The sequence below is a fragment of the Capricornis sumatraensis genome, chromosome 20 (genome assembly GCF_032405125.1).
Source record: "Capricornis sumatraensis isolate serow.1 chromosome 20, serow.2, whole genome shotgun sequence".
Taxonomy (NCBI): domain Eukaryota; kingdom Metazoa; phylum Chordata; class Mammalia; order Artiodactyla; family Bovidae; genus Capricornis; species Capricornis sumatraensis.
Window position 1 is genome coordinate 24483663 of NC_091088.1, and position 142559 is coordinate 24626221.

At 48.0% G+C, this 142559-nt stretch overlaps 2 protein-coding genes across 4 annotated transcripts; one reads left to right on the top strand and one right to left on the bottom strand.

Annotated features, from left to right (window-relative positions):
* Nucleotides 1-21300: 21300 nt before the first annotated feature.
* On the top strand, nt 21301-47832 carry ADCY7 (adenylate cyclase 7). 2 transcript variants are annotated; one of them, XM_068992416.1, is made up of 25 exons: nt 21301-21486; nt 23501-23710; nt 24734-24895; nt 25641-25790; nt 26054-26202; nt 27784-27895; nt 31195-31322; nt 32626-32784; nt 33010-33142; nt 36284-36475; nt 36833-36867; nt 37376-37459; nt 37661-37733; nt 39093-39190; nt 40104-40188; nt 40557-40682; nt 41503-41601; nt 42525-42718; nt 43576-43663; nt 44017-44172; nt 44871-45017; nt 45820-45924; nt 46299-46413; nt 47291-47415; nt 47598-47832. In XM_068992416.1, the coding sequence occupies exons 1-25, from the start codon at nt 21316-21318 to the stop codon at nt 47742-47744; spliced, it is 3243 nt and encodes a 1080-aa protein (XP_068848517.1). In that variant the 5' UTR covers nt 21301-21315; the 3' UTR covers nt 47745-47832. The 2 variants fall into 2 exon arrangements, with proteins under 2 accessions (XP_068848517.1, XP_068848518.1); XM_068992417.1 differs by having other exon boundaries at nt 21316-21486; nt 43573-43663.
* Nucleotides 47833-51034: 3202 nt separating this feature from the next.
* On the bottom strand, nt 51035-100737 carry BRD7 (bromodomain containing 7). Of its 2 annotated transcripts, none has more exons than XM_068992177.1 (17): nt 100629-100737; nt 99987-100195; nt 79220-79349; nt 78833-78890; nt 76060-76204; nt 72475-72585; nt 63590-63774; nt 62191-62314; nt 61199-61274; nt 58410-58517; nt 57892-58027; nt 56183-56294; nt 54840-54896; nt 52808-52919; nt 52371-52514; nt 51921-52064; nt 51035-51607 (listed from the first exon to the last, which is right to left on the bottom strand). In XM_068992177.1, exons 1-17 carry the CDS (start codon nt 100675-100677, stop codon nt 51552-51554), a joined length of 1956 nt encoding a protein of 651 aa, XP_068848278.1. In that variant the 5' UTR covers nt 100678-100737; the 3' UTR covers nt 51035-51551. The 2 variants fall into 2 exon arrangements, with proteins under 2 accessions (XP_068848278.1, XP_068848277.1); XM_068992176.1 differs by having other exon boundaries at nt 52808-52922.
* Between the last annotated feature and the right edge of the window lie 41822 nt (nt 100738-142559).

Consider the following 142559-nt stretch of genomic DNA (forward strand, 5'->3'; position numbering starts at 1 on the left):
GAAATCTGGGCTCCATTCTCTTGTCTGGAGGAGCCCACTCCAGTATTCTTGCCCAGAGAATCCCCTGGACAGGGGAACCTGGCGGGCTACAGTCCATGAGGTTGCAAAGAGTCAGACACGACTGACGCGATTTAGCACACCCTTCTTTGTTACTGAACAATAGGGCTTACTGTCAGGATACAAGGTAGAAAATGACCCCAGGTCCCCATATCACATGTTCAGGGGACTCCCTGCGGACCAGGAGGTGCTTCCCCCTCCATCTGGGGCCGTCTCTGCACCCTGCTCCCTTCCTATCTCCCGCCTCACCGCTGAGCACCCCACCATTCCAGAAGGGAAGCTGAGGCCCGAAGTGGAAGGGGAAACTGGAGCCCGATGCGTGGCTTCCAGGGACGCAGGGGTGCTGGGGTTGTCTGGGGGCTCTTTGGAATAGGGATTCCAACCCGGGGCCTTAACCTCGGCCCCTGGCCTGGCCCCAGCATGGGGCGGGGTGCAGCTGTGAGATGGAGAGGTGGCAAGCCAGACTGGAGACCTTTGACCTCTCAGAGAGGGATGAGGCCCCCTCGCTGTGTGGGTGAGGAAACTGAGGCTCAGGGCCCTGTGTGAGAGGCGGAGCCAGGAAGAGGCTCCCTGGCAGGCTTCTGTCGCCTCTTAATTGCTCATTAAGGTGCCGCTCGCCCCCTGCCTCCAGCCAGCATCACCAGGCTTCTAATGCAGGCTTTGGGTGCTTGTTTTATTTTTACTTTATGAAAATTGTTCCAGTTTAAAGCTTCCAATTTCCATGAGGTCATTGGAGCTGAGAGCCTGGCCTGACGGCTCCCCCCGACTCCTGTCGAGGGCTCTTGCTGTGGCTGGGAGAGGGGCTGAGCTGAGGGCTCAACGTTAGCCTTTCTGCTGCTCCCACCACCAGAGCAGGAAGTTGTGGGTCCAGATGTGAGTCACTCTCATTAGGTAGCCGGTGGAAGGAGCCTTCACGTGTGTGAGTCTGGACGCTGGCCAAGGAGGGGCAGGCGACGGTCAACTCTGAGCGGGCTCTGACCCTGGCCCAGCTGCTGGGGGGCCCCTGGAAGAAAGCCAGGTAAAGAGGGCAGAGGGGATGGGGCGCCCTCTGTCCTAGAAGCCTGGGGCCCCTGGGCAGCACCCCTCCCCACCAGGCGGGCCTGGCCGGGGCATGGGTGGACACGATCTGGACTGGCGGTAGGGGAGGCCTTGGATGGCCAGGTGTGGGGGCTCCTGGACAAGGTCACTGACGTGTCTCAGCCTTACAAGAAGCTGCTGTTACGGCTGTGGCGGGGGTCATTTGGCTCGGCCCACCTAGACTGCCGTGACCCACAGACTCTCAGGTGTCCACCTTTCTTTTCAAGGTTGTAGCTGTACATTTACAGGTACACTTTACTTTTCTCAGTGAAAGTAAAAGTGAATGAGGGAAGAGCAATTGAATTTATTTTGTTAGATAGAAAAAAAGAACAGAAATAAACCAAAGCCACACTCTGAAAGTGACGCATGCCCGAGAGACAACCAAGATGCCTGAAGAAAGTGGACGGAGCAGCCTCTCCTTCCCTCCAAGTCCTCTCAGCCCAAAGCTCTGGGGCGAGCAATAGGGACCATGGGGAGTGGGTCCTCCTGGATCTTTCTGCCCATTCATCCAGACACAGACACAGGGCAAAGCAAGCCCTCTTGTCCATGTCATCACATGGGGGTCAGGACAGCGGGCCCTGTGGGCTTCCGCCGCGTGGCCAGCCCCTGAGGGAGAGGATAGGGAGGGGGAGAGAAAGCGGAGGGCTGGGCTTGACCTCCAGGAGACAGACCCCCTGGCCCCAAGGCCTGGATGGACGGCCGCAGCCCAGACTGGCTTTGCCTGCAATAGCTGTGTGACCGTGGGCTGTCACCGGCTCTCTCCACCACGGACACGTGAGGGGTGACTAGACCACCGTTTCTAAGGTTAGGGAGGGCCCTGCTCCTCAGCTGCTTTTAGCCATGTGGATGAACGTGCTTAAAATGTAGGTATTCGTTTTAATGTGTTTCAGGAAAAAAAAAAAAATCTGTAAATAGGACCTGTTACTTCATGCATGTATTTTTGGCTTGGACAGGGCTAAAGAAGACACAGAAATGAAACGGGGAGACTTAAGAGGAAGTGCAGCGGGGTTGGCTGCACAGGAAGTGTGGGCGTCCAGGGGTGCGGGGTCTGGAAGGCTCATCTGAGAGCCCTGGTTTCTGACCCGGCCGCGGGCCTCCCCCTCCAGACGGGCCCTGGGCTTCCTGGAGTTTTCCTGTGGCTCCGGGTGTTGGGGAGGAGGACTCTCAGGTTGTGCCGCGTCTGCCCTCAGCGGGGAAGGTGTGAACTTCGTGGGGGAGTCTCCAGGGGTAATTCGCTGAAAACAAGTGACTGTTTGCTGGCGACCATTTTCCCAGGGGCGAGGTAGGGGGTGAAGGGCAGTCGTGGGGCCTCGTTGCCAGAATTGGGTCTGGGGACAGGCAGGCTTCCTGTGGGCCCTTTGGGGATGGGGGCTGGTGCAGTGGGGGTGGGGGTTGGGGGCAAAAATGGGGCTTCCAAAAAGCCAAAGGTGCTTTTCCAGAGGAGACAGAGGCCCGACTTGATGTTGCTTTGGGGACGTGCGCCCCTTTTACAGTTTGTAATTATTGGTTTAACCCATTCCCTGCCTACCCACCCCCTCCAACCCCCACCGCCCGGTGTGGTAGTGTCATCTGCCCTCCGTTTGTGGAGGGGAAGCCCGAGGTCTTGTCCTGGGTCACACAGGGAGTCGGTCCTCAGGGCATCCATTGGCGTGCGCTGCCTTCAGGGCGAGCCACCACGTTTGAGGCCTGGCGTGGGGGTCGGGATGCTGCGCCTCGTCTTTGGAGGGGCTGGTGGGGGAGCGCGGCCGAACAGGCTCTGGGTGGCTTTGGAGGGCCGGTGGGGCGAGCCTTCCTGGCGGAGGGTCTTGTCTGCCCCCAGCTCGGGGTGCCTGGGGCTGAGTCAGGGCTCTCAGCTCAGCGGGGCCTGCGTCCCTGGACGCGCGCTGGCGTCCTGCCTCCGTGGGGAGGTGCGTGACCCAGCCCTTGGCATTTTCCGTGACTTGCTATCCCGGCATTGCTGGGTCACCAAGGGGTGGCCGGGCCTGTCCCTCACCTTTCTCCTCCTGCCGTGAGCACGTTCATAGTGAGCTAAAGGCAGGCATCCACATCTCATTGCCTAGGCTGAGGTCAGTGCTTAACTTGGCCGGGAAAGTTCAGGGTCTCTGAGGAAGCCGGCAGAGGGGTCCCCCCATCTGAGTCAGTGTGGCCACGTCCAGCCTTTGGTGGGGTCAGGTCTTAGGGATGAGTAGGAAGTGCCAACGGCATTTCCTTTCCTTTGAAAGACCTCAGTAGCCAAGAGCTGGGAGGTAGTTTGGCTCGGTGAGTGAGGCCTTGGTATCAGAACAGCAGCCAGAGAAGCAGGGTCTTCTGGAGGCCGTCGGGTCCGGCCCCCTGCCTCCAGGCAGAGCTGGATTAAGGCTTGGGTTCAGTACCCCCTCTGCCTTCTCCTGGCAGTGTACAAGATGAGCAGGGGATTGAGCTAGTTTCTTCCATCTGTGAAATGGGTCACGCATGGTACCCAACGTGCTGGGTAGTTGTAGAATTAAAGGGAGGGGCGTGCATGGTGTGGCCGGCACGGAGAAGCCGCTGCCCATGCGGAAGTGTTTGTCGTTGTTACTGGCGTGCAGCTGTGTTTGGGGCTCTCTCCCTCGTCCTGCCTTGGGTGGAAGGGTGGGCATCCTTGGAGAAGGGAACCCGGGAGGGGAGGGGGCGCTGGGCAGGGCCGGCTGAAGGGTATTGCTGAGGGGCCTCCCTGTAGCCCTTGGGTAGTCACAGTCTCTGGGTTCTCGGTTTTCTCCTCTGTAAAGTGGCAGCACCCAGGCAGGTTGCTGGTAAACTTAAAGCCCTGAAAAATGCTTCCCAGGCATCCGAGACCAGCAAACTCAGGCCTCGATGTCCCCGGCAGTGGCGAGTCCTCTTCCTCTGCCCGAGGGGCCCAGCAGCTCTGCCCCCGCCCTCCTAGCCCAGGCTCACTTGTGGAGTCTTCACTCGCCCACCTGTGGTTCCTCCTGCCATCACCTTCCAAAGAGGGTGGCCCAGTGCCCACCTGACAGCCATCGGCATCCAGCTCAGCCTGACATGGCCCACGGATTTCGCAAGGGGCTCCGTCACGGCCGGGGCCTTGCCCAGTGCCCACGCAGGCCTGCGGGGCCGCGGCACTTCTGCTCCCCACACGCCCCTTTCCCCACGTCCCCACCCACTGCGCCTCTAGAAGAACAGGGCCTCGGGGGGGGGGGGGGGGGCGGGCTGAACGAGCCCCCTTTGTGAAAAGTCACCTTTTCACCGAAAGATGGCTGAAAGTCGCCTCTCTGGCGACCTTCTCCCCGTGACGCCCAGGGTCGCCCTTTCTCCCTCTGTCTGCTGATCTCTGATGGTCTTGCTCCATCGGTGTTTTCTGAGCAGAGTGCTGTGCTGGGGGCTAGACTGAGCCCACCCTGGGTGAAGGGGGGCCGGGACAGCTGACCTTGGGCCTGGAGACGAGGCCCGTGGGGTTCCTGTGTTCCCCTAACACACAGATGGATCAATTCCTCCTGTCCCGTTTGTGTTCAAACCCATTCTCCTGGCTTTCGCTCTTCCCCGCCCCCCAATCCTTGCCCCCACCTCTGGTTCTGTCTGCTAAACTCTGGGCCTGCCCCTGACCTGGGCAGCAGCTGCAGCCTCCTCTGCCCAGAGTGCTTCCCCACTTCAGCCCCCTTCTCATACCTTGTGTCACCCCTTCCCGCTTCAGGAGTCCTTGAGGTCAGGAGAAGAGAAGGGCACCAGGAGCCCCCACCCCCTTGCTCCCTGCTCCTCTTTGTGCCTCTGTCCACCCACCCTCCTGGACCACGAAGGAAGTTACCTGCAGCCGTGACTGATGGAAAAAAACAAACTGAGGCCTTTGTTGCGGGTACCCTGGTCCTCAGACGGGATCCTGGCCCCCAGGCCCGCCTCCTCTCGCTTTCTGCTGAGCTGGGCTGGGGGGGTGATGGAGAGGGGTGCCTGTGACCCAGGGGGAACTTGTATTACTTGTGGGTGGGGAGCAGCGAAGCGGGCCTGGCTTTCAGGCATCAGGAGGCCCCCAGGGGAGATGCAGGCAGTGGTGCCACCCCCCATCTTTGGGACCCAGAGTACTGGGTGAAGGGCTCTGTCTTCAGGATCCGAGCCTCCTTGCCCTTGAAAGTGGCTTAGCTCACCACCTCAGGTGCAGCCGACTTGGGTCTGGGCTCCTGCCATCACTGGCTGGCCGAGTGGGGGCAGGGCCAGGATCCTGGGGTGTGGCCCCCTCCCTACACTGGTGGGGAAACAGGCCCAGACGCTGGTGTGCTTCCCCGGTCAGAGCTGTGCTGGAGGCACGTTTCCCCTGGCCTCACTCAGCAGGGAGCTGTGGCTTTGGGCTTGCCAGCCCGTCTTCCTGCCTCAGTCTCCCCATCTCTGCAGTAGGCAGATTGACTCTGCTTCCCACCCACCTCCCTGCCGTGCGGGCCAGGGAACCCACGGGTCTGCCCATCCCTGCTTCCCGAGCCCTACTCCTTGGCATCTCCTTCAAGCCCCCATCTGGCTCTGGGAGGAGGAGCTCTTTGAAGTTGGCTGGAGGCATTACTTTAATGGGGCCCTGGCCTAATGGGGAAGCATCTTGTTTTGAAACACCCAGACTCCCTGGAGCCGCTGCCCAGGTTCCCTGGGGAAGGGGCGCCTCTGTGCCTCCCAGGCAGGCCTGGGTCAGGGGCTGGCACCCTGGGATCTCTCTGCCAGTCTGCTTTCTGAGAGAAGACAGGAGCTGCCTTTTGGGGGCTGACGGCAAGTGAGGTTTTGCTGTGAGGTCTTTGTCGCAGGCACCCTGGTCCTCAGCTGTGTTCCTGCCCCGCAAGGCCCACCCCTCTCTCTCTCTCTCTCTCTTCTGGGCTGGATGACGGAGTGCGAGTGACATCAGTCTCTCCAGCCCACCCCTTCTGTGTGGAGCTGTCTGGGGTGGCCCCAAGTAATGGCACTCCCTGGGTGCCAGCCTCTTGGGTCAGGCCCCTGGGCCTTAGGTACCATCACATGTCCATCCTGCAGATGAGGAAACCGAGGCCCAGAGAGGTTAATTAATGTGCCTCAGGTCACCCAGCCCCTCTGATGTGGAGCTGGGGTTCTTGCTTGTTGGGTCTCAGAGCTTGTGCTCTCGACCACTAGGCTTTCCTGGGTTCACAGTTGCCCTCGGCCACCCTGGCATCTCTTTGCCTCGAGGGGCTTATGTGGCCCGCGTCTAGTCTCTGCCCTCCCCGCAGCAGGGGCCCACAGGGACCCTGCACCCATCGTGTTGGTTGTAGCTCCAGCAAGCACCTCACCTGGTACCTGGTGTGAGCAGGAGCCCAGTGAGCACCCGCTGGGTGGCAGCGCACGGGCCTTGGGCTGAGGTAGAAACAGCACCGCAAGGTCAGCCCCCTTCCCCGTGAGAAGTTTCTGGATATTATAAGGAGTTTTCATAGCCATTAGGTCATTTCACTGCCAGAACAGGCCGGGGAGCCAGGGAATGTATTTGTTCCATCGCTCAGGTGAGAATCTGGAGACCTGAGAGGCAGGTGACCTGCCAAAGCTCATGCAGACAGGACTAGTGACACCAGGCTTGGGGCCCAGGCTCCGCAGTTCAGGGCAGGCTGTTTTTGACTCAGTTCGTGAGTTTGGGGTGTGAGTGTCCTCTGTGTGCCAGGCAGTGTTGGGTCCTGAGAGCGGGGCCGTGTGTGGCCAGACACCAGCCTTGGGAGAGGCAGTGACGGGCCAGGATTCCTGTGCTGTGGTGGGACGCACAGGCTCTGAGTCCAGATTGGGCAGCCCTCCTGGAGGAGGTGGCCGCTCAGCCTGGCTCTGCGGGGCATGCAGGAGTTTGCCAGGCAGAGGGAGCTAGGGGGTGGAGAGGTAGGCAGCTCTCTTAGGCTGCCTGAGCCTGGAGACAGAAGGGTGGGGCTTGTTTGGGGAACCGAAAAAAGTCAAATCTCACAGCCACAAAGAGGGCCTCAGGAAGCACTGGAGGACCGTGTTGGGCAGGGGTGAGTAGGACGGAGCTCATTGTCCATGGGGCGGCAGACAGGTGAGGGGAGGCCTTGGGGAAGATCCCAGGGGAGGCTTGGGTTTGGGGGGGCATGTGGCTGCCGTGGACTTAGGCTCCATCACGGCGACTGCCAGTGCCCAGGGGAGCCTGGCTCTGGAAGACCAGTCTGTGAAGGGAAGGGGTGGGCTAGGAATGGGGGCGCTTGGGCTCGGGGGAGAGCCGTGGGGAGGGGCTCCTGAGCCCCTGTGTTTGTGGCTCCGGAAGCCGGGCTGTGGTTTCAGGGGGTGTGGAGGAGGTCGGCTGTAGCTGCTTCCCTTGCAGAAGGGCTCTTCCGGGCTCCGGGCTGGGCTTTCGCCAGGCAGGCCTCCTCCTTCTCCCCCCTGATGTGCCCCCTTGACCTTACACCGTTCTCAGGAAGCCTCGAGGAAGGGGGGTCTCGGCACCTTGGGTGAGGGCTGGGCTCTCTGGTGGGGGTCTCTGGGCAGTGGCTTCAGGAGCTGGACTCAGCAATGATGCCTCGCTGGGCTCCGTGGGTGCAAGGGGAGGCTGCGAGCCCCGCAGGGCCTGCTGAGTTCTGTGTGGGGGTGCCTATCCCTCTGCCTGTCCCGCTCACCTCTCTGCAGCTCACTTTTCTGGTCACCTGAGCGAGGAGGGACCTCGCAGGCCCTGGGGGCCTTTCCTGCCCTGGGAGGAATCAGCCCCAGAGAGGGCTTAGAGGCAGAGCTCCTTAGGTCTGTGTCCCTTGCACTGCTTTGCTTGCAGCAGGTGGGGAGACTGAGGCAGGGGCACTTTGAAGCAAGGCACGGGAGAGGCAGGAAGTAGGACAGGAGGGTCTCTCCTGGTTGGTTAGTGTTCTCTTCCACTTTCTCTTCCCCAGGGCGGATTGTTTCCCCAGCTGGAGACTGCCTGAGCGCAGGGTCTCCTCCCGTCTTCCCTGCACCCTACCCCGAAGGTCAGACTCAGGGCTGGTCCCCGTGTGCCCATCCAACCCAGCCCAGGGTCAGGTGGTGGTGGTGGGGAGCTGGGCCCCAGCCTCAGGGAGCTCCCAGGCTGTCAGGAAAGGGGCAGACAGTGACCTCTGTTCATGATGCTTCTTGGGGGAAGGTCCCTGAGTTGAGATGTTGGAGTCAGCATTTCCCAAAGAGGATTCATTAGAGATTTAATGAGAAAAGAGCCTCATGAACCAAGAAGACTGGCAAGTGTTTAGCCGTGTTTATTAATTCAGCAGCTTTGCTTTCTTACAGGGCTTCTCAGAATCTGTAATCCACTAATGTGTACAGCGTATCTTTGAAAGTGAAAGTGGTGGTTGCTCAGTCATGTCCAACTCTTTGCGACCCCATGGACTGTAGCCCACCAAGTTCCTTTGTTCATGGAATTCTCCAGGCAAGCATGCTGAAGTGGGTAGCCATGCCCTTCTCCAGGGGATCTTCCTGACCCAGGGATCGAAACTGGGTCTCCCACATTGCAGGCAGATTCTGGGTTTTCCCTGGTGGCTCAGTTGGCAAAGAGTCTGCCGGCAATGTGGGAGACCCAGGTTTGATCCCTGGTTCGGGAAGATACCCTGGAGAAGGAAGGGCATGGCAACCCACTCCAGTATTCCTGCCTGGGTAATCCTGTGGGCAGAGGAGCCTGGTGGGCTACAGTCCATAGGATCGCAAGAGTCAGACATGACTGAGCAACTAAGTCTTGGGTATCTTTAGAGAAAGAAGAAGAGAATGGTAAGGCCAGTGCTGCCTGTGACTAGGGACTGGCTGTATGTGGCCCCGTGTGCACGGCTCTGTGTGTGTGCCTTTCACGGCCTTGCGGTTGGACAGAGCACACATCAGAAGATGCCCATGTGGGGCTTGGAAGGAGCCTGGGCCTTGGAGCGGGCAGCTCAGAGTTCACATCCCAGCTAGGAGGCTTTGGACAAGTAGCTTGCGATCGCAGAGTTGGTTCCCCTGGCTGAAAGTAGAGTGAGAGCACCCCTAACCCGCCCCGGGTGTCAGGAGGCAGGGACTTTGCCTGTTTGCAGCAGGTGCTCAGAGGCTGACGGGTCAGGGACGCCCATAGGCTGGTTTCCTGCCCTCTGTCTCCCCGTCGGGTTCGGGGTGTGCAGAGCATGCCTTGAGGGAGGGGTATTGTGCTTTCTCTCCTCTCCGCAGCCCTAGAGGCCTTGGGGGCGAGGACCCAGTGCTGCCTGGAGGCTCTCTCTGGCTCGGGCCCACCTTCCTTGACCCAGTGGACAGGTGCTCTCTCGAGCCCAGCAAGGCACCACTTAGAGGGTCAGGTTATTCCCCCATTTTTTTTCAAATGAGGAAACTGCAGCTCAAAAAGGATAGGTGACTTTTCAGGGTCGTGACGAACCTGGGGTTCATTTTTCTGTTTTTCTTATTTTGTTTGTGTGTGTGTATACTCAGTCGCTCGCTCGTTGTATCCATTTCTTTGAAACTTGATGAAATGTACCAGCCAGGCTCCTCTGTCCATGGGATTTCCCAAGCAAGAATACTGGTGCGGGTTGCCATTTCCTGTTTCAGGGGATCTTCCTGACCCAGGGATTGAACCTGCATCTCTCCGTCTTCTGCATTGGCAGGTGGATTCTTTACCACTGAGCCACCTGGGAAGCTCTTTGATTTATACGCTCTATTTAATGTTTGGAAAATCACATGGACAGAGGAGCCTGGCAGGCAACACCCCATGGAGTCGCAAAGAGCCGGACATGACTGAGCAACTAACACATACATTTATGTTTGGGGTATTCACATACGTGTTTATATATCTGTGCACACACACATATACACCCACTCTGACAAACCTGCCAGGAACACATCTATGTTAATATATTTCGAGTGTCACTTCAGTTATCAATCGCTCTATAGTGCCCTTTGAGTTTCTCCTTGATTTTTTACTTTAAGTATTTATGAAAAACCTCTTTTTTGAGGTATGAGTGACATACAAAAAGCTGTGCATTTTAATTGTGTACTACTCAATAAGTTTGGAGATATGTATACACCCACGAAACCATCACTGCAATCTTTGTTGTGTGCCTGTCCCTCACAGCCCAAAGTTTCCTCCCCACTTTTAATTTATCATTATTATTTTTATGCTGCTGCTGCTACTGCTAAGTCGCTTCAGTCGGTGTCCAACTCTGTGCGACCCCACAGACAGCAGCCCATCAGGCTCCCCCGTCCCTGGGATTCTCCAGGCAAGAACAGTGGAGTGCGTTGCCATTTCCTTCTCCAATGCATGAAAGTGAAAAGTGAAAGTGAAGTCGCTCAGTTGTGTCCGACTCTTAGCGACCCCACGGACTGCAGCCCACCAGGCTCCTCCGCCCATCGGAGTTTCCAGGCAAGAGCACTGGAGTGGGGTGCACACAAAATCTACCATGTTGAAAATTAAGTATCCAGGGCAGTATTGTTAACGATAGGTACTGTGTATACGATAGATCTTGTTTTTTTCTATTGAAAACTTTAAAAATTGCACAAGCTGTATTATAACCATAGAAATAGAAGCTGAAAATGAGAAAGTTTGTTCACTCTGTTAAAGCAGCAGTTTTGGTGTTTCTGTGTCCTGGTTCAGTCCTAATCCATTCCAGGCGTGACCTTCCCCGTGTGGATTTTTCACAGGATGCCCTACCATGGTACAGTTCAAGCTGCTGTATCTTTTTCACAGCTGCATAGTATTCTACCATAAGAACGTATTGTGATTTATCTTCTCCAGACTGATACACACATTGTTTTCAGTCTCTCCTACTTACAAATAATGCTGCAATGAATAATCTTGTGTATAAGTCAAATTTTACACATGTGAAAGTGTTTGTAGGATAAATTACTTGAAATAGGTTTGCCAGGTCAAAAGCTGTGTGTGTACATTAGTCACTCAGTGAGGTATGAGTAAAATGCCCACCCCAGAGGTGGTGCTGAATCTGATGCCTGCCAGGGTGAAGTCTGCTTTCCCCCAGGCTGGCCAACACAGATTTGTGAAATGCTTTGATCTTTGCCAAATAGATATATAAAAATGGTTTTCCATAGTATTTTAAATTTTCATTTCTCTTATTATGGGTGAAGTCAGTTTCTTTCCAAATGTTTGAAAGATTTAGATTGTCCTTCTGTGAATTTTCTGTTCATACCCTCCTCCCATTTTTCTGTTAGGTTATTGTTCTTTTTGATTTGTAGGAACTCTTTACATATGAGGGAAATTAGCTCCTTGGGATAAAAATTGCAAATGTCTCCATAATCTTTTGCTCATCTTTTGATTTTGCTTTTGATAGCTTTTACTATATAGAAAAAAATTTTAATTGTAATGAATTTATCAGTCTTTTCATTATGACTTTTAGGTTTCATGTCGGGTTAGAAAGGACTTAGTCACTGCAGCCTTATTTGAGAATTCTCTCATTGTTTCTTGCTCTTTGGAAATCATCCTAGTATAAATTATGACTCAAGCTTTCTCTCCCTCCTCTGGGTTTTGCTAACTTTTTCAACAGGCAACTAGCAGTGCTGGAGTTAAGACTTAAACCTAAATCTTTCTTGCCGTCTCCAGGACAGTGGCTACTCTGGGTTAAATCCACCATTACCAGTGGACCCACTGGGTGGGTCATGGGGTTCTGACTTCTTGGGCAGGACTAGTACCACATGAGGTCTCTGAAGGCCAGCTAGACTTCCCCTTTCTGTTCTTCCTTATCAAGGGGAAAGGGAACAGGAATGAAACATGGGCATGAAAGTGTTTTAGTCTAAAGGGGGAGCCTAGTAAAGGTAGGGCTTAAAGGAATGAATCACTAATGGTGGAATTTCAGGCAAGAGTGCGGAGAAAATATAGCTGTTCTTTCCGATATGAGAGCCTGGTTGAGTAGTCAGTCAATCAACACTGCTGCCTGAACACCCACTATGTCCAGAGCCCTTTGCACACCTAGGGGGAGGGGGCGCTGAAGTCTCTGCCTTCTGAAAACTTGGGCCTGGAGCCGAGTCAGCTCTTGGCCTCTGGCCTGGGTGCTGGCACACAGAAGGTGTTGGTGCACATCTGCTGAAGACCTGAGTGCGTGAATCTCTGTCCAGATGAGTGAATGAATAGATGGACTCTGTCCAGGCAGTCCCTAACCCTCATTAGAATTGGTGCAGGAGATGGCAGACCAGATTTATTATCCCTGGCTGGAACCTTGGGCTGTTTGTGTTTTAGAGATTGACTAGGTCATGCCTAATCCATGGAGAAGCAGAAGGGCAGATTTCAGGAACAAAGAACAATTCCCAACCCCACCCCTAGGATTAGCCCTCTGGGGCCAAGTGACAACACTTCTTTTTGTTGGGCCTCTGAGATCTGACTTAAGTACTTCCTTTGCAAGAGGGAGAACCATGGCCCAGATCGGGTGAGGGTCACAGAGCATGTTGGCAGAGCCAGGGGGCTGGGACTCAGGTGTCTGGACCCCAGGACTGAGTGGCCGCTTGCGCTCCCTGGAGGCTGGGTTGCAGTCCGCCTGCGGGTCTTGGGGGGCAGGGCTGGCTGGGGACTTATGCTGTTGGGGCTCTTGGCTTCTGCTGCTGCCTGGTGGCACTCTGGTGGTCACTGGGAGGTGGGGAGGTCAGGTAGAGGGTTGTTAGGGACTCTGCCCTCTTTGTACCTCGGTCTCTCTTGTGGGGACTAATGGCTGGGCTTTCTCAGCTCTAGGACCTGAGCTTGCTTCTGGGCACATGTGCTGTTCTGTCCTCGCTAACGTGGCCTGTTGGCCACGAGGACCCGTGCCTCACTCTCCCCCTACCTTGGCCATCAGCTTACTGGTGAGAACACAGGCGTGGAGCCTGAGAGCCTCTGCCACTCACATGGGCAAAGGCACAGAGCTGGGACTCGAACCCAGGCCCCCTCCCTCCCGGGCGCAGATCACCTGGCGAAGGTGTGGCGTGGCAGGTGCCGCCTGTTCTGCGGGAGGCCTTCTTGCCTGCTTTCACCATCTTATGCCTTAGTGCCAACCCCCACCGAAGCCGCCCTGCCTGCTTTCTGCCAGCTTTCTGCCAGGCTCAGTTTGGCTCATCCATTTGTTTGTCCCACAAGCACCCGCCAGGGCCCAGCTGCAGGACATGGACTCATATCCCACATCAGTTTGGTGAGGCAGTGCGGGGATGTTTGAGAGGCGTCTTGGAAGAACTCTACAGGGACAAGTGCCGGGAGAAAATGGTAGGCAGAGGGAGGTTGGGCTCCTGCACGAGCTGTGGCTTGGAGAGGGTGCCTCTTTGTGCTGGGCCTGGCAGAGCGGCTACTGGCTTCCCCTCACAGAGCTCTGGGTCTCCTGAAGGAGGTGACATTAACGTGATCAGAAAGTCTGCCAATCACCTGGCGCTGGGCTGGAGGGCACTGGGCTGGGGGGCTCCTGCCTGCCGCAGTATGGTTACGTGGGCAGACCGTGGGCGCAGGGACCGGTCCAGGAGGCCCAAGTGGGGCCTCTCCTCTCCTTAGGCCTGCCTGCCTGCCCCGCTTCACACCCCGAGGCCCCACTTCCCCTTTCTGGGGCCACCAGGCCCTGCGCAGCAACGGGGCCTGCCAGGGCAGGGCCAGAGGAAGCTGGGCTGGGTTCCTGCCAGTGCTGCTTGGGTGAGGAAGTGGGTATCCTGTCTGTGTCTGTGAAAGCTGGGGTGGGCTAGCACTCCCCCAGGGGTGTGGTAGGGCTGGGAGGGGGCTGCGAGATCAGCCAGTTCTGCTGGGGAAGGGTTTCCTGAGCACCCAGAGGGCCAGTTCCTGCAGTCATAATCTGAGGTCCTAGCGCCCTCCTTCCAGGCTCCTCTAGCTGAGGAATGTGGACCCCTGCCCATCAGTATTTGACAGGAAGACCCCAGTCCTGTTTTGGTTGCAGGGAAGGGAGAAGACGGTGTGTGAGGGTAGCGCAGAGGGCTTCCTGGAGGAAGAGGCCCTCCTGGTCTTGCTGGCTGTGAGGACGCTCCCTGGCATGGCTGCCTGATCTTGCCCCTGGAAGGCAGAGGGAGGGACTTTGACAGAGTCCACTTTGCCCCCACCCTCTCTCTGGAGCCTTGAAAATGGGGAGGGCTGGAAGGGGTTGGCATTTGGAGATGTTCTGGGTTCTGCGGATGTCAGTACTGCGAGGGAGATGGGCAGGACCCTGGATGGCCTGTATTCAAATCCCGGCTCTCTTTTACTAGCTGTGTGACCTCAGGCAAGTAACTGAATCTCTCTGTGCTCAGTTCCCACATCCATAAAAGAGACACAGGAGTCTCACTTACAGGGCAGGCATGCGGATTCAGACAGCGCTGGGCACACTGTGAGCACCCAGTAGATTGTCTGATGGTCTCTTCCGCTCAGTCACAGGCCCTGGGGATGCAGGGAGTGTGGAGCCCACCAGGGCCGCTTGGGGGAGCAAGCTTGATTCCCCGGCTGTCACTTTCTGCCTAAGCATATCCCTGGGCTCCCTAACTCCTCTTGCACAGGAGTCTCTGGAGGGCACTGGAGAAGAAGCAGGGAGCACCCTGCCTCTTGCAGCCTTGGGCCCCCTGCTGCTTTGGCCAGTCAGGGACCTGGTGGCCAAGGTATAAGACCCAGGTTGGGGTGGGGAGGTTTCCCCAGAGGAGGTCTCAGCCGGGACTGGTTGTGTCTCAGGGGCCTCCTCCCACCTCTGAACCAACTTTTCTTGGCTTGGATCCTCAAGGGGCCATGAGGGCTTTCCAGACACAGCACACTGGGGCAGGAGGCCTAGCATGGACCTTGGGACTCTTGGTTGCAAGTGCCTGAAGCTCACTCTGGCTTCAGCCGTAGCGGGGCGTTGATTGTCCCTTGTGAGTGAGCCTCTTGGGGTTGCTTGCGGCTCTGACAGAGCTGGATCCGGGGGCCCCCGGGCTATACGCAGGGCTCCATCTCTCTCCAGTTCTCCATGTGGGCTTCCTTGCCACATCTGTCACTGTCTGCTCCCTTGGCTGCCAGCTCAGGCCATTAGCAAAGCGAGCATCTTTCCCTCGTGGGCCAGCAGAAGTCCCGACGAGGACTCGCACTGGGTTTGGTCCCACGTCCGTCCCAGGTGGTGCTAGTGGTAAAGAACCCACCTGTCAATGCAGGAGACGTAAGAGACGCAGGTTTGAGCCCTGGCTCGGGAAGATCCCCTGGAGGGGGCATGGCAACCCACTCCAGTATTCATGCCTGGAGACTCCCATGGACAGAGGAGCCTAGAGCAGTCCATGGGGTCACACAGAGTCAGACATGACTGAAACGACTTAGCACGCATGCACACACCATCCTTAAACCAGTCGCTGGGGCTTGGGAGAGCCTGTGCTGATGAGCCAGACCTGGGTCACGTGCCCCCTGGACTGAGGGCTGGGGGAGGGGGAGAGGAGCGCACCTAGCAGAAGCAGGAAACACCTTCCCACTGGACCCTTGGGGCCTCCCCCTCCTTTGTGAGAAGTGGCCGTTCCCCCCCCAGCGTTGCTGTGAGGTGGGAGTGACAGCGAGGGGAGCCTGGGACTCCAGCGCCTCCAGGTAACGGGGCCTCAAGGGCTCTGCCCCAGGTGTCCATGGAGTTCACACAGGCTCCGGGGGACGGGGGTGAGGGAGTGCGGAGGCGAGTGGGCTGGGCCTGGCTTGACCTAAGGTCAGACTTACAGCCAGAGTAGCGCCGGTGCTGGAGAAACTGCCCCGAGAGGGGATGAGCTTCCTGTCACAAGGCCTGCGAGCTGAGGCTGCAGAAATGCTTGTTGGAGACGTGGCAGGAGTTCATCCAGGGGCTCAGAGGGGCCCCCGAGTTGCCAACTGAGCTGGCACTGGCAGAAGAGCCTTGAAACCTGCCCCAACAGAGAGGCCTCTGGGTCTCATTTTGGGGAGGAGCTGGCCTGTGGAGCCCCTGGAGGAGGGCATGCCAACCCACTCCAGTGTTCTTGCCTGGAGATTCCCATGGACAGAGGAGCCTGGCAGGCTACAGTCCATGGGGTCTCAAAGAGTCAGACACAACTTAAGTGACTTAGCATGCACGCATGGCCTATAGAGATACCCATCGGTGCGGGCTTGTCTGTGGGAGGTAGTACCATAGCCCTTCCTCCCAGCCTGGCCTTGCACTGCTCCGTTTGTTCCAGAAGCTGGATGGCATCCCTGGGTGGGTCCAGTCCCCATGCCCATGCTGCCCGTTGTCCACCTTCTCGCCTGCCTGCTGTTGCCCAGGAGGTGGCCTAATTAGATCCCCAAAAGAAGTGTTTACCGGGCCTGAGTTTCTGAAGATTCTTTCAGTTAATCCCTCCCTCTCCCTGCCTGGCTCAGCCAGGCTTTGTGTGCCTGGAAGGGCAGGTTGGCGTTGGGGGTGAAAGGCCCTGTGGGGTGTGTGTGTGTGTGTGTGTGTGTGTGTGTGTGTGTGTGTGTGCGCGCACGCGTGTGTGCGTGTGCGTGTGCGTATGTATGAATACACACACATGTGGGTAGGGGTACACTTGTGCACATCCTGGCCACCCACAGTCTGTTCTGGGGCTGCACCGGGGGGATGGAGCAGCGGTGGAGAGTTGCCTTGGCCCCTTGGAGTTTGGGTTTCTTAGGCTGGCAGTCCTGGTGCCCTGGGGTTGGCACCCATCCACAGAGACAGTCAGTGTTGTGAATAGTTTTGGAAGCTGATTCAGTCCCTGGGAGCTGCTGCTTCTGGAAGGAGCTCTGTAGGGAAGCCTTTCCCTGTTGACTGAAACCATGAGGCCGGGCCAAGGGGTCCTGGTTTGGGAGCTGGCAGCCCCGGGCTTGAGTCCCAGCCCTCCTGCCCACCAGCTCCAGCTGTGTGATTTTAGGGACCGCTCAGCCTCTCTGGGCTTGATTTTGCCTGACAGGTTAAGAGGGTGAGAGTGGAGATGTGCGTGCGGGCGCCTGGTGTGGCGCTGTTGCAGCTGTTTCACGTGCCCTGGAAAGGGGGCTTCTCGGGGCAGGCACCCCATCTTGCTTAGTGACTCCTTCGGCGCAGGGCTGGTTAGTACTCAAACATGCCTGTGCTGGAACAAAGACTAGTGAGTGTCGATTTAGAGGTGGCAAATGCGTGGGCTGTGCTGTGTGAATTTTAGAATTATTTTTTTTACTGAACTACAGTTGATTTACAGTGTTGTGCCAACCTCTGCTGTATACCAGAGTGACTCGGTTATACACATATAGACATTCTTTTTAAAATATTATTTTCTGTTATGGTTTATCCCAGGAGATATAGCTCCCTGTGCTGACCTTGTTTGTTCATTCTAAATATGATAGCTTGCATCTAGTAACCTCAAACTCCCAGTGCCCCCTCTCCCTCCCCCTGCCTCCTGTGCAGCCACAGGTATGTTCTCCATGTCTCTGAGTCTGTTGTGTAGATAAGTTTGTTTGCGTCATATTTTAGATTCCACGTGTAAGTGACATCATATGGCATCTGTCTTCCTGTTTCTGACTTCATTCAGTGGAATCATCTCTAGTTGCATCTGTGTTGCTGCAAATGATATTATTTCATTCTTTTTTTTTTTTTTGGCTGAGTAGTATCCATTGTGTGTATGTACAGCATCTTCTTTATTCATCTGTTGATGCATATTTAGGTTGTTTCCATGTTTGGGTTGTTTTGTCACTTTTGGCTATTGATACCACACAAATTTTAAAAATTAGCTATCAACATTTGAAGACTGGTATTTCATGTAGAAATCAGATTTGTAGCTTGTCCAGGCACTTTGAACACTTTAGCAGCCCTGGCTCAACCCCCTCAGGGTTGCCTGGGTTCAAGAGGTGGTTGCCAAGGCTTGTGGACACCTGCCTGGGCCCAGGAGGAGCACAGGGGCCTGGCCCTCTGGCAAAGAGCCCCTTCCTCTGCCTCCAAGTATGTGGTTTTTCTGTTTTGTACCTGGGATTTGAGGAACAGGAGCTCCCAGGTGGAATGATGCCTCAAGTGGGTCCTGGTTCAAGGTGGCCCCGGGTTACGCAAGGCAGCTGGTGCTCACTGGGGGTCTTCACTTAGACGCTGAGACTCTGGGTGCCCTGCTCTTCTGTCTTTGGAGTCCCTGGACTGACGTTCCTTCGCAGCTTGCCCCAGTGGCCATCCGCAGCTCTTGTGACCGCCCTGAGCCTTCCCGCGTCTGACTGCCTCCCTGCCCCCTGTCACCTGCCTTGCCCTGGCTCCTGTCCCTGAGGCAGGCCGGGACGATGTTGGGGGCCTGGACTCCCGGTCCGCTCCCTTGACCCAAGATTCCTGTTGAGAGTGTGGCAGCCGCCCCAGGCTCCAGTGGCTGCATCTAGGGATTGCACATTTTTGGGTAACTTTCTCTCCCTGGAGACTGGGAGCCCTAGGGGAGAGAAGTGGGCCTGGTGTGCCATAGGCATGATTAGTAAGCCTTTTGGGAATGAACTAATAAGTAAATATATGAATGGTGCTGGAGAGAGAGGGAGACCCTCTGGGCTGAGCATTGCAAGTCTGGGGTCTGCTCTCAGCTTTGTCACTAAGGGGCCATTGTGTTCTCTGAAGTTCAGTTTTCTTTTCTATGAAGTGGAACTTGCTAGCTTGTCAATGGGTCCTTTTAGAAAAATTCAGTCTTAGGTGGAAACTTAACGTAATATTAATGCAAGGGCCATGCTCTGAGTGAAGCTGGTGTTCGGGTCTAAGACTCACTGAAAAGCTCCAGTAATCGAGTGAGTGAGGTCTTCACACAAGAACTGTTGGGGCAGAAGAAATCCTGCAGACAGCCTTCACACGTGTGGCCACCTGACTTAGGACAAACGTGGCTCCGTGACACTTTTGAGGGAAGAATGTGGTTTCACTTAAGGCCAGTAGGGTAATCAGATGCCCATTCAGAAAAAGGAGCTTGACCCCCCCCCCATCATACTGTACCCCCAAATTCTGTGAGATGAAACAGAGGCCTACATGAAGTAGAGCAGTGCTTTCCAGGAGAAGTTTCCAGATGATAGCGGGGCTCCATACCTGCACTGGCCTATGTGATAACCACTAGCTGTGTGTGGCTGTTGAGCACTTGAAACGTGACTGGTATGACTGAGGGACTGACTTTCGTTTACCTTTAAAGATGTTTGTGTAATCATCATGCTGTTGTGTTGCTGTTCTTAGTCGTTCAGTTGCGTTTGACTCTGCGACCCCATGGACTGTAGCCCACCAAGCTCCTCTGTCCACGGGGATTCTCCAGGCAAGAACATTGGAGTGGGTTGCCATGCCCTCCTCTCACGCTATTATTATGCTCAAAAAATTAAGTGTAATTTACTAACCTAGTCCCACCTTCGGTTCACACATATTTATCTGGGCGCTGCGTCTTCCCTGCTGCACGGGCTCTCTCGTTGCGGCGAACAGAAGCTTCTCCCTAGTTGCAGCGCTCAGGCTTCTCATTGCGGTGGCTCCTCTTGCTGTGGAGCAGGGCCTCTAGGGCTCTCAGGCTCAGTAGTTGTGGTGGTTGGGCTTAGTTGCTCTGTGGCATGTGGGATATTCCCAGACTAGGCATCGAACCCGTGTCCCCTGCCTTGGCGGGTGGATTCTTAACCACTGGACCACCAGGGAAGTCTCGGTTCCCATTTAGATTTCACCACTTGTTTTAAAACAACTTTTTGTAGTTGTACATTTTTTAAAATTTTTATTTATTTGGCTGTGTCAGGTCTTAGTTGCAGCATGTGGGATCTTGTTCCCTGACCTGGGAACAAACCTGGACCCCCCGCGTTGGGAGTGTGCAGTCTCGGCCACTGGACCACCAGGGAAGTCCCTGAAGTTGCAGGTTTTTAAAAATCAAGGTCTAGATAATGCCCACTATATTGGGTTTGTAAGACTTTTGGGCTTCTCTGGTGGCTTAGTTGGTAAAGAATCTGCCTGCAGGGTAGGCAGTTTCGATCGCTGGGTCGGGAAGATCCCCTGGAAAAGGGAATGGCAACCCACTCCAGTATTCTTGCCTGGAGAATTCCGTGGACAGAGGAGCCTGGCAGGTCCATGGGGTCGCAAAGGGTCAGACATGACTGAGCAAGTAACACCTTTTTTTGTTTTTTGTAAGATTTTAAAATTTATTTTCTCATGTAACATCCCCACTGTCTCTCATGTCGCTGACTGGTTAATAGTGGGTTATTTGTCCTGTAGGTCAGTCGTTTTCAAAGTGTGGACCAGCAGCTTCAGCATCTCCTGGGAACATGTGAGAAATGCCCATTTCTTCTCAGGCCCCATGTAGTCCCGCTGAAGCAGCACTGGGACTGCAGCCCAGCGATGCGTGTTTTCGCCCGTCCCCTGGGATCTCACCTGGGTGCCACTGCTGTTGTGACTAGCCCGCTTCATAGGTTTGGCTGGTTGCGACCTCCTGCTGCCATTTACCGTCTCCAGTTGGCCTCTATATGGGACTGAATTTTTCATTTCATTAAAAAATTTTAAAATCTATTTATTTTTGGCTGCATCAGGCCTTTGTTGCTGCACGTGGGCTTTCTCTAGCTGGGGAAGGGATCACTCCTCATTGCAGAGCGCGGGCTCTAAATGCACCACCTCAGTGGCCGTGGTGCTGGGCTCAGCGGTTGTCTCCACAGGCTCAGTGGCCGCGGCACTGGGCTCAGCGGTTGTCTCCACAGGCTCAGTGGCCGCGGCACTGGGCTCAGCAGTTGTCTCCACAGGCTCAGTGGCCGCGGCGCCTGGGCTCAGCGGTTGTGTCTCCCGGGCTCCAGAGCACAGGCTCAGTGGCTGTGGTTCATGGGCTTGGCTGTTCCATGGCACATGGAAGCTTCCCAGACCAAGAATTGAACCCGAGTCCCCTGCACTGACAGGTGGATTCTTTACCAGTGGACCACCAGGGAAGTCCTAATTTCACTTTTAATCAATTTAAATATAACTTTTGACAGTGATGTGTGGCTGGTGGCTACTATGTCAGACAGTGCAGTTCTAAGAAATACAGGAAACTAGCTTTATGACCTTGGGGTGGGCCAGACTTTAAACAAGACCTGAAAGTTAGGTTTGGGCCAAGGTCGCTAATCACACCTGGGTGCGAGTCCTGACCTTGCTCTCCCCGGATGCCTAGCCTTTCCAGTCCAGGTCAGATCTCGGTCTTCTTTGTGTCTCTGCAGAGCTGAGGACCCCGAGTGGTCATTCACTTGGACCTGAATGCAGAGGCGGATGCTGGCAGTGCAGTGAGCCAGGCCTGGCAGCGGGAGCAGTGCGGGCCCCGTGTGCCCATGGAGCTGCCAGCCAAGAGGGTACCTTCCCAGCCCCACCTGCCAGGCTGGAAGAGGCCAGAGGCCTAGGCGCGCAGCCGTGGGTGTCGGCAGACAAATGTTCCCCAGGCCGTGGGGTTTCCTGCGTGGACTGCTGGGTGGGTGTGCCAAGGTGGAGGATGCCAGCCAAGGGGCGCTACTTCCTCAACGAGGGTGAGGAGGGCCCCGACCAGGATGCGCTCTACGAGAAGTACCGGCTCACCAGCCAGCATGGGCCACTCCTGCTGATGCTCCTGTTGGTGGCCATCGCTGCCTGCATCACGCTGATCGTCATCACCTTCAGCTATGGGGTGAGTTGGGGCAGCCCGTGGGTGCTGGGGCTTCCCTGGGGTCCAGGTCTCAGCTCTGACGCTCTGTACTTGTGAGGCCTTGGGCACGTCATTATTTTCTTTAAGCCTGAGTTTCTACATCTGTAAAGTGTTATGGAGCATATTTAGGCTGGTTCAGTTCAGTCGCTCAGTCGTGTCCTACTCTTTGGGACCCCATGAACTGCAGCATGCCAGGCCTCCCTGTCTATCACCAACTGCCGGAGTTTACCCAAACCCATGTCCATTGAGTCGGTGATGCCATCCAACCATCTCATCCTCTGTCGTCCCCTTCTCCTCCTGCCCTCAATCTTTCCCAGCATCAGGGTCTTTTCAAATGAGTCAGCTTTTCGCATCAGGTGGCCAAAGTATTGGAGTTTCAGCTTCAACATCAGTCCTTCCAATGAACACCCAGGACTGATCTCCTTTAGAATGGACTGGCTGAGTCTCCTTGCAGTCCAAGGGGCTCTCAAGAGTCTTCTCCAATACCACAGTTCAAAAGCATCAATTCTTTGGCACTCAGGTTTCTTTATAGTCCAAGTTTCAGATCCATTCATGACTACTGGAAAAACCACAGCCTTGACTAGATGGACCTTTGTTGACAAAGTCATATCTCTGCTTTTTAATATGCTACCTAGGTTGGTCATAACTTTCCTTCCAAGGAGTAAGTATCCTTTAATTTCATGGCTGCAGTCACCATCTGCAGTGATTTAGGCTGGAGGAAGACACTTTTTTTTTTTTTAATTTTTAGGTCTGAGGTGGTTTTAGATGGTACATTAATCTGGGCAAATAAATGACCATCACTTTTCTCCACAATGGCCTTTCATTCTATTGAAGGTCTAAGTCAGGGAGGGCCAGTGTGTTCCTGCTCCCACTTCTGGTACCAAGGCAGACACCATGAATCAATCCCAGCACTTGTGCTCAGGGAGCCTGGCCATGGTCTCAGAGTCCTTCTCAGCACAACTGTCCAGGCAGACACCACAGCCATGACCTGTGTGTGGCTGTTGAGCACTTGAAATCGGGCTAATATGTCTAAAGAACTGAATTTTCTGTTTCGTTTCATTTTTGTTTATTTTTATGCTTTGGTTGCGGCATGTGGGATCTTAGTGCCCCAACCAGGGATCGAATCTGCACTCCCTGCAATGGCAGTGCGTAATCTTAGCCACTGGACAACCAGGGAAGCCCCTTAAGTTTACTTTTAAATTAGTGGAAATTTAATTTTGAATAGCCACACGTGGCTAGTGGTTGCTGTACAGGACAGTAAGGTTCTAGGAGAAAACAGCAGAGACTAAAGGGTATTAACGGAGCGGTATGAATAAGGTAAGGTGGCCAGTGCCCAGTAGGTGCTCCATCAGTGCTGTCTGTGTCTCTGTGGGTGTACGCTCAGGGACGTTTGGTCACTCAGCAGCTGGTGTACCACTGTAGGCCTGCCCCAGATCAGTCTCTGTGCTCGTCTTGTTTAGGGGCCCCTGGGGGAACCAGGTGCCAGCCCACTGTGCATGGTCTGCCCTGTTATTCTCCTCCCCGCAGGGCGCACGTCTGCGCCTCTCCTTCACGCCTCCCCCGTCTCGGATGCCCTTGGTCATCATTTCCCCTTAAAGGTCCTTTTGTTCCTTTAAGTTAGGAGCGGTGGCCCCTCCCCCTTCTGTGTGCTTATACCTGTGCCCTGCAGTTGTGCACAGAGCCCCTGGGCCCCCTGGGGGGCGTTGCTGGGGGAGAGGGAGTGGGCAGTGAGACCATCCCAGGGCTGGGCCGGGGAGGGTGCTGAGGGCAACTGGGGAAACGTGGCGGTGCAGGCACCCCCAGCCGAGGCAACGGCGCCAAGCCTGAGGGGACACAGACCCTGATGTCTAGAGGGAGGAAGGGCACCGCCCACGAGGAGGGAGCCTCTGGTGACCTCGCTTAGGCAAGCTGGCCAGGCTAACCTGGCAGGCTTCCTGGAGGAAGTGATACCCTGCTGGATAGCGATGGCATTTCTGTGTGTGTCTGCCCCACCCAGGACCCCTCCAGACACCGGGCCGTCCTGGGGACGGCGTTCTTCACGCTTGCTGTGTTTATGGTCCTCTACGCGCTGGTGTACGCTGAGTGCCTCGACCGGCGGGGGCTCAGGGTTTCGGCGCTGCTCATCTGGGCCTGCCTCGTGACGCTGGGCTATGTGCTGGTGTTTGATTTTGACTCGCCGAGGAAGGACACCTGTGCCCGGGAGCAGGTAAGAGGGCGGGGGACCCTGGCGCCTCTCGGGGTTGGGTGCGCTTGGCAGCTCCTGCACTCCCTGGGCCTCAGGTCCGTCTTGGAGGCTGATCAGCATTGGGTGTACCAGCCACAGGCCCTCCCCTCTCTCTGGGCTGTGGTTCTATGACTGAAAATGGGCCCTGGGCTGGTCTCGTTCGCCCCGCTCTGCACTGATAAGATGGGGGCAAGGTGGGAGGAGGGTCCACCTGAATGTCTGGCCGTGGCGTTTCTGGAAATGACACATCCCCAATCAAAGAGGCAAAGAGGCCCGAGCTGGCTCAGGTGGCAGGAAAGGCCCGGGGTCAGTCTGGGGCTTCAGCAGGCTGGCCAGATCCTGTTTCCTTCCAGCTCTGCTTTCCTGTCCGGCCATCCCCAGCTCAGCACATGGATGGCTGCAGCGCCTCCAGGCTGCCGTCCACCAGCCTGTCCCGGCCGGCTAAGAGAGGGAGCCCTTTCTCAGCCAGCTTGAGTCACACTGGCTGGCCTGGATCATGCGCCTAGCCCTGGATGGTCATTGTCATCAGGGGCTGGCCCCAATCTGACCATCGGGGCTGGGGTCATGGAAGCCATGCATGGAAGCGTGGGGATGGGCACTGCTCCCCAAAGGGCGCGAGCAGGCAGGCCAGCTCTGAGAGTGGATGGGGCAGGTAAACGGGCCCTGCCCAGCCTTCCAGTAGTTACCATTTTTGCAGAGGAAGAGCTAGGGGAAGCCAGCACCAGGCAAGGGCTCCCTGGGCCCTGAGCTCAGTGGAGGCTCAGGGTAGGCTCAGCCTTGGCCCCAGACCCTGAATCAGCTCGTAGGACATGATGCTGGCTGGGTAGGTTTTTGACTTTTTCCTGTTCTCCCATGTGTCTGCTGCTGCTTCTCACCACACAAGGTGGGGGAAGGGGCCAGCCTGAGGGCAGAGGGCACCAGGGTCCTGGACGGGCTGCTGACGACTCAGCGGGCGACGCTGGGTGGGGGTGGTGGGGTGGCCGCGTCATGACGTGCTCTGTGCAGGTGCCCTTCTTCCTGTTCGTGGTCTTCGTGGTGTACACGCTGCTGCCCTTCAGCATGTGGGAGGCCGTCACGGCCGGACTCGTCTCCAGCGCCTCCCACCTCCTGGTGCTTGCCATTCTGGCAGAAGCCTTCACCAAGCCCAATGTCCACCTGGGGCTGCAGGTGAGGGGCACGGGGCCGGCTAAGCCTCGGGTGGGGCTGTGGTTCGGGCTGAGGGCAGCTGAGGCTGGTGTGGGAGAGTTGGAGGCCTTGGAGACAGAGGTTTGCTGACAGGCAGCCTTCAGGCCAGGCTTTATCCCAGTCGGCAGGTGCCCAGCCCTGCAGCCTTTGCTTTGCCGGCCTGGGGTATCCCAGGGTTCAGCCTCTCCCTCCAGCCCTGACCTTCGGGGTCCTTCCTGGGTCCGGTGCGCTGTGCTGGGTGAGACCCTGTTCAGAGGTTTCCCCTGCTCACGTCAGAGCCCCACTGGACAGGGTGGGACACCCTGTCTTCTCTTCGTGTTGAGGGATTATGAATGGTCAGTGGGGATGGTCGGTTGTGTGTTCAGTCTGGGAGGCGAAGGCCAGAGCTCCGGGCAGCCAACCAGGCGCTGTGCCTTCCGTGACTGTCCTTGGCGGCCCCCTGGGCTCTGTGAGGAGACATGCTCCTGCCTCTGTTTTAGTGGCTCTGGGTCCTGAGCCCTTCGTGCCAGGGGATGCCTGGAGGATGCAGACACAGGCCTGAGTCCCGTCCTGCGGTCACAGCGACTTACTTGGGGACCAACCCCTGTCTGGGCCTCAGTCTCCCTACCTGCACCCCCTGGGAGGCCAGGGATTGGGGAGAGGGTCCCAGCATCAGCCCGCCAAGGGGGCCGGTGTCCTGGGGGCATGGGCCAGGCCTGATGCCAAGCCCGCTGTGGCCCACCCACAGCTGCTGGCCACTGCGGTGGTCTTCCTGTGCGGGAACCTCACGGGCGCCTTCCACAAGCACCACATGCAGGACGCCTCCCACGACCTCTTTACCTACACCGTGAAGTGCATCCAGATTCGGCGTAAGCTGCGCATTGAGAAGCGCCAGCAGGTGAGGACCTGCCGCCCCTGGAGCTGCCGCCCCTCATCCCCCTGCCGTCCCCCAGGCCCCACGCCCTGTGTCCTTTCTCTGACAATAAGTGTGTACATGGGGCACCTGACCAGACACCTGTGCCGGCGTCCCCTGGGGGGCTGCCAGGCCACGGGAGGCGTGTGCCTGTGGGTTGGTGCAGGACGTGCACCAGCTGCTGGGAGGTGCACAGGGCGCAGAGAGGACGGGAGCCTGATGCCGCCCCACCTGTGCCCGCGTGCCAGGAGAACCTGCTGCTGTCCGTGCTGCCCGCCCACATTTCCATGGGCATGAAGCTGGCCATCATCGAGCGGCTCAAGGAGCGCGGGGACCGCCGTTGCCTGCCCGACAACAACTTCCACAACCTCTATGTCAAGAGGCACCAGAATGTCAGGTGGGTGGCTGGCAGGCCCGCGTGCCCCAGTGTCTCCCGGGGAGCCCCCTACCCTCCTACCTGGAGGCCCAGGAGACCCCCCCCAGGCCGGGGAGAGGTAAATCCAGGCCCCTCCCTGGGTCTCAGTCTCCCCCCTTGCTCCCCCAGAGAGTGAGGTTGGATTACATGGGTACTGGAGGAAATCCTCTCCCCACTAAAATGGTCAGACTCTGTGCACGGACGTGACTGCAGGGAAGGAAGGGGTCATTTGCAGGTGATTCTCCATCGGGCACAGGATCCCCTCCAAGGAGGCGAAGCCCCCCTCAGGTGACCGCCCGTGGCCCCCCAGTCCTGACACCTGATCTTGACTTGAAGACTTGAAGGGCCTGCAGAATGTTACTCGATGGCGCTGCCCTGAGTGAGGTGTAGATGCGGGTGCCGTGAGCTCCACTCCGGCCCTCTGCCTGTAGCTCAGCCTCACCCCTGAGGCTGCCCGTGGCCTCTGTCTGGGCTGCAGATGGTCCAGAACCACAGGCTCAGGAGCCGGGAGATCTGGCGCAAAATGCAGCTCTGGCTTCCCAGCGCGTCTTCACCTCCCGGGGCCTCAGTTTGCTCATCTGCGGAATGGGGGTTCTACAAGGGCAGTGTGAGGATGAGAGGTGTGAAGGCACTGGGTGTGGAGCTCGCCTGGAGGGAGCTTCCAGTCGCTTCTTTGTTGTTGTTCAGTCACTCAGTCATGTCCGACTCTTTGAGACTCCATGGGCTGCAGCACACCAGGCTTCCCTGTCCTTCACTATCTTCTGGAGCTTGCTCAAACTCATGTCCATTGAGTCAGCAATGCCGACCAACCATCTCATCCTCTGTAGCCCCTTTTTCCTCCTGCCCTCAGTCTTTCCCAGCATCAGGGTCTTTTCCAATAAGTCAGCTCTTTGCATCAGGTGGCCAAAGTATTGGAGCTTCAGGTTCAGCATAATTCCTTCCAATGACTAGTCAGGGTTCATTTCCTATAGGATTGACTGGTTTGATCTCCTTGCTCTCCAAGGGACTCTTAAGAGTAGCTGAGATTCCCTGGTGGCTCAGACGGTAAAGCGTCTGCCTACATGTAGTGTGGGAGACCTGGGTTCGATCCCTGGGTCACGAATATCCTCTGGAGAAGGAAATGGCAACCCACTCCAGTACTGTTGCCTGGAAAATCCCATGGACGGAGGAGCGTAGTAGGCTACAGTCCATGGGGTCTCAAAGAGTCAGACACGACTGAGCGACTTCACTTCACTTCACCAAGGTTTTAGTTCCGAAGTCTGGTGAAATCAGGTGTGGGGAGGGTGAGAAGTTCCCAGGGGCCCAAGAATCCACCCGTGATGGCACAGTTGAGTCATCTATGGTGAGGGCTCTAAAGGGGCCAGGGGTTCCAGAGGGCCTTGCAGACCAGGGCTTGCTCCGTTTGGCTCTGATGTGAAGCCTCTGGAACTTTAATTTGTCTTTATGACAGGGAGCTTCTCTGCCATCCCTGTGGAGGTGGAGGGCTTGCAGGTGTGACTGAGTGCAGGGCTGGCAGATATTTGGGTGCTTTTGGCCCTGACCCTTCTCCCACCCCACCCCCAGCATCCTCTACGCTGACATCGTGGGCTTCACGCGACTGGCCAGTGACTGCTCCCCCAAAGAGCTGGTGGTGGTGCTGAACGAGCTCTTCGGCAAGTTTGACCAGATCGCCAAGGTGAGCGTGTTGCCACCGTTCTTCCAGTAGTGAAGTCAGGAACGCCTCCCGCTGCACCCACAGGGTGTCCTGTGTCCAGTGCTGTTTGGAGACGGGCACAGGGAGGCCTGGGTTGAATTTCAGCATCCAGTCAGCAAATGCTTCCAAGTGCCCCGTGTCGGAGTGGAGGCTGAGCCAGGACCCTGTCCCCCAGAGTGTGTCAGTGCATGCTGGGGAAGGCACTGGGCTTCCTGAGCTCAGAGGAGGCTGCCTGGAGGAGCAGGTGGCTTCGTTCTCACTACATGAGGGCGACAGCCTCTGCCTCACTTGGGAGCCTCACTTGGGAGCCTTACCCAGAATCTGCCTTTTGACAGTATCCTGGGTGAAGAGCCTGCCCATTAAAGTCTAAGAAACCTGAAGAGGAAAGGGAACAGTGTTATGGGCAGAGGGAACCAAATGTGCAAAAGCCTAGAGTAGAAAGAGAGCTCTGTGTGCCCACATGTGGAAAGTGGCTCCGTGTCAATGGGCAATGGGACAGTGTGTGTTCATGGGGGCGCATGGTCACAGGGTCAGACATGCAGGGACTTGACAACTGAGGTGAGGAGTGGGCCTTGACTGGAGGACCCCTGAGGACCCTTAGCAGGTGCCACACCTGGAGAGTGTTGGGCAAGGGGAGTCTCCAGGATATAGACAAGGCAGGAGGGGTCTGGAGACTGAACAGGGCTGAGCCGGGACCTCACTGTCTTCACACACACAGCTCCCAGTGTGTGTGTCCGGGGGAGAGGGGTTGTGAAGGAGTCTCAGCTCTTCATTAATTTAGCACATGGTCTAAGATCAGCCGAGGGTCAGCCCTGGCCTCACATGGGGCCTCAGGCTGCCCTCAAGTAGCTCCCAGTCTGCATCTGGTTGGAAGAGGGGCACAGCGGGAGGGACTGGGGAGTGCCTAGCCCAGCCTCAGGTGGTCAGGAAGGCTTCCTGGAAGTGGTGGCCACTGAGTAGAGACTCAAGTGTAAGATTTAGGGCAGTAGCTCTCCATTCTGGCCACTCTGTTTGAATCACCTGGAAAGTTTAAATGAAGCACCAATACCCATGCCCACACCCTTGGGAGTTTTTAAGAGCCTCCTGGGTGACTCCATGGGCAGAGAATCAGTGGTTTAGAGTTTGATGGAAGGCAAGTTCTGGACCCACACTAGGAAGAACTGCTCATTCTTGGGAGAGATTGCCTTACCAGGAGTGGGCAGTAGGTGCCATCTTGGGGGATGAGCTTCCCATCACAGGAGGTAATCAAGCTACAGTTGGACACCACTGGCCAGGGGTGCTCTGGAGAACTGTTTACCTGGGTCCTGTTGAATGAATGAATGACTCTGAGGGCCTGTCTAGCTGGGAGCCTTTCTTTAGGAGCTTCCTTCCTTCATGATTTTCCCTGAACCAGCAGGTGGGGTTTCTCAGAGGCTGGAGGCCATAGCTGGTTCTTTACCTGCCAGAAAGCCAAGGCCTTTCCCTTGCCTTCTTGGGCACAGCCTGCCCTCTGTGGCAGGCTCATGAGGGAGCCCCACTGTACAGATGAGAAGAGGGAGGCCGTGGCAGGGGCCGGTCTTCAGGCCAGAGCGTCCAGTCCCTGGGCAGATGCAGCAGGCAGGGCTGGCTCCAGCCTCTTGTCCCCTCAGCAACCAGATCCCAGAACAGTAACCTCCTGGCTAGAGGCAAGGCCTGCTCTCAGGGGTTTCTGCGTTGCCTCTGGACTCAGCCACTTCCGCCCCCAGCGCACTGACCCAGCTCCTCCAGTGCTAAGTGTCAGAGGCTGTGGGAGGAGCAGCCGGGGGGATTGTGGCCTCCTGACAGTGGAGTTGGATCCAGACTGGGATTCTGCACCTGGCCTTGGAGGAGATAAGAGCGGCGGCTCCCTGAGCCGGTGCCTGGGTGTCCTGGCCCTCGACAAGCTTCTGCTTTCTAGGAAAGTGGTGTCCTCACCCAGCTACTTAGGCCATGCAGAGCTCAGCGTGTGCCAGACGGGGCAGCCCAGTGGGAAGCAAGGGGGAAACACACGTAGAGGGGTCCTTGGAGGGCGGGCTTAGGAAGGGGACTGCTCACAAAGGCCTGGCAGGTAGGGTACCCCAAGGGAGGGTACCTCCAGGGTACCCCTTGGGGGCATGCCAGGGAGTGGACACTGGGTCTGCAGACAAAGTGTGTCCTGGTTCCAGGAACCAGCTCCTTGGGACCCTGCAGGAGGGAGCCAGGGCAGGGCTTCCTGGTGGGGTCTCTGCAAATAAAGCATGCAGTTGGGGTGCAGCGTGGAGCGTGCAGCCCAGGAGGCAGCTCCTCCTTCCTGTTCTCCCAACCCCCACCCCCAGGCCTTGGTGTGTGTGGCCCCCTTTGCTCAGGGCTTATGAGGGTCAAGTGGCTGTAGCACCACCTTGGATGGGACCTCAGACAGCCTGCCTGGCCTCCCCTTCCCCTCCAAGAGCATTCTCCTCCATGATTCCACCTTCTCTCCCCACGCCCATCTTTTCTCTCTGCTCTCTGCCCACTCCCCAAACCCTGTGTCCCTGGCAGCTTAGCTGTCTCCTTGGTTACCTTTGACACCTACTGACCCTGGAGCTCATGGCTCCTGTTGCCTCTCTGTTCTCACCCCCTCCACTTCATCCACACAGACTGCTGTGCTGTGTCTCCAACAGCTTCATGGCCTCAGGCCCTTTGCACAGTCTGCTTCCCTCTGCCCGGGATGCTCCTCCTCCAGCTCTCTACAGGGCTTGCTCCCTCCTTTAGGACTTTAGGACTTGCTCCTTTAGGACTTTTCTCGAAATTACTTTCACTGGGAGGCCTTCTCTGGCCTCGTGGAAGCCTCCTCTTCCTTCTCATTCCTCATTTTTTTCTCCATAGCACTTATCATCAGGGGTGTCTATCGGTTTTATTTATCTAGTTTAGTGTCCAGCCCTGCCCCTGGCTGCAGGGTTGTTTTCTGTTTTGCTCACTGCTGTGTCCCAGTGTCTGGGGCAGGGCAGGGGACTCAGTAGAAGCTCAAACAGTGCATGGGTGAATGAAACCACAGGTAGTGGCTCCCTAGAGGCACTCAGGTGGCCGCCCTTCCTAACACTTGATTTCATCCTTGACACCTGCTTAGGGTTCCTCCTACAGAGCTCCTGTGTCCCCAGTCCTTTTGCCAGGCCCAGAAGCAGCTGCTGGTGTTTGGTGCCCCGGGGGTAAAAGCCTCTGGCCGGAAAAGAGCCTGGCTGACTCTGGAGAGTGTGGGGAGGTGGCTGACAGGCCTGCTCCCTGGCCCGTGGGCCATCGGTGGACAAGGCCTCTCCCTTGACTTGCAGGCCAACGAGTGCATGCGGATTAAGATCCTGGGTGACTGCTACTACTGCGTGTCTGGCTTGCCTGTGTCGCTGCCCAACCATGCCCGCAACTGTGTGAAGATGGGGCTGGACATGTGTGAGGCCATCAAGTAGGTAACACGGGCAGGTCCAGGGCCCAGGGGCTTGTCCCCACAACAGGCCCTTCCTGCTCCCCAAGGCATGGTGAGGAACACACTGTCCCCACTTTCCAGATGAGAAACTGAGGCTGCAAGGGTGCAGAAGGCTTACCTGGACCACTCAGCAGTGTGTTTCATCCCTCCCTCTGGGCCCCACTGGGACTCCCAGTAGCAGAGAGCCTCCGGAACTCAGAGCTCAGGGTCGTCATGAGGATGGGTGGGGGACTCTGTTTCTTTGGACACTGAGCCTTTGCAGTGGCAGGGGAGCTGGCCAACACAGGGTCTGATTCCAGGCCTCCATCTGCTTCCTGCTCCCCCTGTGAAGACCCTGGGAGTTGGGGAACTAGCCCTCAGCTGCAGGGAGACCCCCAGCATCCCACACCAGGCAGGCCTGACCACCCCAGCCAGTGTTCAAGGACAGAGCAGGGCGCGGCTGGGCTGCCTGGCAAGTGCACAGCTCCTGTGCAAACCCAGCTCCAGCTTGTCTTCCTCCTGAAATCTCACCAAACAAATCACCGCCCGGGAGTCAGGGGTCCAGGTCACAGTCTGGCTCTGCGTCACCACCTGAGTGATCACAGGTTGGCGCCGCACTCTCGGGGGTCACTTCCCTCCCTGGAGAATGTGGATGTTGTGCGGGGCCCTCTGCTCCCTCTGGCTCCGACCCCAGCAGGCTTGGTCCGTCTCCAGCCCGTTGGTGGGCACACAGCACTGGCTGCTTCCTGGACCCTCTCCCACTTGTCAGAGGGACCCCAGAGAGCCCTGTTCATGTTGAGGGTGCCTTGTGCCCCAGGGAAGCCTAAGTGGGGGCTCCTTGTACTGAGTGCTGCTGCAATCCTCAGTGCTCCCGTTTCCCAGAGGTGGGGATGTGTAAGGCCCCCCGAGGCTGTCCCCATGTTCTTTGTTTCTGCTGGGTTTGGGTGGTGCCTGGATCCTTCTGCAGACCCCAGCTGGGGCTGCCGGGCAGGGGAACACCCAGTGATAGACTCTTAAGGCCTTCCCCACGAGCCATGGTGACCGCTGACAATTGGAATTCTTCCTCTTTTTAGTAGCCTTTGAACTTGGGGGTGACCACATCCATTTGCACACTCCTGGGGATGGGGGTCTCATCCCCTTTCAAGGAGGCAGCCCTTCAGGCTGAGAAACTTCTTTCCTGGGAGCTGGGCCTGCCCTGTCCCCACATGCTCCTCACTCCCTGTACAGGGACCTTGAGCCTGTCCTAGGGTTTAAGGCCTCTCAGGAGCCCTGGCTGAGGTGGGGTGGCTGGCCTCTGCCCCAGGCAGGTGCGTGAGGCCACAGGCGTGGACATCAACATGCGCGTGGGCATCCACTCGGGGAACGTGCTGTGCGGTGTCATCGGGCTGCGCAAGTGGCAGTATGACGTGTGGTCCCACGATGTGTCCCTGGCCAACAGGATGGAGGCGGCTGGAGTCCCTGGGTAAGGCTCAGCTGGTCGGCGGGCGGGTCAGAGGTCACGGGGCTGACTGTGGGCTGCCATGGCGGGGGGTCAGCATGGGCTCAGAGAGGGAGTCAGTGACCCCGAAGTCGGGGGGTTGGGGGCGCTCACCTGGGCTCCGGTCTGCTCGGCCCTGCTGTGCACCCCTGGGCGGGTCCCCCACCCTCTCTGGGGGCCCTGCTGCTGTGTGACTCTGGTCTCCCCCAGCCGGGTGCATATCACAGAGGCGACGCTGAAGCACCTGGACAAGGCGTATGAGGTGGAGGACGGGCACGGGCAGCAGCGGGACCCTTACCTCAAAGAGATGAACATCCACACCTACCTGGTCATCGACCCCCGGGTACGAGGCTCGGCTGCGGCAGGGTTGGGTGGGTACCGTGCAGGAGCCGGGGTCTGCACCTGGGGAATGGTGCCCGCAGAGAGAGAGGTGGGAAGAGGGAGCATCCCGTCACCAGGTATATTTTAGGCCCCAGGTTACATCTTCTCTGGGCCTCAATGTTCTTTTCTGTGAAATGGGAATGGCAGCAGTGCCTACCTCAGGAGGAGAAAAAGCCAGTCTGATTGAAGCCTTCACTGTGAGCTGGGTGCATCGTCAACGTTCTTGAACGAACTCTGGTGACATTTTAGTCACTATTAGTTTGTTTTCCACGAGGTTGTCACTAATCTTCCAGATTTTCAAGGCACATTTTAAAAACACGCCTTGGATGGGAGTCAGGGGAAGCAGGGGTCGGCCAAGGGGCCGCTAGGCAGGAGTCTCCGTGTGTCTGACCTGCCGTGTCCGCCTGCCCCGCTGGCGCCTCTGTGTTCTCTGTGGGCCCCTCTTTCTCTCTGGGCCCCGTGACGGGGCAGGGTGTGGGGCTGTGGGGCTCCTTCCAGGCGCCCGGCCCGGGTCCTGCCCCAGCCCACCCGCGCCTGCAAGGGCCATTCTTTCCCGCCCGCGGGAGGCCCGCTCGTCTGGCCGCCCTTGGTGAGTCATCCTTGGGGCTTGCTCAAGAATGTCGGCCGGGCCGGCTCTCTCGGCTCCTTCTCACTCTGGCCTTGGCTGTCCTCAGGGCTGACCCGGCTGCCAGTCTCCAGGGGGTCTGAGGGCCAGTCTCTGAACTTCTCCTCACCCCCCTTGGCTTCATCCTGCCGACGTTCCGAGGGCACCCTCGGTGGGCCAGCAACTCTGAGTTAGCGTCCGGGGGAACCCCGCCTGGGTACCCTGGGGCTGCACCCGGCCCCCCCACCCGGCCCCCCCACCCGGCCCCCTCACCCGGCCCCCTCACCCTGACGCTCTGGGCCCTGCCCACTTCCTGACCCCGCCCACTCATACGGCCCCGCCCACCCACCGGGCCCCGCCCACCCACCAGGCCCCGCCCACTCGGAGCTCCCGCACTTCCTCCCCCGCCCTGTGCCAGCCTCCAGTCCCTCCATGCCAGGCTCTTTCCATGGCAGGAGCCAGGTCACTGATGCTCTCTCCGCCCAGAGCCCTCTTCCCTTTGTCCCAAGTGCTCCTGTTTATCCTTTTTACTGTTTATTGTCAGTGTGAGCTCCACGTGGGCAGGCTTGGGCTGGGGTCCCTCTTCTCTGGGCTGCAGCCCGGGGTCCTCGAACAGCGCTTGACATGGCGCTGGGGCCCAGACAGCTGGTGAATGAATGAAGCAGAGCCCTTGAGCCCAAGGCGGTGGTAGGCATGGCCCCAAAACCCACCCCTCAGGGCTGCCGGGTCAGCAGGTACAACGGACGACCAGTCTGAGTCGCGTTCCAGATGAACGAAGGAGGTTTTAGTATGAGTGTCTCATACAGGGTTAACTGGGCTTCCTGTAATTTACCTGGCAACCCTACCTTCCCCCATTTTTGTTTAATTTTATTCATTCATGTAGTCAAAAATTCAGAAAGCATGAGGGGCATGTTGTAGACAGTTTTCCACGCATCCCTGTCTAGAGCTGGCATGTCCCCTCTAGAGGGGGCCAGTGTGGTGAGTGTGTTCCTTCCAGAGGTCTATGTGGTTAAGTAGACGGAAGAATTCTGCCCTCCAAATAGCGCCCCCTCCTCCCACCTCCAGTGCGAACCTTGCAGTGTAGCTCAGAGACCTTCCCTTCTGTGCGCAGAGACCACCCTCATCTCTTCTCGTGACTGCAGCGCACACCACACGGGTGCTCGGGCTCATCACCGGTCATGAACGGGAGGCTGGTTCCCAGCTCTGGCTTCTGTGGGCTTATGTGTGTGAGGTCCCCTCCACGGATGAGTGTCCAGAGGTTGCTGGAAGGGGGGCCTGTGAGCTCTCCCTGGGCCCTTGTGAACAGGTGCATTTTTACTCAGAACTGATGGATCTTCGGTATACATTGAACTTTTAGGGACAGTGTCTGGCTTCCCTGCCCTAAGAGAGAAAGTGCTAGTGACCTTAAACTTGAAGAGCTGAGTGCCGAATAGGCAGGGTTACTGACAGTGAAGGGGGAGGCAGAGAAATGTGACCGCTCCCCACCCACCTGACTTCCAGGGCAGGTCACTCACTGCAGGGCAATGCTCGCTTTCCGGACCCTGGGACTTTCCTCACAAGGACAGAACCCCGTGCTATTTCCTCTGACTGGGCAGACAGATGTGGCTCAGGGGTTAAGAATGTCTCTATCCCAAAAGGAGGCAAGAAGCTTCCAGGAAAGTTGCTGCTTGTGGCTTGACAAGCGTTTGTGGCTGTAGGTGCCAGTCCATGTGGGTGTTTGTGGGAACCCCTGCAGACTGGGACTCCTGGAGGGCAGGAGCGTTGGTGGGGGGAGGACTCAAGATGGCTCAGGCTTGTCCCTGGTGACCTTTCGGATGGTCCCAGGCAGGTTGTTGTTCCAGGTGGGGGAAGGTGGGTCCCTTGCTCGGGGCCTGGATGAGCCACCACATCCCTGGCATGGGTACAGAGGGCGTGTGGCGGATGGTGGACCCATGCCGTAGTCTGAGGGCTGTACGAATGGAACTCCCTGGAGTGCTGCCCCATGGGGGTGTGGGTTCAGCTCTGGGTTGGCCGATGCTCTGGGCTGCTGGCCAGCACTCCCTTCCTCCCGCTGCTGCCAGGGGACATGTGCCAACCACATGAGGGTGGGCCAGGCAGGATGCCTGTGGCTTCCCTGGGTGCCATCTGCCTGAGGTACCTCCATTGGGAGGGGCCAATGGACTTTCATGGGCCAAGCGGGGCCTTTGGGCTTTGGACTTTAACCCACTTGTTGCCCTGGGGAGGTGGAGGTGGGTCTGAGGGGCTGTGCACAGTTCTGAATGGGTCGGGGAGAGGTCCCTGTGAGCTGGGGCCTCCTTGGAGCCTAGCTGGTGAGTGCACTGGGCTTCCATCAATCCCCGAGGGGCTGCAGCCCCAGCAGTTTGTTCATTTTCCCTTTTCTCCAGATGGACCAGCGCTCTGGGCAACATCCCCTTTCTTGGGGAGCAGGGTGTGGGTGGGGGCCCCTTCCTGGGCTGAGAAGGGAGGGGTGGGACAGGCTGTGTCTGTGTCTGCTCTCAGAGCCAGCAGCCGCCTCAGCCCAGCCAGCACAACTCCAAGAACAAGGGGGATGCGACCCTGAAGATGCGGGCGTCTGTGCGAATGACGCGCTACTTGGAGTCCTGGGGGGCGGCTCGCCCCTTTGCACACCTCAACCAACGCGAGAGCGTGAGCAGCAGCGAGACCCTTGTGTCCCACGGGCGGAGGCCCAAGGTAGGACCCTCCTCCCAGGGAGCTGGGAGCCGGGGCCCTGTGAAAGGGCAGGGGGGCAGATGCTAAGGGGTCCTTCTGTCTTGAGCCTCACTCTGCATGTGCAGGATGGTTCTGGGCTCTGCTCTGCCTCCCTGCCTCCTAGGGCCCTTGGGGAAATGAGAGCATTTGGAGAATGCTCCAGGGGGCTGGGGATGTCTCTGGACTCCTGGTTCCCCAGACCAAGTTCAGCTTCAGTCCCAGGTGCCTGCAGCCTGGATGGTCCATGCATCCGAGGGTACCCAAGATGATAGACCCAGTCCCAAGACCTGCACCAGGCTCATGGCCTCGAGAATAAGCTTCTCCTCCTTTTCCTTCCAGGCTGTTCCCCTGCGGCGCCACCGGACCCCTGACAGGTTTGTGCCCTCTCCCCTGCTTTCCTGGCCAAGTCCTGCCCCAGTCACCTCCTCCAGGCAGTCTGCCCTGACTGGCCTCTGTCCTGAATGGCAGCTCCACAAGGCTCAGCCTTGACTGTGGATTTTGCCTCGGTTAGGGTCAGAGTGTTTCTAGGAACCAGAACTTCACAGTGATTGAGTGTCTGCTGTATACTCACCCTGTGGTGGGGTTGTTGGGGTGGGTGTGAGGGATACCTGGGGTTTAGTGGAACAGACTTTGGGCCGGGATCGGCCCTCTGCTTCTTGCTGGGCTGCTGCTGGGTGATGCTGTGTGATGCTGGGCCTTCACTTGCCCTCTCTGGACCTTAGTGGGTCCGGCCCGACCCTCCTCCATCCTGCATGAGGCTCTGGGACCTCCTGCGGGCACCTGGGAACCCCACTTGGAGTGAGTCATCTCATCTACACCCCTGCCTCTGGGTGAGTGGTTGTAGGTCCCCAGGCTGATGCTGCTGTGGGTGTCTGATTCCAGAAGCGCGTGCCCCAAGGGGCGGTCAGAGGACGACTCATACGACGATGAGATGTTGTCAGCCATCGAGGGGCTCAGCTCTACCAGGTGAGGCTCTTGAGACTCCTGCCTCCCTCAAGCAGGGGCCATCTTCCTTGTGCCTTGTGCCCAGGGGCTGTGTCCCCAGGGCGGCCAGCTGAGGGCGGGCCCTGTGCTCCGCCCCACCCCCTCTCCTCTGAGGGTGGCCCCTGTCACCCCGCCCCGACTCCTCCAGGCTTCACCTCTTCCTGCTGCATCTCCGCCCCACAGACCCTGCTGCTCCAAGTCTGATGACTTCTCCACCTTTGGGTCCATCTTCCTGGAGAAGGGCTTCGAGCGAGAGGTGAGGACCTCTGAGCAGCCCTAGGAAGGTGGGCTCCAAGGTCTGGGGGCGGGGGACAGGGGCAGCCAACACCCTCGGAAGGTCTGCTCGGGGAGGGTGCTGGGAAATCATTCCAGCTGCCACCAGGGTGGGGTCGGGAGTCCATCCAGCCTATTGGGGGTCTCTCTTGGCTCACCGCTCTGCTTGCCATGCCCGGGAGTGGTTCGCCTACTGGGGTTTGGGAGGCTTTGCTCCCTATATGCCAGACCTCAGCTGATGGCTCCAGGGCACACAGTGGTTGACAGTGTTGACCTTTTTAGGGAAAAGCCCCAAACTTAGTATTGGTCTAATGGGGCCCAACTGGTCCCCCTATATAGCTGCCATAAAACCATTCTGTGTCCCACTAGTGACCATTTTTGTTTTTAATTTGGCTGTGCTATTCTTAGTTGTAGAATGAAGCATCCTCAGTTTTTTGTTGAGGCATGCATGATCTTTAGTTGTGGCAAGTGGGATCTAGTTCCCTGACCAAGGATTGAACCCCGGACCCCTGCATTGGGAGAACAGAGTCTTAGCCACTGGACCACCAGGGAAGTCCCCATTCACTTATTTATTGAGGGCCTATGGGTTCTGGCAGCGTCCAAGGCCCACACGTGGTCATTTCACTCTCACCTGCTGGCCGAGATGGGTGCTAGTACCCTTTTCACAGACTCTGACGTTTAGAGTGTCTTGGCATCGGGTGTGGCCTGAGAGGGTGGCCCAGCCCATAGCGCCCGTTTCAGCCTCCAGGGGTCTCCCTGCGTGAGGAGCTTGGGGCCCGAAGGCAGGTGTGGTCATCAGACGAGCCGTCTGGTGGCCTCCTGCTGCTGGGAGACCCAGACAGGCTGCCCGCTCCCTGAGCCTCGGTTTGCTCACCGGTGGTGGGAGCCCCGCGGGCAGAGATCTGCCTGGTGTGGAGGGGCAGGCAGCACAGGGCCCCCCACCCCCGGGCTCAGGGCTCAGGGCTCAGGCCTGGTTGTACTGCTCAGTTTGGGATGACAACAGACCCACTGGTAGCCCCCATCACAGTAACCCCGAAGCTCACTTGGGCTACGGGATTTTCAGGGACCTGGGAAATAAAGATGGAGACCCGAGCCGGGCTGGGGAGGGGAAGGGGTTGCCTCTGAATATAAAAGAGAATTTGCAAAACCGAAACAAATGAGAATGGCTTGTTCATGATGACGTAACAGCGTCATGGTGAAGTCAAGGAGATGGGGTAAGGGTGTTTTTTTAAAAAGATGATTAACCAGAGCCAGGGTGGAGCTGGGAAGGGGTCAGGGCAAGTGGCTCTGTGGGTGGGGCTTCGGCTGCCCGACCGCTCCTCACAGTCTCTGTTGCCCCCAGTACCGCCTGGCACCCATCCCCCGGGTCCGCTACTACTTCGCTTGTGCCAGCTTCGTCTTCGTCTGCGTCCTGCTCATCCACGTCTTGCTGTTGTCCAGGTCAGTCGGGGGCTGGGCCGGATGGTCAGGCCCACCAGGGTCAGGCAAGGAGGGCTGGGGACCCGCAGATCCCAGCCTGGGAGAAGGGACTGGCTGGGAGTAACTCTAGTCACTTTAGACCTTCGAGCTGCAGAAACCAGCCTGGGTGCAGTGGTCCCCATACCTGGAGTTGCCAATGTTCAGTTTTTAATTAAAAAAAAAAATTATTATTTATTTTAATTGGAGGCTAATTACTTTACAATTTGGTGGTGGTTTTTGCCATACATTGACATGAATCAGCCATGGCAGTTTTTCGTTTTAATTGAAGGTGCTTGCTCTCTCGTGCTGTAGGCCTCCCCACTCCCAGATGCCTCCCACCACCACAGTCACCGGTTATCTGTGTGACCCTGGAGGGATTTCAGTTGCCCTAGGTGTTTGGAGTTGTAGAAGGGACAACTCCTAAAATAGTAACTGCCACCATCTCCCTCTTAGGTGTGGGAAATTGAGGCTCTGGGGTAGAGGTGGGGTCTCTATTCATGAGGGGGAGGCAGAGGAGGGGGTGGACAGGGACAGGGGGCTGAGGTCATGGGAGAGAGTAGGATCAGCTCCTTGGTGGCCTCTGGAAGCGTGCTTAGGCCAGAGGTTCAGGATGTGCTTAAGAAAGATGAAATAAGGAACATGTTTAGATGTGCTTGTGTGCTTGCTGGACAGGAGTGTAAAGGCTGTGTAATCACTTATTTCTTGTGTACTGGGCCCAGAAATGGTGGGGGGCGGGGGGTGGAGTGTGGCGTGATGTTGATGCTGGGCTTGTGTCTTGTTCGTGGGGCAGCCGGACCACAGTGTGCAGAGTCCCCCTTTGGCTGAGGTGCTGGGGGTGGGGAACATGCCCTGGGCAGAAGGTCCCCTCAAACTTAGGTTTTTCCTTCTTTTCCAGGGTGAAGACTCTGGGTGTGTCCTTTGGGCTGGTGGCCTGCGTGCTCGGGCTGGTACTAGCCTTGTGCTTCGCCTATGAGTTCTTGGTGAGCAGGAAGCCCCTGACAGTGCTGGCCGGGCCCCAGCAGGTGGCAGGGTGGTGGTGGCCCCAGCCCCTCCCCACGAGCTCTGCCCCCCTTCCTGGAGGACAGTGCTGAGTGCCCTGGAGGCTTCTCCCAGGATCCTCTTTCCTAGGTGCTAGTGGTCCCCAAGTGGCCATGGCTGTCCCAGCCACAAGGGTGGGCATGTCCCTTCTGTCTGCTCACCACATGTGTCCTGAGCTCTGGGCTGGACACAGGCACAGCACCCCTGATCCCCGCTCGGAGCTCTCGGAAGCTCTCACTCTGCTGGGCCCTTGGGCTGTGGGCCCTCCCGGGTGCTGCGGGTGCTCTGTGATGACACTGTGATTCCACAGAGGTGCTGCCCGGCCCGGGGGAAGCTCCGAGCCATCACCGAGAGCGTGGAGACGCAGCCCCTGCTGCGGGTGTCCCTGGCCATCCTGACCATCGGCAGCCTGTTCGTCATCGCTGTCATCAACTTGGTGGGTGCTGGGGCTGGTGGGCCTGGCCAGGACCCCTCAGGCTGAGCACACTTTGGGGAGGAGGGAGCCAGTCTTCAACCCTGGGAACCTCTAGGTTCTAGAATCCCATAATCCTGTTGCCTAAAAGCAGCATGTGATGTGGCCATAATCCACAGCCTGGTGGGCCGGGCCTGTGGCAGCCCCTGTGGTGGCTCCGAGGTCCTCAGCCTACATTGGTCACACAAGGACTCGAGGCCCCCAGAGCGCTCACCCGGCCACCACTGTGTCCTTGACGTGCCAGTCTTTCTCCAGCCCCCGAGGAGGTCCTGTCTCAGCCTCTCGGAGACTCGTCTCCTCATTGGGGTCGAGCTGCCCTGGGCACACGCTTGGGGGCACGTGGGTCCCACTTTGTGGGCTGGGCTCATATGCTTCGTGCTCAGACAGCACTTGTCCTGGCTGGTCCTGCCTGCTCCCACATCTAGAGTCGGCATCTCCTCCCGACCTCCGTGTCCGCTGCACTGGGGACTCTGTGACCGCCTCCCTCAGCATCACCCGGGGAGAAGGGGACTCACTGAAAACGCTGCTCCCAGCTTCTCCCCGAGTCAGCCCCGGGGGCCCTGGGGCAGGATCCGCGTGCCATCCACTGCAGTGGAGCTGTGGCCGCGGTGGGATGAGGTCGGGGTGCCGTGCCTCTGGGCTGGGCTTAGAGCCGCGCCTGGCAGGAGATGCTCACTGTGCCATGGAGCCCGGGCCCTGCCCTCTGCCCCCAGCCCTCCTTGGCCTGAGCAGACCCTGGGTCGTCCCCAAACCACCTCTCACAGGGCCCTTGTCTTGTCCCTAGCCGCTGATGCCCTTCCGGGACTGGGGGCTGCCTGTTGGGAATGAGACAGGCCTGAGGGCTGTGAGCGGCTGTGAGATGAGCCCGTGCTACCTCCTCCCGGTGAGTGTGTCCCTCCGCGTGCCCCGTGCCCTCACTCGGATTTTCCCTGCACGCTCAGAGAGTGCTAAGTTCCGGAGCCCATGGGCTCTCCCAGGAGAGGTGAGAGTGCAGGGTGGGTGCTGGCGCCTGCATCCGGGGCGAGAAGGTTGTCCCCCCCCACGTCCGTCATGATCTCTCTTCGTGGATGGGGATGTGGCGTGGGGAGGGGGACAGGTTTGCCTCAGAGGCAGTGGAGCCAGGGCTGGCAGTGCCTGGAGTGCCCTCCTGGACAGAATGAGGGCGGTGGGACTTGAGGGGGCCAGTGGGGGATTTGAGCTGGTCTCTGAAGGGCAGAAAGGTCGTGGGTCGACAGGGAGATAGGAGGTGGGACCGAGAGAAACAGCCGAGGCGGGTGGTGGGCACAGTAGGTTTCAGGCGGTTGCGTCCCAGGGAGGAGGTGGGGGAGGGTTGGGAGATGGAGCCCGAGGTGGGTCAGATCCAGCTCTGGGCGGAGCACAAGGGCCAGGGCGAGGAGCTCGGTCTCTGTGCTGCGGCCGCTGGGGAGCCACAGCAGGATCTTGAGCAGGAGACCGACCTGGGCGGAGATGCAGTTTGGGAGGGACCAGCTCACGGCAGAACTCAAGACCTTGTCACGGCCACATGGCACCGGCATTTTCATTTCCTACATTTTTTTTTTTCTTTTAAATGAGTTCATTGGCTGTAAGTGGAAGTAAACTTATGCTAAAAACAACATATTACAGAAAGTTTTAGGTTCCATTGCCTGCTCCTTGTTAAGGGAGGCAGGAGAGTAATGCTGAAGACACACTGGTTCTTCCTGGAGTCCCCTGTGGCTAAAGGTGCCCCTCCTTTCGGCGACCTCTGGTCCGGGAGGTGCCGCCTGGAGACGGGAGGTAGGGGGCTGACCGGCAGCCCTGTCTCCCCAGGACTACACCTGCAGCTGCATCCTGGCCTTCATCGCTTGCTCTGTCTTCCTGCGGATGAGCCTGGAGCTGAAGGTCGTGCTGTTGACCGTGGCCTTGGTGGCCTACCTGGCCCTCTTCAACGTCTCCCCGAGCTGGCAGTGGGACTGCTGTGGCCACAGCATGGGCAACCTCACCGGGACCAATGGCACCCTCAGGTGAGGCCCCGCCCACTGCCCGTCCTGACTGTGTCCGCTGCAGTGCCCTTGGCTTTGTCTCAGTGCCGTTTCAAACTCGGGTGCTTTTGCAGCCACAGTCCCCTGTGGAGCAGACAGCTTGTGGGCTGGACTGGCAGGTGGCGTGGTTCCCACTTTACAGAAGGGGAAGCCATGGCCCTGGGTCTGCAGCGCTTAGGACTGAATGTGACTCATTGGCAGGGGGTGTGTCCCCGGTCCCCAGAGGCCACCTGGTTTCCTGTCTCTAGGCCAGTCTGGGGTGGGAGGTGGAGGCTGCAGCCCTTAGCCCAGCACCCGGCTCTGAGCTGTGTCCTGGGTCTCAGAGTTCTGCAGAGAGTGGTCGTCTCTGGTCTGTTCCCAGACACATGGAGGGGCTGGTGTGTGCCTGCTTCTGGGGCTGGGGGCTCAGGTGGGCAAAGGAGAGAGACCTGGCTGCCTTGAGCTAAAAGGCAGAAACCGGGGGACCCAGAACAAGGCCTGTTCCCATGGGCCTGGGTTGCACCTACGACTCCTTCTGCAAGCCCTGCTCACCTTGAGGAGCATGGGCTGCCTTTGGCTGCCCCCCCCACCTGCCTACAGTGCTTTCCTTGACTTTGCCATGGCCCTTCCCTGTGACCAGGTGTCAGCTCTGATGTCACCTCCCTGTCAGTCTCCACCTCCCTCTTTACTTTACAACCTGAAGCATCTTGTTTGCCAGCCTTGCGCACACGAGCCCTGAGGGCAGCACCCTTCCATCTGGCTCACTTTCCCAGGGGCTAGCACTGGGTCTGGGCCCGCATTTGGGGGGGCTTCCGGGGGAAGTGGTGGTGACGTCTGCCTTTCCTCCTCGTGTCCAGCAGCTCCTCATCCTGTTCATGGCATCTGAAGACGATGATCAATTTCTACCTGGTCTTGTTCTACACCACCCTCATCATGCTCTCCAGACAGGTGCAGCCCGGGAGGCCCCTCTGCTTGGAGAGAGGCTGGGGGTCGGGTGGGGGCGGCCTTGGACTTGGAGCCGCACACAAGATGCAGTCTTTTCAGGATGTTCTGCTCCCGGGGTCAGGGGTCCTGAGTGTCCTTACTTCTTGTCAGGACTTGAGTGACATTTAATCGTGTGGGTCACTTGAGGATTGTAAGTCTCGGCTGACAGGGGTTTCAAGGCCACTGCAGGGCGGCCCTTGAGTTGGCGATGTCAGCCAGAGGCACAGGGAGGCTCCGTGGCCCCTGGGGTTACGAGTGTGCTCTGCCCTCTGCCCTCGCTCACTGCAGCCAGGACTCAGATATCCCCCTGTCCACAGATTGACTATTACTGCCGCCTGGACTGTCTGTGGAAGAAGAAGTTCAAGAAGGAACATGAGGAGTTTGAAACCATGGAGAACGTGAACCGCCTTCTTCTAGAGAATGTCCTGCCCGCACACGTGGCCGCCCACTTCATCGGTGACAAGTTAAACGAGGTGGGGACAAGAAGGGACTAGTCACTCTGGGCAGGGAGCCCCAAGGCACAGGTGTGGTTCCTGGAGGGAGGCTGCTTTCTGCACTTGGTCCCCATGGCACTTGGCCTCACCGATGCTCCCAGGAGACTCTGTGTGCCATGAGCTGTAAGAAAACAGGCCTCGGAGTCAAGAGACCTGCATTCAGGTCTCACCGCCCTGGGCCTTGATTTTCACATCTGTAAAGTGGGGCTGATAGTACTTGACTGGCAGAATTGTTGCAAGGAGCACATGTCCAGGTATTTGTAATCCGGACCATCTGCTGATGAAAACACGCATTTCTACCAGTTCTGTACAGCAGAGTTTCCTGTCTATGGGAACTCAGGCCCAGCGAGCAGAGAACCCAGGCCTCCTGACTGTTACCGTCTATACCCGGGGGTTCTCAAGTCCAGCTGTGCAGACACAGGGGACCTAAAGGAGCCCCAAACCAACCTGAGTCCCACCGTCCTCAACAAACTGATTTAGAACCTCCCGTTCTGTAATGATCCCCAGTTGAATCTCATGTAGTCAGGTGGAGAACCACTGCTCAGCCCCTCCTGTCCCCCTCCCACCCCCACCAACACCTGCTCCCGTGAGGAGGAATCGGCCCCAGTCTGCTCGCCACCCTGCTCCCAGGAGGCTGGGTGGCCATGGGGTCCTGTGTCTCCCCCGCCCCAATCCAGGACTGGTACCATCAGTCCTACGACTGCGTGTGTGTCATGTTTGCGTCGGTGCCGGACTTTAAAGTCTTCTACACAGAGTGCGACGTCAACAAGGAAGGGCTGGAGTGCCTGCGCCTGCTCAACGAGATCATCGCCGACTTTGATGAGGTAGGGCCTCCACGCAGCCTGGAGAGAGCGGGGTGGGCCCGGGGCACCCCAGGCCCAGCTTACACGTGCACTGCGGCTCCCTTGGGGGGAGCACACATCACACAAATTATGAAAAGAACACACACATTTGCCTTTTCTGTCTCTTCAGCATATAATGTGTTATCTTCTCTGTGATTGGCAGCAGCTTGCTTAGATTTAGGTCGTAGAGTTGTTTGATTTCTTGCTTAGCCTGTGCTGGCAGTCTGTTGCAGAGTTAGTCACTCAGTTTGGGCTTAAGTCTTAGCTGCAAATAATCCGAATGCCTGTGTAGACTCTGTTGAGTAGTGGGGTGTTTGCATCTTAGTAGGAATTAGACTGGGCTTCCCTGGTGGCTCGGACAGTAAAGAATCTGCCTGCAATGTGGGAGACCTGGGTTCGATCCCTGGGTTGGGAAGATCCCCTGGAGGACAGGGCAACCCACTCCCATTATTCTTGCCTGGAGAATCCCCAGGGACAGAGGAGCCTGGCGGGCTACAGTCTGTGGGGCTGCAGAGAGTCGAACATGACTGAGCAACTAAGCACACAGAAGTGAGACCAGATGAGAATGGAAAAGACAAGGAATGTCGGGGAAGAAAGGAGCAGGGAGAGGACGCAGAGGCTGTGCCCACCTGTACGGAGGTGTGAACTCAGAGGGCAAAGGCCCAGCGGGAGAAATGCTTGCATTCAGAAGTGGTGGTGGGAGAGGACCCACCCCCTTCTCAGGACCGGGGACAGGCCCAGGCTGCAGCCCTCCTGCATGGCCCTGCTTCCCTTTGTCCTGCAGCTGCTGTTAAAGCCGAAGTTCAGTGGTGTGGAGAAGATCAAGACCATCGGCAGCACGTACATGGCCGCTGCGGGGCTCAGCATCCCCTCAGGGCCTGAGAATCAGGTACTCAGCCTACCTGCTGGCCTCGCGCCGCAGCCCCAGAGGAGGGGAGAGTGGGCACAGCCCCAGGCCAACACTGTCCTCTCCACACTCCCTCCTTTGAGGGTGCGGCAAACGAGCTCATGCCTCAGCCTGAGGGACGATTTGCTGGAGGAGTTGGGACAGGGGGCCCCTCGCCAGGAGGGGAGTCTAAGGGAGTGCTCGGGTCCTGGACACCCTGTGGAGGAGGCTTGGTCGGTACAGCTCTGCCCAGCAGTGGCCCCCCGTGGCTTTCATGCCCCGGCTGGCACACGGTGCTCCCCGGGTCAGGGTGCTCTGGAGGCAGGGAGGCGGAGCAACACTGCCCACGGCCCCACGTACAGCGCTCTATCCCGCAGGACCTGGAGCGGCAGCATGCCCATATCGGCATCATGGTGGAGTTCAGCACCGCCCTGATGAGCAAGCTGGACGGCATCAATCGGCACTCCTTCAACTCCTTTCGCCTCCGAGTTGGTGAGGCCCTGGGAAGGTGGGGTGGGCTGTGGCTCAGGGCAGGACTGTGCAGCCCTGGCAGCCCCACTCTCAGTGGGGTGTATGTTGCTATCCCTGCCTCCTGGCAGCCCCACTCCTAGTGGGGTGTATGTTGCCATCCCTGCCTCCTGGCAGCCCCACTCTTAGTTGGGTGTATGTTGCCATCTGTTTCGAAAAACTTTAGAAATCCCTCTCTGATCTTACAACCAAGTGATTGGGAAATTATTCTTTCCTTGCCTACTACTTTTCTTTGAAGGTTCTAAGTAACCAGGAATATATATTACCATGGGGAATCCCCAGTTGTAAACAGGTGACCTTAAATATCCTGAAAACAAATCGAAATTATTAACCTAAGTAGTCACCGAAACTAATACGGTCAGTCCCCAAAACCCATTCACTGTTTGAGGTGATTAGCAGATACAGATAGAGTAAAGCATCTGCCTGCAATGCAGGAGACCCGGGTTTGATCCCTGGGTCGGGAAAATCCCTTAGAGAAGAAAATGGCAACCCACCCCAGTATTCTTGCCTGGAGAATCCCTTGGACAGAGGAGCTTGGCGGGCTACAGTCCATGGAGTCACAAAGAGTCAGACGCAACTGAGTGACTCACACACACAGAGCAGATAAAGGAAGTGTTAACACTGGACTCAGGCTCCACATCCAGTCAAGTCTGAAAGGGAACTGCCCAGGGAGCCCTCCCCTCACATCTCAAGTGCCATCTCCTGTCCCAGGTGCAGGAAGCATGGTCCCTACCTTCATTTTCGTGCTTTTGCCAATCCTTTCCGTGGTAGCTGGGTGGATTCTGTAGCCCTATAGCTGGAGGCTTTGTCTCTATTATCTGCCAACTGCAAATATCTTTAGGCATAAACCATGGGCCTGTGATTGCTGGAGTGATTGGGGCACGAAAACCTCAGTACGACATCTGGGGAAACACGGTCAATGTTGCCAGTCGAATGGAGAGCACTGGAGAACTTGGAAAAATCCAGGTAAAAGCTCACCTGGGGAAACCTGTGCCCAGTGGAGGTGAGGGAGCCTGGGCTGTCAAGTCTGCCAGGGGATTCTAGCCACCAAATTCTGGAGGGAAACCAGACCCTGTCGGCCAATTTCTCTTCGTCCCCGCCACAGCAGGTTTCTCTCTTCTGAGGACTTATGCTTCTTTCCTTTTCAGGTTACTGAAGAGACATGTACCATCCTCCAGGGACTAGGGTATTCCTGTGAGTGCCGCGGGCTAATTAATGTCAAAGGCAAAGGTGAACTGAGGACTTACTTTGTCTGTACAGATACCGCTAAGTTCCAAGGCCTGGGGCTGAACTGAGGGCTTTTGGTAGGTGCCAGACATGCTGGAAACCCATTTCCTTCTCTGAAGCAAGCCAGGCGGAAGGCCCAGCCCCACACCAGGCACAAAGGCAGTCCAAGGGATTGGTCATCACCACGTGAGCAGGTGGCTGTGAGTGCGTGGCCTCCTTGGACTTGCACTAGGGGACGTGTCAGCTTGGGGCAATCACCCGGCCTTACACACAGGCAGCCAGAACCTCTGTGCTGTCTGAGTCTGCAGGGCGGCCTCCAGCCCAGCAGGGAACAGCTCATTTGTGAGCCATGCACTCATCCCCAAGGTGCTGTGGAGGAGACCTTGGAGCATGACCTGGAGACCTGCCTGCCCCACCCCCCACGGCCTGTGACCTGCACACGTGGAACGTGTCTTTTCTCGTCCAGGATGGCTGGGAACTCCTTTCTCCCCAGCACACCAGCTACAAGAGCGCACACTTCTCATATAGGCATTCTGGTAAATGGAGTTGAAAGATTGTTTTACATCTACAAATGGGTTCAAACAATAGGGAGAAAACCCCACAGTGGACACTTACTTCTTATCCTCTTTGGCATGTGTCTGTTTAAAAATGGATACATTATTAATAGAGGTGTCACCCTCTAAATGGCTTCTGAGATGCTGGATAAATTCTCTTCCCTCCAGTGTAGCCTCTTCCTTGGTAACCATGGACATGCAAGTGGGACCACTGTCCTGTGTGAGCTCACGGGGTCAGCTCAGCCGTGGGATGGAGCTCTGAGGAGCGTGGCTTACCACAGGAAGGCAGCGAGTGGCAGAGCCTTGGCTTGAATCAGACAACTTTGAAGCCAGAATTGAGATTAGGTTTAATAAGTAAGTGAAAAGCCTTAGAAAAGAAGGTGTAAGCTCTCAGCCCTTCCTTGACTCCTCATGCATTTCCGAGCGCCCCTGGCAACCTTGCAGTCTGTCTTAGCTTTATACTGGAAAGGAGTGGCCTCTGTGTGAGAGAAGCTGACAGGCTGCAGTTCTCCCCTTCAGTCCTCACAGCTAGCTCTGAAGGGGACCTACTCAGCATCAGCATGTGCAGAGGTTCCTGGATCTTGGAAGCCAGGCCTCTCACAAACAAGTGCTTGGATGTTCTGAGCTGACTGAATCCTGGCAAGTGAAAAAGCCAGGTTTTTGAGGTGTGGTGTCTAAGAATCGAAAGAAGTCAATCCGTGTTTTAACATGAGGAGAGACCAAACTGCCCATTCCCTTTTCCAAACTGCCTTCACTGCGTCATAACCAGAGTATCTCCAGGGTTTCTAATACAGCTGAACTTGACTATATAGCAGGAATTCTAGCCACAAGTCATCCAGGAACTCCCCTGAAATTATACAGAAAGTCTTGCATACGTGAGGCTTTAAAAGATGACACGACCTTGCAGACAGGTGACTAAGCAGCCGAGTGTGCCTGGGACGGGGGCGGTGGAGTGAGCCACGGCAGGGAGGGGACTGGAGCCGAACCTGCTGTTGGCCAGTGCTGAGTCCTGGGGTTGGGTGGGCTAGTGGCAGCTCTGATGCATCACTGGAACAGGTGGGAATAAATCACAAGAACTTGCTGTCCTAAAGGAATTGCATGGTGAAAATGCTGGTAAGGGAAATAAACCTTAGATTGCTTTTTTCACACACCAGTTCTTCATCTAAGTACTACGCTGAAATCTATACCCTTAAAATCAGGAGTGACTGGGCTTTCCTGGGAAATCACGAAGGTTCTGTCACTGATCCAGTGTAGACACACATCAGTATGCTGGGCCTCTCTGAGGTGGACATGCTTCTACTCTTGCAACATACAAATTACTGTTTGCCTCCAGCAAAGAAATCCCAATTGGGAGTTTAAAAAATAATTGGTTACCATTTATGTATTTTTTTTTTCACTGTGCTCAGATAAGAATAATATTGTTTTGAATTTCTGACATTCAGATCATAGTGTATAACTGACCATAAAAATCACTTAGTTACTTGTTATAAATTCATTTTCCAATTACCAAGTCATTTGTTCACAGGTGTCATTTTGCTTCGACAAGACAAGTATTTTTCCTAACACTGACCTTCTCTATGGGTCAGGGACATGCTTCATATCTCTACTAAGGTGGCCTCACTGATGCTAGTGAAGTTTTCTGGTTTCCTTAAGAAAATTTCCTAAACAGAAAAGATCATTAACCACTGTATACATTGTGTATATGTATAAAAATAGGCTTTGAGAAAGTACATGAAACAACTAGGGGTTATTCGACACACTGAATATTTATAGATCTGTAACATTTGTTTCAAAATGTTATATTTCATTTTTATAAAGTACCAGTGTTTCTCTTTTGTTTAGCTTTTCATAGATTAAAGCAGCAATCTGGAAAACCTGTTCTGGAGTGTTTTGAATTTAAATGTTTTCTTGGTCTTTGGGAACTACTTAGCTAAATAGATTGAAAGTTTTAAGAGCTGGTTGCTACCTGAATTATATTTGAGAGACAAACTCTAAAAAGACTTGATAAATACTGACAAATACATATTTGAATGGATTCTTTAATTCTTCTGGCATATGCTTTCAAGTATGTTTTTGAAAGATTAGGTCATCTTAACTCTCTTGAGAGATTCAATTTTCCTTCACCCTACTTGTTAAATGTTAGTTTTCAAAGTCAAGAAAATGATAAAATAGCTTCCAGCCTGGATGTTCTACAGAAGGACTCCATACAGTCTGAGCAGGGTCCTAATTTTTTCCCTGAATTAGGTCACAGTCTAGTGCCTGGTCATAGAAGAGGAAGGACCACGTATCATTTCCTACTTAAATAATTAAACTGCTCAGGAACTTCACCTTTGCCTTTCAGATAAAAGTAGATGAGTATCAGTTTAGGGGGCATGGCAGAATCATAGGTGACCTGTTGAAAAACAGTAAATAGAAACATCAACTTTCCTTTAAGCTTGGTGATTTCCTTTTCATATTCATGGACAATTTAGTTTGTATCCTATTTGCCTTGTCCTTTTATTATACTGGGAAAACCCCTCTACAAATGGCAAAAATAAACCAAAAAGGAACACCAGACAAGTCAGTGCTATGAAACTCCTAACATATTTTTATTTCGTTTTGCTTTCTTGGTGGGAAGCCCTGCTCCTTCCACATAAGGACACCGTCCTCAACACATATATGGGGGACATGCTAGTAAATTCTAAAGCTGAATTTGTTTTCATGGCATAACAATGGGAATCTCACTGGATGGTAATTTTAAAGAAGGGTTTCTCAGTCATGGTCCTGCCTGTGAAACACAAGGAAGCAGCACTATCACTCCTCTGCAAGAACTGCCCAGGCCCACTCCCTCTGCCCAGGCCCACTCCCGTCCACTTTCTGCTCAGTATTCCCATAGGGCCGAATCACTCCTTCCTCACAAGGCCCCTTTTTGAATAAATCCTCAAAGTGAAATCTGCTAAGTCAGGAACCATTTGGTTATAATTTCCTTAATGAGAAGAAAGGCAAATATGGGAAAATGAGGGATTTCAATCATTTGGGCAACTTTTTAATGGATGGTCAGGAAAAAGGCTGTTTTATTCTCCAAGCTCTTCTCTAATACTTCATCCTCAGATTCAGCCCCAGGAAAAGGTGAAGGGGTAACTCAGGTGATATGTACAATACAGCTCATAGTCTAGGTTCAGCTTTATTACCTAACAGAAGTTCAACCTCTGGAACATTAAAATCAACTGTTCCAAAGTTTAATTAAAAACACAATTTACAAATTTTTAATATCTTCTGAAAAGCATTTCCAAGTTAATGAAAAAAATATATACATAATATATAATCAAATACCAGATAGATTCAAATCCCATCAGGTTCACACTCAGTAACATCAGTCTTTTTAGGTTCTTCAAAATCTGAAAGAAAAAAAACAAACACACCCTTTATTTAGCACCTTTTTTCCTTTTAATTAAAAAGGGGATGTGACAGTAAAACAGAGTAACTGTTGACAACCCTTCTTCACTATGTTCAAGGTCAAAGACTAGGCAGGTGTATCACTATAGTTTTTTTTTCCTGCAAGTGTGTGAGGTCTTTATTCCTTAGACAAGATGGAAAGAAAACTCGCCCAGTTCACACGTTAGCATCAGAGACGACACCTTGCAGATGTTGCTGGAGGGAGAAGACTGATGTTCCCTCGCCCTCCATTCTCCAGAGACACAGGGCACGCACCTGCTGTTAAATCCACAAGGTTGTTTCCAGTGACCGGGGAGGGGACGGAAATCCCCATTGCTTTTCGGACTCCGTATGTGCTTACAATATCACCCGGAGTTACCTGCTGTGCAAGTTCTTTAAGGTTGTTGGTCACTTGTTCAGCTAGGGAAAAAAACAGCAACAGAAAGAGAGTTCAAGGTACTGAAATGTGATTCCTTTAGATAACTGAAAAAAAAAAAGCCCAATAAACATGAATACAGAAAATGAACTGTCCATGGTGTTTCCCTTCAGTGTTAAGACTTTATAGTGGTATCACTACTCAAGCAATGCTCCCTTTAAGCGGCTTGCTTCTCTAACCAGGGGCTTCCCTGGTAGCTTAGATGGTAAAGAACCTGCCTGCAATGCAGCAGAGCCCGGTTCCATTCCTGGGTTGCCCTGGTGGCTCAGATTCAACAAGGTACCACATACCGAGATGCATTTCTCTGTACGATGGACCCAAGAGACAGATCATGTTGGGAGGGGGTCTGGTGCTCAGACGCTCATTCTGGGCTTCCTGGAGCTCTCTGAGCAGTTTGGTGGTCTCATCAAGTTTCCTCTGGAACACTTCAGCTTCTGTGAGAAAAATAACTTATTAAAGACATCACGGACATCTTGTATCTGATCCTGTGCAACAAACTGAATACTATGCTCTGGGGTTTTGCCATTTATTGGTTAGTTGTCTCTCCTCAAAGGAGGAATCCCCCCTAAATGAAATCAACACCACAGACACGCTTCACTGTTCACTGAGCTTGGCCAGTCACCATGTTCCCGTAGTGAATGGCTATGCTAACCTGTGCTCCTTTGACATTACATCTTGCCTGCCTGTGTCAGGAAGTGTTTCCTTCAAGTCCTCTGGAGACACTCACCTTCAGAGTCAAACACTTCAACCGGAGCTCCAAAGTTTGTGACTGCTTTCAGCGCTGTAAACTTGTCTTGATGATTGGAGTCCAAAGGCCCTGTTAGTTCAACTTCTGTAACCTGCTTAAAAAAAAGTTATCTGAGCTTGCTAAGCCCTGACAATGCTAGAATGAGAAGTTAGTAAGATGCCTTGTGTTTATAAGCCAAGTTATTTCACTTATTTACAGTGATAATTCTGATGCCATAAAAACCTTTAAAATGCCATTCCTAAATCCTGGCAGACGTGTCCCTAAGTTCACACTTCTTGGTAATGGAATGGTGTGTTTTAAACACTGTGTTATTTGCTTCATCGCCGCTCTAAGGATAAAAGCCTTGTCACTGCCCTTTTGGTGACTGTGGTGGTGCTGCAGTTTCTGAGGCTCACAGGCAATGTTTTAGTCCAAACACTGGCACTCCCTTATGGTAGAACTTGAACCTGAGTTACTTCCTGGGTTCTCCTGTGGGCCTCAAAGTCAGGCTGTTAGTATTGCATGGGAGAAACAAAATCCTAAAATGGGTAGTTTTATTTTTGGAATCTCAAGACTCAGAATTTCCATAACCCTAACATTGGTTTTTAGGAAATGATCAACTGTGACAATGAGTAACCCAAAGTTAATGGTTCCATTTATACTCTGGTATTGCACTCTGAGCTCAGAAGCATGGGCTAAAAGTGTGGTGGAGAAAACCCTATCAGTACAAACTTGGGTCTGTCACCTCAGCTGGGCCCTCACAACTCAACTCAAAACACTTCTGACCCAGCTTTCCTTCCCAGTCTCCAGCTTTCCTTCATTCTTACCTGTTCACCACGTACATGACTTTGCCTGGCTAATCTTTCTTGGAAAATGACATGACCTTTTAAGTACCATGTACATTTGCATCTATCTTTACTTGATCTCCCATCTTCAAGTTTTCTTTCCTGTCAAAAGGCTTACAACTCTCTAAGTCACGTAACTCACGGCATCTTTATCTTGTCCCCACCGTTTTACTGAAATTACTCTGATTTAGGTTACAAATGACATGAGCTAGAGGGCTTCGTGTGGCATCCGACACTGCTGGACTCTTTCCTGCACGACTCTGCCATGCTCTTCCTATCTTAACCATTGGTCTTTCCAAGGTTTTTTGGCCTTTTCCTTATGTGTTCTGCCTGGACAGTCTCATTCATTTAATACCTACAATAATTCTGCCATGACACTAATGACCTCTAGATCAACACACCTCCAGTGATGTCCCAAACCACACTCACCAGCCCTGAAACCAGATATTTCTTTCCCTGATGAAGGTTGCTCCTTTCCCTGTACATCTGACGTAAGCTAACAATGCTAGTATCTACCTTGTGCATCAGGTCCTATCAATTTTAGTTCTACTGTATTTTTCTTTATTGTACATCTTCATTCTCTTCCATTACATTGTTATCTAAGCAAAAGACAACTAGCTTAAGTCCCATAGCTTTTCACTGGTCCGCTCCCTCCAGCACCCCCTTCTCCTCTGCATCGAATCACAGCGGTCTCTGAGGAGAAAAATCTCAGCTTCTTAGCACTGCACGTACAACTTGTCATCTGATCCTTCACTCTCCTGGTAGCCTGTGGTCACTCACTTGCTGGGTGCTCTTTCGCCCTGCCTGCTCAGATTATGTCATTACACATGGAGGTCTACCCACTTCATACACCTGGCCCTGCGCTGTGAGAACCTTGTTCATCTTTCTAGACCCAGCTCATCTGGAAGCCTCTCCGTGACGGTCTCACCAACTGTCCAAAGCAGCTGGCTCCTCCAGCTTGTGTTCCCACATGTACGCTTATACTGTACAGTAACGGGCTTTGGCTCCCTTGTTTACACGCTTGTTTACCGTACTCACTGCTGCAACCTTCTCCACAGGCAAAAAAAGTTCTTTGATTTCAGGAGATAATAAATATTTTGTTTTTTAAAAATAAAAGCTTTATCATTTAGGCTTTTTAGCTTATTTGCCATTTAAATATTTCTTGTAAAGAAATGAAATATAATCACCTCCATTTCTTTTGCTGTGTCAAGTATCCTAGTCTGGCCTTCATCTTCAGGAGATGACTATAAAGATAAAGAAAAACACTTTATTAAAGAAAACATCAGGTGGCTAAAATCTCTGACAAACAGAAGACAGGAGAACTCCTAGTGTATTCTACATGAAGAGGCAATATTCTCAAACAGCAGCAGATGTGTATAAAATATTCAAATGCTACAGAGAAGGTGAAAACTTCCCATAACCCTAGTCTTCAGAGATAATGCGTATATATAAACAACACATGTATCATGTGCAAAAATTAATGATGATCTGTTATCTTCTCTTGAAAGATTATATTGTGATTTACTTAACTGATTTCTAGTTTTAAAAAATTATAAAAACTGTATTCCTTACATATAACTTCCATCTTATTTTCTAGTATAAATTCTGAGAAGAGGAACTGCTGGATCAAAGGGCAGAGACATTTTAAATTTGAAATATACTGCTGTATCAACCAAATGAAAGATAAGCAATTTTAGTTCAAGACCTTTAATTAATTCAGATTAATTGATGGGAAGTATACAGTAAAAATATTTCTTAACTGATGTAAAGCTGAATGTTTTTTAGGTGATGTAAAGAAAGCAGTTTTGTGCTAAGATACAAGACCGTACGGCAGTTCTCACTGAACTTCAGGCACTGACTCAGCAGGCACAGGCACAGTGAAGGCAGAGCGCACTGAGGCTGCAGGCACAGCCACCAGCAAGAGTCATAACCCCCAGAAGATACAGGGCTCCTCTAATTACGATGACACGGACATTCTGGAGATCAGCTCTCCTCTCCACTGAACAAATGTTTTCTGGTCCTCATCTTTGAGTCAAGTCTCTGAATTACCCTGGATTATGAACTATGTCCAACTGAACTGGAGCTAATTTACAAGTGTTAACAAAAGACAGCAATGAGGAAGCTTTTTACTTTTTTACTTGAGGCTCCACCACTGTATTATTACTACATAAGGAAAAGGACATTCCCTGTCATTTTAGTCAACTCAGCGTCAAGCCAGTGAGCCAGACTTCCTTTTTTTTGTTCAGGTACGTAACACAAGCTGACTTCTGGGTTATAACCCCCATTTTTGATTTCTACATTTCTAAGATGAGGAGATAATGACAATCATCTGGCCCTCACAGATCCTGGTAGCCGAGTTACTTGTTTCCGTTCATTGTCCTCCACCCATGGGCTCCACCCGGGCTGGGCTGTCTTTTCAGTGGAATGGAGTTCAGCTGCCACACTGGTTAATCCCATGGTTTCATAACACTGATGACTAACACTGGAGAACCAACGATAAACCATCCTGTTTCTTTAGCAGCATTCTTACCGTCTCTGACTCCTGCAGGGTTCTAGAATGTCCTCCTTTTGTTAAAACATCCAGTAAACTATCTGCCATAACATATGGATAATCTTGGCATGTGGCCAAAAACTCATGGATGCTGAAAAAGAGTGTTGGGAGAGTCACTTTCATATAAATGATCTCCACTGGTGTTTTCTTCCTATTACAGCCAACTGTTTAATTAGATGCCTTTAACTTACGCCCATGATGTGAAACTTTCCATCAAGACAGAACACAATTATACTTACATATTTACCAGTGATAGATTTATCATCATGAGAGAATTAATATCAAGAACACCATGAAAAGGAAATGCTTCTGGGGGAAAGTTCAAAGAAAAATAAGATCTCAGTGATGGTGGGGATGAGGGCTCAGTCAGTGGAATTCTTCGCTTCTCTCTTTTCACTCCTTCCCTAAGCTAAGTCGCTTCAGTCGTGTCCGACTCTGTGTGACCCCACAGACGGCAGCCCACCAGACTCCCCCGTCCTGATGGTATTTGCCTCAGGGCTCTCGTATGTACTAAAACACTCTCAAAGTTACACCTCCAGGTTGGACCACACTCTTTGGAAGCTCCATTTGTAGGTCAAATAGCCTCATAATGTCCAAAATTGAATTGCTGGATCTTCCTCCTGAAGCAGTCCTTCTAAAATCTTCCCTCTTTGTAACAGCAATGTCATCTTCTAGGCTTCATCTAAAACCCTGGAATTCTCCGTGACTTTCTTCTTTCACACCCCACTTCAGTGAGTCAAGAAATCCTACTTAGGCTGATGCCTGGAAAATACGGCACCAGCAATACCTTCATGTGGAATGCATGGATGAATGAGTAATTGAGAAAGGATTTATTCAAGCTGGTGAGAAGAGGTTTAAAGGATACAAGTGGCTTGATCTGAAACCAGAGTCACTAACTTGTAAAAACACTGCCACCACTACCACCATACATATATAAAAGTGAACAATTCCCTCTTTTTCAGAAAACCAGGAGACTGGTTAATCTACTGGGTTAAAGTCTTACACATAATGAAAGTTTACAAAATTCCACTGCCAAGAAGGAATAACCCAAGCCAGAATGCCAGTAAGTCAGGATGGTTATCTCATTATGCTGATGGCATGAAGAGAACTCAGCATCCTAAACAAGAACACAAAGTTACCTTCTCACAGAAACATGTGATAAGGGCTGGTGGAGTGGAACTGCCAGAGTCTACTGGGACCTGATAGGTCAAACAGGCTTGGATGGGGGTCGGCTTTGGATCAAACCAGGTCCTAGCTCCTATCTTGGGGAAATGTGTGGTGGCTTTGACTTTGATTTGATCCCCCACAGCGATCAAATCTGGAACAACTCACGGATGCACAAACATGTTACAATGAAGCAGGTGGCACACCAACATTCTGAAGCAACAAGCTCCTGAATTTTAGTAAGCAGAAGTACAAAACATCTTCAAAAACATATTTTTGTAAGAATTAAAATACTGCAGATGCCAACACCATAAAATATTAGGGAGACAATGCTTTCTTTAAAATATTTACTTTCCACTAAAGAATGATGATAACTAAGGGTCTGTTTAATTGTCAATTAAAAAGATTACTGAACACATTTCCTACCATTTGAATAACTCTGTAGGTCTATCAATAGATCCCTTATGTGTATCAGTGTTTTAGGACAATGCAGCTCTCAGAGTACCCATGAAGTGATGACTCACCTGAAATCACTGGGGAGATCAGGGTCCTCCCCATAGGTTGAATAGATTAAATCAGAATCATCCTTGCTGATATTTGCAAACGTGGAGTCATAATGTGGTGCGTAAGAACTGTAAGGTCCATAACTCAAGTATAACACTGTTGATGAAAACACACACAGAACCACAATACCATTCTTTAACTTGTATGTCAATCTATTTTTCTAATTATTAAAGATTATTCCCTTCTAACTTTGCTACTTCACTGACTGGCAAACAAATCCAAGGTAAATTATTTTCTCCAAAATATATACTTATAAGTCACAACTCAAGTGAATCTTTTCTCACAATGGGGAGGGGAAAAACAAGAAAGAAAACTCATTCTGAATATTAATACTGATTTTTCAGTTTCTTCTTTAAAATATCTAATTAATGTTGCAAAAATACTACAAATAGAGTTAAAGTAATGGTAATTATGCTTCTTTTCCTCACTCCTTGAAAATGAGAAGAGAAAAAACTTCACTACCACATGGGAGCCTTACCTGGAGTTACTTTGTTCCTTTTATCTTCTTTGAACCCCTGCAAAGTATTCACGCCAGACTGAAGTCTTCCAGTTGTCATCCCCAGTCTCACAGGACAATAGCCTGGTTCTAAAACATAAGAGCAGCATGGTGGAGACGGCTCATGTGGCAGTGACCCCATGGCGCTCTGCAGTGTGTCTGTGGACACACTGCTTCACGACATCCACCTGACTCCGGGCAGCCCTTACTATATCCATCTTTTTTTTTTTTTTTTAACCCATTTTTAACAAAAAAAAGCTGAGCTGAGAAAGGCAGGAATGTAGCCAGGATCCAAATCTGGTCCTTTTCATCATACCCTGCAGCATCCTGGAATTCTCTATAATCATGTTGCACTTCACTTTAAAAAACATTTAAAGTCGGACCTTTCAGTGTTAAGATGAGTAAAAGAAGGGGAAATCCCTGATTAAAGACAAGAATTCATAATACATTCAGGATAAATTAATCTCTACAAGAGGCAGACTTGTACTGCAGGGACGAACAGCCTTTAAAGACGAAAAGCCTGTAAACCAGGCATGAACCCCTGTGATGATGTTGGAAATCTGCGATATAAGCCTAAGAACAGAGAGGGATGGCGTCAGGAGAGAATGTGGTCTCTAACAAAATCCAACAGAAAAGATTGTTTTCTTCTGAAGACGAGCTCTGGTTTCTGTAACAAGACCACCCTGGAATAGAGTCTACTTCCACATGTGATCAGTGTGACAAAGTAGAAGCACTTGTGAGAAACTCCAAATCTCTGAACAAAATCTTCCTTCCTTGGTAAGCATGTGGTGTCTTAACTGGTACTAGTACCTCCAACCAGGAGGATGAAGCTGAGACGTGAGCAGGGGCATCTTCCACCTTAAACCAGTAAACTGGCCTCCTGGGGGAGCAGCTGTTGAGTGTGAGGATCAAGTCAGTGTTGGCCGCACGTGAAAATGTCTACAGGAGCTGGAAACCCAGAAAACCAGACCAAGAGCAGAGTCCAGAACCCCAGGTACAAAGAAAGGGGCAGATCTTTGTGCCTTTTAGAAAGCTTTCACCTAAATCAACTTAGCTGCATCTCTTATCACCAAATTTTCATCACTGATACATCAGAAAGAGCAATGTTCTCAATCCTGTGGCATTTTCTATGACCCAAGACTCTAAAAAACTCTACTATGAAAAGTTCATATAAAAGTAAAAAATGGGGCCAGAGTGAAAAGAGCAAGTTGTGGGTAGTGGCGGCGGCAGCAGTGGGGTGTGGGCAGTGGTGCTGCATGGCCACAGCCACGGCGGGGGCGGCCGCTCCGGCCTGAGCAGCAAGGCCCGGTCCATGGCCTGTACCTCTGCATCAACCTGGAAGGGCTGCAGGGCCTCACAGGGTAAATAAATAAAAAAGTGAAAGAGTTTTGTCTTGAAATCATAGCACCAGTTCCTTTTCTTCTAAGTCAAGGAGCCTATTAATGTTCTCCTGCTTCAGCATTTCAAGAGTGTACTGCAATGCTAAAAGGAAACATTGACAGGCTGGCATCAAGCTCTTCTCTGCTTCAGGGTTTTTTTTCACTTGTTATTCCCCAATCCCTTACTCACCACTTTGGGATCAACCTAAACATCTCTTAAGGAAGCCGTCTTTGACCTCCAGACACTGTTACTACTCTGCTGCTCTGTTCTCCTGCTGCACTGATCCATGGTGGACAGGCTGCCATCTCTCGATTCTGTGTTATTCTTTCCCCACCCCATAGAATGTAAGAGGAAAGGACTTGTCTGTTCCTCTTTCGTTCCCTTTTACACCTAGCTCCACCTCCAGCTCCTAAGACAGTGCCTTCCTCAATGCAAATAATAAATATTGGAAACTATTTCCTGGAATTTTGTCATTATTCATTTCTGTATCCCCAATTATCTCCCTCCTAATGGTAGTAGGAAAAGTTATAGAATAAACATTCTCATGCTTATCACAACATGATTCCCTCTAAGATAAATGATACATATTTCCCATTCTTACATCAAATTTCAAAATATTCCCTATTCTATTTCCATTAAAATATCATTTGGAAAAATAAAAGTATGACTGATGTTCTAAAACAGTGATTTCCTAACCTTTATAATCTATCAACCACAGTGAAAGATATAATTCATTTACTATATATTATTCCACTACCATTAAGGTACTACTACACGGCATATATATTAATTTTATTCTCTAAAGTTAAAAAGTCTGTTAAATTTTATTATGCCATAGTCTGAAGGATTTGAGATATTGCCTGAGTCTTTTTGAGGTATCTCAAAAAGTGCCAGTCTCTTAAACCAGGGCTAGAAATGACTGCCTAATATTTTGGGTTTGTTAAAGGTGCATATGATAGTCCAGCTATTTAGATATACTTAAGTCTTTTTTTAAAGTGGTCCACATTTTAAAAAGTCTTTATTGAATTTGTACAACACTGCTTCTGTTTTAAGTTTTGGTTTTCTGGCTGCAAGGCATGTGTGATCTTAGCTCCCCGACCAGGGACTGAACCTGCACCTGCATTAGAAAGCAAAGGCTTAACCACTGGACTGCCAGGGACGTCCCAGGCACTTTATATTTTAAAGAAAACTTGATTTTGTAGTACTTATTTTGGGATGAAATAAAGTTAGCCTGGCTGTTAGTATGAAGTACAGGATACCTAGCCAAATTCTTTCTAGATGATGATAGTTGGGTTTATCAATAGTCAGACTTGCTCCTCTAAAATGGTCACCAGGTGACTCTTTGCCACATTAGCATCAAGTTCATGCGCAATCTAATTCTGTGAACCTACCTCCTACAACAGGATCCACAGGATGGAGAAGTCCCAATGTTGTTGTTCCATCTGGTTTTCTCCTTTCAAATTCACACTACAAAGACCCAAAGTATTCAAATGGCATAAACAGTTTTATACATGATACATATGTATGTTGCTCACCAGAAAACCTCACGTTAGTTTAATTAAACTAACGTTACAGGTGGCTATCATCATACTCATATCAACTTTCACATATATATACAGGTGCTGATGGATTAAAGAAATAAAGGTTAGAAAAATCTCAGAATTTTAAAAGAGCTGTGTGGGTGCTTAAGGCCACCAAATTCTGTTTAAACTATTTTTAAAAAGTATACTGAAAACCAGAGAAGGGAAGTGACTTACCTAAAGCCATGGATTAATTCATTTGGTTTTAGAACCGAGGTGCTAAACATGACTTCAAAAGACCGTGTATGTTTTCTTTTAACCTTAAAAGTATGTGGTTCATTTTCCAACGTTTGAACACATTGCTCTGCTAAGTCACTTCAGTCGTGTCCGACTCTGTGTGACCCCATAGACGGCAGCCCACCAGGCTCCCCCGTCCCTGGGATTCTCCAGGCAACAACACTGGACTGGGGTGCCATTTCCTTCTCCAATGCATGAAAGTGAAAAGTGAAAGAGAATTCGCTCAGTCGTGTCCGACTCTTCGCGACCCCATGGACCGCAGCCTACCAGGCTCCTCTGTCCATGGGATTTTCCAGGCAAGAGTACTGGAGTGGGGTGCCATTGCCTTCTCCGTTTGAACACATTAATGTCCTCTGAAAAAAACCCAAACCCTTCTAGCCAGTAACAGAGGATAATATGAATTATGTACTTTAAAAACAAGTATATTACTACTTTTTCTTCTGTGAGTGCTGTCCTGAAGAGCTCTATGGCAGATATGCATTCAAAGTACACAAGCAACTTAAAAACTAAAAGTTTCAGACAACCCAAATCAGTAGGTAATGAAAAGAAAGGAAAAGCTCCATCACCTGACTATTAACAAGCCTCCTGGTCAGCTTTCCTCCAGATTCCTTAACGATACGGTCAATCTGCTCCTGCTCTCTTTCTACATTACTGCTTTTAAATTTATCTTCAAGCATATCTTTGTCTTTCCTGAAAGCACACATTAATACTAAGTAAAAAGAAAAGAAGAGGAGAAGATGAAAACATTAAAATGTAATTCCAAATATGAATACAACCAAAGTGGAGAAATTTGTGCTACTGACACCAGTTAAAACTTTGTTCCCTAATGACCTGGGAAGGGGCCCCAATAACACACAGATACTAAGGCAAGCCAAGTAGTTGGTCAGTTCCCTCCCTGTGTTCAGTATTATTTGTTTTCCACATTTTTCTTAGTATATTCATAAAAATGAACCATACCTCAAATATATTTTAAAAGCAGCAGCTGCTGCTGCTGCTAAGTCGCTTCAGTCGTGTCCGACTCTGTGCGACCCCATAGACGGCAGCCCACCAGGCTCCCCCGTCCCTGGGATTCTCCAGGCAAGGACACTGGAGTGGGTTGCCATTTCCTTCTCCAGTGCATGAAAGTGAAAAGTGAAAGAGAAGTCGCTCAGTTGTGTCTGACTCTTCGAGACCCCATGGACTGCAGCCTACCAGGCTCCACATCCATGGGATTTTCCAACCAAGAGTACTGGGGTGGGGTGCCATTGCAGAGGGGTGTACAATTTGTTCTACAATTTGGTACACTGAAGTCCAACTTTTAAAATTTAAAATAAACATATATTACAATGTATAAATCTTAGAAATATAAGAAAAACCTGTCACAAGTTCACTAGCAGCAGAAGTCCCAACCTGCTAACTAAACCTCTCTCCCAGAGCTGACAGCGAGGTGCTGGGCGTCAGGGCAGGTAGGCAGCAGCTGAGCGGGATGGACATGTACGCAACTGAGTCAGGCCACATCAGCTGAGGGCTGGCAGGACCGTGGTTCACACTGCTCCCACCAGCTGACACTCAGTGGAGAACATGCACACATCTCAGTGATAGCCCGTCTGTTTAGAAGGCAGCTTTAACTGTGCTTAAGCTTAAGCGCGGGCTCGACCCCTTTGTGCAATGAGGTAATGAACATACAACTTTTTCTTAAACAAATAGCTCTATTAATATAAACTCAATGATAGCATGAGTCCCTCGAGACTATTTACTGGTTTTAAAACGACTTCCCTATAGAATAGACATTCAGAACTATTTTCTAAATTGTGTTTAGACAATTACAAACTGTGCTTTGTATGAGAAAAGGGGTGTGAGATCATCAAAATGGACTTTGACAAAACCCAACCAACCATGGACCCAAGGAAGGCCCCCGAATTGTATTTTCTCCCATTACTGGCGTGGAAAAGACAGCTTAACCATAATATTCCAAAGATTCTTTACTTTTTATTTTCCTTATTGGGGCTCTTGAAGCCCTGTGCCTCAGTGTCTCCAGCATCGTCCCTCTCTCTTGGCCAGGAGCTGCTGTCCTCCCCACTCTGTGAGGTGTCTGTCCCGTCTCTCTGCTTCCGACTTTTCTGCAAGTCTGCCATGAAGTCTATGCTCTGCTTCAGGCTCTGAATTCTCTCCTAAAAATATTCAGCAATATTCTTATTGTATATTTGCCATTCATTTGTAAAGTAACGCATTTTCCCCCATAAGAGTTTACACTTATCTTGTCATTAATTAGAAAAGAAAAACAATTAAATGTAGTCCTACCAACAGAACAGAATAGTTAGGAACCAGGACAATAAAGTCTATTCCTTCAATTCAGATAATTTCCAACATAAGAGAAGGCTTTGCAACTTTACTGCATCATCAAAAAGTTCACAGGAGAGAATGTGTGAATAAAGACTAAATATTCTTAGCAGTAGTAAATTTAAAGTTTAATAGTGTGTTAAAACTTCATATTTAATAGAACAGTTCATCTTTTGAAATTTAAGAATTATTAGATATTTAAAATGAGCATGGGGAGATCTCTTACATTTTGGTATCCTGGGATGATCACTGAGGACTGGCATTTTTCTGTGTGAAAACACGCCTCAAAGAGAAAAGGCTGCTAGCATAGTTTCTTTTTAAGAACTCATAATGTTCTAACCAAAGAAGTACTGTTTCTATTCTGTGAAACATGTGCTGAATTTTTCACTGCATCCCTTATGGCCTGTGGTTTCTGGACAAATGTTAAAGAGGCAGACTTGTTCCTAGCAACTACTCTGCCTTTTAATTCCGTGTTGTCAATGGACAAAATATGGAGCGCAGTCTCCTTAGGGCTACATAGTAACAGCAGGGAAGGCTTCTACAGAATAACAGAAACTAGAACTGGAAAGGACCAGAGGTCATTCAGATAAGAACAATGTAGCCCAGAAATGCTAAATGACTCAACTAAGGTCTCAGAACCACTGACTAGGAGCAGGCCTCTTGGATCTCATGATGGGGCCTTTTCTCATCATACTCTGCTGTGTTAGCAGTGCAGATTGTGACAGCCTCAGGAAATGGACCCTGCTAATTTTACTGCACTATAATTTTTAATTATATTAAAATATACATATATATATATATACATATATAACATACAAATGCTGCTGCTACTGCTAAGTTGCTTCAGTTGTGTCTGACTCTGTGCGACCGCACAGATAGCAGCCCACCAGGCTCCCCCGTCCCTGGCATTGTCCAGGCAAGAACACTGGAGTGGGTTGCCATTTCCTTCCCCAATGCATGAAAGTGAAAAGTGAAAGCTGAAGTCGCTCAGTTGTGTCCGACTCCTCGAGACCCCATGCACATATATATATATATACACACACATATATAGAGAGAGGGACAGCTTCCCTCATAGTTCAGTCAGTAAAGAAGCTGCCTGCAATGCAGGAGACCTGGGTTTGATTCCTGGGTTGGGAAGATCCATCCCCTGGAGAAGAAAATGGCAACCCACTCCAGTATTCTTGCCTGGAGAATCCCATAGACAGAGGAGCCTGTCAGGTTACAGTCCAAGGGGTTGCAAGAGTTGGTCACAACTTAGCAACTAAATCACCATAATTTTTAAAATAATGTTAAAGCTATTTAAGTAATAAATTTTATTGTAGACAAAGACATGGGTAAAGGAGAAAATTAAGAACCTTGTTAATTTATTATCTAGACAGGAAAAGTTTTACCAGATTTAACATTCTAGTATTTTTCTAAGCATTACACATATTAGCAAATCAGAATTATACTGAATAAGCAAATTTTCTTTCAGTTAATAAACTGTATCTCCCCTCTGTTTCATTAAACAGTCTTTAAAATATTTTAAGTAACTGTACAGTATTTTATCCCATGTGTGTCCCATGGTTTAATTAATGACCCCCTACTGAACATTTAACTTATTTTCAAGTTTCTGCTATTATAAATAAAAATCTCTAGGAATCCCTATCTCTTCAGAATAAATCAGAGGAGTAAAACAGCTTCCCTGGTGGCTCAGTGGTAAACAATCTGCTACAAGGCAAGAGACCCGGGTTTGATCCCTGGGTTGGGAAAATCCCCTGGAGAAGGGAATGGCAACCCACTCCAGTATTCTTGGCTGGAGAATCCCATGGAGACATAAGCCAGGTGGGCTACAGTCCATGGGGTCGCAAAGAGTTGGCCACAACTGAGCGACTAACACATGAGTAAAAATACTAGGTCAAAGGGAATGAATATTTTTTAAGGCTTTTGATGTTTACTGTTAAACTGCTTCCCAGAAAAGTTTTAACAATTTTTAGTGTTTGAGCATCCCACCAGTGTTTGAAATTTTCTCTGACTCCTTGGCAAACTGATTCAGTTCAGTTCAGTTCAGTTCAGTTGCTCAGTCGTGTCCGACTCTTTGCAACCCCATGAATCGCAGCACACCAGGCCTCCCTTTCAATCACCATCTCCCGGAGTTCACTCAGACTCACGTTCATCGAGTCCGTGATGCCATCCAGCCATCTCATCCTCTGTCGTCCCCTTCTCCTCCTGCCCCCAATCCCTCCCAGCATCAGAGTCTTTTCCAATGAGTCAACTCTTCACATGAGGTGGCCAAAGTACCAAAGCTTCAGCTTTAGCATCATTCCTTCCAAAGAAATCCCAGGGTTGATCTCCTTCAGAATGGACTGGTTGGATCTCCTTGCAGTCCAAGGGACTCTCAAGAGCCTTCTCCAACACCACAGTTCAAAAGCATCAATTCTTCAGCGCTCAGCCTTCTTCACAGTCCAACTCTCACATCCATACATGACCACAGGAAAAACCATAGCCTTGACTAGACGGACCTTAGTTGGCAAAGTAATGTCTCTGCTTTTGAATATACTATCTAGGTTGCTCACAACTTTTCTTTCAAGGAGCAAGCCTCTTTTAATTTCATGGCTGCAGTCACCATCTGCAGTGATTTTGGAGCCCCAAAAAATAAAGTCTGAAACTGTTTCTACTGTTTTCCCATATATTTCCCATGAAGTGATGGGACCAGATGCCATGATCTTCGTTTTCTGAATACAGCTTTAAGCCAACTTTTTCGCTCTCCTCTTTCACTTTCATCAAGAGGCTTTTAAGCTCCTCTTCACTTTCTGCCATAAGGATGGTATCATCTGCATATCTGAGGTTATTGATATTTCTCCGGGCAATCTTGATTCCAGCTTGTGCTTCTTCCAGTCCAGCGTTTCTCATGATGTACTCTGCATATAAGTTACATAAGCAGGGTGACAATATACAGCCTTGATGTACTCCTTTTCCCTTTTGGAACCAGTGTGTTGTTCCATGTTCAGTTCTAACTGTTGCTTCCTGACCTGCATACAGATTTCTCAAGAGGCAGGTCAGGTGGTCTGGTATTCCCATCTCTTGAAGAATTTTCCAGAGTTTGTTGTGATCCACACAGTCAAAGGCTTTGGCATAGTCAATAAAGCAGAAATAGATGTTTTTCTGGAACTCTTCTGCTTTTTCCACGATCCAGCGGATGTTGGCAATTTGATCTCTGGTTCCTTTGCCTTTTCTAAAACCAGCTTGAACATCAGGGAGTTCACGGTTCACGTATTGCTGAAGCCTGGCTTGGAGAATTTCGAGCATTACTTTACTAGCATGTGAGACGAGTGCAATTGTGCAGTAGTTTGAGCATTCTTTGGCATTGCCTTTCTTTGGAATTGGAATGAAAACTGACCTTTTCCAGTCCTGTGGCCACTGCTGAGTTTTCCAAATTTGCTGGCATATTGAGTGCAGCACTTTCATAGCATCATCTTTCAGGATTTGAAACAGCTCAACTGGAATTCCATCACCTCCACTAGCTTTGTTCGTAGTGATGGCCCACTTGACTTCACATTCTAAGATGTCTGGCTCTAGATTAGTGATCACATCATCATGATTATCTGGGTCATGAAGATCTTTTCTGTACAGTTCTTCCGTGTATTCTTGCCACCTCTTCTTAATATCTTCTGCTTCTGTTAGGTCCAGACCATTTCTGTCCTTTATCGAGCCCATCTTTGCATGAAATGTTCCCTTGGTATCTCTAATTTTCTTGAAGAGATCTCCAGTCTTTCCCATTCTGCTGTTTTCCTCTATTTCTATGCACTGATCGCTGAAGAAGGCTTTCTTATCTCTTCTTGCTATTCTTTGGAACTCTGCATTCAGATGCTTATATCTTTCCTTTTCTCCTTTGCTTTTCTCTTCTCTTCTTTTCACAGCTATTTGTAAGGCCTCCCCAGACAGCCATTTTGCTTTTCTTCATTTCTTTTCCATGGGGATGGTCTTGATCCGTCTCCTGTACAATGTCACGAACCTCATTCCGTAGTTCATCAGGCACTCTATCTATCAGATCTAAGCCCTTAAATCTATTTCTCACTTCCACTGTATAATCATAACGGATTTGATTTAGGTCACACCTGAACGGTCTAGCGGTTTTCCCTACTTTCTTCAATTTAAGTCTGAATTTGGTAATAAGGAGTTCATGATCTGAGCCACAGTCAGCTCTTGGTCTTGTTTTTGTTGACTGGATAGAGCTTCTCCATCTTTGGCTGCAAAGAATATAATCAATTTGATTTCGGTGTTGACCATCTCATGATGTCCATGTGTAGAGTCTTCTCTTGTGTTGTTGGAAGAGGGTGTTTGCTATGACCAGTGCATTTTCTTGGCAAAACTCTATTAGTCTTTGCCCTGCTTCATTCCGCATTCCAAGGCCAAATTTGCCTGTTACTCCAGGTGTTTATTGACTTCCTACTTTTACATTCCAGTCCCCTATAATGAAAAGGACATCTTTTTTGGGTGTTAGTTCTAAAGGGTCTTGTAGGTCTTCATAAAACCGTTCAACTTCAGTTTCTTCAGCGTTACTGGTTGGGGCATAGACTTGGATAACTGTGATATTGAATGGTTTGCCTTGGAGACGAACCGAGATCATTCTGCCGTTTTTGAGACTGCATCCAAGTACTGCATTTCAGACTCTTTTGTTGACCATGATGGCTACTCCATTTCTTCTGAGGGATTCCTGCCCGCAGTAGTAGATATAATGGTCATCTGAGTTAAATTCACCCATTCCAGTCCATTTTAGTTCGGTGATTCCTAGAATGTCGACGTTCACCCTTGCCATCTCTTGTTTGACCACTTCCAATTTGCCTTGGTTCGTGGACCTAACATCCAGGTTCCTATGCAATATTGCTCTTTACAGCATCAGATCTTGCTTCTATCACCAGTCACATCCACAAGTGGGTATTGTTTTTGCTTTGGCTCCATCCCTTCATTCTTTCTGGAGTTATTTCTCCACTGATCTCCAGTAGCATATTGGGCACCCACTGACCTGGGGAGTACCTCTTTCAGTACCCTATCATTTTGCCTTTTCATACTGTTCATGGGGTTCTCAAGGCAAGAATACTGAAGTGGCTTGCCATTCCCTTCTCCAGTGGACCACATTCTGTCAGACCTCTCCACCATGACCCGCCCGTCTTGGGTTGCCCCGCAGGCATGGCTTGGTTTCATTGAGTTAGACAAGGCTGTGGTCCTAGTGTGATTAGATTGACTAGTTTTCTGTGAGTATGGTTTTATTGTGTCTGCCCTCTGATGGCAAACTGATTAGTACCATTAAAATAAAAAAATACTGGACTTTTCCTGGCAGTCTAGTGGTTAAGACTTGGAACTTCTACCGCAGGTGGCTCAGGTTCAATCCCTGGAACTTAGGGGTGGGATTAAAAAAAAAACTGATTTTTAAAAACAGGTCTTATTTTAATATGTACTTAAAAATGTTAGTTTGATTATTTCTATATGCATTTAGTGGCCATTTGTGTTTCCTCTTGTGTACATCACTTAAGTCATTTTTTACCCATCTACTTCTAGTACCTGAAACAGAGGCTGGCATATAGAAGGTACTTAGTAAGTGTTGGTTAAATGAATGGGCTTGGATCACAAAGTTCTCGGTAACCTTTTAACTTCCATTCTAGAATTTTATAAAGCAGAACCTAGATTAGGAATATTTTCAAACTCAGAGAAAATAATGCATCAAATTAAAATAATTCAATTAAAAGAATTTTCTAAATTTCAACATGAGTCATGGAAAAAAGTTGAGTTTAATTAATTTTACTTTAAAAGCTGAATGTTGAAGCTGAAAGTCCAATACTTTGACCACCTGATGGGAAGAGCTGACTCATTTGAAAAGACCCTGATGCTGGGAGGGATTGTGGGCAGGAGGAGAAGGGAACGACAGAGGATGAGATGGTTGGATGGCATCACTGACTCAATGGACATGGGTTTGGGTGAACTCTGGGAGTTGGTGATGGACAGGGAGGCCTGGCATGCTGTGGTTCATGGGGTCGCAAAGAGCTGGACATGACTGAGCAACAGAATTGAACTTTAAAAGCAGTGTCTTCCTTTTTTGGTAACCAAAATGTCTCCAAATCAGCATACTGTTTATCAATTCTCCATTTTACAAATGATTAAAGGGTTGATTCTTTGCCATTTATTATTAATGGCTAACACCTATTTTGTTATACCTATACGTTTGATTCCTGGGTTGGGAAAATCCCCTGGAGAAGGGGATAACAGTATACCTGTAACCTATAGGTATAGGTATCGAACCTATACCTATTGAGCTCTCACTCATGAGGTATAATTCCGTGAGGTAAGTGCTACTGTTATGCCATTCTACATGATGGTAAAACAGTTGAGAAAGGTTACATGGCCTGCCTAAGGTCACACAGTGTCTCAACAGCACAGCCAGCACTTGGAATTTGATTAGTCTGACCCAAGGTCACTATAAATATAATATAGCATTTAGTATTTATTTAGGAGATCAAACAGTTATTCTTCATATGTCCATTCTTTATAAAAATAACACATCTACTAATAGTCACTATTTGTGTATAACTGAAAAAAAATGATGAATGACTGCTCTACAACTTTTACACTGAATTAAAAACCAGTTATTTTTGAAAAGACACCATTCATGGAAGGGTGTGCTGGGCTCTCTTGGGAGATGTGCTATTAAAAGAGTAACTCAGAAGGTCTAAATTTAAACATTTAAAAATCACTGTTGTAAGAATCTCTCCCATCTAGGGTGGAGAGAATAGTCAACAGGAAGCAGTAACACAGGATGGGTAGGGCTCCTCAACAGGAAGAGATCTGAAGGAAAGGAAGACAACAGAGAGAGAAAGGGGAAAGTGGAAAGAAGGTTTTTTTTGTGTTTGCAGCCACCCCACCCCCAATAAAATGCAAGAGCTTCTGGAATCATTTGCATTTTGTATTAACTACATTATTTAAAGATGAGAAAACAGTGGTACATCAAAGTTGAAAAATTTACTTGGATCTATTGTTTGAAAATCAAACTTTATTCTAAAAATTAAACATGCATATTCTGGAGAAAATACTGCATTTGTTGGGTGCACCTTTACTTCAAATACAAAAATAAATATTTGCAGGTTAAAAAAATTTGGTCTTGGATTCTGAGTATTTCTGCAAAGGATGGGATAAACACTTTATATTCCCCTTTCCTCTGCATATTTTGCCAAAGATGGGTAACTGGCTTACATTACAGCTTCCCAAGTCTTTAGGAAAGAGTGGAAATTGATGTTGTCTAAATATTAGGAGTGCAAGAATGATCATCAATCTAAATGTTTTTCTTTCCTCAGTTAAGTGGATCCAAGAATCTTTCAGAGCCAAGCACACAGACACCAGGACATCTGCACTCCAAGGCAATTCTTTAAACGTAAAACTGTGATACAGATGATCACCACAAAAACTGGAAAACCGCGTGCACCTGCGGACGACTTGTCTCTGCTATCCTCCAACTCCCCTCAATTTCAGCCTGAGCTCTTGATTCCAATTTCTTTCTCTTCCTCATACCTGTTTCTTTTTTTTTTTTCAAAAACATTCTATCTTGTTCTTTTTGGTATACTCCCTACTCTAGCTCTTATCTAAAATCAGCATATTAATGCTAGCACTTATCTTAGAGACCTTCTTCTCTACAGATAAGAACAGAGGCCCAAGGTCCACAAGTTAGTGGAAAAGAGATAAAACTAGAACCCAGTCTTCTGACTTCCTGCCAAGATAAGGTTTGTCTCAGTTAATTTTCCATCTATTCAGAGCTGTGAGTAAAACCTCACAAGATGTGATTCATCTGGTGAGTTCTCCTCCTCTTCCAGTAGATGCAAGTGATCACTTCAATTTCCTCAGCCACTGCTCTGCAATGAGACTCCTGTCAGTCTCTGCCACTACCTATGGCATCTTTGTTTTGAGTAAGTTATTGTGTAAGCTTCCTCATGAAGCTTGATGATAATGATGTGTCCTCTACATACATTTCTCCCACTTCACACACCTTACTATCAATCGGTTCTTGTTCTTCAAGGGAGAATCTGCTCCTATGGGGAGGTGGCTTTCAGACAATTACCAGTGATTGCTCATTTGTCTATTTCCTTCCTTTCTACCTGAAGGAGATCCTGTGCTTCACCAGAACATTAGCTTCCACCCCTGCAAAGGGAAACAGGGTGCTCTCCTTCCAAAAGATTTCATAACTCATATAATCTATCCTGTCTTGGAATTCAAGATGATGTCTGTTTCACAGTCAATATAAGTCTATCTAATGAATACCAACTCAACAGCTTCCAAATAAATAATTACAAGTGATGCCAATATTTATTTGTATAATTCCAAATGAGAGTCTTCCTGCTGTAATCTTCTTTATGTTAAAATTTTTTTTAAATTTAATATTTCCTACTTTAATATAACCTGTCTATAAAATAAAACCTGAACTGTATTGGATCTGTATCACTATGACCAAAATCAAAGGAATATAAATTTTATAATAATTATTATTTATGACAAAGAATTTCCTTTACCTGGCTAAGAATTTTCATCCCTGAGTGCAACAGCTTTTTCGCAGCTTTATAATAAATCGTCTCTGGTTTGTTGTAAATCATAGCGTTAGTACACATTAGTTTGAAGTTATCCTGCAGAGAAAATATTAGGAAGGAATGCATTAAGACAAAACAAAGTACCCTCCTGTCCTGGTCTAAAATTACGCAGGTCCTCAAAAAGCTCAAAACAACAACCATCAAACAAACAAAAACAAACCAGTAAAAAAACACCATCTTTCCTTTTGTTTACTAAACAACATTAATAGCAATTTATTAAGTTTTAAAACTAACAAAACAAATACTGCAAAATTAATTTAAACATCCGACTACATTCCTTTACAAATTCTAAACATTCTATAGTAACTACATAAACTTTATAGATTCTGAGATAAAATTTTAAAATGGGTTTCTTCAGTATAATCTTATTGCACACAAAGAGGATTAGGAAATACTTCTATCTTACATTTAATAATTACTGAGTATTTCATTTAATTAAAAAAATCCTTAGTTTAAAAACAAACATCTTAATTATCCATTGATGAATTAAATATTTTATTTTGGATCTTGACTGAAAACTGGGACAATTGTAAATTATCCTAACAATATTTCCTACCAGAGTCAAATTAACTGAGCAAAAATGGCAAAACATTTATACTAATTTAAGTGTTTGGATACTATTATAAGCTAAATATAATTTGCAGAATGTTGCAAAATCATGCCAACCTGAAATAAACCATACAACTTCAAAGACTTACAACATTTAACCAGAGTAGGCAAATTATCAAAACTGTACTTTTGGTTTAAATTTCAAAGTATGCACATGTGCTAGGGAACTCAATTCCACTGCGTATTTTCATGGTTAAGCAATTTTTACATTGTATAAATATGAGAGTGATTATGCCAAGGCCTCACTAAATAAAAATGATAAAAACTCAACAAAAAAGAATCTGACCCTCAGCCTCCTCTGAATTTAAAACATTTAAGCCCCACTATTTAATAACTAGTGATGACAGCCTAAAACATTTAATGTAATGAAAATGGGTGGGCTGAATATCATTTAAAAGTACATGAGAAGACTGAGTCAAGTGTCATAATAAATTTGGTGTTAAATTTAAAGCAGACGAAGTGTATGTGGATCCTCAGTTCTTGGCCAAGTCTCTAATCAGTTAGGATTTTGTTAGGTCATCATCTCTAGGAATCTGAGGAAAGCTATGGATCTACTCCTCAAGTGCACACATGTAATACAAAGGTGAACACAAAATTTCCCTGTAATTTTATAAAATTCCTGATCCCTCTAAAGGCTCATCCATGGCTACCCAAAGGACCCCAGGTTCGGAACCTTTGCTATAGATATTCTGAAAAGCTTTCATTCCATTAAAATTATTAAATATATATTTGGGGAAGGAGAGGCAAACGAGGGGAGACAAACTAGGTGACTACCACACTAAATGACCAGTGGTCCTGTAACTGGAAAACGTACTGGATCATTCTACAGACTACAGGTCTGATCCATTACTTCATGAATCTTTTACAAATTACTTATTCATCCAGTAACATTTTTTGGTTGTGCTGGGTCTTTGTTGCGGCGTGGGCTTTCCTCTAGGTGCAGAGAACAGGGGCTACCCTCTGGTTGTGATACATGGACTTCTTAGAGTCGTGGCTTCTCCTAACAGGGCACAGGCTCAACTGTTGTGGTACACAGGCTTAGCTGCTCTATGCCATGTGGGTCTTCCCGGATCAGGGATTGAACCTGCATCTCCTATCTGATCCCTGAGTTGGGAAGATCCTCTGGAGAAGGGAAAGGCTACCCACTCCAGTAGTCTGGCCTGGAGGATTGCATGGACTGTATAGTCCATGGAGTCGCAAAGAGTCAGACACAACTGAGTGACTTTCACTCTCATTCTTCCACTGGCAGGCAGGTTCTTTACCACTGAGGCTCCAGGGAAGCCCTATTATTCCATGAATCTTAACTGTCATGTGCTAGACTTTACTGGATTTTTGTGTAATGGCAATTGTTCTTTCATAAAGTTGAATGACCTTTCTGCATACTTCCAAGTATTAAAAAAAAAAAACCTCCAACAGTTTAATGAGCTGGATAAGCTAATTAAACATTACATGGGGCTATTGAATTTTCTTGAGAAAAAAATACAGCTGTATAGAAAACTCCAAAGTTAAAAATACTTGTTCATTTCAATTATGATAAATCTTGACCATCTGCTCAAAAACACTTAGTGGGCATACTTCTACTCTCTCTTGTCATCGTAAGGGAAAGATCAAAGGAAAGTTATTCACAGAAAGGAAAAAAAGCTGAAAAATTTTCCATTAAGCAATAATAAGATCAGAAACATGCTGAAATAAACAGTTTTAGCTTAATTTTCACCAGATGAAAAGTTGAGAAAATTTTCTGTTTCTCTGAATACAAGAGAATATAATTCAGGTTTTTCAGAGTGAAATATACATTCAAACTGATAGTAAAGACAGAACTAAATGCTAGTATTATTCATAAAATTCAGCTAATCAACGTGCATTAAAAAAAAAAAAGAGAGACCAAGTAAAGATAACATTTACTGTCTTATTTTCCTTCTATAAATGATTAGGGTCTAGCCCTTGGGTCAGATGAGAACACATACAATATTCATTCAGAAAAAAAAACAAAGGTAGAGTAGACACACTATTTAGACACTTGAGTTTGTGGTGGTTTGGTACAGAGCAAATTAAAACAGAAAACACACAGCCCCTTTCCTTAGGAGGATTAAAATGAAAAGCTTAACTCTGAAACCAGCATCTACATCAAGGCTATTCAAAGATAGAAAAATGTCAAGTATAACACTAGGCATGTGTATCATCTTCATGGCTTGTAGGTTCTTTACTTGTAATTTTAAAATTTCTTATTGCTGAATTGTTGAAGAAAATATGCTAAAAAAAATATAGCCAAAGTGAATTCAGGGAGCAACTCACTTTCATCAAACTAGATAACGTAATTAAACTTCTGCTTGGTATTTCTCGACAAGCTGATTTATTCTCTATTTTACATGTCCAGAAACAGAAACTACTCTAAATCAACTTCCATTAAGATACTAACTTTGTTTAATATTTTGTAAAAATCTATAACAGAAAATAATCAAGAAAAAAATACACAGCCCAATCACTTTGTGGTACACCTGAAACCAATACAACATTGTAAATCAACTATACTTCAATTAAAAAACTATCAATTTTACCTGTATTCATCTGAAATTTAAAATCAAACATTTTCATTTTAAAGGCTGAGAAAATATTTCATAGAACACATGAATTTCAAAATTTTACCAAAACTCACAAAATAATAAAGACAGCAGATGACTTATTTTGTCTGCTTTTCTATCACCAAGCTCAAACATGTTTTCTAAGACAAAAAAATACACATTTTTGGGTATTAACATAAACTTGAGAATGATTCTGAATACCAGACATGCAGATTTCTACAAAGACTTCCCATACACAGGATCCAAAAATTTGACTCTTAATTGAATAGATATTGTAGCATAGCTCAGTCTATTCTCCAATACAACATAAATAACAAGTTACCTTCAGTTCTTCTATGGACTGGTAATCATTGTTCTTGATCTTTTCTTTCATGGTACTAAAATCCATTGGGTGTTTAATGATCATGGAGTAGCCGGGGGCAATAAAATCAGTCACAGGAAATGAAAAGAAAGCACTTGGGTCTTTTCTGTGAAGACAGGAAAAAAGCAAATTTTATTTCTACTACAAACAAAATTACTGGTCAAGGAGTATTAAGTCAGAGGAAATCCTTCAGATGTAGAATTTGTAGCAGGCTAATATGTTTTTCACTAAAAACTGAAGTAATGATTTTAAAGACTAATAACTATTTAATAAGGTTCAGATGCTTTACATATAAATTGTACCCTTAAGACAGAATCTTTTAAAATATGCAGCTTAATTAATTCGCAACATCTCCAACACAGGGAAAGATGAAACAAAATAAGAAATCTCGACTAACTAAAAAATGTCTTGTACTCTGGGAGATTAATACTATGTATTTTTTATTAACCAGAGAAAAAGCAGAAGCAGTGACTAAAACGCACGTCTGCAGCCTTCCACACTGGCTTCTAGCTGGGCTTGGACTCTTGGCAGGCCACAGAGCTGTTGCGTCCTCATGAGCGCAGCTGGCCCTCTGTATCTGTGGGCTTCCCAAATGTGAATATGAGAGCTGACTGTTCACTGGACTGCTGCCATTTTCTGTAAGGGACTTGAGCATCCTTGGATTCTGGTACCCATGGGGGCTCCTGGAATCAATCCCATGTGGATACCGAAGGACAACCATATATATTTTCTTAAATGAATGGGTATAACTTCCCATCGTGTGTGTAGGGGACTGCTCAAAAAATGGACATTAAAAAGGTTATAATACCTCCAAACTTGAGACCCAGTGCTTTCTATCATAGGTTCTTAACCCTGCCTGTACATGAGAATCATGAGAGGCGCTTTAAAAAGAATTCCAGTGTGGTGGGAGGCTAACCCTAGACCCACTACACGCGAATCTCTTGCGGGAGGAAGAGTGGTCCAGGCACTGGTTTTTCTAGGGTTGAATTTTGGTATTTACAGGATAGACAGAGTTGAAAACCACTGCTCCATATGATTAATTCATTAGACTGTTATATTCCTCTGGAAATTTGGCATATCAAAGCTTTCTTACTCCAAATAACCACAGCATTAATAATGATTAAAAAGTCATAATAATGGAAGCAATTAAAAAAATAAATTTACCACATGCCAGGCACAGTGGTAGGGAATTGATGTATTTTTATATCTAATGCTCACAAAAGCCATCAAGGAGCTGGTATTCTCACTTAGAGATGAGGATACTGAGGCTCAGAGGTCAAATTATTTGTTTTAGGTCATAAATCTGACAAAATACAGAGTTAGAATCTGAACTCAGGTGTGTGTGTATCTGCCTTGGTTCTTCCCAGCAGGACACCTAGCTGTAACAGTAAAAAATACTGAGAATAAGCAAAAATGTCCAGTTTGGAACTTACAGATCCAAATGCATACTATCCACAGAAGTTACTTGAATAACACCACGAAGCATCTCTGGTGGACCTCTTCAGAGCAAATTATCTGGACTCCCTAAAATTAGTCATTTTAATATAGAGTCCGACTTGGTTTGACCAAAGATGCTATTACTAAACCTGGTCAATTACATTCTTTTCCAGTATCTGCACTGAGCCTTAAGGACCAAGAATCACTAAGGCTATTAAAAAAAAATATGGCTCTGAGTTCTAATTCCCATAATGTTCTGAGCAATGTGAACATTCTCAGACTGAGAGAGACTGACAAGTAACTTTCTCTTACGGAGACATCATTAACTTATATTCTGGTCTTGTACTGCAAGAAACAAAATTAAAAGGTAGCCAAACACTTTACAGTCAAAAATTCTAATTGAGTTGGAATGCTCAGTACTTACCTGTTTACTCCTTTGGGACAAGCAATGAATGATTTATTCAAGTGTAAAGACTTGAGATGTAAATTTCTCAACTGTTCTTTAACACCAAAAAAGGAAGAGCGGTCACTGATTTCTGATTTTCACTGCAAAACTGAATAGGTGTTGAATACAGATAGCTTTATTTTAAAAAGTATTTATGATAAGTTCTGGGGTTGACATATAAGTCCAACACAGTCAGAAGAAATCTCACTGTATGAATGCATGCCCTATATCCATGAATCCTCTGCTAATAATGTAGATGTCTTTAGGCTAAAACTTTAAATTCTGAGTGAACTGAGGTATCAAAATAAATATTTTAACAAGGATTAAGTTATTCTTTTCTCTTTTAAGAACTTCACATTGGTTTTATCAAGTTACTATACTTTTTAGAACAAATTTCTGCATTTAAGAGAGGGTACAAATCTTACTTATGATATTTTGTTTCTTCTCACAGACTTGCTAATTACTGAACACTCACAGCAGTGATAAGCAGCACAGACCTATAGAAGGTGTTTTGATCTATTAGCAAAATGGAAATACCTGTATTATTTAATCCTGGTTTAAAGCTTTAACATCAGAAGTTACTTTAGATTAAGGAAAAATCTGCCATTAAGAGGATTATGTAACACTCTTCAAGCTGCCAGTTAAAACAAACCAAATGAGAACATCTAAAAGTCAGCCTCTTGGAGTATTCCTATTGCCAGGCAAAATATTTATCATCCACTTTAAAATCAAGTACATTTGGATATAGGCCACAATATGTGATTTGAAATAATAATAATAAAAAGAAGTGGTTTGGATCCTCTATTTCCCATTTCAATTTCCATGTTATAAAAATGCTAGAAAAAAATTCACCTCTGCAGTTGTCTCATCAGTTGATTCAAAGCTTCTTGAAGAGGTGTCTGTTCTACTTCTAAAGCAAAGAAAGAAGAGCGTTTTAAAAGAGAAGATCTAGAGAGTATTGTTTAGCTTATTTTCTATACATGACTTATCTCATACCCATCATTAAATTATCTCATACAGAAACTCCATTTATTTTTCAAATATGCTGAAGTAAGAGAACAAGAAGTTTGAAAAAGAAATTAAAGTTCTTAAGCAGTAAAATAAGAAAATGTAAACAAATTTTTTTTTTTAAACAAATTTTAATTTAACAGCTTTTAAACTTTTAACTTTCCCTGGCTAACATCCTTAAAATAATTTCAGCTTCCTCATTCAGGACAGTTAATTCAGAGTTATTCCAACCTTCTTGTTTGGCTAGAGAGCTTGCAAGAGGCTTCTCAGGAGGCAAGTCTAATCGTACAGGGGCCTGACACTGTAGGTCTTTTTCTGCCTCAATATCCACATGGTCACGATCTCGCTTTCTTTTATCCTCCTAAATGGAACAAAAAGAGATAATTTAGAAATATTTCAGAATTGATTCCTTTAAATCATTTGATTTCAGTGGAAAAAAATAAGATGCCACTGAAGATGATTAATAATGAAATCTTAATGTTATTTTACTGCCATCTACTGGGAAATAAGAGAATATCATGTTCATAAATGGGAGGGGAAAGTGCTTCTATATGCTAGAATTAATTAATCAGAAAAATAATACTATTCATAGAAGCAAAATAACACACCAGGAGTAAATCTAATAAAAGATGACCAATTACCTTTTAGGAAAAATTGTGAAACATTATTGAAAGGCCATTGTGAAAGACCTGAATAAAGGAGATATACCATGTTCATGAACTGAAAGATAGTTCGCTCCAAAGTAATCTATAAATAAAATGCAAAGCCTATCAAAATTGTAAGATAGGATTTTCCATTAAATTTGACAAGCCAGTCATATAATTTATCTTGAAGAGTGAATCATCAGTACAGTCAGAACAGTTTGAAAAAGGTCACAATAAAATGTGTGCTATCAGTTTGTATAAAGTGACAAGACAATGTGGGTCTGACACAGGGACAAACAAACCTATGAAACAGAGACCAGAGAGCCAGAGCCAGACTTGTGCACACAGAGAAGTCCTGACAGATCAGAGAGTGCAAGCGAAGCCGCTCGGTTGGGCCCCATCCTGCGGCACGATAGATCAGCTACAAAAGGGTAGTGCTGGGCAAACTGGTCAATCACGTGAGGTTAGAGCTCGGCCGAGCCCCATCCTGCGGCATGACAGATCAGCTACGAAAGGGAAGTGCTGGGCCAACTGGTCATCCACATGAAGATACGTTAAAGACTTGATTTTAAAACTCGACATAGAGTAAGAGAATCTTTATGACTTCAGAATGGAAAGATTTTATCTATAAAAGACCAGCTACTGACTGAGAAACATAAATAAATCAAAATATTAGCAAAGATTACATAAAGAGCATTTATAAATTCATGTAAAAAGGCAAATAACCCAACAGAAAATGGGTAAAGGAAATCACAGCTAAGCCCCAGAAGACACATAGAAATGTTAAGAAACATGAAAACTAGCTTCAAGATCCCTGGAACTCTGGCAATTGTGAATTTAAAAACCGGAAGGTACTTCACATCTCTATGAGTAGTAAAAATTAAAATGTCTGAAAATGTCAAGTTTTGAAAAGAATGGGCTCTCATACCTTGCAGTGCACGTGTGTGTGCTAAATCGCTTTAGTTGTATCTGACTCTGTGTAACCCCATGGACTGCAGCCCACCAGGCTCCTCTATCCATGGGGATTTCCCAGGCAAGAATACTGGAGTGGGTTGTCATTTCCTTCTCCAGGGGATCTTCCCAAGCCGGAAACTGAACCTGCGTCTCCTGCATTGGCAAGTGGATTTTTTACCAATGACCCACCAGGGAAACCCACAACAACCTTTTACCCTACTTCTCAGTGATTCTACTCCAGGGCATATACCCTAGAGAAACTTCCTTTCACAACTGTACATGAAGAGATGCACAACAATATTTACTTCAGCACTCTGTGAAATAGTAAAAAATTAGGAACAACTTATTAAAAGGAAAATCCTACTAAAAGGAAATAGAATAACAAATTATGGCATATTTACATAGCAGGTAAAATTAATAGGCTAAAGTTACACTGTATCAGCATGTATTATGTTTAGAAATAATTTCTAGAGGAAAAAGTTGAGAACTGTTACAAGATCAGCTATGTAAGTTTTGAAAATATATAAAGTGTACTTTACAAATATACACAGAAGTAGTAAAATTATGAAACAAGTTTACATGTTATACACACCAAATTCATGGTTCTCTCTAGGGAATGAGGAAGAGGAATGGATTCTGGGAGGATACACAGAAAGCTTCATTGGTGTCTGTACTCTGATATCTTTAAAAAACATAAAACCAACCAAATGGCAAAATGTTATGTTTTGCTAAAGCTGAATGGTTGGCATCCAGGAAATAGGTTAAAAAAAAATCCTGTTTTTTGCATCTTAAAAATTAAGTTTTAGAGTAAAATTGCCCCAAACTATCTATTTTACACTCCTGAGAATCAAGATTCTCAATAGGATCTTATTTGCTTGGTCTACATCCTAATTTCTTATTCTAGTATCCAAAGCGGTGGTTCTCAAAGTGTGGTTCCCAGACTAGCAACATCAGCCTTATCTGGGAAATTACTAGAAATGCAAATTCTGAGGTCTCATGAAGGTTCGCAAGTGTCAGCGTGCATCAGAATCATTTGAAAGTCTTGTTAGAACGCTAGTGATTAGGTCCTGTCCCCAGAGTTACCGATCCAGTAGGTCTAGTGTACAGTCTGTGAATCTGCATTACTAACAAGTTTCTAGGCTATGTGGGTGTTGCCCATGCAGGGATCACACTTGGAACATCAGTGATACAGAGCTTCACATTCTATAGTCCAAAGCATCTAATACAGAAAACATGACTGGTTGAAGCTCCAGAGAACAATGTTATAAACTGTACTTACTGTGCACTTGAGGTCAGTTTCCATTAAGTTGACTGGTGTCTTTTTTTATGGCCCTATGACATATTCTGGAGCAGTAATTTTTGACTCATGGAAGTTCTGTATCTTTTCCCCAGAAAAACTGGCATTAATCTTTTGTAGGTTGGCAGGTTTTGAACATCTGTTCAACGGAAAAAGACCTCAGAGAGAAGATCTCTTCCTGTTAAATGTAAACAGTGGATAAACGACAGCCTGAAAGGCAATTAAGCACTCTCCTAGGTGGAAAGAACTAAGGCCTTAGTGCAAAAAGTCTAGAGTAGGGATTGGCAAACTTTTTTGGTGAACAACCAGGTAACATATAATTTAGGCTTTGTGGTCCATAATGTCAGTGATAACTATTAATATTAACCTTTGCCAGTATAGCAAGAAAGCAGGCACAGACAACATAATGGGTGTGGCTGTGCTCTAATAAAACTTTATTTACAAAATCAAGTGGTGTTGGCTCTAGTTTGCTGACACATGGTCTAGAGGCTCAAGTTCTTGCTCTAGCTTCATCTTTAACACACTCTGACCTTCTTAGGCACTCATTGACTTTCACTAGGCCTCTTTAGCAGCTATAAGATAAGAGATTCAACTGCTGATATTTATTTAACTTAACAGTTTATAAGATGGTGAAATGACCATGAAATAGAAAAGCTAAAAAAGTACCAAAGGAAGGTATTATGTTTCTGAACTACCCCTATCTGGTAACTTCATCTAGTTAGCCTGGTCTACAGGAAGCACTTTACTATTTGGTATGGCAAGAGAATATAGCCTTCCGGGCTAGAGTCCAAGAGAGAAATAGAATATAAATAACATATACTTGGAAACTACCCTAAAGTGAAAGGAGATATTGTAACATGTTATTGCCAGACTAGAAATTAGGAGATCTAGCTTCTAATTTACTAGAATGTAAACTTGAACAAGTTCTTCTACTGTTTCAGTCTCAGCCTCACCTATAAAACAAGAGGCTTTGATCCCTACAGTACTTTCTCCACCTAACGCTCTGATGATTCCTACCTTCCAATTTTCTTTTTCATGATTCCAAAATACGACAGAATCCAATTGTTAACGTCACTTACTGAAAGTAAGATATGTAAAACCAGAAGTTAATACAGGTCTGGTTAATACACCGTATTTTGCTAATTACACAGAGAAAACTAAACAGAAGTACTAGAGCCATTTAACTTCAGGTAGGAGGGTTTATAATTACTGTTTATAAAATGGGTTCAAATTCTGGCTTTGACACTTATTAGCTGAGGTCATGGAATAACTACATAAGGTAGAGCAGGGGCCTAATTTCCTCATTCTCAAAATAGACACAATAATATATACAATATGTACCTTAGAAGCTTGTTTTGAGGATTAATAAATGTATGTGAATTTTTAGCACAGTGCCTACCACATGGGCACATGGTAAATATTCATTCGTGCATTCAATAAGTAAATGGCATTCTACTGTGCGGACACACACTGGTGGATAAACAAACACAGCCCCGCCCTTAGGAAGCCGGCAGTGTAAAATGAGGCAGACATTAAACAACTTGGTAAAAAAAATGCAAACAGATTTCAAGGAGAGAATAACTGCTGGATGAGTCTAATTTAGAACTGGAGAAGTGTGGGAAGACTTCTATGAGGAAGTAGCATTTGAGCTGAGATCTCAAGGAGAGAATTTAGCCAGTGTGGGGGTGGAAGTCAGGGTGGAGGTGGAAACAGAATTCCAGGGAGAATAAATATTCTGAGTGTATGTAGGCCCGAGGCAGAGGAGAGAAACAGCAGCTATTTTTGTAACTACAAGCACACTGCACTTGTATCAAACTGGATTCCTATTTATCCATGACTCAATGGTAAGTTATTTTATTGATTTGTAAAACTTTTTTTTTTTATTGAATGAAGTAACTCTTCGCTCATATTATTACTACTAGCTCACTGCACTATGTTACAGATAGACACGCTTTCCTGTTTCACTGGAGTTCCTGGTGGGGAGGGAGGGCTTCAAATGTTATTCAGCTCTCTACCCCCAGCCTCAATAATGCCTAATACATAATATTTGTAGATTAATCAATCATTAAGAGATAGCATGAAGAAGGAACAAGAAAGCATGAAGTTCTAGGTATTATCCTTCAGATTGGTCACTTTTCAGAAGATGTATAGATAGATATCTGGGCTTTCTTGGTGGTTCAGATGATAAACAATCTGCCTGCAATGCAGGAGACTCAGGTTCAATCCCTGGGTCAGGAAGATCCCCTGGAGTAGAGAATGACAACCCACTCCAGTATTCCTGCCTGAAGAATTCCATGGACAGAGGAGCCTGGCGAGTTAACAGTTCATGGGGTCACAAAGAGTCATACACGACTGAGTGACTTTCACAACAACAACAACATTCATAGGTATTGATGTTAGTCGCTCAGTCATGTCCGATTCTTTTTGACCCCGTGGACTATAGCCCACCAGGCTCCTCTGTCCATGGAACTCTCCAGGCAAGACTGGAGTAGGCAGTCATTCCCTTCTCCAGGGGATCTTCCTGACCCAGGGAGTGAACCTGGGTCTCCTGCATTGAAGACAGATTCCTCACCGTCTGATCCACCAGGGAAGCCTATATCCGAATATTGCTTCCAGTGCAAACTGCAAAACAATTTCAGAACTTTGCTTTAACAGTTGACTTTATAATTCAACGGAAAAAAAATCACTTTTATTACTTTGAAGCTATACTTCATCTTCGGCCCTATGCTGAAAACAGCACCTGTCACACAATTTAGCCCTTAGATACTTCCCCTAGTCCCCAAGGCAGAATGAGGAACACCATCCTCTGTACTCCCAGAACACTTCAATCATACCTCTGTTAGAATTTACCAGGCCATGAAGTTTATCTTTTTGTGTCTGATTCCCCAGCCTAACTCTGAAGTCCTACAGAGTAGGAACTGTACTTTATCTTTATTATTTAAGTCTAATATTATATGTAACAGGTTTTGGGCAGATATTTGCTGAATAAACAAACAAAAAGTCGTTCTATCACAGGGCCAATACTACTCTTATGTCCTTAGTCAAGAGTCCTCCTTTTCTCTTGGAAGATTCTGTGTGACTAAGAGGATCACCTCAGGAAAGAACAGCCAAGCGGGGTAAAGTGGGGAAGATTTTCTGCTGACTGGAATAAGCCATAGCAGCCCTGAGATCCTGGGTGTGGCAGATTCACACAAAAGAAGTCAAGGAATTGTGTTTTGACAGAATTCCCACTTTCTTCAACAATTATCGTCATTCATTTCTCCTCTTGAGTAATAACCTATTTTACAGTTAACTAGGCAACAAAATAAGATACTAATAGTACCTACCCCATAAAACTGTGAAGTATTTAAATAGTAAAGAACTCAGAATGCTGAGCATAAACACTCAAAAGTCAGTTTTTACGAATATGTATGCCTCCTGGGACCCAGTACAAGACTTTAATAAAACGGGAATCTACTGTATAGGAATAAGTTTAAATTTTCATTAAAAGTTTTATTTACATTAATTCGAAAAGATGTAAGACTATGTTCATTACAGCAGTATTTATAATATCCAAAATATAGAAACAAACAGTGCTTATCAATGGATGAACAGAAAGAAAATGCCATGCTGAAATGAAATATTACTCAGGCATAAAAAAAAAGATGAAATCTTGCTATTTGCATCAACATCAATAGACCTTGAGGGCATTATGCTAAAGTGAAATAAGTCTGACAGAGAAAGCCAAATACTGTTATGATTTCACCCATATGTAGAACATAAAAAACAAAAAAGAAAACAAAATAAATGAAAAAGCCAAATCAAACCAAAAAACCCAAACACACAGACACAAAGCATATAGCAGTGGTTACCAGAGGGGGATGTGGAGGAGGGTGAAAGGGATAAAATGAATCAACTGTATTGTGATGGATGGGAAGTAAATTTTGGTGGTGAGCATGCTATAATGTACACAAAAGACAAAATATAATGCTGGACCAATGAAACTGATGTTATAAACTGTTACATTAATAAAAAATGTTTTACTTAACTCTAGCATTGTGAATAATGTCCTATGAATGCTTGTTGTTTTTGTCACTCACTCTGACTCTTCATGACCCCATGAACTACGGCACACCAGGCTTCCCTGTCCTTCACCATCTCCTGAAGCTTGCTCAAGCTCATGTCCATTGAGTCAGGGATGCCATCCAACCATCTTGTCCCCTGTCTCCTCTTCTCCTCTTGCCCTCAAGTCTTTCCCAGGATCAGCATCTTTTCTAATGAGTTAGTTCTACGCATCAGGTGGCCAAAATACTGGAGCTTCAGCTTTAGCATCAGTCCTTCCAATAAATATTCAGGATTGATTTCCTTTAGGATTGATTGGTTTGATCTTTTTTGATCTCCCTGCAGTCCAAGGGACTCTCAAGTCTTCTCCAACACCACAGTTCAAACGCATCAGTTCTTCAGCACTCAGCCTTCCTTATGGTCCAACTCACATCCATACATGACTACTGGAAAACCATAGCTTTTGACTAGATGGACCTTTGTCGGCAAAGTAACGTCTCTGCTTTTTAATATGCTGTCATAGCTTTTCTTTCAAGGAGTAAGGGTCTTTTAATTTCATGGCTGCAGTCACCATCTGCAGTGATTTTGGAGCCCAAGAAAATAAAGTCTCTCACTGTTTCCATTATTTCCCCATCTATTTGCCAAGAAGTGATGGGACCAGACGCCATGATCTTAGTTTTTTGAATGTTGAGTTTTAAGCCAACTTTTTCACTCTCCTGTTTCACCTTTATCAAGAGGCTCTCTAGTTCCTCTTCGCTTTCTGCCATAAGGGTGGTATCAACTTCACATATGAGGTTATTGATATTTCTCCTAGCAGTCTTGATTCCAGCTTGTGCTTCATCCAGTCTGGCATTTCACATGATGTATGCTGTATATAAGTTAAATAAGCAGGGTGACAATATACAGCCTCGATGTACTCCTTTCCCAATTCAGAACCAGTCCATTGTTTCATGTGTGGTTCTAATTGTTGCTTCTTGACATGTATACAGGTTTCACAGGAGGCAGGTAAGGTAATCTGGTATTCCCATCTCTTGAAGAATTTTCCCGAGTTTGTTGTGATCCACACAGTCAAAGGCTTTCGCGTAGTCAATGAAGCAGATGTTCTTCTGGAATATCTTGCTTTTTCTATGATCCAACAGATGTTGGCAATTTGATCTCTGGCCCCTCTGCCTTTTCTAAATCCAGCCTGAACATCTGGAAGTTCCTGGTTATGTACTGTTGAAGCCTGGCTTGGAGAATTTTGAGCACTACTTTGCTAGCATGTGAAATGAGTGCAACTGTGTGGTAGTTTGAACATTCTTTGGCACTGCCCTTCCTTGGGACTGGAATGAAAACTGACCTTTCCCAGTCCTGTGGCCACTGCAGTTTTCCAAATTTGTTGGCATATTAAGTGTAGCACTTTAACAGCATCATCTTTTAGGATTTGAAAATAGTTCAGCTGGAATTCCATCACCTCCACTAGCTCTGTTCGTAGTGATGCTTCCTAAGGCCCACTTGACTTCGCACTCCAAGATTTCTGGCACTAGGTGAGTGATCACATCATCGTGGTTATCTGAGTCATTAACATCTTTTTTGTATAGTTCTTCTGTGTATTGTTGCCACTTTTTCTTAGTATCTTCTGCTTCTGTTAGGTCCATACTGTTCATACCCTTTATTGTGTCGATCTTTGCATGTATTGTTCCCTTAATATCTATAGTTTCCTTGAAGAGGTCTCTAGTCTTTTTCAGTCTAGCATCTTCCTCTATTTCTTTGCATTGTTTACAGAGGAAGGCTTTCTTACCTCTCCTTGCTAATGCTCATAACTTTAAAAAAATTAAAGAAAAACACTTGTCATTTTATTCTGATAACATCCTTAGTAACAGGACTAGCCTAAATTCTTTGAATATCTACACCTGAAGCTGACTTGCAAAGCAGTCAAAATAGAATTTGGGTTAGATTATGCTTTTCTGAAGAACAGGTTTGAGTTCCAATAAAAGAATACAGACGTCTCGTCTGAGCTATTTCAATGAAAAAATCTCCCTACACTCACTAGTCTCTTCAATATCTGCTGATACTGTTAACAGAGTATCATTACTAAGGGTCAATTTTTTATCTTTCTTTCACTCAGTAAGTTTTTGACTCTCCACTGCTCACGTATTCAAGTTCAAATGCCATACTCTGACATCTCAACCACCTTTTGGATCTTATCCTGTACTCCTCTTCATGGATTCTGTGCTTTAAAAAAGAACTACTTATGTCCCTTATAGATACCCTCACATTTGCTCACTATCATGCTACTGTTCTTAATTCTCTCCTGGGTGTGTAAGCTTCCTTACCTTCACAGTAATGCAACATTCTGTTCAGGGGTCAGCTTCTCAAGTCAGCATATAAATGAAAACTGGGTTGTTCGATTATCTTTGAAAATACCTTAAGTAGCCCATGAAATATAATACTCATGGCCTTTTATACATATGATCCCTTATATTTAATTGTATGATATGAAAAGAATATTTCTACTGTACTACATAATAGCTCAGAATATACTGCTGCTACTGCTGCTAAGTCACGTCAGTTGTGTCTGACTCTGTGCGACCCCATAGACGGCAGACCACCAGGCTCCCTCATCCCTGGGATTCTAGGTTAAACAGGGGCTCTGTATCAACCTAGAGGGGTGGGATGGGGAGAGAGATGGGAGGGAGGTTCAAAAGGGAGAGGATATATGTATATTCATGGCTGATTCATGTTGAGGTTTGACAGAAAAACAACAAAATTCTGTAAAGCAATTATCCTTCAATAAAAAAAATTTTTTTTAATGCAAAAATCTACAGGTATACTGTTACTGCTAAGTAGCTTCAGTCGTGTCCAACTCTGTGCAACCCCACAGATGGCAGCCCACCAGGCTCCCCCGTCCCTGGGATTCTCCAGGCAACAACACTGGAGTGGGTTGCCATTTCCTTTTCCAATGCATGAAAGTGAAAAGTAAAGTGAAGTCGCTCAGTAGTGTCCGACTCTTAGCGACCCCATGGACTGTAGCCTACCAGGCTCCTCCATCCGTGGGATTTTCCAGGCAAGAGTACTGGAGTGGGGTGCCACTGCCTTCTTCTCAGAATATACAGTCGACCCTAAATCGACTGTAGTGTAACATCACTATACTCTGATTTCTAAATACCAGCTCCAATGCTCCTTTCTATTCCCCTCAGTGCCAAGGAATCTAGGACTCTCAGAACTAAAATTCTGCCTCTGTTAGGGCACTGATTTTATGTTTCCATATACTGTAAAGGGATTGAGGGTTGGGGTCCATTTCAACAACTCTTTTAGACTAAAGAGCTCTTTTAAGAGCAGCATTTGAGTTCTTGTGCTAGCTCTCTGTCCTTGAGCAAGTTACTTAACTTCTCTGAGCCTCAGTTTTCTCATCTATTTAAAAGAGACAATAATTTGATCCAGCAATTCTCCTTCTGGATATACATCCAAAAGAATTGAGTGCAGGATCTCAAAGAGATACATGTAAACCCATGTTCATAGCAACATTATTTATAATAGCCAAAAGGTAGAAGCAAACCAAATATCCATTGATGGATGAATGGATAAACAAAATGTGATATATCCACACAATGCAATACTATTCAGCCTTAAAAAGGACAGAAACTCTAACACATGCCACAACATGAGTACACCTTAAGTGAAAGAAGTCAGTCACAAGAAGACAAATATTGTGTTACTGTATTCCACTAATACGAGGTATGTACAGCAGTGAAATTCAGAGAGGTATAAAGCAGAATGGTGGTTACCAGGGGTGAGGGGGAGGCGGAGGAGGAAATGGGGAGCCGTTTCATGGGTGTAAAAAAGCTCCAGAAATTGGAGGTACAACAATGTGCGTATTCTTAACACTACCAGACACTTAAAAATGAGGAAGATGGTAAATTTTATACTGTATGTATTTTACCACAATTTTGAAAAAGAGAGAGACGATAATACCAGACTTATAGGATTACGGTAAAGAGTAAAGTGAGAAAACATATATAAAGCACTAAGCACACAATCTAGAAGGTAACAGTTGCTGTTTTAACTACCAGTTATTACTTGTGAAGTGTATACGTAGTTCTTAGTAATTAAACGCAGTGGATGGTATTAAAGACTATTGCTTTATAGGAAGAAACATTATTGATCCCATCTGTTGGGCATTTTATCAGTGCCTTCCTACTCAAAAGGACATTACTAAATTTTAAGACATCTTTGAAAAATTACAGGGTTTTGTGTTGTAAAATCTGTGCTTCCTTAAAACTTTATCTTCATATTTTTCTAAGTAAGAGTCTTGATTTTTATTAGGATATAATGCCCCTAACTAAAACACATTTCCCAACCTTCCTAGCAGGTAGAGTGGCTAAATGATGAATTACAAGAAGTTATGAATGCCTTTTAGAAAAACACTTTAAAAGGGAAAAGGCACATCCCTTGCATTCCTATACACTAAAAATGAAAAATCAGAAAGAGAAGTTAAGGAAACAAGCCCATTCACCACTGCAACAAAGAGAATAAAATATCTAGGGATAAATTTACCTAAAGAGACAAAAGACCTGTTTGCAGAAAAGTATAAGACACTGATGAAAGAAATAAAAGAAGACACAAGCATATGGAGAGATATACCATGTTATTGGATTAGAAGAATCAACATGGTGAAAATGACTATAACCCAAAGTAAACTACAGATTCAATGCAATCTCTATAAAACTACCAATGGTATTTTTCACAGAACTAGAACAAAAAAATTCACTATCTGTATGGGAATGAAAAAGACCCTGAACAGCCAAAGGAATCTTGAAAAAGAAGAATGGTGCTGGAGGAATCAACTTTCCTGACTTCAGATTATACTACAAAGATACACTAAAACAGTATGGTACTGGCACAAAAATAGAAATATAGACCAATAGAACAAGATGGAAAGCCCAGAGATAAACCACACACCTATGGGCACTTACCTTGGAAGGAGGCAAGGAGATACAACAGAGAAAAGACAGCTTTTTTAATAAGTGGTGCTGGGAAAACTTGACAACTACATGTAAAAGAATGAAACTAGAACACTTTAACCACACACACAAAAAACTCAAAATGGATTAAAGATTTAAATGTATGGCCAGAAACTATAAAGCTCTTAGAGGAAAACATAGGCAGTACACTCTTTACATACATCACAGCAAGATCCTCTTTGACATACCTCCTAGAGTAATGGAAATTGAAACAAAAGTAAACAAATGGGACTTAATTAAAGTTAAAAGCTTTTGCACAGCAAAGGAAACAATAAACAAGATTAAAAGACAACCCTCAAAATGGAAGAAAAATAACAGCAAATGACACTGACAAAGGATTAACCTCCAAAATATATAAGCAGCTCATGTAGCTCAATATCAGAAAAACAGACAATCCAATCAAAAAACGGGAAGACAATCTAAACAGACATTTCTCCAAAGAAGACATACAAATGGCCAACAAACAGATGAAACAGATGAAAAGATGCTCAACATTGCTCATTTGCATATTTAGAGAAATGCAAATAAAAACTACAATGAGGTATCACCACACACTGGTCAGAATGGCCATCATTAAAAAAACTACAATCAAGAAATGCTAGAGAAGATATGGAGAAAAGAGAACTTTCTTGCACTGTTGGTGAGAATGTAAGTTGATACAGCCACTATGGAGAACAGTATAGAAACTCCTTAGAAAACCAGAACAGAACTACCATGTGACCCAGCAATCCCACTACTGGGCATACACCCTGAGAAAATCATAATTAAGAGACCCATGTATCCCAATGTTCATTGCAGCACTTTTTACAAAAGCTAGGATATAGAAGCAGCCTAGATGTCCATCAACAGATGAATGAATACAGAAATTGTGGTATATTTATACAACGAAATATTATTCAACCATAAAACACATAGAACATAGAACACATTTGAGTCAATCCTAATGAGGTGGATGAGCCTAGAGACTATTATACAGAGTGAAAGAAGTCAGAAAAAGACAAATATCATATATTAATGAATGTAAATGGAATCTAGAAAGATGGTACTGATGAACCTATTTGCAGGACAGCAATGGAGAGGCAGATTTACAGAAAAGATTTGAGGACAGTGAGGGAAGGAGAGGGTGGGACCAATTGAGAGAATAGAAAGGAAACATTTACATTACCATATGTAAAATAGATAGCAAGTAGAAATTTGCTGTGTGACACAGGAAGCTCAATTCAGTGCTCTGTGACAACCTAGAGGGGTGGAATGGAGAGGGAGATGGAAGGGGGTTCAGAAGAGAGGGCACATATGTATACCTGTGGTCGGGAAGATTCCTGGAGAAGGAAATGGCAACCCACTCCAGTATCCATGCCTGGGAAATCCCATGGACAGAAGAGTCTGGCAGGCTACAGTCCATGGGGTCACAAAGAGTCAGACACGACTGAGCACGCACGCACCTAGGTGGCTGATTCTTGTTGATGTATGGCAGAAACGAACACAATATTATAAAACAATTATCCTCAAAAAAAAAAAAAAAAGAAAAGGGCAAGGGCATGTTTTATTCTTTTCTTGTGCCCTTCCTCCTTTCTGCTATTGGAACTGACAGAAGAGCCACCAGTTCCTCAGAACCACATATACTCTAGCCCCTTTCAGACCCACAGGTGTCACGAAGCTAACCTTCCCCAAGAAAAAAACAGGGGTAGCTGCTGTTACTAAAACTCCCTGGAGATCCAGAGCACAGCTTGGAGAGAGGTGTTCTTCTGTAGTGTCCCGTCCCCCTCCCCAGTCCAGTTTGAAAAAAAGGGATAACCCAAAAAGCCTCTACAGAACCAATGACACCCCAGAAATGTCTCATGGTTCTCCCTGAGACCTGGGAAAGTGGGACCTGGGCAAATTCACTTCACTTCTTTGAGTTTCCACTTTAACCTTTATACAGTGCTTCCCTCACAGCTCAGCTGGTAAAGAATCCGCCTGCAATGCAAGAGACCCTGGTTCGATTCCTGGGTCAGGAAGATCCCCTGGAGAAGGGATAGGCTCCCCATTTTAGTATTCTTGGGCTTCCCTGGTGGCTCGGCTGGTAAAGAATCCGCCTGCAGTGCAGGAGATGTGGATTCAATCTCTGGGTTGGAAAGATCCCCTGGAGAAGGGAAAGGCTGCCCACTCCAGTATTCTGGCCTAGAGAATTCCATGGACTGTATAGTCCACGGGGTTGCAAAGAGTCAGACAGGACTGAGCAACTTTCACTTTTCACTTTCACAGGGGAAATCATTAACCTACCTGCCCTACTCTGCAGGGTACTATGTCCACATGAAATGGTGGATGCAAAAGCATCTTAAATTGCAATGAAATAAAAAAATATAGGTGGCTGCTGCTGCTGCTAAGCCGCTTCAGTCGTGTCTGACTCTGTGCGACCCCATAGACAGCAGCCCACCAGGCTCCCTCGTCCCTGGGATTCTCCAGGCAACAACACTGGAGTGGGTTGCCATTTCCTTCTCCAATGCATGAAAGTGAAAAGTGAAAGTGAAGTCGCTCAGTCGTGTCCGACTCTGTGCGACCCCATAGACGGCAGCCTACCAGGCTCCTCTGTCCATGGGATTTTCCAGGCAAGAGTACTGGAGTGGGGTGCCATTGCCTTCTCTGATACAGGTGGCTAATGACACTCAAAGCCACAGTCAAGAAAGGGCAGAGGGAGAGACTTGCCGGAATCTATCTTGAAGATAGCCCTATAAAAGGATACAAAGAGATGTGAACAGTGAGGTTCACTGCAGCATTACCTGTAACATTTAAAAGTTATATAAAATAATTAAAAAGATTATACACCATGACCAAGTGGGCTTTATCCCAGGGATGCAAGGATTCTTCAATATCTGCAAATCAATCAATGTAATACACCACATTAACAAATTAAAAAATAAAAGCCATGTGATCATCACAACAGATGCAGAGAAAGCCTTTGACAAAATTCAACATCCATTTATGATAAAAACTCTCCAGAAAGTAGGAATAGAAGGAACATACCTCAACATAATAAAAGCTATATATGACAAACCCACAGCAAACATTATCCTCAATGGTGAAAAACTGAAAGCATTTCCCCTAAAGTCAGGAACAAGACAAGGGTGCCCACTTTCACCACTACTATTCAACATAGTTTTGGAAGTTTTGGCCACAGCAGTCAGAGCAGAAAAAGAAATAAAAGGAATCCAAATTGGAAAAGAAGAAGTAAAACTCTCACTGTTTGCAGATGACATGAGCCTCTACATAGAAAACCCTAAAGATTCCACCAGAAATTTACTAGAGCTAATCAATGAATATAGTAAAGTTGCAGGATATAAAATCAACACACAGAAATCCCTTGCATTCCTACACACTAATACTGAGAAAAGAAAAATTAAGGAAACAACTCCATTCACCACTGCAACGAAAAGAATAAAATGCTTAGGAATAGATCTACCTAAAGAAACTAAAGACCTATATATAGAAAACTATAAAACACTGATGAAAGAAATCAAAGAGGACACTAATAGATGGAGAAATATACCGTGTTCATGGATCGGAAGAATCAATATAGTGAAAAAGAGTATACTACCCAAAGCAATATACAGATTCAACGCAATCCCTATCAAGCTACCAACAGTATTTTTCACAGAGCTAGAACAAATAATTTCACAATTTGTATGGAAATACAAAAAACCTCAAACAGTCAAAGCAATCTTGAGAAAGAAGAATGGAACTGGAGGAATCAACCTGCCTGACTTCAGGCTCTACTACAAAGCCACAGTCATCAAGACAGTATGGTACTGGCACAAAGATAGAAATATAGATCAATGGAACAAAATAGAAAGCCCAGAGATAAATCCATGCACCTATGGAGACCTTCTCTTTGACAAAGGAGGCAAGAATATACAATGGAGAAAAGACAATCTCTTTGAAAAGTGGTGTGGGGAAAACTGGTCAACCACTTGTAAAAGAATGAAACTAGAACACTTTCTAACACCATACACAAAAATAAAACTCAAAATGGATTAAAGATCTAAACGTAAGACCAGAAACTATAAAACTCTTAGAGGAGAACATAGGCAAAACACTCTCCGACATAAACCACAGCAGGATCCTCCATGACCCACCTCCCAGAATACTGGAAATAAAAGCAAAAATAAACAAATGGGACCTAATTAAAATTTAAAGCTTCTGCACAACAAAGGAAACTCTAAGCAAGGTGAAAACACAGCCTCCAGAATGGGAGAAAATAATAGCAAATGAAGCAACTGACAAACAACTAATCTCAAAAATATACAAGCAACTCCTGCAGCTCAATTCCAGAAAATTAAATGACCCAATCAAAAAATGGGCCAAAGAACTAAACAGACATTTCTCCAAAGAAGACATACAGATGGCTAACAAACACATGAAAAGATGCTCAACATTACTCATTATCAGAGAAATGCAAATCAAAACCACAATGAGGTACCATTTCACGCCAGTCAGAATGGCTGCTATCCAAAAGTCTAGAAGCAATAAATGCTGGAGAGGGTGTGGAGAAAAGGGAACCCTCTTACACTGTTGGTGGGAATGCAAACTAGTACAGCCACTATGGAGAACAGTGTGGAGAGTCCTTAAAAAACTGGAAATAGAACTGCCTTATGACCCAGCAATCCCACTGCTGGGCATACCCACCGAGGAAACCAGAATTGAAAGAGACACGTGTACCCCAATGTTTATCGCAGCACTGTTTATAATAGCCAGGACATGGAAGCAACCTAGATGTCCATCAGCAGACGAATGGATAAGAAAGCTGTGATACATATACACAATTGAGTATTACTCAGCCATTAAAAAGAATACATTTGAATCAGTTTTAATGAGGTGGATGAAACTGGAGCCTATTATACAGAGTGAAGTAAGCCAGAAAGAAAAACACCAATACAGTACACTAACGCATATATATGGAATTTAGAAAGATGGTAATGATAACCCTGTATGTGAGACAGAAAAAGAGACATAGATGTATAGAACAGTCTTTGGGACTCTGTGGGAGAGGGAGAGGGTGGGATGATTTGGGAGAATGGCATTGAAACATGTATAATATCATATATGAAACGAATAGCCAGTCCATGTTTGATGCAGGATACAGAATGCTCGGGGCTGGTGCACTTGGATGACCCAGAGGGATGGTACGGGGAGGGAGGTGGGAGGGAGGTTCAGGATGGGAAACACGTGTACACTCGTGGGGGATTCATGTTGATGTATGGCAAAACCAATACAATACTGTAAAGCAATTAGCCTCCAATTTAAATAAATAAATTTATATTAAAAAAACTCATTGTAGGTTTCAGTGGGTAAGAACAACATTGGTAAATAGTATATATAAAGAACTCAATTATGTTTTTGTTCAGCAAGAAAGCACTAAATTTCAATTTCTATCTGTCTTAAAAAATAATAAATAAAAGTTATATAAAATATGGTACAGCAATATAATCAAATTCAGTGTATTTAATACAAAGATGATAATTGATAAAACAAGAAATGAAAAGTATATTAGCTGGCATAACAGTAGTAACTGCCAGAACTAAAACCAGAAGTGGTTAAAAGGAGTTACTTCAATTTCCAGTTAAATGAGATGGTGGGAAGAAAGAGTAGAGGAGACCACAGAGGATAAAAGATGTTACCACATTTGGGAGATGAAAGGCAAGTGGAGGAGTCTCCAGATCAGAGAAAACAAGATACCTCCTGCCTGCAAGGAAGGAGACACCTGTGAGAAAAGTTCTAACCCCAGAAACCTGGGAAAGGGTAAATCAGGTCCCTGTTAGTGATGCCCACAGTGAAGTCTATCAGCTGACAAACTTTGTCTAGGCACAAAGCACATAATCTGCCCTTCTGTGCTTCACATTTAAATAAAAAATAGATTACAAAGGCCTAACAGATAACTAAATGATGGTTCTGACGCTAAAGGAAGAGATGGAATAAATAAACTGAAGAAACTTGAGGGGAAAATAGAGACAATGCAAGGAGAAAAAGAAAACTTAAAAGGAAAAAAAACCCCATCAATTTATATATCAGAGAAAAAAAGATACCACATGTAAAAAGAACAGGATGCTATTAAAACAAGGATGGTTAGAGAATATGAAAAAGTTCTTGGAAACTCAAAATACAAGATCTGAAATAAAACTGAAGACCAGAGCGAGAGGACAAAGTTCAGGAACTCTCTTTGAAAGAAGAACACAAAAAAGCAGAGGAGAAAAAAAAAAACACACAAGAAAATTAGAGAACGAGTTGAGGAGTCCAACATCTAATAGCAGGGGCCCTGGAAAGAGCGGAGAGAGAATGGAGGAAAGGAAATTATCATAGAAATACTTAAAGCAAACATCTCGGAACTGAAAGTACAGAGCACTGAAGACAATGGAAAGATTCTAAACGTTTTCAGAGACCACATAATGGCCATGTTCAAAGAACTAAGAATCTGAAGGAAACAAGACTTCTCAGCAGCAAATCTGGAAGCGAAAAACAAGCAATGCTTTCAAAATTCAGGCATAAAATAACTTCCAATTTGGAGTTCCATGCTGAATCAAACCATTAATCTCTATGAGGAGAGTAAATGAGAGTACAATAAAATTTTTCAAACACGTAAGAACTTATCTACCTTCTATGAATGCTTTCTTAGGGGGTTTGTAGAGTTAAGACTCCACCACAACGAAGGAGTAAATCAAGAGAAAGATATGGGATCCAAAAGCAGGCAAAGGAGTCCCAGGTCTAATCAACTAATCCAGATTAGAGCAGGTAGTAACAGAGACGGATGGATGCAAGACGGATGTTTCAAAAAAAAAAAAAAGGACGTGTTTGCCCACGTGAGAAACAGAAGCTAGGTGGCTTTTACAAATCTGTTAAGAGTTTGAAGAATTAGTACTTAACAACCAAACAAATGAAAGCAATTAGCCAACTGGTCAATAGCAGACCCGTATTTGTATATTACATTTGTCTCCAATAAACAATAATTAGAAATGAACACTGAATACTGAATTTACTAAGAACTGAGATGTATCCACAGTGGGAGAATGCAGGAAGGGAAACTGGGGGCATGGAGCTATATAAGGACATTAATTTAAATTCTCATCTTCTGTAACATAATGTCAATAAAAGATGTACAAATAAAATTAGTAAACAGCAACATAAACCAACACTTAGAAATGGAGATAAATATCCAAAGAAAAAACTAAAAAGTTTGGGAAGGATGGAACAGGAGACTGGTTTTATGTTTAAATGTATTAATAGTACTCTTGACTTTTTAAAACTATGCTCATAAATTACTTTATCCTGTAATAATGAATAATTAAAAAACAATCCCCCCACAACAAAACTGGTTACTTCTGGAGAGAAAGACTAAATGAGATACCTGAGTGAGGAAAACTTTTTCTCTCGTCCTTCTTGTTCACTTCTGTATTACTTGAATTAAAAAAAATCATATGCATACATGGCTTTTACAATTTAGGGAAAAAACATTTGAAAGTTCTATGTATTGTCACAGTCTCCTTCTTCAATGCAGGTAGACAAAGGCAACAAACACTGGAGCAGAAAGACATAAATAGGAAATTCCAAAAAGAGACTAAGATTTAGGGACTTTGGAGAAGGCAATGGCACCCCACTCCGGTACTCTTGCCTGGAGAATCCCATGAATGGAGGAGCCTGGTAGGCTACAGTCCATGGCGTCACTAAGAGTCGGACACGACTGAGCGACTTCACTCACTTCACTTAATGTGTTTAATCACATGGTCTAGAACATTCCTGTTGTATATATATTAGAAAAATATAAAAATAAGTCTACAGAAATTTAGCTTCAAGTTCCAGTAAATGATTCAATAAGTCACTTGGTGACAGGTTAAATTTGGGAAGTGCAGAAGTAGTCGAGGAGAATTCCAGGTACATATGTGATCATCCCTGGAAGGAAAGTTTATTATTACTGTTTTATGCAGATGACAAACAGAGATGGCAGCCAGTTTCTTTTTTCCTTTCTAGTAACTGCATATGGTTAAAAAAATGCTTATTTTTGTTACTGCTGTCATATCTCTTGAAGGTTTCTGATCAAATTATCTCTTCAAGAGACTCAGACTTTGTCTTAAAAGACGAGAGTTGTTCATTATGTATTTGTCATTACAGTATTTCAGAACAAAATTTGAATCCCATTTTGGAGAAGGCAATGGCACCCCACTCCAGTACTCTTGCCTGGGAAATCCCGGGGGTGGAGGAGCCTGGTAGGCTGCAGTCCATGGGATTGAGAAGAGTCGGACACGACTGAGCAACTTCACTTTCACTTTCATGCACTGGAGAAGGAAATGACAACCCACTCCAGTGTTCTTGCCTAGAGAATCCCAGGGATGGGGGAGCCTGGTGGGAAGCCATCTAAGCGGTTGCATACAGTCGGACACGACTGACGTGACTTAGCAGCAGCAGACCCCATATACTTTTTTAAAAAATTTATTTTTAATTGGAGGTTAATTGCTTTACAATATTCTGTTGGTTTCTGCCCCGTATCAACATCAATCAGCCACAGGTATACATATATCCCTTCCCTCTTGAACCTCCCTCCCAGCTCCGAGGAAGGAAAGGAGAGGGTAGTGTGAATTAAGAGAGCACACTGAAACATTAACATTACCACATGTAAAACTGGACAGTCAGTGGGAATTTGGTGTATGACGCAGGGGGCTCAAATCTGGTGCTCTGTGACAACACATTTAATTTTGAAATGACTGTTTCCCCCAAACCTCGAACACTAAGCTTTGCTAGAGCATGACTTTTACCTTTCCTAGATGGAAAAACCACTCTTTGAAGCAGCTCCTGAAAATGAGGACTTAGCTGTTCACTCACCTGATGTGTGAGTACAACTAAGAACATAATTAAAGAGTTGTTGAAACTCATAGATGACTCATGTTTCTATTCTGCCCTCAAAGTCAGCCCGATTTTATAGACGTTTCAGCATCTCATTTGATACAAAGGAAAAATAAAGTGAGGTTGGCAGGGGGAGGCGGCAACGCTCAGAAAAGTACCACCTTCAAAGCTGAAGCAACGCAACGACCTTTTACCTTTACACGTCTCCGTTTTCTCCCCTTTTCTTCCCCTGGAATCTGCTTCTCTCCTTTCTTTCTCTTTTTCCGCTTTCTCTCTTTGTGTTTGTCATGATCGTTTTTGTCTTCAAAGAGGCTGGAGTCGTGCCCAGAGCTGCCCGTGGAGAGCTCGGTAACTTCGTTCCCTCCCACTTTGAGGACTAGCTTCAGGGGCTTCTCTACATACTCTTAAACGAAACGAAAGAGTCTCGATTAAAGGAGAGCCTCTCCGGGCAGTATCCACAACGCAGAGTAAAACTGGGTAGGGAGAGTCAGTCTGAGGCGCACAGGCAGAGGCGGCCAATGGCACGCAGCGGGCGCCCCTCGACGCACCTGTTGAATGACGGACACTCGCCAAGTGGACGCCCCGAACGCTCCCCGGCCCGCCTCACACCTCCCAACCGGAGACCCGCCCCGGCCGGAGGTCCCGGGTTCGAACGCCGCCCCCGCCTAGGGGGTCTGGCGCGGCTCAGGCGGGCCGCGCCCCCTTCGCGGGCCCAGGCCTGCCCGCGGGAGGTGCGACCCCCGGCCCGCCTCGGAAGCTGGAGAGTTGTCTCGAAGGCATGAAAACTCCACCGAAGGGCAGTGGGCTCGCCGCCCCCCACGTGGCCCACTCCTCACCCTCGTAGAGGTGTTTGTCCGACTTGTGCTTCTTGTGCTTCTTGCCCATGTCCGATCGGGCCCCGGTGCCCGCCCCCCGCGCCAGGCCCAGGCCGTGCGGCGCCGCTTCCGGTCCGGGCCAGGCGAGCGGAGGGCGGGAGCGGGGCCCGCGAGACCCCGCGCCGCGAGGCAGGGGGACGGCGTGCGCCCAGCGGCGCGAGGCCCCCTCACGAATAGACCCAGCCGCGCCCGAGCGCGCGAGACCCAGCCGGAGCCGGAGAGCGGCGGCAGGTTGGCGAGCGGCCGGCGCGGAAGCGGGAGAGAGGGCCTGCCGCGAGCGCAGAGAGTGGTCGGCTGGGCGTGGCGGCCCCTCGCGGCTGGAGGTGGCACTGCACCCTGAGGCCTGGGGGCGGAGTCCGGCTCGTGGGTGGGGCCAGGGCGGGGTCCACCGCTCCGAGATTCCCGTTTTTCTGTCCGCCTCCCTTCCTCTCTATCTCTTCCTTTCCTGTCTTGATTCCTTCCCTCACTCCCTCCTCTTTGCCCCTTCTTCCTTTCCTCCTTTTTCTTATCTTTTTATGGCCTTACTTCCTTTCTGACTCCTCCCTTCTCTCCCGCTTTCCCTAGCGTCTATCTTCATTTTAACGTTTGTTGAATCCTGTACTGGACGCCAATCGCAGGAAACCCAGAACATTGGTAGCGGAAGGATTCTAATCTCTAAAACAGAACAAAACAAACTTATATAGTGATATGTAAAGACCTTCAAGACCTTAATTAAAACAATACCAACAAAGTATGGAGCAGAGTGTATTCAGTAAGATGCATTTATGGAAATAAACGTTGGTATCTGGATAAAAAGGCTGTGACCGATACACAAGAACTGTTAATAGTGGTTATCTCAGGAGACTAGGACTGAGAGTGGAGTTGATTGGTTTAGTTTTACGCTTCTCTATATTTTTTGAAAATTTTCTCACTTGCATATTTATTATTTTTTGAAATGAAAGAAAATTTAGAAATTAGATTGAAAAAATGATGAAAATAATCTGGATTCCCACGAAGCAGAGGTCCAGAGTAACACTACTGCTCTGTTAATGTAGGTCCACTTCTCTTTCCTGCTTTAAGCCCTGCTTCTCCTTGACTTTATCCTTAGATGCTGAACCCTACCAATGAGATGAGTTATTCACAGTTTTGCTCGTTGGCACTTACCTGAATATTAAGATGTGTTTAAGAGACTGCACCCAGGGATGATGCCTGAAGAGAGACAAAATAATGTTGATATTTTTTGACATGACAACCTTGTAAGGTAGAAAAGGAGAAATATATTCCCATTTTACACATGAGGAAATGGAGGCCCAGAGAAATGAAGTAAGTTGCCACTTACTGGTAGAGCCAGGCTTCAAATCCAGGTTTTCTGAATCTGAATCATAAGCTCTTTTTATTTGTGAATATGATGAAAGGGGTCTTGACTGTCTCTATGTTTAGGCTTACAGTGCACTGTGTGTTTCCAGATAAACCTATACTCACAAGAAAGGAACTGACATCAGTCATTAATACTAAAGAGTTTGGACCTCTGGATCACTTCTCCCAGAAAGATGTGTAGCTTTCACTTGAACTGCAACGGTTAAGTGGTAGACCTGTAATTTAGGGTCCTGTGGTGAGAGACGCTTACTCCTTGGAAGAAAAGTTATGACCAACCTATATAGTATATTCAAAAGCGGAGACATTACCGTCTAGTCAAGGCTATGGTTTTTCCAGTGGTCATGTATGGATGTGAGAGTTGGACTGTGAAGAAGGCTGAGCGCCGAAGAATTGATGCTTTTGAACTGTGGTGTTGGAGAAGACTCTTGAGAGTCCCTTGGACTGCAAGGAGATCCAACCAGTCCATTCTGAAGGAGATCAGCCCTGGGATTTCTTTGGAAGGAATGATGCTAAAGCTGAAGCTCCAATACTTTGGCCACCTCATGCGAAGAGTTGACTCATTGGAAAAGACTCTGATGCTGGGAGGGATTGGGGGCAGGAGGAGAAGGGGACGACAGAGGATGAGATGGCTGGATGGCATCATGGACTCGATGAACGTGAGTCTGAGTGAACTCTGGGAGATGGTGATGGACAGGGAGGCCTGGGGTGCTGTGATTCATGGGGTCGCAAAGAGTCGGACACGACTGAGCGACTGAACTGAACTGTGGTCAGAGAATGATAGAAACCCAGTTTGAATTATTTCAGATGAATAAAAAGATTAGTGGGTCACATGTCCAGGAAGGGAGGAGTAAAGCTTCCCTGAAGAAAAATAGGAGCCAGGGGTTTGATACTCTGTTTCTTTGTCTCATCCTTCTGTGTTGGGCTCCATTTTCTTTTCTTACATGACTGAAAACATAGTTTCCAGCAGCTGTATCCTGACTGATTGGGAAAAGGGTCTCTTCCCTGTCAGCATCATCCAGGAAAAAATTCCAGGGAAGGTCCCTGATTGGCTTCATTTGGGTCACATGTTTTATAGGCAAAGGATTGGGAGATGGATCCAGCTTGGGTACCAAGTCCATCCCTATGGCCAAGAGGAATTAGAGTCTGTGACTGGCCATCCCCATCAGAGTCCAGTGGTTAGCCAGGGAAGCTGAGGTTGCTTTAGAGGAGGGGAACTGATTTTTTTTTTTTTTGAAAGGATAAAAGTTTGAATCTGTTACCTCCTTGTAACAATCTGCTCTGGCGTCTCTGAGGTAGAGGTCAGAGTGGAGGAAAGGGGTTGTGTTGAAGGGAACCTCTGTTGCTCTAAAATCAAGCCACCAATCCCCCTAGTGTAGAGCAAAGCTTCAGTTCAGTTCAGTTCAGTCACTTAGTCATATTCAGCTCTTTGCAACCCTATGGACTGCAGCACGCTTCCCTGACCATCACCAACTCCTGGAGCCTGCTCAAACTCGTCCATTGAGTCGATGATGCCATCCAACCATCTCATTCTCTGTTGTCCCCTTCTCTTCCTGCCTTCAATCTCTCCCAGCATCAGAGTCTTTTCAAATGAGTCAGCTCTTTACATCAGGTGGCCAAAGTATTGGAGCTTCAGCTTCGGCATCAGTACTTCCAATGAATATTCAGGACTGATTTCCTTTAGGATTGCCTGGTTTGATCTCCGTGCAGTCCAAGGGACTCTCAAGAGTCTTCTCCAGCACAGTTCAAAAGCATCAATTCTTATGATCACATTCATACACGACTACTGGAAAAACTATAGCTTTGACTAGACAGACCTTTGTCGGCGAAGTGATGTCTCTGCTTTTTAATATGTTGTCTAGATTTGTTATAGCTTTTCTTCCAAGGAGCAAGCATCTTTAATTTCATGACTGCAGTCACCATCGGCAGTGATTTTGGAGCCCAAGAAAATAAGTGTGTCACTGTTTCCACTGTTTCCTCATTTATTTCCCATAAAGTGATGGGACTGGATGCAAAGCTTTGGTGCAGCTTTTCAACCTTTTCCAAGCTATAACTCTTTTTTGTTTTAAGGAGGACTGCTATGCCAACTCCACCTATGGATCTGGCCTCCCTCCAGGCTGAACCTGTGAGTTTACCTGCCTTCTCCCCACCCCCAGTGTGCTCCACCAGGCAGGGTTAGGACCAGGGGAGCATGGCACCTTTGTGTCCACAGTACCCAACACAGAGACCACTACGCTGCAAACGCCCCTCAGAACCAGCTCACCCTTGGTTCATGTGTCTTCCCTCTGAGCACCCTTTGATGGAGGGAAAAGGTCTGGTTACCTCAACTTCATTAGGGAGTTTGTAATTTCCTTCCTTCCCTCAACAGAGATCTTACCTAGGTCCAAAAGTCTTCACAGCAGGGAAAAACGGGGAAGAACTCAAAGCAGAAAATGCCTCAAAGAGAAAGATTCCTGGGAGACAGAAACCCCAGCTCATCTACTTTTTAATTCCCAGCTAAAGGACAGTACCTGGCACAGAAAAGTCACCAGAAAATTCTAGTTGAACCAAACCATTTTACAGTCTGTCTGAGCTAAAGACTCCTGCCTCCTGGTCGTCACATCCTCCAGCTGAGTGTGGACTGGCCCAGAGACTGACTTCTGACTGTAGAATGTGGCCAAAGTGATAAGACGTCACTTCTGTGATTCAGTCCCAGAAAATCGGGTCTTTCATCTTATTAGCCAACTCGGTTGACTTCTTGGCTTGCATGCTTTGGTGAAGCAAGCTGCACAGTTGAAGAGGCTCACATGCAAGGAATGAAGGGAAACCTCCAACTAATACCCAGCAAGCACTGAGGCCATCAGTCCTGCAGCCCATGAGACGTTGGTTCTGCCAAAAACTCGCTGAGCTTCAAAGTGAATCCTTCCTCAGCAGAACATTCAGATGAGAACTCAGCCCCGGCTCACTCCCTGACTCAGCCTTGGAGAGACTCCAAAGCAGAAGACCCGGGGAAGCTATGCTCAGACTCCTGACCCACAGAAACTGTGAGGTAATTAATGTATGTTCACGTGAACTGCGAAGTTTTAGAGCAGCTTGTTGTATAGCAATAAAAAGCTCATACAAATATCATCCCAAACAGGGAAACTTTCTGAGCCTACTACATATCTCAATCAGAAGGACCGAAATGACAGAAATTGAGCAGTTGCCTGGGAACAGGACTTGGCTGGAGTGTTCCCTATGCTGCCTATCCCCGTTTATCCTCTTCTGGCCAGGTGAGAGGAGCACTCTATTTAGTTTTATTGAGACATGTCTTTATCTTTGATATTGATTTTTTTTTTTTTTTGGCAGTGCCATGGGACGTGTGGAATCTTAGTTCCCTGACCAGGGATTGAACCTGCACCCCCAGCATTAGAAGCATGGAGTCTTAGCCACTGGACTGTCAGGGAAGTCCCAAGAGGAACACTCTTATCCCTATCCCACAGGTGAGGAAACTGAGGCCTGGAGAAGTCAAGTGGTTTATCTATGATTACACAGCTTGCCTGTCTGGGATCTGAATCCTTGTGTGCCTACCTCCAAACCCCACATTCTAACCATTAGGTCACAGAGCTCTTCCAAAAGGGGGTTGGATAATTTCTGAAGTCCCTTCCTTCCTGTTTGGAATAGCATTAGATAAAAGCCAATTCCAGAAGAGGATCTATGTGCTCACATAAACATGTAGAAATGAATGTTTGTGCCTTGAAGAAGATCAGAAAGTAAGTCATCGATGTATTTATTGTTGGGCCATGCTGGGTCTTCATTGCTGGGTGCGGGCTTTCTCTAGCTGCCGTGAGTGGGGGCTACACTCTAGCTGTGGTCCTCACTGGGGGGCTTCTCATTGCATTGGCTTCTCTTGTTACAGAGTAGGCTCTAAGCTGTCGGGCGTCAGTAGCTGCAGCTTGCAGGCTCTCGGCTTCCAGCTCTAGTTGCGGTGCACAGGATTGGCTGTCCGGCAGCATGGGAGATCCTCCCAGACCAGGGATCGAACCTGTGTCCCCTGTACTGACAGGTGGATTCCTAACCACTGGACTACCAGGGAAGCCCCAGAAGGTCAGTTAAAGAAAGGAAGTAACTTTACTGTTTATGGAGCCAGGGGAACTGGATCGGTAAAAAATGACTGCTCAACTCAGTGGGCCAACTCTCTCTTGGCTGAATGTCGGGATTTGTGAAGCATCATGGTTCTGACCTAAGGGGAGGCTTCTTGGCACTAGCCAGCTGTCCCTCATGAGGACAGGGAGCTTCTCTCTCGTGCATCCTTCTTGGTGGCAGAGGAGGTGGGCGATCTTGGGAGAGGACAAGGCTGTCTCTGTAGCTTGCTTAGTCCCACCCAGTACCTTACAAGGTCTGTGGGCCTCTGTCACCTCCCTTGCAGCCTGGTTTGCCGCAGCTCCATCACGGAGGCAGGATGGGTGGCTTCTCTTTCCACAGTGGATCTGCCTGACACACTTCAGCAGATCCTGAGAACACACAGCCTTGATGCTTCGGGCATGAATAATGGCTGTGACACTTGTTGAGCATGGGCTGTGCACCCATAACCCACCCAGATCCTTCCTCAGTGTCTTCCCTGCAACACCCAGAGGAGGATATAGTGTGTGTGTCTTACAGGAGCAGCATCAGAACCAGACAGGAGTCACCTATGTCCCATAGCTATTGGGTGGGAGTCGGGGTGAGAAAACACCAAGAGTAAGACCTGAAATAGAGTTGCTCAATAAATGTCAGCTGCTAATATTAACTTTAAAATGTCCTATGATCCTTTATTTATTTATTAATTTTTGTTGGAGTCTGGCTGCTTTACAATATTGTGTTAGTTTCTGCTGTACAGCAAAGTGAATCAGCTATATGTTTATTTATAGCCCCTCTTTTTTTGGCTTTCCTTCCCATTTAGTTCACCATAGAGCATTGAGTAGAGTTCTCTGAGCTATACACTAGCTCAGTTCAGTTCAGCTCAGTCGTGTTCGACTCTTTGCAACCCCATGAATCACAGCACGCGAGGCCTCCCTGTCCATCACCAACTCCCGGAGTTCACTTAAACTCATGTCCATGGAGTCGGTGATGCCATCCAGCCATCTCATCCTCTGTTGTCCCCTTCTCCTCCTGCCCGCAATCCCTCCCAGGATCAGAGTCTTTTCCAATGAGTCAACTCTTCGCATGAGGTGGCCAAAGTACTGGAGCTTCAGCTTTAGCATCATTCCTTCCAAAGAAATCCCAGGGTTGATCTTCTTCAGAATGGACTGGTTGGATCTCCTTGCAGTCCAAGGGACTCTCAAGAGTCTTCTCCAACACCACATTTCAAAAGCATCAATGCTTTGGTGCTCAGCTTTCTTCACAGTCCAACTCTCACATCCATACATGACCACTGGAAAAACCATAGCCTTTACTAGACGGCTATAGTTATCTATTTTATACATAGTATCAATAATGTATCTGTGTCAATGCAAATCTCCCAATTCATCCCATCTTCCCTTTCCCACCTTGGTGTCCATATGTTTTTTCTATACATCTGAGTCTCTATTTCTTAGTTGCAAATAAGATCATCTAAACCATTTTATGCCATTTTCATATATATGTATATGTATATGGAGAAGGCAGTGGCAACCCAGTCCAGTACTCTTGCCTGGAAAATCCCATGGATGGAGGAGCATGGTCGGCTGCAGTCCATGGAGTCGCTAAGAGTTGGACACAACTGAGAGACTTCACTTTCACTTTTCACTTTCATGCATTGGAGAAGGAAATGGCAACCCACTCCAGTGTTCTTGCCTGGAAAATCCCAGGGATGGGGGAGCCCAGTGGGCTGCTGTCTACGGGGTCACACAGAGTCGGACACGACTGAAATGACTTAGCAGCAGCATATATGTATATATATATATATATATGTTAATATGTGATATTTATTTTTCTGACTCACTTCACTCTGTATGACAACCTCTTGGTTTCTATAAATGTCGCAATTTTGTTCCTTTTTATGACTGAGTATAAAATATCCCAGAAAACTAAGATCATGGCATCCGGTCCCATCATTTCATGGCAAATATATGGGGAAACAATGGAAACAGTGACAGACTTTATTTTTGAGAGCTCCAAAATCGCTGTAGATGGTGACTGTAGCCATGAAATTAAAAGATGTTTTCTCCTTGGAAGAAAAGTTATGACTGACTTAGCATATTAAAAAGCAGAGACATTACTTTGCCAACAAAGGTTCATCTAGTCAAAGCTATGGTTTTTCTAGTAGTCATGTATGGATGTGAGAATTGGACCATAAAGAAAGCTGAGTGCCAAAGAATTGATGCTTTTGAACTGGGTGTTGGAGAAGACTTTTGAGAGTCCCTTGGACAGCAAGGAGATCAAACCAGTCCATCCTAAAGGTAATCAATCCTGAATGTTCATTGGAAGGACTGATGCTGAAGCTGAAACATCAATACTTCGGCCACCTGATGCAAAGAACTGACTCTTTGGAAAAGACCCTGATGCTGGGAAAGATTGAAGGTGGAAGGAGAAGGGGTGACAGAGGATGAGGTGGTTGGATGGCATCACCGACTCGATGGACGTTAAGTTTGAATAAGCTCCGGGAGCTGGTGATGGAACAGGGAAGCCTAGTGCGCTGCAGTCCATGGGGTTGCAAGAGTCGGACATGACTGAGTGATTGAACTGAACTGAGCTGAAGATGATCCTTTAGAAATGAGATTCAGATAATGTCACTCCCCTGCTCAGAACTGTCTCATGCTTCTCCACCTCCCTCAGAGTCAGAGCCACACGGTTACCTCGGCTTTCAGGGTCTGACCTGGCCTCGTTCTCTTTCCAGCTCTCTAGCTCCCGCTCCCCGCCCGACATTGCCATGGTCCGGCCACACCAGCCCCCTCCCTGGTTCTGACATGCCAGGCTTGCTTCTGCCCAAAACCATAGCCTCTGCCCGTCCCTGTTCCTAGCACACTCTCCCCTCAGCTCCTGGCCTGGCCCCTGCCTTTATGTCAGCCTGGTTTCCAGCGTGACTGCCTCAGAAAAGCTTCTGGAAGGAGACCCACAGTGGCACCTCTGACTTCTCAGCCCCGCCTGGCTAGGCTTCTCTCTGTGGAGTCACGTATCTGTTACCCATGTGTGTGCCCGTTCCCTCACTCTCCACACTGGACTCCCAGCTCCTTGAGGACAGGGCCTGGGCCTGTCTCCCGCTCACTCAGTGTGGGGTGGGCTAAGCGCGGGCCCTGAAGCAATAGTTTTTGGGATGAAGGAATGTTTTTGATGATGATTCTCTTCCCCCCTTCTCCCCTGAGGGTCTCCTTTGGTTTAGGACTGGAGGTAACGGGTGGCCCCCTCTGGGAGAGTCTCGGAGGAGGCGGAGAGAGCACCGGGGAAGGCTGGCCACTGGGGGGTGTGGCATTCCCAGGAAACGGCCTCTGCCCGCTCTCTCAGGCCTGGGCCTCTCTGCAGTGGCCTGGTGGGTCTGAGGCCGGGGCAGGCCAGGCCCTGAGCAGACTCATCACCCTGAGGTGCATCAGGCTCCCACCACAGCAGGGCCTTCCAGTCTTGGCACTCCTGTGGAGAGGGACACAGCTGACGTCCTGGATACCTGAGGTAGGACAGCTGACATCCTGGGGTAGAGTGTAGCCTCCCCTGGTTGGGGCAGTTCTGGGAGAGCCAATGCTGACCCTTTACGGGAATTCCCTTACAGCTGACAGATGAAAAGGGCTTCCTGGGAGCCGACCCTCTGATCCAGGTTCCGCTGAAAGCCCTGAACATTGGGGCCTCCCATGACCCCCACCTCTGCCCTGCTGTGCTTCCCGAAGACCCCCTCATGCAGCAGTGAGGCAGGGTGAGGAACTCCCATGACCAATAGTTCTCGGGCTACACTTCTCTTCTCTTCATTTGTCTCAACCTCAGTTTTCTCCTCTGAGGAATGGGTAGAAACAGGCCTGCACTGTCTGTGTGGTGGGCGAGCTTCTTGCAAGGTGTCACGGGTGGGAAAGGGCCCAGTCTCCTGGATGCTCTGAGTGTGCCCTGTACTCCGTCCCTGTAGGAACGGAAGGGAGGTGGCACTTCCCAAGCCCAGAGCCCCAGGGGCTGCAGCAGAAGCTCCCGTTTGGCAGCAGGGACGGGCTTACCTGGCATCAGCTTGTTCATGCTGCTGGGAGAGGCCCAGAGGGGGCTGAGGTGGGGTCGGGGGGCAGATCTTTGGGGATGCAGTGGCCTGAAGTGATTCGCTGTGGCAGGCTGTTGACAGTGCAACTCTCAGAGTTGTTCACGGTCACAGGGAGTTGCCCCAGGCGCCTGCCTCTGAGTGAACAAAGGAGAGGTGGCAGGTGGCATCTGTCCCTGCAGAGAGCCTGGGCTGCCTCTGTCCTCGTGGCTCCAGAGCTGCTTGAGTGCCATGAGTCCAAGCCATGGTGCCCATTGCTGATAACCCCAAAGTCATCTGGGCTCAGATTCTGCCATGACAGGGCTTCCCTCACGGCTCAGACAGTAGAGAATCCGCCTGCAATGTGGGAGACCTGGTTTTGAGCCCTGGGTCAGGAAGATCCCCTGGAGAAGGCAACAGCAACCCTTTCCAGTATTCTTGCCTGGAGAATTCCATGGACAGAGGAGCCTGATGGGCTACAGCCCATGGGGTTTCAAACAGTGAGACTGAATGGCCCACGACTCAGTGTCTAACACTTCTGCCACGACAAACCCAGAACCCTTGATCAAACAGAAAACACAAAGTCAGTTTTTGCGAAGGATGTAAAGTCTGTGTCCTGATTCATTTTTTTCACCGAACAAACATGTGACTGTTCAGTTGTTCTAGGGAATTTTTTTGGGGGGGAGGGGGCATGCTGTGTGGCATGTGGGATCTTAGTTCCCTGACCAGGGATTGGTTCTGCCTGCATTGGAAGCACAGCATCTTAACCACTGGACCTCCAGAGAAGTCCTAGGACCATTTTCTCCACTTTACTGCTTCTCCTCCTGTCAGTGGTTATATTTATGTGGATCTATTTCTGTGTTACCAGTTCCATTGATCTATTTGTCTGTACTTTCATCAAGATCACACTGACTTGACTGCACACATGCCTGTTCAGTGGCTTCAGTCCTGCCTATTTGTGACCCTACGGACTGTAGCCTGCCAGTCTTCTCTGTCCATGGGACTTTCCTGGCCAGAATGCTGCAGGGAGTTGTCATGCCATCCTCCAGGGGATCTTCTCGTGTCTCCTGCATTGCAGGTGGATTCTTTACTGCTGAGCCACCGGGAAGCCCACCCTCTTGATTACTGTAGCTTAATGGCAAGTCTTGAAGTTGAGTTGTTCGGTCTTCCAATTTTGTTCTTCTTTAGTATTGTGTTGGCTACTTTGGGTTTTTTGCCTCTTCATATAAGCTCTAGAATCAGTTTGTCAATATCCATAAAATAATTTGTTGCAGTTTTGATTGGAATTACATTGAATGTATACATCAATTTGGGAACAACGGACATCTTGACAATAGTGAATCTTCCTATTTGTGAATATGAAATATATCTCCATGTATTTAGTTCTTTTTTGATTCCTTTCATAAGAGTTTTTTAGTTTTCCTTGTATGAATCTTGTACGTATATTTTTAGATTTATATGTAAGTAGTTCATTTGGGGGGAAATGCTAATATAAGTGGTCTCGTGTTTTTAATTTCAGATGCTACTTGTTTATTACTAGTGTATAGGAAAAGAATTGACTTTTGTATATTGACCTTGCTTCCCGCAGCCTTGCTATGATCATTTATTAGTTCCAGCTTTTTTTTTTCAGTCCTTTCAGATTTTCTACCCAGATGATCACGTAATCTGTAAATAAAGACAGTTTCTTTCTTCCAAATCTGTATTTTCTTGTCTTGTCTTATTGCATTGGTTATAACTTCCAGTACAAATGCTGAAAAGGAGTGTTGAGACATCCTTGCTTTGTACCTGTTCTTAGAGGGAAAGCTCCGAGTGTCTCACCATTAGGTATGCTGTTAGCTGTCGATTTTTTGGTAGATAGTTTTTATCAAGATGAAGAAGTTCCCCCTTTGTTCCTAGTTTACTGAGAGTTTAAAATTTTTACGTGTTTATTTTGGAATTTACTAATTTTTTATTATTTTTTGGCAGCACTGAGTCTCCATTGCTGTGCAGGGGCTTTCTCTAGTGGTGGCAAGTGGGGGGCTGCTCTCTAGTTGCAGTGTTTAGGCCCCTCATTATGGTGGCAGCTGCACTGAGTCTCCATTGCTGTGCAGGGGCTTTCTCTAGTTGTGGCAAGTGGGGGGCTGCTCTCTAGTTGCGGTGTGCAGGCCTCTCATTATGGTGGCTCCTCTTGCTGCAGAGCACGGGCTCCAGGCGAGCAGGCTTCAGTAGTTGCGGCCTGTGAGCTTGGTCGTTGTGGTGCACAGGCTTAGTTGCTCTGTGGCATGTGGGATCTTCTCCAACCAGGGATCAAACCCATGTCCCGTGCATTGACAGGTAGATTCTTAACCACTGGAAAGTGAAAGTGAAAGTCGCTCATTCATGTCCAACTCCGCGACCCCACGGACAATACAGTCCTTGGAATTCTCCAGGCCAGAATACTGGAGTGGGTAGCCGTTTCCTTCTCCAGGGGATCTTCCCAACCCAGGTCACCAGCACTGCAGGTAGATTCCTTACCAACTGAGCCACAAGGGGAGCCACCAGGGAAATCCCCACTGAGATTTTAAAAATCATGAATGGGTGTTAGATTTTGTCAAATGCTTTTTTTTTCTGTCTGTTGATGTGATCATGTTATTTTTCTTCTTTAACCTGTCCATTTGATGGATTATGTTCAGTTCAGTTCGGTTCAATTCAGTTCAGTAGCTCAGTCATGTCTGACTCTTTGCGACCCCATGAATCGCAGCATGCCAGGCCTCCCTGTTCATCACCATCTCCTGGAGTTCACTCAGACTCACATCCATCGAGTCTGTGATACCATCCAGCCATCTCATCCTCTGTCGTCCCCTTCTCCTCCTGCCCCCAATCCCTCCCAGCATCAGAGTCTTTTCCAGTGAGTCAACTCTTCTCATGAGGTGGCCAAAGTACTGGAGTTTCAGCTTTAGCATCAGTCCTTCCAAAGAAATCCCAGGGTTGATCTCCTTCAGAATGGACTGGTTGGATCTCCTTGCAGTCCAAGGGACTCTCAAGAGTCTTCTCCAACACCACAGTTCAAAAGCATCAATTCAGTGATTTGAAAAAAATTTTTTTATGTGGATCATTTTTGAAGTCTTTATTGACTTTGTTACAGTATTGCTTCTGTTTTATGTTTTGTTTTGTTTTGTTTTTTTTGGCTGAGAGGCATGTGGGATCTTAGCTCACTGACCAGAGATCAAACCCACACCCCTTGCATTGGAAGGCAAAGTCTTAACCATTGGGCCACCAGAAAGTCCCCTATGTTAAGTGGTTTTTGAAGATTGAATCAGTCTTGTGTTCCTGGGATAAATCCCACTTGGTTGTAGAGTATAATTTTTTAATTTATTATTGGATTCTATTTACTAATGTTTTATTGGGATTTTTATATCTATGTTCATGAGAGATATTGGTGTGTAGTTTTCTTTTCTTGTAATGTCTTTGACTGGTGTTAGTTATTAGAATAATGCTGGCCTTATAGAATGAGTTAGGGGGTCATCCCTGTGTTCTGTCCTCTAAAAGAGGTTGCAGAGAATTTGTATAACTTCTTCCTTTAAATGTCTGGTAGATTTGGCCAGTGAACCTATTTGGGACTGAGGCTTTCTCTTCTGGAAGATTTTAATGATCGATTCAATGTCTTTAATAGATATGGACCTATTCAGATGGTCTATTTCTTCTTTAGTGAGTTTGGCAAAATTGTGTCTTTTAAGGAATTCGTGCATTTTATAGACTCTCAAGTTTGTGGGCATAGAGTTGTTCATAGTATCCCTTTATTATCCTTTTAATGTCTGTAGGAGCTGTAATGATGCCCTGCTTTCATTTCTGATATGAGTAATTTGTGTTTTTTCTCTTTTTACTAGCCTGACTAGAGGTGTATTGGTTTTATTGATCTTTACAAAGAATGAGCTTTTTGTTTCATTGATTTTCTCTATTGATTTCCTATTTAACCAATTTTTATACCTTAGAAACAAACACATTGAAATTTAGGTCACTGATTATTAAAAAGTAAACGTTAAATGTCAACACTTTTAACTTAAAAATAAAATACACTTGCAGTAACAAGACACTGCTTTATTTCCTGTACACAGGAGGGAGCCCTGCTTAATATTTCATTTGAAATAAGAAGTTGCTAAAAAATCTTTGCAAACCACTCAATGATATGATCTCCAGGGGCCCTTCCGTGGCTCTGTGATCCAGTTAGATTAAACAATGCTGTGATCAGATGTTTTTGTTTTAAAAATATCCATCTTCAGTAAATTGTAAAGCCATACAGATTAGTCAGGTTTGGGTATGTGGTTGGATAAAGTTACTTGGAAAATGATACAGGGTGAGAACCCCTCGGATAGAAATCAGAGGGTCTAGTCCTTATCCTTGTATTCCTTAACCTTCACCTGGGAATCGGAATGCTCTTTGTTGGTGTCAGAAACCCACCCCTAATGAGGTTAAGCTTTAGGCATGGCTCCATTCAGAAGCTCAAATGATGTCACAAGGTAAGAGGCTTTCTCTGTCTTTGGGCTGTTTCCTCTGTTCTGGTCCTGTTCTCAGACAGGCTCTAATGACCTCCATCCAGCAGCTCCAGGCTGACATCTTCATAGACCCCAATTCAGAGAAAAGAGAGTGCTCCTTCCCCCAGGGGTCCAGCAAAAAGTCATGGGGTTTTCTGATTGAATGGATTTAGATCACGTGCCTACTCTGAACCAATCACAATGAAGGGGCAGAAGGTGGCCCTGATGGTGGTGGATTTCAATAACAGGTCAAATCTAGATCATAAATCCACCCCTGGGATTTAGATGGGAGGCCTGTACCTCCTAATCCACGTGGCTTAAGTTGAGGTCCCCAAGAAAAATTAGGATGCTGTTATCACAGGATTGGAGAGTGGGTGCTGGATAGGCAAAGCAGTTCATTCGAAGCAAAAACAAAATAGTCTCTAAACTCAGTTTTTGTACCTGCTTCGAGGGGACTGCTGTTGTGAGGGCCCAGTGAGGGGAGGACACGGACATCAGGGAGGGCTAGTGCCTGTCCTGAGAGGGATGCGGGCTGGAGGCACATTGCTGTGCAGGCTTGGCTGGCAGGCATTACCTCGTTGAACCAAAACATTAGATGTTTAGTGAACCCAACAGGTTTCACAAAATGTGAACTCTTGGCCCTCATGAGACTGGTCACCAGTGAAGAGCTGACAGATTCTTTCTGGCTAATCATGTTCTGATTGGTTTAGTCGATACTGCCCTGCTCACCCCAGAGGCAAACATGCCCGTTTGCTCAGGGAAATGCAACCAGGGAGGTTTTTTCTGCCTCTTTCTCTCCTGTGATCTTGTCTTTCAGAGGCAGCTGGGGATCAGACTTGGAATTGCTGACACTGTCAGCCCCAGGATAAAATTTGTGAGGCTCAGCCAGATCTGTGTGTGCCAAATTTGACATTGTCATTTGACATGTTATTCTCACTTGGAACCGCTGACGCTTTGTTATAATTGTTTAAACCTCCATGTAGGTGATTTGGAAAGTACAGATTGATGAACGCCCATCTCTTTTTCATTTCTGAGGCACAAAAAAAGGAAAAACAAGTTTTCCCTTTACTCAGGAGGAAAAAACTTGGAATGCAGCCTTTTCGTTTATTCTTGCCTCTTCAGCTTTCACTCGGGGTAAAATCCCCTCCTCAAAGCCTTCCCCCAGATCCCCTATTAGGAGGAAACAGCCCACTCATCTATATGTCCTTGACATTAACTTATGAGAGCTGCCATGTTTCCCAGCTTCAACTCTGCCTCACTCTCCATCCATTCTCCCCCTGACAGCCGGAGTGACCTGGTAAACACGGATTAGCTTGGCCTGCACCATCCCTCTGTTCACAACCCTTTGGTGGCCTTCCTTTACACTCAGATAAAACCTCGGCTTTGGGGGGAACCCCCTGGTGGTCCAAGGTTAAGACTCTGCACTTCTATTGCAGAAGGCGTGAGCTTGATCCCTGGTCAGGGAACTAAGATTTCTTATGCCATTCAGCGCAACCCAAAAATAGTAGAAAAAAATAAAATAAAACCTAAGTATTTTCCCTGGGCCCTCCTCTCTGACCCAGTCTTCTGCCACAATCCCTTTTGACTCATTATACTCCCGACATGATATCCCTAATGTTTTTTTCTTTTTAAAACTATTTATTTTTAATTGAAGGATAATTGCTTTACAATAGTGTGCTGCTTTCTGCCATACATCAGCATGAGTCAGCCACAGGTATATATATGTCCCCTCCGTCTTGAACCTCCCTCCTACCTCCCACCCAATATCCCTAAGTTTAGTCTTGAACATGCCACATTCTTCTATATACATGACCTTCATACTTGCTTTTGCCTTATTCTGGAAAGCTGTTTCCACATTTTTCATACAGTAAGTTCTTTTTTATCTTTCTCAGAAAGATAACCCCCTAAACCCTGCTGACACGAGTCCCTTTTAGTTTCTTTCATAGCACTCTGTGCATTCCCTGTTTCCTTTAAATACATCACATTTGCAATGACATATTTATGCATTATGTCTCCACATTAGACTGAGAGCTTCATGAGGCCAAGAGGTGTTTTGTTTACTGGTAGGTCCCCTGCAGCTGGCACTTAGCATGTGCATAATACAGTTTTGTTGCCCAAATGATTGGAGGGTTGGGGTTCTTTCTTCAGGTAGGCAGGGCTTCCTTCTGTGTTCCTTCTTCTGGCTGTCATTGATTTCTTCTTCCAAGAGGGGATTGGGGTGAGGAGGTTGTGTCACCCTTGCCTCTATCTCCCTCAAGGTAGTTACCTGGTATTTGTTCACAGTGGACACCCAGTGATGGTTGCTGAATGAATTCTCATTACATGTGCTCTCCCACCCTGCCCCCTCAACTGCATAGCCAGGCACTCGTTCAAGTGGCAGAGATTGCAACCTACGGGATGAGAGTTCAGAGCTGCCAAGCCACTGACAAATCTAAAGCTCTCTCTTCTGCTGGTGAGTTGCGGTCCCTGAGATTCTGGCACCAAAGAGCCTGGACAAGTGCTAAGAATCGCCATCGAGTGAGCAGCACACCTGGATGAGGTATTGCCTGAACTGAGCCTAGAGATCTCCTCCGGGGGCAGGGACTAGTGGGGTGGCAGGGTGGGGGGTGCAGTGACAGCCCCTGAGCCCCAAGACTCTCACGTCAACAGATTTTCATCCAGCAAATAGTGATTGTGTTAGAGTCTGTTGGGGCCTCAGACAAGAATAAGACACAGCCCCTGACATCAGGAGGCTCGGGGTTTCATAGAACAGATACATGGCTTACCCCTTTCTAGTTGTATGACCTTGTCCCCATTACTTAACTTCTGCAAAGCCTCAGTTTTCTCATCTGTAGGATGGGGTAATAAATATAGCGACCTCATAGGTGATAATTCAGTGTGTTGATGCATGGAAAGTACTTAGTACAAAACTGGCTTAGTAAGGGTTGGCAGTAAGTATTATTTGCTGTTCTCAGATGGGGTCCAGAGACATGTGCAGCCCTCTACGGTTAACCTCCTGTTTACCACTGTCGCCAGGCAGAGCTGCCCTCTGGTGGCAGTCCTGTAGAATGACCATCTATCCTAGGACCGCTTGCTCACGAAGCCAACCCTGGTTTTTAACCTGAGATCATTTAGGCAAATATGTGAGGAAATTATCAAATAAACCATTACCAAGCACTACTAATTGAAGATATTCTAAGGGGTAAGGGTTCTGGAAATGGAAATATCTCAAGTGTAGGTATGTGGGTGGGTGGTGTGCTGCTGGTTGGGCTTCCTATCAGTTTTGACCAAGAAGGAATCAGAGGTGGGAGGAGTCCACCTTTGGTAAAAGAGAAGAGTCAGGACTCAAAGAAGTTTGCCAAGCATGCTTGATGATGTCCTGGCTCTGCCACTAGACAGAATCTTATTTTCACCATTTAGTAGCTTATTAAGGACCTTGGGCAAGTCACTTGATCTTTCTGATGGTTTCCTGGGATGGAAATAGTGATGATATTACCCCTAATAGGTTTGTATTAATAGCATGCATCTGACAGGATAATGTCTGTGAAAAACCCTTTATGAACTATAAAAGTATTACTGAAATCCATCAGTGCTAAGATGGACTTTTTTTTTTTTCTTAACATTTCCTATTCCTGAAATTGGAAGAAATCACAACCCATGGTATAACATAATTTAACTGGTGGTTTTAAGTTTTGCTTGATGGGTCATAAAAACTGTGTGTATTGCAGTCAGGGCCATATCATGAACAAATATGAAGAGATGGTAGTTGAAACAGTAGTCATTGTCATTCTCACCCCCACCCCCCCACTTCTACCCTTGCCCAGAAGCTCTCAGAGACCACAAGTGACCCCTTTTCATGTGTGCACGCTCAGAGCCTGGCAGAGTGAAAAAGTCAGTATTCAATTAGTGCTTTTTAAATATTTATTTTTATTTATTTGGTTGTGTCTGGTCTTAGTTGCCGCACGTGGGGTCTTTTGTTGTAGCACACAGACCCTCTAGTTGTGGCATAGACTTAGTAGTTGTAGCACCGGGCTTAGTTGCTCTGTGCCACGTAGAATCTTAGTTCCCTGACCAGGGATCGAACCTGTGTCCCCTGCAAAGTGGAGTGTTAACCTCTGGACCACCAGGGAAGTCCTCGTCAATTAATGTTTTATCCTTTGATAAGGGCAAGTGACCAACTCAGAGGCTCGGTCAGAATCACTTCTGAGAAGCCAAACACAACCTTCTTACCTTCCAATTTAGTCTTGAGGAGTGGTCCCGTGCGTCTTTTGTTTCTCTGGCCACCTAGCATCCATTCACCTTATTTTCTGAGAGCTGCTGGTGTCCACCCTCACCCATTTCAGTGAAATACAGAAGGAACACCTTCTCACCAACTTCTCACGCCTCCTACCCTCTCATCTCCCTGTTCCCGTGCCTACTGTAATTAGCATAGCACAGCCCTCTGGCCTCAGTGATTGGTTCAGAGGTTAACATATGACCCAGTCAGAACCTTTAAGATAACAGTGAGACTTTTGCTGGGGTAGCTACTATCTGTGCCCCTACCAGAGCCCCTTGGCATCTGTCATTTCCATAAACACTGGCTGAACTTCCAACTGCCAGTTCATGGAACTCTGCCTGAGTCCATTGTGCTGTAGGCCTGAGTAACAGAATCAGTGTAACCAGGGAGCAGCTGGGGCTGGGATGAGAAAAGTAGCATGCCTCGTGTGCAAAATGTAAGGAGTCCGAGGCCCAGCCCTGGAGCAGCCCTCAACCAACGGCTGATGGGGGCTGGCCGATAAATGCTGCAGTTTCCTTCTGGGTGCACACTCTACCCTGTTTCTCACAGCTCCCCAGTGAGATTAGGCTCTGGATGTCTGCGGAGATAACTGGCTCAGTAACACACCCTTTATTGGCTTCTTTTCCTTCCCTGGCTCACTTCCCCATTCTCCGACCACTGTTTCCTGTGATCATTTCCCAATAAACCACTCATATTCAAATCCGCATCTCAGGGTCTGTTTCTGGGAGAGCCCAAACCAAGACACCTGTTGGCTGTGATTAAGGGCTGCTGTGGCTCTAGGAGCTGTTGCAGCCACTGTCTTGCCAGCCATGGAGGGCAGACCCTATAAGAACGGAGCTGACATGGAAGCGAGCAGAACTGAGGTGGTGAATGAGGTGATTTTAATGAAGTTTTGCTCTTAAGATCTCACACCACAGTGCAGACACTTTATGAAATTCCCCATGAGATCTGTGCACCAGTATTTTCTCTCTGAAAGCCAGCCACCTCTTCTTTCTGCCCTCTCCAAAAATTCTGTTGTCCAGAACGATTCATCTCTGTTTCTCAGCTTTTGCACCCACTCAACAAATTTAGTCTCCTTTGGGATTTACCATTTTGGAAGTTGTTCAGATGTGGGAGGGGAACTGCAAAGAAAAAGTAGAAAGGAGTGCACGTGTGTGTATGTACGTTTGTGCTTCTTTGCAGGATTCATCTCAGAGGCTCCAAAGTCAGGAGATTGCCAACAGCCTTGTCTACACGGAAATCACGTGGGAAGCCCAAACCAGGGGCTCTCACTCCCAATGTCTTTCTGAGGAAACTTTTGTTTCTCTCACCTCTGCTTTTCTCAATTATCTCTTTTTTTTTTTCTCTGCCTCCTTCCTCTGTTCTTCAGAGAATCATTGACTTACACTACCTAACAGGCTGACCCCTCCCTGTTCAAATTCTCTGGGAAGAATCTGACAGGCTCTGCTCAACTGCCAATAGATGGCTTCCCCTGGGCCAGGTCCCACCTCTTGTCCAATCAGCTGTGGCTGTGGTGATGGAGGCGGGGCCTTGGGGGAGGTAGTCAATGAACTATCCCCCAAAGCTCCGCCCCTTTTAGGTGTCTGCTCACCGAGCCTCAGGACAGTATCGGGAGAAAAGACAACGATAAAAGCGAATAGTGACTGAGTACCTCTTTAAATCAGGTACTGAATCTTCTTCTATCAATTACATCGATTTACTTGATTACTTCTATCTATTAATTGACTACTTCTATCAATTCTTATAGCAACCCCACGATGATGGGTGTGATGATTTGTATCTTTAACGTACAGGCATGAAAACAGGCTCAGCAAAGTCCATTCAGTTGCCTAGAGAGTGGATCTTTGACTTGAACCCAGGCTGTACAACTCCAAAATCTGATTGCAGGACCATTACCGCACACTGCTCATGTCACCAGCTCACCTTCGGGGATAAGCACGACCTGTGGTCTTAGGCAGTGACAGGGAGACAAACAGGTGACGTTCATTTGCAAAGTGTGTTCGGTGCTGGGTGGAAGAACTCCAGCCCAACCCTCACCTCTCGGCCATCCTTCCCCTGCCCCCCTCCCGCTTCCTGGCCACTTGGTACCTTCCTCTGCTTTTCCGGGCAGCACAGCTGCAGCTGGAGGCAGCCTCTGGGAACCACCAAGAGGCTTTATGATGTGCAGATGGTGTTTCCGCCGAGCCCCTCGCTTTTTATGTCTGTGGCCTCTGGGAGCTGGGCCAGCCCAGATGTCCCTGATCGTGAGAAAGGCTCCCCTGGCAAGACTGGCATACGATGCCAGCGACGGTGGCCTCAGGCCAGCTCTGGCTGGGAGCCTCCGGTGAGGGGGCTTGGCTGGATGCTCGAGAGGCGGATGAGTCTGTGTCATTTGTGTCCAGCCCTGTGGATTAGGATGATGTATCTGCGGAGCCAGGAATATCACTTCTGAGGCTACAGACAGAGACTCTGCACAGCTAGCCTTTCAAAGGGACTCTAGATTAATCTCTTTTTTCCATGCCTGTTGTTTTATCTGACTCTCAAGCTATCTGTGAGCACAGACTGCCTCTCCCACCAGAGGAGGTACCCTCCCGTGACAGGAACAATCTCATCCCCATCAGGGATAGACTGGGCTGAGACCAGGAGCCATGTGTCCCCTCTATCAGACTTGGGAGCTCTACAATCAGGGAGGAACGTACCTGTGCCATTGGGAAAATGAGAACCTGCAATCTGCTTTCAGACAAGGAGTTCCCCATATCAGGAGAATGTGACTCTTTCATCAGACTGAGAGATTTAAAAGTTGAGTACTCGTATTTGTCTCTTCCATCAGGCTGAAAAGTTCCCAGGAAGAAGTGAGCGTCTCTCCCAGTGGAACAGGAGCTCCCTGAGAGTGGGGGTGATGGTATTTCTTCCTTTCTCTCTTCCCAGAGTGTTCAGACAAGGCTCTATCTTGCAAAGGTAGACACCTAGGAGAGAGGTCTACGGACAATCCTGGGGGACAGGCAACTTCCATCCTGGACTCTGCAGGCCTGGCCTTAGCCAACCATCTTGGAAGGGTGGAACAGTGACAGCCGGAGTGGGTGCTGGAGAAACATGGGTCAGGAAGATCAACCGTGAGATTGATGACACCTGGCCAGTGTCTGTCTCATGACCTGCTGGAGAACCTAGCTTTTGGCTCAGGGCTTGTTCTTTAACAAACAAGAGCTCAGTGATGATGAATGAATGCATGAATGAATGAATGAAGACCTGGTTTCTGCCTTTGAGATGCTCACCCTTTCCTAGGGGTGAAATGAAGCTCACTTTTCTTGAGTGCCTCTATGCACTGGACACTATCTCAGGCTCTTTAATGTATATTACCTTTTTAAATACTCAAAACCACCATAGAGGATGTTTTACCTTCTCCGCTTTACAGATGAAGAAATTGAGAGGCTCAGAGGCCTGTCTGAAGTCTCACAGCTGGGTGAGATTTGAACTGAGATCCTTTGATTTTCAGACATGGACCCTTTTCTTGGAGAAATTACTGTCATTTAATTTCAGAACTACCTAAGATAGGTATGTATGATGTGGCATGTGAACTGAGGGAGAAAAAGCCTTCAAAGAAGGAGTGATGTTGGATATGGGTTTTGAAGGATGAGTAGGAGCTCATCAGCAAAGAAGATAGGGAGGCATGTTTAGAAAAGGAGAGACATTTTGTCTACTTAAAAGGTTCTCGTCTGGGGTTTTTGAGCAGCCACCCCCTCCCACCTGTGCTCTTCTGTTGCCCTGCCTTTCCAGGAGCTGGACTTCCTTCCTCTCTTTAAGAGGACAGACAACCTAATCTCATGCTGGCGCATCACTGCTGAGATGCCAGGAAGTCTCTGCTGTGAGCCTCCCACCCTGGTGCCAGGGCCCGCTGGCTTCTAGGAGGAAGGAAGGGTGATTGGGGGCCAGTTTTGATGAGAAATTCCCTCTTGGGCCCTCTGAAAGGGGCAGGGCAGTGGAGGAGTAGCTGGGACCCAAGACCTCCAACTGGGCAGAGGGAGGAGGCAAAGAAAGGTGGGGATGGTGAGTTGTCCCCCAGACCTGTGACCAGTGCCTCTCTCTCCATGGTTTAGAAAACAGGCAGCGGTTTATCACGTCTTCTGAAGGTGGACATCCCTTAGATACATCTTCTGGGGACAGGCAAGTGTTACATTTTCCTGGGTAAGAGTGTGGAGTAGGTCTTCAGTAGATTCTTTGGCCGTTGATCTGTGGTCACACTGTGTGAATTCGTCATTTTGCTAAAACTGGGTAGAATGAAGTTCAGCTCTTAGTTGAGCTCATTAGGATCCAATTAGAATCACAGTTTCAGGGAGATCAGAAGGAAGGAGCCAGGACCCTCTAGATCGGCAGTTTTTAACTCATATGTGTGTTTTTATCTGCAAAGACTTAGAACAAGCCTGGAGATTTTACCTGAAACCTGGTGTATTTATCAGATAAAAGCAGAGAAGCAGGGATTTAGAGGACTGCCTGCTCAGCTTTCTCTTGACCCCATCTTGGCCCCGTAAGGAGTGTTCCTAGGACCCAGCTCTTCCCAGCACCTGAACATCTCTGGTGAACTCCGACTCTCAGGTTTCATCACGAGGACCACTGAGGCACTGAGAAGGGAATGATTTATCTGAGGTTGCAGTGGTAATGGGTGGGTATGAGGGGTGATATCTTCCAAATTCCTGGCCTAGAACTCAGGGGGTGTCTGTTAAGTTTGTATTGTTGGCTCTGGTGCCGGCTTCTCCAGGCTCCCCATTTGGGCCAGTGGAGAGCCCAGGGATTTGGGCTCTGGGTACTGCTACCCAAGAGGATAAGAGAAACTCTGCCCATGAGGGTCGGGACAGCCTTTTTGTGAGAGGGCCGGCTGAGGTTCAGAGAGGGCCAGGCTCAGATTCCCCGGGTGTCAGCCAGGGTGTTCGTGCAGGACCAGGTCAGCGTAGCCTGTGGTTCTGTTCCCCTAGGATCTTCGCTTGTCCCAGGTGCAGTCCACTAACAGAGACCCTCCCCAGGGCCCTGGCAGCCAGCCATCTGCCCAGGCTTCATCCAGCCAGGAGCCGTGAGAAGCAGGTTCTGATATGGAAGCTGCCAGGGCGTTACTAACGGGCTGTCGGTTGCAATTATGGCAGCGGTCTTTCATCTCCGTGCCACTCCCCTCCCACTCAGGACAGCCTCGCATCAGCCTCCCATCCCATCCTGACTCTGTCTGGCTGGTGTCAGGCGCCCCTCCTGAGGTGGGACACTGGGTTGGGGGGGTGGGGGGGTTGGACTGAGCCAGCCTCACTGGGGACCGTTGCCAGGGCAGCTCTGGATTCGATAGCAGAGTTTCCTGGGGCCCACCTGCAGTGGCCCCCTCCATCCGTCCCTCGGCTCCGCCTGGCGTGGCTGGGCCCCTCTCTGAGCCTTGGCCTGGAAGGCTCCATCCACTGCAGTCAGGCCTGCCCGAGATTACCTAGGTGTTCTGGTGACTTCTGAGGGCCTCGCATGAAAGATAACACCCAAATCAACAAATCTGCCATTGTGGCTTTGAAGAGACTGTTTCAATCACTTTATTTTGTCTTTATGTCAGGTTTGCCAGATGGCTTGGGTCTTTCTGAGGTCCTGTACCGAGGGGGCACAGAGAGAACTGGTGCAGCTTCAAAGCTCCTTTTTAATCTTTAGCAACATCACAGCGGCTGGGAAACTGCCTCGGCTCCCTCCAGTCTCTCCCACAAAAGAGGCGCGGCCGAGGCTCTAATGAAAGCCAGATAAAGGGATGGCTGGAATCAGAAACAGAGGGAAAAGAGCAGTCGTCAGTCTTTCTTGTAGCTGTTTCAAAAGAAATTCTAAGACAAATTATGGCTTTGGGTGTTTTTCTAAAAGGACTGAAGCAGGGAGAGGAGCCGGGGGAGGATGCCTCGACCCCTCAGCACCCTTTCCCTTGCATAAAAGGCAGAGGAGACTGGAAAAAGGCCGAAATACAACAATAAACTTTCTGCGTGCGCGTGGGGATGAAAGCCTGGCTGGCATAATTATGGGCGAGGGTGCGCCGAAAGGGTGGGTGCCCTTACCTTGCCGCCAGCGCTATTAATGATGAAGCTCCCTCTTCTTTCTTCTCTGGAAGGGATGCCTCTGGTTTTGGGGAGTGGGGCTTGGGGGCTGCACCGCGCGGCTGACATCTGGCACCAGGCCGTGGTTGTGTGATGCGTGGCTCCATCGTACATGGGTCCATTCGCACACCCTCGCTGGCTGCCAATGCCCGTCGTCCGTGAGAGGCCCGCCAAGGTGCCCATGGGTCCGCCTCCCTTCCCATTCTCCCTCCTTGACGGTTTCGAGGTCTGTCTCTCGGGGAACTGGGGAGGGGTTTTCTGACCTGTGATTCCGCCCACACGCTCTCTCCTTCAGGTATCGGCCCCGTTCTAGAGGGCTCAGAGTGGTGGAGGAGCCTTCAGCTGTCTTTCCAAGGGACGCACTGTCTTAAGTGCCCTCCTAGAGGGGATCTTCCAGACCCAGGGATTGAACTCGCGTCTCTTAGTTCTCCTGTATTGGCAGATGGGCTCTTTACCACTAGCACCACCTGGAAAGCCCGTCTTAAATGCCCAAAGGCCAAAGGGCCAGGCCAGTCCGATGCTGACCTGTTCTTCAGCAGGCGTGGTGCCCTGGGCTGGTCTCAGCTCCTGTCTCCCCTCCCAGTTCCCCTCAGTTCAGCTTCTTGGCAAGTCCTTGAGGGAATGGGACAGTTGAGGTGTGATGGGTGGGTAGGGAGGAGGCTGAAAATTGGACCCTATGGGAGGCTTCCAGGGGAGGGGCAGGGTGGACATCTGAGGGGTGCTGAGCAGTGTCCTTGCGAGGGCATCACTGGCTTTGAAGTTTGGTGAAGGTCTGCAGAGTCACAGGCCCCCAGAACACCAGAGCCCCTCTAGAGGTGGCAGATTGAGGTCCTGGGAGGGTAAGGGCTTAGCCACGGTCACGCGGCAGGTCAGGGACAAGCAAGACCTCAAGTCCTCGTTCCACGGGAGGACTCGGTTATTCTGAGAGACTGGGCAACTTGTGGGGTCAGAAGAGAGTTCAGATCCTGAAGCGAGAGTTGGATCATGTCTGGCAGGTTCCCTTCACACTGGCCCTCTAACACCTCCCTTTGCCCCTTTGCAGGGCTCAGTGGCCTCTGGAGCCTTGGCCGAGAGGGGTTCCTGGGGCTCCCTGGGCATCAGGCCCATCGCCCAGGATGCAGTCAAGTGAGGAACATCCTCCCTATATGGGCATGTCTTCACTCACTTCTCTGGAGGCTCTTGCTGTGCATCTGAGACTTGAGGAGAATTGAAACTAAAGAAATGTAGCCACCCAACATTTACCTGCTGGTGTTAAAAGGTCTCCCCTTCAAATGGCATTATTTTGTTCTTTTTATGGCTGAGTAGTATTCCATTGTATATATGTACCACATCTTTCTCCACTCATCTGTCAACGCATTTAGGTTGTTTTAGGTGGATTTACGTTGTCTCCATATCCTGGTTAGAACAGACTTATGGTTGTCAAGCGGGAGAGGTGGAGAGAGTGGGAGGGAGTGGGAGTTTGGGGTTAGTAGATGTAAACTATTATATTTAGAATGGATAAACAAGGTCCTACTGGATAGCACAGGGAGCTATACCCAATCTCCTGGGACATAATGGAAAAAAAACATTTAAAAAAGAGTGCCTGTATGTATAACTGAGTCACTTAGCTGTACAGCAGAAAGTAGCACAACATTGTAAATCAAATATACTTCATAAAAAAAAAAATCTTCCTGTTTCTCCATCTTGTTCTCAGCCCCAGGGAGGAGAGAGTTAGATGTGTTGACAGGTGGGCAAGGGGGAGGGCAAATCTCTTTTTCTTATTATCTGCCGTGGCTCCCTCCCTGTGTGCTTCCCACTTTGTCTGTCTGTCTGTCTCCTCCCCATCCTTCTCCTGTGATATGTCCAGGTGTGGGATTCTGGTTTTTGTTCTTGGCAGTGGGGTTTCCATAGCTCCCTGCCTCCAGGCACATCTGGTGCCTCGTCTTCCTGCTGCACCTGTTGCTGGGTGCCAGAGGTGGAGAACCCCTGGAGACTGAGGGGTGCAGGCTAGCTGGAGGGGGAAGGGTGGCAGGGTGGCAAGGGCTGGGACACCAACTCACACTTCCCCTGCTTGGGGCAGAGTCAGGCCCCTGCCAGGCCCCTGGGCTACTTTAATGAAGGAGAATGTAGGCAGATGAGGGGTTGTAACCATCTGGGGTAGACTTCTCCTGTTCTATGTGTCTGGCGCACACTCCACCATGCTCCTCTTGTGGACAGTATTGCACAGCAATGAGTCACAGGCTCTGGGGCCACATTCCTGAGGACTGAATCCTGGCTCTTCAACTTTACTGGGGGCCCTTGGGATGATGACTTCACCTTTTGTGCCTCACTTTTCTTATCTGTCAAATGGGACTAATAATATTGTACTTAGCTCATAGTGTTGTCATGGGAAATAAATGATTCACTGTATTGATATGAATATACAGCAGAAGTTTTCTGTAAAGTGCTTGGCACATCATTGGTGCTCAATTAAGTCTTGCTTTGTTACTGTTACTACTCTAAAATTATTTATTATTATTTCTCAAAGGATGGAAGCATGGTGGGGCATGAGGGAGTGTGTATTAGTCAGTCTCCTCTCAGTTGCAAATAAAAGAAACCCAGATCAGACTGGCTTGAAAAACAAAAGGAAGCTGTTGGCTCACATGAGAGTAAAGTCTAAGGGTACTAATGAATTTCAGGCGTGGCTCGATCCAGAGCTCAACTCAAATAATATCACCAGGATACTGCCTATCTTTCCATCTCTTGGCTCTGTTTTTCGTGGTATAGGTTCCATTCCAGGGGTGTGTTGGAGCCAACTGTAAAACATCCAGGAATTTTGGGCAGTGTTGCTAAATCTTTGGTAGCATGAAATTGGTGATGGTGGGAGTATTTCTATCATGGAAATTGGCAAATACCACAAACCAGGGCTTGCTATCTTTATTCTTTTTCTCTGTGGGAGGAGAGCTAATTCACCAGCACACAATGGCTCCATTCTCCAAAAGTCACTTCCTTTGTACTGGCAAGATGGCTACCAGAGCAACTGGTTGACATCCCACCACCTATGCAGTCCCAGTGGGAAGCAAGTACCTCTTTTCCAGGAGTTCCAGAAAATGCCCCAAGGTTGGACCTCACTGGCCTGGCTTGGGTCACATGCCCATTCGTGAAATAGCAACTGAGGCCAGGATGCCAGGGTACAGACTGGTACGCATCCTTTCTGGAGCTGGGAGATGGGATCCACTCTCCCTGAACCGCTTGAAATGAGAGTGGGTGGGGATGGTTCCCTATCGTAACAAATAGTCATGAAACCTGGTAGCCTGCAACAGGAAATGTTTATTGTTCGCACCTCTGTGGTTTGGCTTGGAGGCTCTGCTCCAGGCTAGGCTTATCTGAGGCAGCTATCTGGGTTGCCTCTTGTTCCCATTCTCTCTTCTTCTCCACTGGGACCAGCTGAGCAGCCCAGAATGTCCTCCTCCTGGTGACAGCAGAGTCACAAGATGAGAAACAGTGATGCTCTCACAAGACCTAGGATCCTATTGGATAGACCATCAGTTCCACCTCATTTTATTGCCCAGAGCAAGTCACAGGAGTCTACCTAGATTCCAGAGGTAGGAATATACATCGTGCTGCTTTAGTGAGATAAACTAGGAAGTCTGATGGTGAAGAGTTTATTTAATTTTATTTAGAATTTTATTATTTACTTGTCTGCATCAGGTCTTAGTTGTGGCAGGTGAGATCTTCATTGTGGAACAAGTTTCTCTCTAGGTTCAGCACATGGGCTTAGTTGCCCCACAGCATGTGGGATCTCAGTCCCCAGACCAGGGATCGAATCCCTGTACCCTGCATTGGAAGTCAGACTCTTAACCACTGGACGACCAGGGAAGTCCCCCAGTGGTTGAAGGGTTTAGATGTAGACAGGGGAGAAGAATTGGGACTATTGAAACAAATTGGGGACAGATATGGCTGTGCTGGGTGTGGGGGGTGAAGGAAGGCCTGCAGAAGAGGCTGGAACATAATGTAAGGAATGGAAAGAGGCCTCCAATTTCTGTGACACCACTGTGTGGTGTAGATGACCGTCCTTGGTCTCCCTGACTCAGGGGAGCTGTCTTCATTTTTGTTTCACTAGGAGCAGGTCCTGAGTGAGGGTTTGAGTACGAGTTAATTTATTTGGGAATTGCAGCCATGAAATTAAGAGATGCTTACTCTCTGGAAGGAGTTGTGACCAACCTAGATAGCATATTAAAAAGCAGAGATGTTACTTTGTCAACAAAGTTTCATCTAGTCAAGGCTATAGTTTTTCCTGTAGTCATGTATGGATATGAGAGTTGGACTATAAAGAAAGCTGAGTGCAGAGGAATTGATGCTTTTGAACTGTGGTGTGGAGAAGACTCTTGAGAGTCCCTTGGACTGCAAGGAGATCCAACCAGTCCATCCTAAAGGAAATCAGTCCTAGGTGTTCATTGTAAGGACTGATGTTGAAGCTGAAACTCCAATGTTTTGGCCACCTGATCCAAAGAGTTGACTCATTTGAAAAGACCCTGATACTGGGAAAGATTGAGGGCAGGAGGAGAAGGGGACGACAGAGGATGAAATGGTTAGATGGCATCACCGACTCAATGGACTTGAGTTTGGGTAAACTCCGGGAGTTGGTGACGGACAGAGAGGCCTGGTGTGCTGTGGTTCACGGGGTTGCAAAGAGTCAGACATGACTGAGTGACTGAACTGAACTGAATGCCAAGAAACACTGATAGACGAGCAGTGATGTGCTGGTAAACTGGCTTAAAAAAAAAATTCAACAAAACACCTTATTTCTAGTGTCTGCCAATTTCCATGGTGTAAATGTTTCCACCATGGCTGATTTCAAGCTATTGACATGACGTAACTGAGGGAGAGGCTGGAAGGTGGCTGGAAGCCAGCTGCCAAGGCATGCCTCTAGAGCTTGGGACCACGGGGACTGCTGCAAGTGCAGGAAGCATAGGCCTCTGTGTTACCCCACTGGGGCGAGGGCCTGGGGGAACCACCTACCAGCTCCCCATCCACTGTTTGTTCGGGCTGTTCCTTAGGGGATGGTAATCTGCTGGCACTTCTGGCCGAGGCTCTGGTTGCCAGAGGAAGAGGCACAGGGATTAGAATTTGCAAGTTGGGCTAGTGGGTGTGGACATGGTAAGGTCTGCTTGGGGGGACCGCTGGAGAATTGCCAACAGAGAGAGAAACGTCTGGGACTTCCCTGGTGGCCCAGTGGTTAGGCTTCGCCTCCCAGTGCAGGAGGTGTGGGTGTGATCCCTGATCAGGGAGCTTCATGGCCAAAAAACCAAAGCATAAAACAGAAGCAATATAGTAATAAATTCAATAAAGACTTTAAAATGATCCACATTAAAAAAAAAATCTTAAAAAAAAACAGTGAAACCTCCCAGCCTCCAGGGTCCCCTCCAGCTTCCAGACCCCGCTCTTCCCCAGCAGACACTTCTTCGTCGGAAGAAACATCACCTGCTTCCCTCAAGCAAGAAATGAAGTAAAAATGAAGTTTTAAAGGGTGCTGTTCCTTTGTTCTTCGGGTGTGAGGTGTTTTCTGGCATCTTTTCAGATGTGTTGCTTCTCTGTCTGGCAACCTACTCCCTCCAGTATTCTGGCTTCCGTCTGGCCCTTGATGGGATACGAATGGGGTCATATTATTAATATGTTAATTTCTTGCTTTTTCTCCTGCTGTCTGATGTTTCTTGCAGTTGGGGAGTCTGGAGATAACGCTCTCTGGTTTTTTTTTTTTTTTTTCAATAGTGAAAATCCATTCATTTATTGGGAACTCCCTCAGTTTTTGCTTCCCTGGTGGCTCAGGTGGTAAAGAATCTGCCTGCAATGTGGGAGACCTGGGTTTGATCCTTGGGTTGAGAAGACCCCCTGGAGAAGGAAATGGCAACCCACTCCAGTAGTCTTGCCTGGGAATTCCCATGGACTGAGGAGCCTGGTGGGCTACAGCCCGTGGGGATCGCAAAGAGTTGTACACGACTAAGCGACTTTCACTCACTCACTCACTCAGTTTGGTGATTTGCTGGTGGATGCATGGACAGAGGAGCCTGGTGGGCTGCAGTCCATGGAGTCGCTAAGAGTTGGACACGACTGAGCGACTTCACTTTCACTATTCACTTTCATGCATTGGAGAAGGAAATGGCAACCCACTCCAGTGCTCTTGCCTGGAGAATCCCAGGGACGGCGGAGCCTGGTGGGCTGCTGTCTATGGGGTCGCACGGAGTTGGATATGACTGAAGTGACTTAGCAGCAGCAGCAGCAGCCTTACCCAGATGCCTTTGAGGCTCATAGCTCCCACCTCTGGCTTCTCACTGCAAAGAACTGTGTGATAATCTGAGTTCATTCTCTGCATGCAAGAGGGTGACTGGCCCCACATGGGGGCAGGCCTGAAGTGTCCCAGGAGCAGCCCATGGTGGGGGACTGTTGGGAAGTGGTGGATTCATCCCTCGGGTGGGATACCCCTCAGGAAGGTCCTTGGGTCCAGGTGGGATAGAAGCCCTTTCATCCATTGCCGTCACCTGCTTGGTAACCTGTCCTTGGATGCCTTCTCCTCTTGCCTCACTTCCCTAAGTCCCTACTGACGTGTCCTGGGACCACTTCCCCGATAAGCTGCATGTGCTCATGTTCTTGTCGAAGGGTCTGCTTCAGGGGAACTTGTCCTGGGGCACAGTGTGTCATCCCTTTGGCTTCTGAAGGAGACTCATCTGATGGGACTGGAGCTGGATCTAATAGTGCCTTCTGATCCCACCCTACCCAGAGCTTGGCACAGTGTGACAGGGTCTCCAGGGTTTCAACTTTTCTGGTGGAGGAGTCAATGTGAAAATCCAGACCCAAGGCATGCATGGTCAGCCACTCAGTCTCATCAGACTCTTTGTGACCCCATGGACTGTAGCCCCTGCCCCTGACCCCCCCAGGCTCTTCTGTTCATTGGATTTCCCAGGCAAGAATGCTGGAGTGGGTTGCCATTTCCTACTCCAAGGGATCTTCCCAACCCAGGGATCGAACCTGTGTTTCCTGCCTTGGCAGGAGGATTCTTTACCACTGCGCCACCCGGGAAGCCCTCGGATCCAAGGAGGCATCAGTCAAAGGTTGAAGGGCAGGCGGAGATGCTGGGGTCTACAGGTGCTGCGTCCTCTTAAATCTGGATGCCTAGCCCCCTGTCTGCTGAGCCCTAGACCTGTGCATCTGACCAGACATCTCCACCTGGACTGAAACCCAAAATATAACATCACCCAAGTCCAACCTGCCTCCTCTTGGGTAATGAAGGAAGACACTGGTGCCAAGCTTCTCTCCTTAGGCACAGGGTCTTGTTGGTACTCTGTACATCCTTCCCAAAGCTCTCCACTTCTCCCCACCTCTCCTGACACCTGTCTGGCCCCTGCCAGCATCACCTCTCCCCTCTAGTCTTGTGACCTTACAACCATTCTTCGGAAGCAAACTTGGCCACATTGCTCCCCACTGAAAGGCCTCCGCTGTGGCTCTCCACCTTTATGAAGAGGAAACACAGGTACTCCTTGCTGTAGCCTAAGAAGCTCCCCTGACCACCACCATCCCGAGAACTGGTCCCCATCCAACCTCCATGTCCCGTACCATCTCCTCCCTTTAAGACCCAGAAGCCCAGGGCAGCAGTGCCTTCCGTTCCTTGAACTCCCTTTCTTTCATCTGCTGGCTTATCACAAGCTTTCTCTCTGCCCCAACCCTTCCTCCCTCTGCCCCTGGCCGACCTGAACTCATCCTTGAGGTTTAGCTTGAATGCCACTTCCCTGGAGCGGGTGCCTCTGGATCCCTGGCCTGGATTACAAAAGCCTGTTTTCTCATGAACCCCTGTGGTGATGTTGATCTCCTGAATTATAACCTGTTATTTGATCACGTTGCTTTCGTGCGAGGTAAACTTTATTCGTGCAGAGGCGGCCTCTGAATTGCTCCTTGCTGTATCCCTGGCCTTTGGGGAGGTTGTGGCATCGGGGAAGTAACTCAGGCAGTGGAAGGGTGACTTTTCTCGGGCCTGGCTTGGAGGAGTGCATTCAGGGAGCTCAGCTTCTGGCTCTCCTGGAGGAGATAGAAGGTTTGCAGACTTTGTGTTCCCCAGGACATCTCATTCAGGCCCTTCACGGAAAGAGAGGGGCTCAAGGAATGGTGAGGGGGAGGGAGAGAGGGCAGGAGAAGAAAGGAAGCCCTAATCCATGGCCCAGAAGAAATGAACATCTCTGACTTCCCCGTATTCCTGATCTAAGTAGGTCACATGGAAGAACTCGGAGTTCCTGTCAAAGTTTCAGGCAAAAACAATAACTTGGTTTTGACCTTGCTCTCTTCAAAAAGCAAGTTGCTGCTGAGCTGCAACATCAAAAAGAATAAATAATTGTTTTTCTTTTTTGTTGTTATGATATGGATCATCTGAGCGGTTAGTGGTAAGCAAGCGGCTTTGATTCGGCTCTGGCTCCCCAGCGCTTCAGCCCCTCTTTATGTCAGCAGGCTCCTGTTCCCACCCCAGGATAGCAGAATCCCTTGATTAAATTCATATTTGTTTTAATCTTTCCCTGTGTCTGATCTCGAGCTCAAAGATGGTCAGGGAAAAAAAAGCCGGCTGCCCCGCTGCGGCCACGGGGAGAGCCCGTGTCAGGCCCCACGCTGTTTGTTCTGTCCGGCGCGATAAGGCAGCCAGCCTGTGGTGCCCTGCCAGGCCTACCGTGCCAGCCCCCAGTTCCTGCACCACCGGCGGCTACTGGGGCGGCCCGCCGAGCTGCCAGGCTGCAGGTGAGAGGGAGGAAGGTGGGGGACCAGGCAGCTGGCCGCGTTCGCCATGGCCTGCGGTTGGATCCTCATGCTGCACTTGGCGTGCTGGAATTCTCTCTAAACATCTTGAAGCTGGGTAAAGTATGGCCCTTAGGTGCACGGAATGGAGTCAGTTTGCAGCAGGCTGCTATCATTTGTCTGTGTTTTATAGCCACCTCCTGCCTGCCGCAAGCCATTTTCCTGCCTCCCTGCATTCTGCCAGCGTGGAGGCAGTCTTCCCATGTGTTGGGTAAACATGCTTAAACACATAATGTTGCTTTGTATGTGGATGTCTGTTTCTTCTCTTTTTATGGTGCTGAGATACCTTGCAATGTGGGGGACCTGGGTTCAATCCCTGGGTCGGGAAGACCCTCTGGAGAAGAGATTGGCTACCCACTGCAGTATTTTTGCCTGGAGAATTCTATGGACAGAGGAGCCACCAAGTCCATAGGCCACAAAGAGTTGGACATGACTGAGTAACTAACACTTTCACTTCCTTTTTTTCCTCCAAAATACAGATAACATAAAATTTACGTTTTTGGTGCATGAAATTTTAAAATAGAGAGAAACATTATGTTCTGTACAGTGTAGCAGTCAAGAGTACAGGCTCTGCGCTCAAACTGCCTGAGTTCAAAACCCCGGCTTAGTTACTGGCTAGTGGCTACTTAGCCATTTGGAGGCTCAGTGTCTCTATCTGTGAAATGGGATGGTCTACTTGTTCGTACATCATAGAGCTGCCTGGCATGTGCTTAATCGCTGTCATGTCCAACTCTTTGTGACCCTATGGACTGTAGCCCACCAGGCTCCTCTGTCCATGGAGTTCTCCAGGCAAGACTACTGGAGTAGGTAGCCATTTCCTTCTCCAGGGGATCTTCCCAACCCAGGGACTGAACTTGGGTCCCCTGCCTTGCAGGTGGATTCTTTACCATCTGAGCCACCAGGGAAGCCCAAATGCTTAACAAGGGTTAGCTATTTTCATTGTTCTTTTATTTTTTGGTTCTTTATCACTCAGCCCAATATCGAGAACTACCCATATCGTTGATTTTTGCTTTTAATTATATTCTATATTGTGTATCACCCACATTTTGCTTTTTGATTCCCTAGAAATGGACACTCACTGGGCAGTGCACCAGTGAGCATCCCTTGTGGATCAGTGGGAGGATTTCTTCCTGATGTGAGGTCACTGGGTCCTAGGTCAGGGTTGGCAAACTTTCCGTGGAGAGTAAGACAGTAGATGTTTTTGGCTTTGTGGTCCATACAGTTTCTGTTGCAATTACCCAGCTATTTCACTGTAGCACTAAAGCAGCCATAGCCCATATGTAAATGAATGTGCATGGCTATATTCTAACAAACCTTTATTTACAAAAACAGGGTCTGGCCAGATTTGACCTGCAAGTTTGGAGACCCCTGAGCCAGGTCCTTGGAGAAGGCAATGGCACCCCACTCCAGTACTCTTGCCTGGAAAATCCCATGGATGGAGGAGCCTGGTAAGCTGCAGTCCATGGGGTCACTAAGAGTCGGACACGACTGATCGACTTCCCTTTCACTTTTCACTTTCATCCATTGGAGAAAGAAATGGCAACCCACTCCAGTGTTCTTGCCTGGAGAATCCCAGGGATGGGGGAGCCTGGTGGGCTGCCGTCTATGGGGTCATGTCTGAAGCGACTTAGCAGCAGCAGCAGCAGAGCCAGGTGCTAAGTAGATCCAGTGCTGCTGAATCCCTCCACTTGCTCTCAGATGGGCCACACAGCCTATTCGCCTGTCAGCGGTGCTGATGAGTTCCTGTCTCTCCATGTCCTCCCAGCGGGATTCTCCAAGTCACTGATCCAGAGGACAAGAGGAGCCAAGGGGACCCATGCCTCTGCCATCATCCTCTGGCTGCCTCTCTGCCCTCACTCTCTGACTGTGACTTTCTTTCACTGTGAGGTTTGGGTTGTTGACATCTGTTGGTTGAGACCTTTCCTTAGGAAGTTTAAGTTGTGTACCTGGGACATTTGAACCTTGTCACTGCCATCTGTTGTGTGCCAGGTGCTGTGCTAAGCGTTGTACGAGTGTTAGTCCTCTCGGTATCCCAATGACCCTGTGAAGTAGGTACCAGAGGAATTTGCTTTTTCAGACGAGGACTCTGCTTTTTCAGACGAGGACTCTAAAGCTCAGATAGGTGGAGTGACTTGCCCAAGATCACAGGGCTGGGTCAGATAGAGGCAGCACATAGAGATAACATCTGCTTAACACCAAGTCGAATTCCACTCTAATCCCTCTCCCTGGGGCTCCGTGAGAAGCAGGGTGCATCTGTAACCAGTTGAGGCAGGTCCAGGAAGCCCAAGCAGGGGCTCCTCCATGTAAAGTGCTTGGCACAGTGCCTGGCACACAGTAAATGGGAGGTAGGAAGGTGCAGAGCAAGAAGGGGTAGGAGTTGATAGCACGTTCGGCTCTAAGATGTCCTGTGGAAGTGCGGGCACCTCCGTCTAAGGAGCCTGCGCTGGCAGTCCTGACACTGAAACCCAGGGTGGAAAATTCTTCTGTGGAATCAGCAACCCAAGAGCCGCCTGTGATGAGGGAAGGACTTGGAGCAGAAAGGGCGGAGGCTCAACCACGTGTGCATGTTGAGGAGCTAAGCCTGTGTCTGGACCACCCTGGATCCCCTCTGTGCTTAGAGCTGTGCCTGGCATTTATTTAGTGAGAGGAAGCAAATAAGTCGCTTGAACGTGAACTAATACAAACGATGTTTTCCAGCCATTTAAAAAAAGTGTATCTTTATTGACATGTAATGTACCTAGGAGAAAATGCATGAATCATCAGAGTATGATAATTTTCACAAAGTGAGTACCGAGAGCAAGAAATAGAACTTCACCAGTGCCCCAGAAACCTCTTTCATGTCCCCTCCCAGATACCTCCCACTCTTCTGGCTTCTAACGACATGAATTAGTTTTGCCTGGTTGTGAACTTGAGCTTGCTATAAATGGAATTATCAGGGAATATTCTGTTGTGCTCGGTCTTTTACTCAACATTATGTTTGAGATTCATCCATACTGTTGGTTAGGTGTAGCTTTATTTGCTTATTTCCATTGCTGAAGAAGTATACATATATATGTGTTTCTTCACTTAGATAGCTTTCCTATTGGCTTGTTGGTAAAGAATCCATGTGCCAATGCAGACACGCAGGAGATGTGGGTTTGATCTCTGGGTTGGGAAGATCCCCTGGAGGAGGAAATGGCAACTCACTCCAGTGTTCATGTCTGGACAATCCCATGACAGAGGAGCCTAGCAGCCTACAGTCCATGGGGTCACAAAGAGTCGGGCATGACTTAGCAACTAACAGCAATAATATATATACACACATAGTCTCATATAAATAAATTAATTAAATAATTGAATAAATAAATTCAACTGTGAAATATATATATATGGATATATGGATATATATACATATCCATATGCATCCACCCAGCTACTGTTTCTGGGCATTTAGGTAATTTCCCTTTTTTGGACTATTGTGCATAATCCTTCTATAACTTTCTTACATGGATCTTTAGATGGTCACATGCATGAATTTCTATTGGGTATACATGTAGGTGTGGAATAGATGGGTCCTAGAGGGGCAAGTGTTTAGCTCTATGTAGATGCTGCCAAACAGTTTATGTTCCCTTCCTAGTACTTGAGAGTTCTGTTTGCCCTAGACTGCATTAGGGCTTGCAACCAGCCACTGAGTGTTCAGGTGTCCTTAAGCTTCACCAGCCTGTGGCTTCAAATGAGGTCACCCTAACACATCTACCGGACTCTTCCTGATTAGATAGTTCCTCCCTTCCCACCTTCCTTCATAGAACTATAGATCCTGAAAGCGCATTTTGTCAACCTGTCACAATGACAACATTTATTGAGTAGTTGCTAGATATGTGGTACAAGCACTGTACAAGACTTAGCTGATTTAATCCACACAACAACCCTTAGAAGTAGGTGTGTGTGTGTGTGTGTGTGTGTGTGTTAGTTACTCAGTTGTATCTGACTCTTTGTGATCCCATGGACTGTAGCCCACCAGGCTCCTCTGTCCATGGAATTCTCCAGGCAAGAATACTGGAGTGGGTTGCCATTTCCTCCTCTGGGGGATCTTCTCGACCCAGGGATCGAACCTGGGTCTCCTTCCTGCATTGTGGGAGGATTCTTTACAGTCTGAGCCACTAGGAAATTCCCCTGAAGTAGGTATACCTAATATCATCCCATTTTACACAGGAGGAAATGGAGACACAGAGACCGGAAGTAACTTGTTCAAGAGAACACAGCTGAGAAGTGGCAGGGCTGGTGTTAAATGCCATGAAGGCTGTCCTCAGAGCCTCTCTCGGTAAGCATTATCTCACACCGCCAAGCAGCTCGATCCTGTGCCGTAGCCTCTGGGCCACCACTTCTCCCAGGCCCTCCATGAAGCCACACTCCCTGCGCTGCTCAGGCGGTGCCTTTATGGTATCTTGGGTTTTCAAGCCGCTGTCTGGTGCTGGTCTGGACCCCCTTCCCTGGAGACCCTTAGGCTGCCGTCTGGTGAGCTGCCAGGCTCATGTTCCATAGGAAGTGGGTAGGGGGATGGACTGAGTCAGAGGACCCATAGCAGAGATGCATGAGCCCCTGGGTGTCTCAGCTCCTGTTGCCATGATCACTGGCTTGAGAGGAGGAGAAGCTTGATTAAGAGGCAGCAGGGCAAGAACCATTATTCCTCTCCCACTCTCAGACTCAGTTGCCATGTCTGGCTCATAACATCAGACTTACCTTTCCTTTAGCGGGATTTATATTTTCAGGGTCCCATTCAGTCTGTGTTCTGGTTTCACACAATGGAAATGGGTGACGGCAAACTTAAGCAGAAGAGGAGTGGAAGGAAAGAATGTTGGTAGCTTGTAGAATCAACAGAAGATTGGAGTCCTCTGAAGTAAAGGCCAGAATCCAGAAACAAGCGATGTTCTTTCAAAACAGGATGGACATTTGAATTCTGAGTAGGGAGGAGGAGGAGAGAGAAAGAGAGAGAGAGAGAGAGTTCCTTCCTGAGAATTTGGCATCTGCCACCACCCTCTTAGCCTGTTAATACCCTGAGTATGCCATAACCTGGATCTTTGTCCTCTCCTGGAAAGCCCTTTAGCCCTAGACCTAACCCCTATGTAAATTGGTTGTCACCAACAGGAAGCCCAGGAAGGTTGTTGCAGGTCTCCCCAGGTGTTGCAGGATACCCTAAGTAACTTCCATTGTGAGCTGTTTTTTTTTTTACAACAGTGACTTGGCTGCTTGAAACAAAAAATAGCTAAATGAAGGACTCAGTGCCTTTCCGACAAAGATTTGCCCAACTGAAGTCCCAGCACCATCCAACAGTGAGGGACACGTACAGGGCAAGAGCTCCAGGCATGCCTCTGATGAATGGAACGTTGAACTTAGAAATGATTTATGCAGCAATTTCTCACCTCTTTATTTCTCATTCCAATCTTAAGATAACATTGAAAACCTTAACGTTGTTTTCAGGAACAGCCAATAAAAGAAATTGTTCATGCCCTTGTTACTGTTGGAAGTTTTGTTTTTCTTTGTGGAAACTACTTGAATGCAAAGTCAATATGCAATAAAAGTGTGAGGAAATATTGCTGAATACATAAAGTAAGCAGTATTGGATTTAAATGCATTTAAAAAATTTAAAGGCAAAAATAGATTGCAGATAGTAGTCCCTGAAAGAAGTTTTACAAAGTTGTAAAACAAAACAAAACAAAAAATCACCATTGGGTGCAGCCAAAGTTATTAAGGAAAATGTTCATTTTGACCCTTCATTTCACTTAGCTCTAGAGACAAATTAACAAATTTATGACAACATTGGAAAGCCCCTGCAGCAGCCAAGACTCCTTGAAAATGATTTTGAAATTTAAAAATGGAAAGCTGAACAAAAAGACTGACAAGTGTTTCTTAAAAAATGTTGTTTGAGCGTAGAATTTAAAGAAACTAAGAGTCCCCCAAACTCTGAAAACAGCTGAGGACGCTTTAAGTGTGACATGAGTTTGGGTGAACCCCGGGAGTTGGTGATGGACAGGGAGGCCTGGCGTGCTGCGATTCATGGGATCTCAAAGAGTCAGACACGACTGAGTGACTGAACGGAACTGAACTGAAACTATCTATTAGTGAAAAAACATCAATCCAAGAGATATTAACTAAAAAAGAAAGGAAGGAAAGCCAGCAACTCCTTCTGACAATGTGTTGCCTTGACCATTCTTCCGTCTGCCAGTACACCTGCAGCTGTAGATGTCTATCAAACACACGAAGGATGCTGTGGGTCTTGGGTGCCCCCCGCTGCCACCCTCCACAGGGCCAGGTCTGGCTCTGGCTCTGCCCACTGAGCCACTGCCTCTGTCCCGTCATTGTTCCTAAGTTTTCTGTTAAGACTACTTACTCTGTTTGAACATTTGTCTTGCTTCTTCTTTAGGAACTGTGTTTCTGTTTGCCCAAATAGGTCTACTTGAGGAGGGAAACCTCCTCTTTATGGAACAATGCTGGCTAATAAAGGGAGGAATGAGACAATCAGAAAATAGAAAATGGCTGTTTTGCAACCATCAATGAAATAATTGATTTAGGCAAGCATTGTCAATGGGTGTTGGAAGCATTAGGTAAAAAGTTGACCGAGAACTGAATTTTTCCACAGTATCAGGGTACCAACCCTTGAGTCTACTTGCAAAAGGAAATATGTGATTGTATAAAGGCAAGATCTGTCTGTTGCCACTTTAGCCTGGAATCAAATTGAACATCGCTAATCTGGGAATTTTGTTGTTCCTGCCAATGGGACGTTACAGTGAAGTACAGAGCTTCACCTTTGAAGAAGTGTTCTTGTCAATGATGTTGAACCAGCCTCTAGTCAACTCTTTTTTTTTTTTTTTTTCCTGACTGCACGGCTGGACATGTGGGACCTTAGTTCCCTAACCTGAGATCAAACTGTGCTTCCTGCAGTGGACGCATAGTGTCCTAACCACGGGACTACCAGGGAATTCCCACTAACTAACTCTTTAACACGAACTCTGATGTAATAGAGAACAGAGGAAAATTAATGACACCACAAGGGAACAGTCAGATAGACAATTACAGAATGTGCCATATTCCTTAAGATAAAGAGCAGGCAGTGACAGATTTTATTTTCCTGGGCTCCAAAATCACTGTGGCTAGTGACAGCAGCCATGACATTAAAAGACACTTGCTCCTTGGAAGGAAAGCTATGACAAACCTAGACAGCATATTAAAAAGCAGAGACATTACTTTACCTGCAAAGGTCTACATAGTCAAAGCCATGGTTTTTCCAGTAGTTGTGTACAGATGTGAGAGTTGGACCATAAAGAAGAATGAGTGCTGAAGAACTGATGCCTTTGAATTGTGGTGATGGAGAAGACTCTTGAGAGTCCCTTGGACTGAAAGAAGATCAAACCAGTCAATCCTAAAAGAAATCAACCCTGAATATTCATTGAAAGGACTGATGATGAAGCTAAAGCTCTAATACTTTGGCCACCTGATGCAAAGAGACGACTTATTGGAAAAGATCCTGATGCTAGGAAAGATTGAAGGCAAAAGAAGAAGAGGGCAGCAGAGGATGTGGTGGTTAGACAGCATTGCTGATGGACATGAATTTGAGCAAACTTCAAGAGATAGTGAAGGACAGGGAAGCCTGGTGTGCTGCAGCCCATGGGATCACAAAAATTTAGACATGACTTAGTGACTTCCCCGGTGGCTCAGATGGTAAAGCGTCTGTCTACAATGCAGGAGACCCGGGTTCGATCCCTGGTTTGGGAAGATCCCCTGGAGAAGGAAATGGCAATCCACTCGATCCCTGGGTTGGGAAGATCCCCTGGAGAAGGAAATGGCAATCCACTCCAGGACTATTTGCCTGGAAAATCCCATGGACAGAGGAGCCTGGTAGGCTACAGACCTTGGGGTCGCAAAGAATCGGACACAACTGAGTGACTTCACTTAGTGACTGGACAACAACAACAATCTTTAAGAAAGTCAGTGTCATGGGGGAAGAAAAAGACAAGATTAGGGGGTTGTTTTAGACTGAAGAAGACCTGAGAGACATAACAATCAAATTCAAGTATGGCTTTTGAAGGGTCCCAGTTTAAACAACCATAAAAGACATTTTTGAAACAAATGAAGATTTGGATATGGACTAGTTATTAGATACTATTATGGAATTATTGTGGAGAAGGAAATGGCAACCCACTCCAGCACTCTTGCTGGAAAATCCCATGAATTTTTGTTGGTTTTGTTAGACAGATAATGGTACTATGGGAAATTATTCTTGTTTGTGTGTGTGTGCGTGTTAGTCACTCAGTCGTGTCTGACTCTTTGTGACCCCGTGGACTATAGCCCAACAGGCTCCTCTGTCCATGAGATTCTCCAGGCAAGAATACTGGAGTGGGTTGCCATTTCCTTCTCCAGGGGATCTTCTTGACTCAGGGATGGAACCTAATGCATGTTTGACAATGCCTGTTCAAGTATTACTGTCATGATGCCTGCAATTTACTTTCAAATGGTTCAGCAAAAAAAAAAAAGGGGGGGGGTGAAGCAAATATGTTAAATCTGGAGGAATATTTTTGGATGTTCATCTTGTTGCTTTATTTTTCTGTGTATTTCAAACATGTCTTCAAAAAACTTAAAAATATTCCAGTGCATATGAAAACTTTTAAACCTCTTAATAGTCTGGTCACAAATAGCAAAAATATAGGGCAGTGACTAAAGTAGAGGAGAAAAAGGGGCTAATGCTATAAAATGCTGACTTTACAGCCCCCACAGCGACAATAACCTCAGGGAGACGTGGGTGGTGGGGTCTGGGGGTGACTTTGCCACAGTGCGTGA

What these genes read in the sequence shown, in the direction of transcription:
- BRD7 (XM_068992176.1), bottom strand. Translation starts at nt 100,677, where the DNA reads ATGGGCAAGAAGCACAAGAAGCACAAGTCGGACAAACACCTCTACGAG. An exon ending in CCCAATAAGGAAAATAAAAA is followed by an intron (nt 62,315 to 63,589) that starts GTAAAGAATCTT and finishes GTGTGCTTTCAG; the next exon opens with GAAAGACAAAGATATGCTTG. An exon ending in TGTGGATCCTGTTGTAGGAG is followed by an intron (nt 58,518 to 61,198) that starts GTAGGTTCACAG and finishes CTTATGTTTTAG; the next exon opens with AACCAGGCTATTGTCCTGTG.
- ADCY7 (XM_068992417.1), top strand. Translation starts at nt 21,316, where the DNA reads ATGCCAGCCAAGGGGCGCTACTTCCTCAACGAGGGTGAGGAGGGCCCC. An exon ending in TCATCACCTTCAGCTATGGG is followed by an intron (nt 21,487 to 23,500) that starts GTGAGTTGGGGC and finishes TGCCCCACCCAG; the next exon opens with GACCCCTCCAGACACCGGGC. An exon ending in TCATCATGCTCTCCAGACAG is followed by an intron (nt 43,664 to 44,016) that starts GTGCAGCCCGGG and finishes CCCTGTCCACAG; the next exon opens with ATTGACTATTACTGCCGCCT.